The sequence below is a fragment of the Syzygium oleosum genome, unplaced genomic scaffold (genome assembly GCF_021117445.2).
Source record: "Syzygium oleosum isolate NSW1041296 unplaced genomic scaffold, Sole_v2.1 Sole_v2.10, whole genome shotgun sequence".
Lineage (NCBI taxonomy): Eukaryota > Viridiplantae > Streptophyta > Magnoliopsida > Myrtales > Myrtaceae > Syzygium > Syzygium oleosum.
In genome coordinates, this window is record NW_026607494.1 from 8,156,070 (window position 1) to 8,300,248 (window position 144,179).

Consider the following 144,179-nt stretch of genomic DNA (forward strand, 5'->3'; position numbering starts at 1 on the left):
GTCGCAAATTCCGTCGCAAATTTGCGACGGCATTGTAAGTCCGTCGCAAATTCGTAGTTTATCAGCCCGTGATATTCCAACCCTATCTCTCTCTCGCTCTCTCTCACATTCCAACCCTATCTCTCTCTCTCTCTCTCTCTCTCTCTCTCTCTCTCTCTCTCTCTCTCTCACTCTCTCTCGTTTTTCTCCCTCTTTCATATGTCTGAAATCAGCAAAATCCGCGCACGCACATATTAATCTCGGTGAAGCTTTTGTACCGGTAAGTGTCATAGCTAGCTTCGTGACTATTCGTCGTTGCATTGTAATTTCTTTTTTTTAATATATGTTTATGTTTGTTTTTTTTTTTGTATCTGCATCACCGGTTTAACGACCGGCGACCGGCGACACCTCGCCGACCTTTGGATGAGGCGGAACGGCCACGCCGTTTTGCGACGGAAATAGTTTCCGTCGCAAATTTGCGACGAGTAAATGAAAATTCTGTTGCAAATTTGTGACGGATACTATGTGCCATCGCAAATTTGCGACGAATAAATGGAAATTCCATCGCAAAATTTGCGACGTAGTTAAGTATCCGTCGCAAATTTGCGACGGAACATAGTATCCGTCGCAATTTTGTGACGGATACTCTATTCCGTCGCAAATTTGCGACGGAACATAGTATCCGTCGCAATTTTGTGACGGATACTCTATTCCGTCGCAAATTTGTGACGGATACTACGTTCCGTCGCAATCCGTCGCAAATTTGCGACGGATACCTGATTCCGTCGCAAATTTCCGACAAATAAATGAAAATTCCGTCGCAAAATTTGCGACGGATACTATTTTCCGTCGCAAATTACATTCCGTTTCCATCGCACATTAAAAATTATTAAAAAATGATTCTTAAGTGATTATTCTTTTTTGGATATGTGCCTAATTGAAGGTCTCGCAATCCAAATGGACGTTGCAATTCTCATCAAATTGATCACTTTCTCTTACAAATATTTCAGTCAAATATTTGGGTAAGTCTTCTTTACATTGTAATTTTTTCTATTTTTGCAATTTCATATTAATTGTTGCGTGAATAACAAAAATTATAATTTCCAAAATTTTATGGTTTTAATTAAGAACAATAGATATGATATTTTAAATATTTTACCAGAATTTTTTATTTTAATACAGACACAATGCAAAGAGAAAAGGCTTGGATGTATAATAAGAACTTACTTGGACGTCAAGGATTGATAGATGAGTTTCGTACTGGGTTGGAACTATTTTTAGACTTTGCTAGTAGTAAATATGAGTTTATGGATAGAATTAAGTTAAGGTGTCCGTGTAAAAAGTGCGGTAATGGTAAATTTCTTGTGTGTGATCAAGTTAGAGAACACCTTATTAGATTTGAGTTTACTCCGAACTATTATAATTTGACTTCTCATGGTGAACCATTTATATATGATGAAGGATATGGAAGAAGTGACCAATTTTCAGTTAGGGAAGAATGTGGCTATTATGAGCAATTGAACCCATACGAGAGGATGGTGATTGATGCAGCTGGTTATAATTTTGTCACAGAATCAAATCATGCAAGTACTAGTTTTACTCCTACACGTGAACAAGTGGGTACTAGTCATACTTCACAATTGGAAGATATAGGAGTAACGGGTTTTGAGGAGAATGTGTATAATGAAACTTTTCAATCTAATCAGTTCTGGGATGTCTTGAAAGCAGCAGATGAACCTCTATGGGCAGGTTGTGAGAACCACACTCAGTTATCGGTGACAGCCCGACTATTAAATATCAAGGCAGAGCATAATGTGTCTGCGGATTGCTTCAACTCTTTTGTTGAAGTAATGCGGAAATCATTGCCTCGTGATAACAACATGCCAAGTGATTTTTATGATATGAAAAAGCTAGTGGATAACTTAGGTCTTCCGGTTGTAAGGATTGATGTATGTAGTAGGGGTTGTATGATATATTGGAGAGATGATGAAAATGCAGAATCTTGCAAATTCTGTAGCCAACCTAGGTACAAGATTAACAGGAGGCCGGGTCGTAATTAGAAGCGTAAACCATGCAAGCAAATGTTTTATCTGCCCTTAATCCCCAGATTGCAAAGGCTTTATGCGTCTAAAGCCACTGCTGAAGACATGACTTGGCATGCAAATCATGAAACAGAAGAGGGTCTAATGTGTTATCCTTCAGATGCAGAGGCATGGCAACATTTTGATAGAACATACCCGAGTTTGCAATGGAGCCTCGGAACATCGGGTTAGGTCTCGTGCCGATGGATTTGATCCATTTGGGAGAACAGGAAAAAGTTATTCATGCTGGCCGGTTATCTTAACGCCGTACAATCTTCCACCTGATATGTGCATGAAGACACCTTATATGTTTTTGACATTGATCGTGACAGGGTCGCAAAATCCGAAAAAGTTGATAGATGTTTATATGCAACCATTGATTGAGGAGTTACAACGGCTATGGGTTGAAGGTGTCCCTACGTATGACGTTTCTACCGATCAAACATTTGTTATGAAGGCTGCCCTTCTTTGGATGATAAATGACTTTCCAGCTTACGGAATGTTATCTGGATGGAGTACAGCTGGGATCTTAGGATGTCCGATATGTTTGGAGAGGACAAAGTCATTTAGATTAAAATATGAAAAGAAGCCTAGCTATTTTGACTGTCACAGACAATTTTTACCTCCAAGTCATCCTTTCAGAAGGAATAAGAAAGAGTTCAGCAAGAATAAGACTGAAAGAACGCGTCCACCATTGAGGTTGACTGGCAATCAAATTTGGGAGCGTGTGCAGGACTTTCCAACTGTTGTTGAAAATTCGCACGGCACGACTTTTACGTACGGAAGTACACATAAGTGGACAAAACGCAGTATATTTTGGGATCTACCATATTGGAAGGCCCATCTTATTCATCATAATCTTGACGTCATGCACATAGAAAAGAATGTTTTCGACAATGTCATAAATACTGTGATGGATGTCGCCGGAAAAACAAAAGACAACTTGAACGCAAGAAAAGATATGAGAGATATTTGCGATCGGCCAATACTAGTTGTGGATGCAAGCAGCAGGGGACCAAAACCGAAAGTAGTTTATACATTGGATAAGGAGCAGAGGCGAGTTGTTTGTCAATGGTTGAAATCTGTGCGGTTTCCTGATGGATATGCTTCGAACCTCGGGAGATGTGTTGATTTGAAGGAATGCAAGTTGACAGGTTTGAAGAGTCATGATTGTCACATCCTGATGGAAAGACTAATTATAATAGCTTTGAAGGAAGTTTTACCGAACTTTGTATGGGGCGCCATTACAGAATTAAGCAATTTCCTCCATGATATTTGCTCGACAGTGTTAAAAGCATCGCACATGGAAAAACTAGAGAGAGATATTCCAATTATTCTTTGCAACTTAGAAAGGATATTTCCTCCAGCGTTTTTTGATTCGATGGAGCATCTCTTAGTTCACTTGCCTTATGAGGCCAAAGTTGCAGGTCCCGTCCAATTTTGATGGATGTATCCATTTGAGAGGTAATATTTTCTTTAAAATACAGTTCAAATGAGTTTATCATATAATATGTCCCGATAAGCTTCTTTCTATTTCAACTAGATTCTTATATCATTTGAAGAAAAAAGTGAAGAATAAGGCACATGTTGAAGCTTCAATTTGTAATGCATATATTGTGGAAGAAGTGACGACATTTGCATCATACTATTTTGAGCCGCACGTTCAATGCAAGAGGCGGAGAGCAGGCAGAAATGATGAGGGCCCCATTGATCCCAATTGCACAGCATTCTCTATTTTCAATTATCTGGGTCGACCAAGCGGTGCATGTCAGTTTCGTTACTTATCAGGCGAAGAACTTCATGCAGCCCATACTTATATTTTATTGAACTGTCCAGAAGTCGAGCCATACTTCAAGTAAGTGTAAATTTGTAAATATATGTTTTGCGTGTCAAATATTTGCTAATAATGATATGGTTTTTAATATTAGGATTTTCCAAACTTCAATGTTTGGACTACAACCAAATGAGTTTGACCGTTTGTGCGATGAACAATTTGCAGCATGGTTCAAGACATATGTAAGTTGCCTATGGATCAAAACCAAGTTATTAAAATTATATACATCATTTAGTTAAATATATATTATTAACTTTGCATGTGTAACCTTGGGTTCACAGTAATTATGAACACTTTGGAGGGCAAGGATTGCTACATTATCTGTCATGGGGTCCACAGTTAAGAGTTCGAAGTTGGCCAGCATATTTCATAAATGGATATAATTTTCATACTCAAGAATATGAAATGGGAAAATCCACAATGAATAGTGGTGTGTCTGTTCGGTCATCCAATGGTGACAGTTCGAAAGATGATTTTTATGGCTTGTTGGATGAAATCATAGAGATAGAGTACCCTGGACCATTAATGATGCGGGTTGTGTTATTTAAGTGCACGTGGTTCGACCCCGTCAAAGGAATGAAGGTGCATATGAAGTTCAATTTGGTTGAAATAAATCACAAGAAAAGGTATATGAAGTATGAATCATTTGTCTTGGCACAACAAGCAATTCAAGTATGTTATGCATCATATCCCAGTTTGAAACGTGACAAAGCTGATCGGTGGGCTGCATGTAAAATCAAAGCACGGAGGAAAATCGAGGAACACTGGAAGGATAGAGTCTACCAACAGGAGGAAGTGTCTAACACGGTTGAAATTGAGGAATATAACATACCAACTTTACAAGATCCGTGTGGAGCAATGATAGATGTGGATCCAACTGAAATTTGCGAGTTAAATGTACAAGAATGTTCAGAATCTGATTTTCAGACAGATGACGAAGACGAGGACGAGGACGAGGACGAAGACGAAGATTAAAATTTTTGTCACAAAACACTACAGATGTGTAATTATTAATGCTACAAGTGCTATTTTGGTTGTTATCATTATTGTTCTTGTTATTATTGTTATTGTGCTTTTTTATTATTGTTATTGTCGATTATTCTTTTTATTTTAATTGATCGTCCGAAATTTTGTCCCTAAATGCCGACAAGTCTAATATTATTAACGTGCCCTAACATTTCCGATATTCTAATTTCTATTGCAACATTTGAGATGCCTAAATTTAGGATTGAAAAAAAGATGTAGCAAATTTAGAACCCAAATAAATGAGATGCTAAATTTTTGACCGAAAAAAAAAAGTCACAAATTTACAACGTTCATGTAGTATGTGCATATTTGCGCCGGACTCAAGCTGTCCGTCGCAAATTTTGCGAGAGAATTTGTACCGTTCGAAATTGTATACGGATAATTTAATCCGTCGCAAATTTGCAACGGAATTTTTTTTACGTCGCAAATTTGCGACGGATTTTTATTTCTGCTGGAAATTTTTTGTCGATCGCAAAATTTGCGACCGATATAGAAAGTCCGTTGCAAATTTGCGACGGAAAGTTGATTTTGCGATGAGATTTTTACCGCTCGAAATTTTCGGCGTAAAAAAAATCCGTCGCAAATTTTGCGACGGACTAAGATTTCCGTCGCAAATTTGCCGTCAAAATTTTGCCGTTTAAATTTGCGACGGAAAAATTAATCCGTCGCAAATTTGCGACGGGAAATATAATCAGTCGCAAATTTACGACGGACAGCTGAGTCCGTCGCAAATTTGCGACGGATGGCTGAGTTCGTCACAAAATTTGCGACGGACGGCTGAGTCCGTCGTAAATTTTGCGACGGACTCAGCCGTCCGTAGAAAATTTTAGGAGGGAAAATTTTTCCGTCGCGAATTTTTATCGGTGGAAAATTTGCGACGGACTCAGCTGTCCGTCGCAAATTTTACGACGGACTCAGCCGTCCGTCGCAAATTTTAGGAGGGAAAATTTTGCGACGGACGGCTTAGTCCGTCGCAAATTTTCCGTCCCGAATTTTTGACGGTGGAAAATTTGCGATGGACGTGAGCGTCCGTCGCAAATTTGCGACGGACGTCAGAGTTCCGTCGCAAATTTACATCGTTATTACCCCTCCCCCTTCCCTGACGCCGCCCCGCCCGATCTGCGCATTCCCCCCGCCGTCGCCGTCACGGCCGTCGCCGCCCGGCCGTCGGCCGTCGCCGTCGCCGCCCGGCCGTCGCCGCTCGTCGCCCGGTCGGCCCGCGAGCCCCCGCCGTCGCCGGTCGCCCGCAAGCCCCCGCCCGTCGCCGGTCGCCCCCGGCCCGCCCGCGGCCCCCACGCCCGTCGGCCACCCCCGCCGGTCGCGCCCTCGCCCCGCCTCGCCGGACCGCCCCCGCCTCGTCGCGCCCTCGCGCCCGCCTCGTCCTTTGCCCGCCTCGCCGCCACCCCGCCGGCCCGTCGCCCCCCCCGCCGGTCGCCCCTTAGCTCCGCCTCATCGCCGCCCCCCCTGCGGTCGCGTCCCGGCGGACCGCCGCCCCGTCGCCGCCCGGCCTTGCCGCCGTCGCCCGCCCGCCGCGAGGAGCGGCCAGCCTGCTGCCCAAGTTCCCTTGCCATCGCCGCCCGCCGCCGCCCGCCTTGCCGCTCGCCGCCGTCCGCCGCCGACCAGCCTACCACCCGGTTCCCGATCGCCGGCCCGAGGCTATCGCCCGGTCCGCCGCCGCCGCCGAGTGTCGCCCGTACCCCGCGTCCCCCCACGCCGTTGCCGCCGCACACCGCACCGTCGCCGTCGCCGCCCACGACGCCGTCGCCGCCGAGCTCCGCCGTCGTTCGCCCGGTCGTGGCCGAGCACCTGGCCGACTAGTCACCATTTGAGCTCACGCTTGCGCCGGGACCGCCACTGTTCTATCGGCCGATTTTTATTGTCCTTGAACTAAGTAAGCATCTCTCTAAACCCTAGTTAGTATAATTAGGTAATTAGTCGGAATTGTTTAAGGATTATTTAGGATCACTTTTCGTTGGCTAAGTTACGGGTCGATTTCAGGATTGCATGTGGCTTTGATCGATGGTCGACTGGTTAATTTGTCTATTATGTGGATGATTAAGCGTTAAATGACGATAAGGTGATTGATTAAGCGTTTTCACAGAAAATGCTTGAAAATTGAACAATTCTATAAAAAATCAAGGAAAATTACGGAAAATTAAAACAACGGTATATGTTGGCAACAAATATGAAATTTGACCGTAAAAGTTTTTTAAATTTTTTAAAAAACAAAAATTTCAGAATATTACAAAATGGCAAAAATTAATAGTGACTACCCATTTTCAATGAAATTTAGATTTTTTAACGTTCCGGGGAAAAAAATATTAAAAAATTAAAAATTTCCATAACCTTATAAAATGGCTTAACATAAATGTGGTCACCTATTGTGAGGGAAATTTTTATTTTTATTAGGTGAAAAAAAAATTAAAAAAATATAAAATTTCAATACTGCACAGAATTGCCTAGAAAACATGTGGCCATCAACTTGCAGTGAAATGTAAATTTCTTTAGATGGCACAAAAAAAATTAGAATTTAAAAATTTTCAAAACTTCACGGAATGACTTATAATACCTGTGGCCACCCACTTTTAGTTATATTTAATTTTTTTAACGTGCCCTAAAAATTATTAAAATAAATAAGGACAAAAATTTTGGAAACTTTACTTAATAGCTTAGACTACCTGTGGCCACCCAATTTTAGTATGGACAAATTTTTTTATTTCACGAAAAAAATTTATATTAAAAAATAATAATTTAAAAATGCTTAAAATTTTAAAATTTCAAAACTTTACAAAATTTCTTAGAATATCGGTGGCCACTAACTTTTAGTGAAATTTTTTTTTAGGGCCCAAATTTTTTTTTTGCAATAATAATAATTTTTTTCTTACAAAACTGTACAGAATGACTTAGAATACCTGTGGCCACCCACTTTCAGTGAAATTTAAATTTTTGTACGTTGTCAAAAAAAATTTAATCAAAATGAATGCGATTCATATAGTGATGTTTAATACCTGTAGCCACCCAAATCGTGCTCATACATTGATATTTCATATCAAAATGAATGGGATTCATAGTATATTTGTTTGTAGGAAATTGCACGTCATAAACACCCGATATTGGCTCATTTCAAGGAAACATTTTCTCAGTCTTTCCATCAAAATGGTAAGCTTCGTCATGTACATCATTATGTGTTCGTAATACGTGTCAATAGTTCTTTACATATTCGCATAACCTTTCTACTTGTCAGTTTAAACGTGGAGGTCACATGCCTAGAAGACAAGGCTCTTCCTCGTCCTCGTCCCCGTCCCTTTCCTCTTCCCCTGTCCCGGCATCTAACCCTCAACCACAGTATGGTCTGTCACAATATGGACACGTTGGCCCTTCCTCCAACACTCAACAACATGTTACGGGACTTGGCCACATGCGAACTGAACGTTCTCCAGCTTAATCTCCTTTAGCTCCCTCTCCTTCCGTTCCACCCCATTATTCGGCGGAACAATCGAATATTGACGGAAACAGAGGTCAAGAAGATAACCGATTCTTCATATGCCCATTTGGAGATTCGTAAATACTTCATTTTTATTTTAGTATATGTAATATTTAGGGCTTTAGATATTGATGTCAATTGAATTGTTCATGTTGCACAATATTCATATGAATGCAGATTCACGGATGCTCCGTCTGTTGTGAGGGAATTGAACAAAATAGTAAGAAACTTTTGGATGGGAGAGTATATTACTTACAGAAATGTTCCACAAGAAGTGAAAGAAATGTGGTGAAATGAGTTCAAGGTAAGTTTTACATATTTCATTTTCTCACCAATTAAGTGTGGTGTAGTATATTGATGGTCAAGAATGATGTAAAGAGACCAGAACAACTCTGTAGTTTTCGATACCTAAAGGACCAGATATTTTCCCCATCATGAACTTTACAAAATCTGTCTATATTTGTCTGGTGCATGGTTATGGATATGTAATCATCATACTAATTTTCAATTTGTGTTTTTATTCATTGCAGCGGAAGTTCAAGTGGGAGGAAGCGGAAGACAATGAAGTGAGAAGAATTTTCGATAAGAAAACAAGTGATTTTATGCGAAATGTCATGAATAGAGCGAAAGAGCAAGCAAGCGAAGCCGTCTTTCTTTACAGCTGACAATTGGGAGGCAATTAACACATTTTGGGCATCTGAACAGAGTCGGCAACTCTGTGAGCAGAATAAGAAGAATCGATCTTCTAGTTCTAGTGATGGGTCAGCCACATATGCTGGGGGCTCTATCAACATTGCGGAGCATCGCAAACGACTGGTAAGTCTGTTAAATGAGTTATAAGTTAATTTAATTCAATTACTCATGTTTACATTTTGTAGGCATCCCAATTGGGGACGGAACCGACATTTGCAGCTACATTTGAACGCACATTTCAAAAGAAAGATAAGACATGGACTGACGATCGAGCAAAAGCTGTTAAGGTATGTAAGGTTATACTTTAGCTTATATGTAAACTATAATGAAAATCGTGAATGCTTTCAATATTTTTGGTAGATATATATATATATATATATAGTGATTTTATTTTCATCTACATTATTAATGTAGGAAAAATATGATGAACTTTTAATGAGCAGTGCTAGTGGTAGTGATGATTGTCCTGAGTCCCGGCCACCAGTTGATAATATGGCATTATGGATGGAGGCAACGGGTGGGGCGAAAAAAGGGAAAATATTTGGGATGGGATCATTATCAAGGATGTACATGCCGAATAGTCCTGGAAGTTCATCATCCACTGGGACTGGTCGAAGGAGGTCACGAGGAGACGAGCAATTGACCCAAGAAGTGAATCGTTTGAATAATTTACTTGTTAAGAAGGATGAACGAATATATAACTTGGAAGAACAAATGAGAGTCGTTATGCAACACCTTGCCGATCCTCCTGTACCTCCAGCCAATCCAGTAGGTGATGGGTACAATGATGACCAACACATTGATGCCGAGAATGCTGCTGATGATGATGATGAAGAAGATTTTCTCCGGTCTTTCTAGTTAAAATTCTTAAAATCGGGGGTAACCTTGCTTCATAATCTTGGTTTTTCATAATTTCACTCATATTCATACGTAAGAACATTTATGTTCGTCCCGAAACGTATTTTTGTTAACCCTTTTGTTATTTTACACCTAGTTCCACATCCATGCATAAACGCTTTTTTTATATTCTGGACTGATTTATGTATTGACATTTCCTCAGGTCTCGACAAAAGTGACTACTTTTGGTGTCCTGCCATCGTACCAAAGCCGCGTCTTCTTCTGTATGATTTTTTTGCGTCTTCTATGGTTGTCTCGTCTCTTAGTTCATGTTTTGACTGTATTGTAATCTTGGATATCAAATAGTATCATGCCAAACTCAACAACTTTCCTTCTGTTATTTGTTTTAATTATATGTCATTGTGGCTGGTTTGTCAGAATTTATGGTTTGTTCGTTTTTCTGTTTCAATTATATATCATTGTCTCCTTTGATTGATATGGACAAGAATTTATGACCGAATTGATATAAAAATAGCGACGAATATTTTAAGCCGAATTTTACTATCATTAAAGTTTATCACTAATTTGCGACGAAATTCGCGACGAATTTTCTGACGAAATTCGCGACAAATTTTACGACGAAATTGCGACGGACAGAGTCGTGGCAAATTTGCGACGAATTTGCGACGGACTTTTTGCGACGAATTTTGCGACGGACAAACGTTCGTGGCAAATTTGCAACGAAATTTGCGACGTATTTGCGACGGATTTTTGCGACGGACAAACGTCCGTCGCAAATTTGCGACGAAATTGCGACGAATTTTACGACGGACAAACGTTCGTCGCAAATTTGCGACGAAATTGCGACGGATTTTTGCGACGAATTTTGCGACGGATTGAGTTCGTCGCAAATTTGCGACGAAATTTGCGACGGATTTTTGCGACGAATTTTGCGACGGATCGAGTTCGTCGCAAATTTGCGACGAAATTTGCGACGAATTTGCGACGGATATTTGCGACGAATTTTGCGACGGACGTTTTTCCGTCTCAAATTTGCGACGGACTATGTGCCGTCGCAAATTTGCGACGAATTTTTTTTCGTCGCAAATTTGCGACGAACTTGTGAATTTTCCGTCGCAAAATTTTGCGACGACCTAGTAGCGACGGAAAAATTCCGTCGCAAATTCGATTTGCGACGGATTTTTCCACATTTTCCGTCGCAAATTTCGTCGCTAATCCGGTGTTTTTTTGTAGTGGTGGCTATCTAGCCCATGCGGTTGAGATCGCCGCCGCCGCCATTGATCCTCGACAGGCGACCTGCCTTTCCTCAATTGGGGCACTCGTTTTGTGTGTGAACCGTAGGAACATAGAGCTTCATTTGTCCACTGCATTTCCCGTGCCTCGTGCGGATGTCATATTCGAATGTCGACCAATTACATGATGTTATGTTGAGCCTGCACAAACAATGTGTATTAATCGTCGAAATTTGCAAATTTTTTTTCATTTTTAAAATAATTTCTACAGGTACCATAACATTCAATCGCTTATTTTGCTAGGATGTATTGCTTTAACAGCTTTTGCTTAGTATAAAAACGGAAACCCTATTTTGGTTTTTAATCCCTCATAATATTGGTAACCGTTAGTTTGCAAAAGATACACCATATGTCGAGTCGGAACTTGATTAAACTAGCTCAAACAAAAGAACGCAAAATGTTGAAAATAGTTAATGATTTTGGAGTGACACAACAATTTCTACTAAGGATATAAATATTGATCACATGTTTAATTTCTTAATTACAACTTGCAATATGGCCAAATTATTTGATACTTCTATAAATCTAGCTTCGTTTTTATATGAATTCAAATTTGTCACCCCCTCTCTCCCCTCCAAATATAAAAAAAACATTAAAAAAATATAAACCAGCCACAAAAAGGGAATTTTCTATCCCTAATATCCCAAATTTCCATGATGAATTAAATCTGAATTTGAATTTATTCTAGCGATGTACAAATTAATTCAAAAGCTATGAGCTACAAGAGACTGATAAAGGAACACATTCCAGGTATCAGGAACTCCAGGAAGACACCAGTGGCTGCAATCCAACATCCTTCGTCTTCCCAAGCCATACATCGATGGGTGTCCATCTATTCTGAGCTGTGAGAGATACGTGACATTAAGTAGATGGACCGGGTATGTCATCGACCTTATCACTCTCTCCACCACCAGTTCCGCTGGGTTTGGGCCGGCCGGATATCTCGACACGGCGAGTGGACGCGTCTGGTTGAGACAGGCATTGGCCTTTGGCTCCCCCCAGTCGCTTGCACTGCTTGATTTGAATAAGATTTGATAAATCAAGAGTTAGATTAGCAAAACAGTATACAATATATTCAACAAAATCACAACACCACCAACCAAACAAAGAGTAAACTACAAAATGAAAACATGGATTAATACTTATATTGAATGAATTTGCATCAACAGATTTTCGTACTTCGCATGGTCGGGGGAAATTCCCTGATAGAAGATTGTAGTTTTCGATGGGTCGACGCTGGAGTCCACCCATTTGGCCCAAGTGTTCAATGCTTTCTCGTAGGCTACCAAGCGATTCATGTCTTTATACGTCTTATCCCCTTCTTGGATATAATCCCATCTGAATTACCTCAAAAAAAAAAACAAAAAAGATCTCAGAACCTTCAAACACCAAAACCCAAAAAAATGCAATATAAATAAAGTTCATGTCAATGTCTATCATTGCAAAACTTGTGGACAAGTATGCTTAATAGAATTACATGCTCCATTTCTTTTGTATCCTTAAGCACGTAGGTTGGCAACTGATCCAAACAAGTATGATGGCTTCGTGCACAAGCCACACTGTCTTTATTATACATTAGTGACGAGAAAACCGAACCTCGGACTCTTTACAAAATGAAAATAGTCAAATATGTTAACCTATACCAATCCGTAGGAAAGTTTCTCCCTAGTAACATAGTAATTGCAACCGGAAAGTCTTGCATAGAGTTAGGTTCAATTTGTTTCGCCGAAAATAAATGATTTGGAAAATATTTTTCAAAAAATAATCACTCGTATCGCTTACAAAAATGAATGAACGAAAAATGTTTTCATCGTTCAAGGAAATTTTTAGATATAAATAATATTTTTTATTAACTAATTATTTCAAGCGAAACAAGTGATCATTTTTAGGAAAATATTTTTCAATTCATTCATTTTCTGCAAAACAAACGGAGCCTTAGTCTATCGAGGATGCGTCGGTTACAGCTACTGATCTTCAGCTTGGAAGCCCCTTGGCCTGCAGGGCTCTTTTCAGACAGGCATGAGTAAAGGTAATTTAGTTGTAAAGTCCTGCCCGGGAGCTTGCATATATAATTATTTTTATGGGTGGGCATGGGCACCAAATTAGGCCCAACCTGGCTTGGACCCGTGCATTGATTGCCTCTAAACCAAAATAATTAAGGTGCAAAAACCATAAAAGAACTTGTGCTAACTAGTGAGATCCAGTGTGGGTCTTACATATTCTTTGAAATGCTATTGACTTGATCTGGAATCTAAGTTGATGCAAAGCTTGCTAAGACGGACACTTACGGTTGTTTCCTGCCAACATGAAGCCACCAGTGCCACGAGTTGAATATCAACACATCAACGCCCTCCCAAATCTCGGCGCTCTGGAGAGAGTCGAGCCTGAGAGCTCGCCCGGTGCTCGTGCTCACTATGTCCACCAGGAACGGGTCTCGGAAGAACAACAACTGCACTCCGTATTCCTGCACACGTATCACAATTGATGAACCATCAATGTCATCTCTTTAACTTGACTTTCCGAGTCAAAGAGTAAGTCAAGACAAGAGGTCTCACTGGGAATGAGAAGTTCGAAAGCCCAGCAACTCTTGTCAGAGTGTACTTGGCCTCGGGCACCGCGGTGTGAACCATGCAAGCGAGGGATTGCCACTGATTCAAGCTCAACGAGTCCCCCACAAACATCAGCCTCTTCCCTCTCAATCTCGACAAAAAGTGTCGGCCGTCGAACCTAAACCAAGCAACTTTAAATAATCGGGAGAGAAGATATATGTTACGGTACATAAATTGTAGACCTATAGCTATCAAATCGATTCGTTGAGGATTGATAGTATTTCTCTTATCTGTCGAGACCCGATACAAGATTCCTTATCAAACCTATTCTATCTATTCCTCATGACATTTCTGGATTGTAAGTAGGTTGCTTTTAAGTTATGAAGAAGTTCTAATCCCTGCAACAGCATCTCCATTATGCACCTCCAAAACCACGATCATCATTAACAGCGGACAAGAACAACGAACTCAAAGACCAACAACATTCATATGGTCGTAGCCAAGTTGGGTCTGAAGCGGGGTGTTATCGAGCACGCGCGGAGAGAGATAGTGAGGGAACGTACCTCGGCAAGTCGCAGTCACCCGCCGGCTTCCATCTGTACTCGAGGTAGCCTTTGTCGAGCCTGCCATTCTCAAGGCAGTCGAACTGCTTCTCTAGGAAGGGACACTGGGATGGGTCATAGAGAGGGTATGAACCGTCATGGACCCACGTTCCTGTGAAGGCATCGCAGGAACCGGTGTCGACAGTTTCTTCCCTCTTTCCCTTAGCATGTCCCAACGTTGCAACCACTTGGTCAATCACAAGTAGAGAAATGACCACGAACTTTGCTCCTCCAAAGACACCCATGACAGAGAGAGATAGGTTGGTTGGGACTCAAAACGTGTCTGAAACTGTGAGAGGATTAGCAGCAGAGATTAGTGACAATTGGGGGGACTATAAATAGAGAGAAGGTGGATGTTTTGGGGGGTTGAATCGAATCAAATTTGGAAAGGTGATTGATGGAGGGATGAGTGATTTACATTCCTCACAATCAGTAAGGTTGCAAGATGGATCTTATTGGATTTCACTTCTATATAGGACGACATATTGCTGAAACTAGAAGTTAAACAGAGACAGAAACTGTGGTTTTATGAGGAAGAAGAGATTGGATTTTCAAGCCCTTTTCAGTTTCAACTCATTCAATGTGCGGCCAAAACTTTAATTGTGGATTTTACTGCCAAATTACAGTTCGTGAGTCATCCATCTGCCAAAAGTTTAGTTGTTCTATTCATTGACGAAATTGGATTGAAGATTATAGAGTCTGAAATAAAAGTTTTAATGACATTAGCAATATGGTGTGAAACGGCAGTATATTCGGAGCATTCATTAACATTTGACATTTTTTGACCTTTTCAGCCGGAGAAACTTTGCCTCATTCGAGGCCAAGGTCAGGGAGTCTCCCAAATAGGCCCATTTGATTTAATGACATTTGATTGAGAGTAACATGAAATTGATTAGAAAACTCGAAAATTGATGGAACTAGAAGTAGAAGTTCAGTTAATCGCGTAACCAATGCATAAATGTTGTTTTTCCCATACGGTAAGATCGGGGTGGCAAGAGGATGATGGCATGTCCCTCAACAATTTCGTTGTTTTTTTCTACTGAACTATGTTTTCTGTTTTGTTGAGACACCACATTTGAAAGGTTTGATTGCACACATCGAAAAAGTTACAGCAATCGATTAGGGTAACAAGGAAAAAAAGTTGGGACTTAGGCAGACAACGCAACATTGGAGAAGGACAAAAGAAAGACTTGATGAGTGCTAAGGGTTGTGGTGGATTGGGCCTATAGAATTTGTGAGCTCGTCAAGGTGTTCGAAAGTTGACTCAAATACCATCTGACCTTAAACTCAAAATAAAAAAAGAAAACCAAGAGGAAAGTATGCGATGTTATATAATTTGAAAAATTACGAATAAATCACATATGGTTTTATAAGTCGATAATTTCGAGAAGATATACTTTGATTACATCTCATACTTTCAAGAAGTTTAAGTGTATTTGGAAAGGTTTACGTCTTCTCCGTGTCCCTTAAGTTTAGATTCTGAAAGCATTTTTTTGTAAAACAAAATTAAAGCTAGAAGTAGCTGGAAAATTGTATATTTGTATATCTCTATCATTTAGTTATGTGAGCTTTTTTTCAATCAAAATTATACACTAGAAACGAAAATTAGGATAATGTGGGCTCCAAAAAATATAGGGATAATGACATTAAAAGTTTATGAACTTTGGCCCAATGTGCAATTTGATTCATGAATTTTTAATTTGTTTAACATAGTCCATGAACTTTAGTCTAATGTTCAATGTGGTTCATGAACTTTTATTTATTCAATGTAGTCCCTGGACTTTTGGTATATATTTAATATAGTCCCTGAATTATATAAAAATGTTCAATGTAGTTCATGAACTTGGATTAATGGAAGGACTACATTCAATATTTTCACATAATTTAGGGATTAAATTGAATAACATTGAACACATTAAAAGTTTAGGGACTACATTGTATATTATGTTAAAGCTTATGGACTATATTGAATAAATTAAAAGTTCAGGGATTACATTACACATTGAGTCAAAGTTCAAGAACCAGAAAAATATAAGATAATTTTATTTTTTGGTCAAAATTTTCTTTTCTGTTTTGACAGTGTCCTGTTTCTGCGACAAGCCACCATCGAGAGACAAAAGGATTATTAAACTTTCCGAACTTGACCACCTTGTCCATGGATCCTGTCATATTCATTGCACTCCCACGCTTCAATCTCTTTTCGTCTTCTTCTTCCTCTTCTTCCCCAATTTCTCCTTGCCCGCCAAGTTCGCACTCTACACTCTCTCTCTTTCCCTCCATGCGTTTATTAAGTCTTTTAAAGAGAAAGGCCAACGAAGGAAGATTGTTGGACATTGTTGACTAGAGTAGCAAGGATATGCAACTACATGAACAACAGGCTGGCAACATAATAAGGATTGCCGCATGGTGCTTGCAAAATGATTTCACAAAGAGGCCTTCCATGTCAACAGTCATCAAGGTGTTGGATGGTGTTAGAGAAATCCATTTGATCTAAATTATAACTTCTCTGCTCTGCCCTCAGTCAAAAAAACTCAAAGAATGTATCAAGGTGAGACTACTAGCAGCATTCATCATGTCATCTTGGTGAGATTAGGGGGATTTGTGCTGAGAAATCTCATAGGCTCCTTGTTTATAAGTACATGTCAAATGGATCTCTAAATAGATGGATCATTTGCAAGTCCAGTGAATCTGTTCTTAACTGGCCACAAAAGAGGAAGATCATTCTTGATATAGCAAAAAGACTGAATTATCTCTGTGAAGATTGCAGACAGAAGATAGTTTCTTTTTTTTTTTGGTCAAAAGATAGAAGATAGTTCACTTGTACATTAAGTCCCCAAATATCCTCTTGGATGATAATTTTAATGCTAAGGTTGCTGACTTTGAATTGTCTAAGTTGATTGATAGGGACTAAAGCCAAATTGTCACTACCATGAGTGGAACTCCTGGTTAGTGGGCCCCAAAATGGCTGAGTACTGTAATTACTGAAAAGGTGGATGTGTACAGGTTTTGTATGGTAATCCTGGAGATAGTTTGTGGTGGATCAAGAAGCTATGCATTTACTTAGTCTTTTGAAGAGAAAGGCTGAAGAAGAAAGATGATTGGACATTTATGACCAGTGTAGTGAGGATATGTAACTAAATGGACAACGGGCTGCCAACATGGTAGAAATTGCCGCATGGCGTTTGAAAAGTGATTTCACAAACAGGCCTTCAGTGTCAGCAGTCATCAAGGTATGGTGCTATGGAAATCCAATCTGATCTGGCTAACAACTTCTGTGCTCTGCCCTCAGTCAAAGAAACTCAAGGAGTGTATAAAGGGAGTACCAATTTTGCGCTACCACTGCCTTATTATCGTCAGTTCTTTCTGGTCCAAGGTGACAAATGAAACTAGCGTGAGTTTCAATTCTCCATAGGGTACGTTGGTAACACCAAGCAGGCAAATGGACTTATCTAGAGAGAAAGAGTTCCACTTTTTTATTCTTTCCCTAATTGCTTTGTACTTTTGCCATGAACTCTGTGGCATGACACTTTGTCTTTGTCACCAAAGTGTATACGTGATTGATTTATAGAAGAATTTTCACTGAAAAGTTTTTGAAAGTTGTAGATAACGAATTTGGGCTCTCTAGTCGGATTTATGTTTACTTACTTCAGTAAAAGCTCACATGCAACATACCAATGACGTGATTGAGGAAAGAATCACCTCAATTCATTTTCTATACCAAAGTTGAATTGCTTACTTGCAGTTTTGTGCTCAGCTATATCCAGTTAGCATTGCAAGAATCATGCAGCTTGATGCGTATGCTTAGCCAGCAGAGCACATGGATTGTTCTCGAGAAAGTTGTCCGTCAACCTCTTCACTGAGTCTGCTGGGTTAACTCACCTAATTTATGTTCTGCCAGGCAAAAGGAGGAAAAAAGAGCAACATAATTTGTTGCTGTGCAGTTAGACAAGATTTTGTAATCTAATTAACAATTCCAAAACGAATATATAGCCATGATTCCTGTATTAATAATGCATTTGAAACGGAGAGCCACTTCTATTAACCGACCATTGATCTATTACGTTTAATAAGAACAGGATTCGGAGATAATCCTCAATTGTAGATAACCAATGGGCAGTGATCCACTCGCTTGAGCATTGTCCTGTTATTCCTTCCAACTTGCTCTGCTCACTTCATTTAATAACTCATATTCGATATTAAAAAGAAGCAACAAGAGATGGTCGGGCTCCAAAGCTGCTTTGGTTACATCGTAACAAAACAACTGTATAAATCCAGAAACACGATAACTTCCGCGTTCTTAATACAACCACCCTGCAAATTTGACTCACATTTTTTCATTTGTTCCCATGAAATGCGAGATGCTCATGTAACGCTTCCGTTTTTCAAAACCTTCAATCCTCCACTTCAATCTCTCATTCTCATCTTCTTCCCTCCTCTCTTCCTTTCTCAATCTTCCCTCCGCTCAAATTTTCACTTTATGCCATGGTCTCATTCTGCAGTCTCTGTTCTTTTCTTCTTTCTTTTTCCTTTGTTTTTCTGTTTCTGTTCTCAAACTTTATTGATTCTCAGGCTCAAGATTATGTTTATCCAACTGCCATGCTTTCAACACAGTGGACGAATAACGCAACAGCTGATTTCAACATGCCATATGAAGATGGAACGACCATTCAGTCAATTCTACTCCGAGACAAAGAAGCTTATGGCCCTGCCTACGCCTGTGGCTTCTACTGTAATGGTAACTGCACCACTTTCCTCTTTGCTGTTTTCATCGTCCAAGTTGACTTTGATGGTTCATTCAATAATGGAATTCCATAAGTAGTGTGGTCTGCCAATTGAAACAATCCTGTAAAGATTGGTGCAACGTTAACGTCTGAAGGCGATTTGTTGTTGAAGGATGGTGATGGTACTGTTGCTTGGTCCGCAAACACTTCTGGTCAATCTGTTGTAGGCTTGAACTTGACGGATTTGGGGAACGTCGTGCTGTTTGATAAGAATAATGTGACTGTTTGGCAGTCTTTTGATCAGCCAACCGACTCACTTGTCCCTGGACAAAAGTTGATGGCAGGGCAAAGATTGATGCCCAGTGTTTCCAAGACAAATTGGACCATAGACGGTGTGATTACACTATCCATGTATAGCGATGTTTTTTATGCTCAGATGGAGACTAACCCTCCTCAGATCTATTACCATTATCATATGGATTACCTGAATGCAAGTAACGAGTCTCCATATGTCGAGTTTGTAAATGGAAGCTTGGCTGTCTTCTTAAATTCTACCACGCATGTGAGCTTTATTCCAGTCCCTTGAGCATCTTCTGCACAATACATGAAGCTGGCTGGGCTCGGATGGGCATTTGAGAGTGTATAAGTGGGTATCTGAATCTGGGTGGATAAAAGTGGCCGATCTTTTGACGCAGTTTGTTGGGGACTGTAGTTATCCGACAGTGTGTGGGCAAGATGGAATTTGCTCCAATGGGGAATGTACTTGTCCAGCTTTGAATGGGGGAACGAGCTATTTCAAGAAAGTAGATGATAGGCAGCCTAATCTTGTGTGTTCTGAGAATGTTCCATTGTCTTGTGGGGCTTCACAATATCAAAGTTTTTTGGAGCTCCAAGGTGTCGCGTACTTCACTTTCACTTCATATCTCAAGAACATAGATGACTCAAGTTGTAAGGAGGCTTGCGCAAAGAACTGTTCATGCAAAGCGGCTATTTTCCGATACGAATCAAATCTCACAGACGGCAATTGTTACTTTCTAACTCAGGTGTTTTCACTTCTGAACAATAAAAAGAATGTTTATGATCATTTTAGTGCTTATCTTAAAGTACAGAAGCTGGTCAGTGAAGCTCCTAATACTTCAAATGACAATTCTTTTGATAATCGAAGGAGCAACCATCTCCATGTAATACTTGGGTGCAGCCTTGCGGCTCTCTTTGCCATGATGATTCTCATCGTAGTCATGGTTTTGTTAGTTCAAAAGGGAGATGACAATGAGGCAGAGGAGGATTACCTTGACCAAGTACCCGGAATGCCCACAAGATTCACTTATGATGACTTGAAAGCCATCACAGAGGACTTCAGTAAAAAGCTTGGTCAAGGTGGATTTGAGTCCGTTTTCATAGGAACACTGATTGATGGCACAAAAGTTGCAGTGAAGAGTCTTGATGGTTTTGGCCAGGTCAAGAAATCCTTTCTAGCCGAAGTCGAGACTATTGGTAGCATCCATCATGTTAACTTGATGAGATTAGTGGGATTTTGTGCAGAGAAATCTCATAGGCTCCTTGTTTATGAGTACATGACAAATGGGTCTTTGGATAGATGGATCTTTCGCAAGTCCGGTGAATCTGTTCTTTATTGGCAACAAAGAAGGAAGGTCATTCTTGACATAGCAAAAGGACTGAATTATCTCCATCATGATTGCAGACGGAAAATAGTTCACTTGGACATTAAACCCCAAAATATCCTCTTGGATGAGAATTTTAATGCCAAGATTGCTGATTTTGGATTGTCTAAGTTGATTGATAGGGACCAAAGCCAGATTGTCACGACCATGAGAGGAACTCCTGGTTATTTGGCCCCAGAATGGCTGAGTGCAGTGATTACTGAAAAGGTGGACGTGTACAGCTTCGGTGTGGTAATCTTGAAGATAGTTTGCGCGAGAAAACTTTTCAGTTTTTCTTGAGATCGGGAAGATGCACATTTACTTAGTCTTTTGAAGAGAAAGGCTGAAGAAGAAAGATTGTTGGACATTCTGACCAGAGTAGTGAGGATATGCAACTAAACGGACAACAAGCTGCCAACATGATAAGGATTGCCGCATGGTGCTTGCAAGATGATTTCACAAAGAGGCCTTCCATGTTATTAGTCATCAAGGTGTTGGATGGTGTTAGAGAAATCCCATTTGATCTGGATTACAACTTCTCTGCTCTGCCCTCAGTCAAAGAAACTCAAGGAGTGTATCAAGGGAGTATTGATTTTGGCGCTACCACTGCCTTATTACCGTCAGTTCTTTCAGGTCCAAGGTGACAAATGAAACTAGTGTGACTCCATATGGTGCGATTGGTAATGCTGAGCAGGCATATGGACTATCTGGAGAGCGAGAGTTCCACTTTTCGATGCTTTCCCTATTGGCTTTGTACTTTTGCCATGAATTCTGCGGTATGACGCTACCTCTTTGTCACCGAAGTGTTTTACGTGATTGATTTTTAGAAGAATTGTCACTGAAAAGTTTTTTGAAGTTGTAGTTAATGAATTTGGGCTTTGTAGTCAGATTTACGTTTACTTGGTTCAATGTAAGCTAGAATGCAGCATACAAATGACATGACTGAGTAAAGAATCAACTTCATTCATTTTCTATTGCACAGTCTCATGCCCAGCTGTATCTAGGTAGCATTGAAAGAATCGTGCAGCTTGAGGCTTCTTCTCGGCTAGCAGAATACATGTGACTGATTGCTCTCAAGGAAGTTGTCTGTCAATTTTTTTTAATGAGTAAGCTGGGTTAACTCACCGGTTTTATATTTTACCAGGCGAAGGGAGGAAAAAAAAGAGCAAAAGAATTAGTTGCTGTGCAAGTGGACAAGAATTTGTAAAGTAATTAACGTTTCCAAGGTGACTATTCAGTCATGGTTCCTGTATAAATAATGCATCTTCTTCTCTAATCTCTCAAAAGAATCTGTGTAATTCGTGTACATGCTTTTAAAATAGAGATCCACTTCCATCAACCGACCACTTATCTACTACGTTAAATTAGTACTTGTCGCAACCCTCCCGAGGTGAAGGACACGAATAATCCCCCTCACGAGGTGACGCTTACGCTTAGCAGAGACTCTCCCTAAGACTACGGATTGGAACTTGTTTACTAATTTAGGGTCAATTACGGCCAAGGAAGACGAGGAGCTCGTCTTAGGACTTGTTTGTCTTTCGTGACAAGTTTTAGGATCTTGCAGTTACTTTCGTGACAAGTTTTAGGACTTGTTTGCACTTTTTAAAGTTTTATGACTCAAGTGCACTTTTGTGACAAGTTTTAGAACTTGTTTACACTTTTTGAAAATTTTAGGACTCAATTGCACTTTTGTGATAAGTTTTAGGACTTTGAATGCACTTATCCCAATAATAAACGAAAAGCGAATCAATTTATGATTTTGAAAATCCATAAACCTTGATGCAAAACTCAATCTAAATGCCTTCAAGACATTACCTTTTTGTAATTTTATACCATGCAACGCTACTTAATTAAACACACCAATACAAAATTTTCATTTTTTTATGACAGTTACTCATGGTAACTAGTTTAGAATTTTTTTTTTTTGGTATTTTCTTTCAAAAAGAATGTGCTATATATACCAACGTTAGAATTACAATTACATGCCAAATGCATTTCTATTTGAGAAATTTATTTAAGCTCTGTGTGCATGTACGGCAAGATCAACCTAGATGTGATTCAGTGTAAAGTAGGATTCTATGTCAAACTAACCTAAACATAATATAAATTTATATATAGAGTTTAACAAAGAAACCGGACAGGCATAGAAACTACATCAAAGAATGCATCCACTAAGGTCAAATTCCCGTGACTTAGGAAGTCCTGTCTTCGTATGAGAATTACCCGAATCCTCGATTAGTTTTGAGCAGCCTTGAAGCTTCAGCATGGCAAGATTTTACGACATGTAAATGCTAAGTGGAATGATTGCTAGTCCCTTGCAATTGGTTAAATATATAGGCTCTAAAGTGACAAGATTTTCTATTAATACAGGAAGTTCCTTAGTCGAAGTCCCTGTAAAAGTAAGATCTTGCGAGCCTTTGATTTTATTCCAAATATCAGTGAATCTTTGCAGTTTTGAGCAATAATCAAGATTGAGAAGTCAAGACTCTTGGATTTTAGCACATTGGAGAGATGACGAAGTTCAGAGCACCCGCTTAAATTCAACTGTAACTTGCCATAACATGCAAATTACTCGGGGGCACATTTTACACCCCATGGAGATCCAATTCCACGAGATTTGAAGTACACTCAAGGTCCAGCATACAAAACAGCGATTGGCATTCACTAAAGTTGATAACTTTTTGAAGTCCTTCATCACATGATTGACCTTGGGTTTTGCTGTGCAGCAACTTCGAATGCAATAGTAAACAGCAAACATCGAGTTTGGTGGTGACTTGGCTACAACTTCAATGGCATAGGCAAGGCGGCTAAACCAGAACGATCGTTGTTGTAAAAATTAATGCGGAAACAAATCGGATCTTGCAGTTAAACAATGCGAGAGAGCCGGAGAAATAAATGAGAAATAATAAAAGACACCAAAGATTTATGTGCTTCTATTCGAGTATCGATAACTACATCCACGAAAAAAGCTATCAGTAACTAATCTACAATAATAAGAGAATTATAGTTACAATCACTTACACGTACAAGTGTTTCCTACATCAAGAGTATATCTAAACCCAAAGAATTTATAAAATAGATAACTCAATAGGATGTAAAAAGCTCAAAACACAAAATGCACCCATGTTCAATGTTGGTTGTTCGGAACGTCCCCTCGTGCGGCTAAAAGTGCTCGTTCTCTTCCCACGAAGGAAGTCAATTTTTTCCACTTGTGCGGCTCCAGCTCTTTCACCGAGAGCTACAGTGTGGCCTTTGCTCTTGAAACAAAATAACACATATTTAAATGTGGCCTTTTTCCGGAGGAGACCCTAGTGCCCCAAAAGTCCAGTCAACAATAACCTTTTTGACCTAGACCCACAAAAAATATACATTCCTTATCTTGTGTGGCTGTTAGAATATTTTAGCTTTGGGAGCCTTTTCTTTTACGGATAAAAGAGACTCTCTCTGTTCTGTGCAATATAGGAGACAATAGTCCAATCGGTTTAACAGATCAATTGACATCATCAAATCAGATTGAGTACCGTAAACGTTTCAAACTCAAGACACGATTTTAATAATTCTCCACTTTGACTCGACGTTTGATGCCAAGTCATATTACTCATTATCCACGTTACTCTCTCAACACCTCAGCAGGCGCTCATTCTCTACGGGCGTCAATTGATCTTAATTAGAATTTGAGCTTTGCCAATAAAATGGGCTTAGTCATCACGTATGCCGGGTTCTTCTCTATTGTTATCTTCTTTATAACAACCTTACCCTTCACTAAGACATCTCAGATGAAATGTTACCTGATATCGATATGTTCCGTTCGCTTGTGATAAATCGGATTATATGCTAGATATATCGTACTTTGGTTATCACATTATATATCAACACTTTTGTGTTCCAACCCAAAGTTTGAGAGTAAACCTTTTAGCCATATCACCACCTTCACTATAAAAATTAGTACCATGTACTCTATCTAAGTTGAAGATAAGGTAACGTGCTCTAAGTCGAAGATAAGGTAACGTGGTCTTGTAATAGCTCACTTCCTAGAAGATAGGTGATGAAAAACTGCTTTGTCTTTGTACAAAGCAACAGATGAATGAGAAGGCGGCTTTGCTCATGAGTTAGCGATCAAGTGAAAAAGGACTTGCTGAGCCACATTCCAACTCACTGCACAACTTGTTAGCATAAACACGTACATTACTAAGATATGTATTCATCCAAGTCACCGTGGTGATTAGAATCCATATATCCAATGGTCTCACTATCATTGCTATCCTCCCGGTACACTATACCAACACTCGTGTCTGCTTTAAATATTTGAGGACTCACTTCACAGCTTCTTTATGAGTTTTACCAAGACAATTCCTGTAACGGCTAACTACGCTTCCAACTTATGAAAAATCAAGCCTAGTACATACCATATCACACATAATATTACTCACTACATTAAAATAAGGAACACGAGACATATGTTTTTCCTCTTCCTCCTCCTTAGTCTGCGGTGATAATTTATTAAAAAGTTTAAAGTACTTTGCTAAGAGTGTACTCATAGATTTCGCTGATTGCATATTAAAACGTGTTACAATCTTCTTAGTATATTTCTTTTGAGACAGATGTAAAACTCCCACAGTCCTATTATGCAAAATCTCCATAACCAATATTTTCTTTGCAGCACCTAAATTTTTCATCTCAAACTTATCACTCAAGTGCCTCTTTAGCACATCAATATCAGATATATTCTTAACTATTATAAGAATATCATTAACATATATCAATAGATAAATCAAAGACCGACATTCCAATATCTTAAAGTAAACACATCTATCCATCTGACTTTTCGAAGAGTCTTAGCTAGCCATGAAAGCATCAAAACATTTATACCACTGCTTAGGAGATTGTTTAGCCCATATACAGATTTCTTTAGTAAAAAAGCATGGTTTTTTTTACCCTGAATGGCAAATCCTTCAAGCTACCTCATCCAAATCCGCTTCTCCAACTCATTGTGAAGAAAAACGTTTTCACATCTAATTGCTCCAGCTCAATATCTTGTGCAACAACTTAATAGAAGTATGTCTTACCACAGGAGAGAACACATCATTGTAGTCAATATCCTCCCGCTGTATGTATCCCTTCACAATAAGTGTCACCTTATGTCTCGCTACCTTGACTACGACAATGCTTTCCTTCTGTTTGCAAGGTTATGTGTGCGACATTCCGAATTTCGACCCACTTGGGATCTATGAAATGCATGATTTCATTAATGCACTTGTAGTAAATATCGCCTAGAACTGATAATTTTTGGGATAATAACCATTAGGGAAAGGCTAATTAGGGAAATTAGATTCGCGCGACCAAAGAACTTGATCATGGACTGACTTTCGACCAAAAGGATTGTCGAGGTGATATTCCGGGCCAGTATAGACCGATCCAAGGTTTATTAGTGAATTATTTGCTGCTGGCTCTTCCCGTGGATGTAGGTACCGATATGTCGGACCGATACACATGAATATTGGGTGTCCTTTATGTTCCTTGTTATTTCTCTGGTAATTTCACATTTGACTTAATTTGGAAGATTCGGATTAGCTTCCGCATTTGTTAATATTGCAACAACACTAACGCTCCACTCCGGTCTCTCATTTTCATCTTCTTCCCTCCTCCCTTCCTTTTTCAATCTTCTCTCTGCTCAAATTTTCACTGCAGGCCATGGTCTCATTCTGTAGTCTCTGTTCTTTTCTTCTTTCTTATTCCTTATTTTTTCTATTGCAATTCTCAACCTTTATTGATGTTCGAGCTCAAGATTATGGTTATCCAACTACCAGGCTTTCAACACAGTGGCCGAATGATGAAGCAGCTGATTCCCACATGATATATAGTGATCGAAGGACCATCCAGGCAATTCTGTTCTGAGGCAAAGAAGCTTATGGCCCTGCCTACGCCTGCGGCTTCTACTGTTATGGTAACCCCTGCAGTTTCCTCTTTGCTGTGTTCATCGTTGTAGTTACCCATTATGGTGTAATTGATGAATCTGGTGTTGGATTTCCACAAGTAGTGTGGTCTTCCAATTGAAACAATCCCGTAAGTATCAGTGCGATGTTAGAGCTCACGTCCCAAGACGATTTGGTTTTGACAGATGCTGATGGTACTGTGGCTTGGTCCACAAACACTTCTGGTAAGTCTGTTGTAGGCTTGAACCTGACAGTTTTGGGGAACCTTGTGTTGTTTGATAAGAATAATGTGACTGTTTGGCAGTCTTTTGATCAGCCAACCGACTCCCTTGTCCTCGGACAAAAGTTGATGGCTGGGCAAAGATTGATGCCGAGTGTTTCTGAGACCAATTGGACATTAGTTGGGACGATCGTGCTTTCCATGAATAGCGGTGATTTATCTACTCGAATGGGGACTAGTCCTCCTTAGATCTATTACAAGAATGCTATTGTTAGTCCGAATGCAAGTATCAAGTTTGCATATGTTGAGTTTGTAAATGGAAGCTTGGCTTATTTCTCAAATTCTATCCAGAATCTGACTTTGATTTCAGTCCCTCCAGCATCTTCTGCACAATACATGAAGTTGGGCTCGGATGGGCATTTGAGAGTACATGAGTGGGTATCTGGGTGGAAAGAAGTGGCTGATCTTTTGACAGAGACTATTGGGGAGTGTGGTTATCCGACAATGTGTGGACAATTTGGACTTTGCTTCAATGGGCAATGTAGCTGTTCGGCTTCAAGTGGGCAAACGAACTATTTCAAGGAAGTAGATGATTGGCAGCCTGATCTTGGGTGTTCAGAGATTGTTCCTTTGTCTTGTGGGGCTTCACAATATCAAAGTCTCCTGGAGTTCAAAGATGTCAAGTACTTCACTTTCACTATAGATCTCCATAATGTAGATGCTTTGAGTTGTAAGGAGGCCTGTGCAAAGAACTGTTCATGCAAAGCGGCTATATTCCTATATGGATCGAATCCTAATAGTGGCAATTGTTACTTACTAACTTAGGTGTTTTTACTAATGAAAATTGACGTGAATACATATGATTATACTACTTACCTTAAAGTACAAAATGTGGCCAATGAAGCTCCTAAAACTTCGGTTGATAATTGAAGGAGCAACCATCTCCCTATAATACTTGGGTCGAACCTTGGAGCTCTCCTTGCCATGATGATTCTTATCGTACTCATAGTTTTGTTTGTTCGGAAGAGAGATGATAATGAAGCAGAAGCAGAGGAGGATTATCTTGATCAAGTACCTGGAATGCCCACAAGATACATGTACAATGATATGAAAGCCATTCCAGATGACTTTAGTAAAAAGCTTGGCGAAGGTGGTTTTGGTTCTGTTTTCGAAGGTACTCTAATTGACAGCACAAATATTGCAGTAAAGCGCCTCGATGGTTTTGGGTAGGTCAATAAATCCTTTACAGCCGAAGTTGAGACTGTCGGTAGCATCCATCATGTTAACTTGGTAAGACTCATGGGATTTTGTGTAGAGAAATTCCACCGGCTCCTTATCTATGAGCACATGCCAAATGGCTCTCTAGATAGATGGATCTTTCACAAATCCAATGAATGTATTCTTGACTGGCAACAAAGAAAGGAGATCATTCTCGATATGGCAAAAGGACTAAGTTATCTTCATGAAGATTGCAGACAAAAGATAGTTCACTTGGACATTAAACCCCAAAATATCCTCTTGGATGGGAATTTCAATGCCAAGGTCACTGATTTTGGGTTGTCCAAGTTGATCGATAGGGACCAAAGCAAAGTTGTCACAACCATGAGACGAACTCCTGGTTATTTGGCCCTCGAGTGGTTGAGTGCAGCAATTACTGAAAGGTTGACATGTTCAACTTTGGTGTGGTAATCTTGGAGATAGTCCGTGGGAGAAAAATCTTCGATTGCTCTCTAGATGAAAAAGACATGCATTTGCTAAGCCTTTTTAAGAGAAAGGCAGAAGAGGAACGATTGTTGGACATTGTGGATAATCATAGTGACGATATGCAACTAAATGGGCCACAGGTGGTGAATGTGATGAGAATTGCTGCATGGTGCTTGCAAGGAGACTATACAAAGAGGCCTTCCATGTCGATGGTCATCAAGGTGTAAAAGGGCAATATGGAAGTTCAAGATGACCTGGATTTCAACTTCTCTGCTCAACCTTCCACATATGGAGCAGCAAAACTCTGTCAAATGGACATCGAATTTAGTGCTACCACGGCATTATTACCCTAAGTTCTAACCGGTCCACGATGACGCTGCAAACTAGTAAGAAGTTTTTGTTCTCTATATATCAAGTGGTAAAATTGGGTAGGCAATTGAATTTTCAGAGTTTGAATGTTCCAATATGTCATTTTTTTTTTTCTGGCCCAAAGAAAATCCGTGGCATGATATCAATTTTCATTTTTACTGGCAAAGCATTTAGGTTTTATTGCTTATGCATTGTCCAGTCGTGCTCAAGTTTATTGTGTTAGTTAGTAGTAGGAATATTCCGCTGGTCACCAAAATGGAATTTTGGGAATGAGTAACTACAACTTAATTTTCTTTTTGATACTCTGCTTGCAAGTTTTAGCTGGAGAGTGATGGAGATATGTTGCTGATATTTTAACCCAGTTTCATGGCGAGCATAGTGTCTGAATCTATCTAGGAAAAGGGGGAACCGGTTGAGCTATTTGTGTAAAAAAACTGCTTAGACTAGACAGTTTTTGATAATGTCTTTCAGTAGCTTTACTATTTCTTTTATCCAAACCTGATTTGCTCTTTTGTTTCTATACCTGCCGATTCAACGATTCTTCTTTCCATGTCTTTTTCATTTGGAGGTTAATCAGCTACATAGTCTGTTCTGCGAATTCATTATCAAAACTGATAAAGGAAACTGGAGAAGCTTATCATTGGTATAGTTCTGATATTTTCCCGTACGTGACTACTTATATACTCGGTTAGCCATCTTGACTACCAACTTCTTAACGAACCATTGTGATCTTTCCGAGGCATGTGTCTGCCAAAAGCAAAGAACTGATATGATTGGGCACTCAAGATTTAACTATTTGATCTATTAATGACACTTATTATTCTCAACTACCTGGACTTTTATTCCTCTTTATCGTCGTAGTTCTTGACTCGGAGGAATCAACTCTTTCTCTTGGCCTCGTTTCTTCATATCAATTTTGATATCCCGAGCATAATCTGTTGATAGGTAGTGAGTATTTTTTAGAAGATTCCAAAAGTAGAAATACAATTTCTAACTTCATGCTACGTTATAAATACAGAACAAACAATGAGATACAGAAATTTCACCGATTTTACTATTCGACTTTGCTAACAGCAGAAATGATACAATGTCTTCGTTAGATCTGTATGCAGTCACTTGGATGGGTAATCAAGTTGTTTTTTTTTTCTTTTTTCTTTTTTTGGAAAAAGTTTCTTAGAATTTGATATGTGTTGTTATGAGATCTAACTTCTAACCAATCGGCAGCTGGCTATGTGATGTACAGTCTGCTAAAGTCTAAAAGATATCAAATCAATCTTGACAGAAATAAGAGACTAGTTGTAACTTTAATTTGAAAAGAAAGGGCAAGGAAACAAACACCAAGTAGAGTACAAACTACAAAAGGGGTAATCAATTTTTAGTACTGCTGAAGGAGACTTTGATTTTGTCATTGTTCTACGCTTAAACTTGCGTTTAGCTCTTTCGGATGGTGCGAACCTTATGCAGACTTTCAATCGCCAGGTAAAACTTTACATAGCAAGAAAAAAAAAAGGATATAGTTGTCGTCCGTTGTGTGAAAAACATGCCGACAGACAGTAATATATTAACATAAGTTTTTTAATATCGTGCAAGTCCTAATCTGTCCTACTTTCGGAGTAGCTTCTTACGAGTGGTCTTCTCGAACTTGACGACTATTTACGTTTTATGAACTAATATCCCATAATGGTAGTTTGATTTGAAGCATCTAATCTAATGCAAGCAGATTGGATGCCGGGGAAACAAACAGAGAAAGAAAGATTGCTCATTTCTCTAGCAAATCACTGGTTTGACACTGTCGTCAGATATCGACTTTCTCGGTACAAGACTAGGGCCAAAGTTCCGCGAACCTCCCGCCCACCTCGAACTCTCTCACGTTCTGTCGCGTTCTTGTCTTGCGTGTGCGCGCCGAATCTCCTCTTTTAATTGCCAAAGAAATTTATAGAGATGCCACAGAATCAATGGGTTTCTTTTCTAAAGATGTTTCCTTTTCCTTTCAATCTTCTTTCTTTTGTTTCTTCCTGCCTCCACACTCACAAGAATCCGACTTCAAGCTAGACCCAATATCCACGTTGCCATGCATGTATGTTCAGAGAACATAAGCCCTCATTGCGTACATGGTCAAATATACGGGCAAGTACATTGATTTTTGTACAACCCTTATGTTAGGGTTTCAAGAGATGTAATAATTTTCTGTCTTTCTTATTCTGTACTAGCCGAAATTCCTTTCCTTGTGTTATTTACTTTCCTCGTTGAAAACATCACAGGCATCACACGCATTACAATTTTCGGCCAAGCAAGAAAGGAAGAGGAAGTAGCCGAAATTCTCATGAAGGCCAGGCTCGAGTGTACTTGATTTGGAATTTCAAATGAGCTTAGATTGCTCTTCTAAATTCAAGCTCATTTTACACGTCGGACCAATTTGAATACAATTTGCAAACAGGCCTATGTTTCATTCAATGTGGACATGCTATTCCTAAATGAAAATGTCTCTAGTGTCCAAATGCAAAGAAATGTGGTAAATAATTCGAATGCAAGACTATGCTACAATTGATAATTTTGTTCAAGGGTCAAATTCTATAGCTATCGAAGAATTCGATCCCTAATTTTCATAAATGCACGAGAGATCTTTTAGGCAAAAATTTAGGTGCCAATAGCAATATATTCAGAGACACTCCTCAAGCAGAGTAGATAACGATGGCCCATGATCCACTCACTTGTGCGTTGTCTTGTTATTTTTCCACCTTGCTATGCTCACTTCACTTAATAACTCTAGCCCGATATTGCAGAGAAGCAACAAAACATGGTCAGCTTCCAAAGCTGTGCTGTCCAGGAAAAATTGCACCACAAATCCTAACCCTCATGTATAGAATAAAAATGAGTCTTAAACCTTTCAATTAGTTCGATCAATTTTTTTTTTAATCAAAAAGTGCAGTCGAGTCCTCAACTTTTCAATTGATTCAATTATATCTTCCATCTTTACTGAAAAATTCAATTATGCTCTCAAATTATGTTGAAAACTGCAGTTTAAGAATACCACATAACTACATTTTAAGTGACAGCAGGCAATTCTGGTACTGTTTATCAAAATGACTTGATTGCACGTTTAAAAGAAGGTTTACAACCTTATTGAATCAATTAAAAGATTAGGACTTGATTGCATTCCATGCACAAAATTTAAGACTGCATGTGCAACTTTTCCGTTTTTCTTGCATCTAACTGAAAGTTGACTTCAAAATGGCGTAATCTTTTGATAGGTAGCGACTTTCTTTTTTTTGCTTTTTCTAATATTGATGATACCCTATCCTGTTCTTCCATTTTTTTCGGGGTAATCATCGTGTTCTTCCTATGCTCGTTCTGATTTCAAAATTTAAATATTACGCTGCATGCATTATCAACCGGTTCTGTTATCATTAATAATTATATTTTGTCGTAACTTAATATTATATATCCAGTTAAAAATCGTACAGCAAGCGCACTATGTATATTCTACCAGGTACGGTCCAGCTTCGCGTGCGGGGACACCCAGACCAAGTCCAAATCCTTGCTTTTCGGGCCCAATAATCCTTGCTTTTCGGGAAGAAATCTATGACAACAAAAAGGACAAGAAAATACAAGAAAAAGCACGAAAACTTGTAATGTTATTCCCTGGCCAAATACCAAAAAGCAATATACATTTTATAATTTGGAAAAACGCGAACACCGTACATATAGATTTAAAAGTCGATGTTTTCAAAAAGTTATTGACTACATTTCATATTTTCAATAAGTTTAGCAAAGCGTTTATTTTGAAAGATGTAATTTTTTCCGTGTCAATTAAAATTAGATTCTGTAAGCTTAAATTTTGTCAAAAAAAATAAAAATAAAAGTAGAAGTTTAGCAAAGAGTGTACTTTGAAAGGAAAATCAGTATAATGTCGGCCCCAAAAGTAAAAGAAACATTTTCTGTTCGTTTTTGACGTGTCCTGTTTTCTGAGACAAGCAAGCATCAAGAGAAAAAGCGATTATTGAACATTCTGAACTCGACTCCCTCGTTCATGGATCCAATGGAATTCATTGCACTCCCACGCTTCAATCTTTCTTCTTCTTCTTCTTCTTCTTCCCGAATTTCTCGTTGCAGGCCCTTTTCGCACTCTACACCCTCTGCTCTGTCCCTCCATTCTTCTTCCTCTGTTCTTCTCTCGCATTTCTCGAGCTCAGTTTATGCCCCACCCCGCGATTATCCGACCGCAGAAGGTCGATACGAAGTGGGTGCTCGACGCAACGGTCAATCACTCCATCCCATTCCCCGACAGCTCGCTTGGATTCGTTCGTAAATTCGGTGAGGAACGCAAGTTTGGTTTTAATTACCAAAGCATCTTCGGCGTAGTACATGAAGTTAGGCTCCAACGGGCGTTTGAGTGTATCAATGAAGAGCCGGGTGGGAAGAAGTGGCGGATCTTCTTATGGGAATCCTGCCGCTTACCCCATGGCTTGTGTGTGGTATCAATGTAGTTGTCCGGCTTCCAGTGTGGGGACGAGCTATTTTAAGCAAGTAAAATATAGGAAACTAAACGGACAACAGGCTGCGAACATGATAAGTATGGCAGCATGGTGTTTGCAAGGTTGATTTCACACAGAGGCCTGCCGTGTCAACAGTCATCAAGGGAGTGGATGGTGCTACGGAAATCCAATTTGATCTGGATTATAACTTCTCTGCTCTACCATCAGTCAAAGAAACTCAAAGAGTGTATCGAGGGAATATTGATTTCGGCGCTACCGATGCCTTTTCACCGTCAGTTCTTTCTGGTCCAATGCGAGAAATGAAACTAGTGTGAGTTTCATTTCTCCTTATGGTGCAATTGGTAATGCCGAGCAGGCAAGTGGACTTATCTAGAGAGTGAGAGTTCCACTTTTTGATTCTTTACCTAATTGCTTAGTACTTCTGCCATGAACTCTGCGGCATGACACTACCTCTTTGTCACCAAAGTGTATACGTGATTGATTTATAGAAAAATGTTTACTCAAAAGTTTTTGAAAGTTGTAGTTAACGAATTTGGGCTCTGTAGTCAGATTTCTGTTTAATTAGTTCAGTAAAAGCTCACATGCAGCATACAAATGACGTGATCGAGCAAAGAATCAACTTAGTTCATTTTCTGTACGAAGTTAACTTGCTTATGCACAGTTTTATGCAAGCTTTATCCTGTTAGCATTGCAAGAATCATGCAGCTTGATGCTTGTGCTCAGTCTAAAGAGCACATGCGAGTATTGCTGTCACGCCCCGTACCCCACGAAGCGGGAGCATCCCACCTTCGGTCGATAAGTTGGCTGCGACGTCCCAGGAAGCGCCGCTGACCCACACCCAACAGAGATCAAGCACAAGCGGAAGCATAAAATCAACAAACCCAGACAATTACAATATGAGCCAATGATAGCCGTCCAATAAACAATCAATCAACGCAGAAAATATGTACATACTTATATTACTATTTTAAAACTCTTTTTACAGTGTTCACGACAACCAAAAAGGAAACACCAACAGCTGGGGATAACCCAAACAGTCACTTCTCCGTTCTGCTCCATTCCCACCGAGGTGCATGCTCGACGACTGCTGGATAAAAGACGGTATTCCCAAAAAGAGGTGATGCCCTCGACATTCTACGGCTGGGGGTCTGAAATGTTTCGGTTTACACAACCGTGAGACGAATCTCAATGAGTTCAACCCCTAAACCTAGGCTAGGCTAGCATGCAATCTCACGACCGGAAACAAACATTTAAAATCATAACACAACCATAATCATACAATTCTACGACCTACTTGAGGTTAGATAGTTCAATATGTAATAATCACGGGACATACGTGGCACACATTATCACACGTACGCCAATCACATGCTCATACACCGAGTCTCACACACTCGCATGCCATTCAATGCATGTTTATGCATGCAAATGTCATTGACATATCATGCACATTTCTTTGGCCCACTGGCCCACACTGGCGCACTTGCCCAATTAATTATTATTACGACTCGAGTCATCAATTTTTCACGGCCCGGTGCGTCTAGCCTGCTTCAAAGTGCATGAGGCGCAGCATCCGATCTGGCCCAGTGTCTCTAGCCTGCTTCCAAAGTGCATGAGGCGCAACACTGTTCTCCTTGCGAACCAGAGCCTGCTTCAAAGTGCATGAGGATGGTCGCCTTCCGGACGTACCGGGCATCGTCCTGCTTCAAAGTGTATGAGGACGGTATCGACCCGAAGGTCCTTAGGTGATCACACAGCTCATTATTATCTGAACCCAGTGTATAACGCTTCAGGGTATTTTAGGTGATCACATGCTCATGGCAGACACGCATTCTCGCACAATTTTCATCACATGCCTCACTCTTGGCATACGCAATGCGTGTCCATATTATGCAATGCAATGAACCACGAGCACCAATATAATTCAGACAACCCGGGCATACCCGGCAATTTCACCTATGAACTCCTAAATTGGTCATTAAACCCTATTATCCTCCCCAACGATTCTCATTAATCCACTAAATTTTTCCGATAATAAATTCTACTAATCGGTCCTCAACCCAGTCTCAAATACACACTGCTATTATCTAAGCCAGTCAAAAATGCACCGATAATACCTAAACCAGTCCAGGAAAAACGCACTATCAGTCCTAATCTGGGTTTAGGAATTTTACTCACCAAAACAAGGGTCACGACGACGGGGAATGGCGGCCGATCACTGATGGACAGTGAAACCGGCGGCGGAATTCCCGACGGACGGCGGCGCGGTGTCCGGACGGGGTGAACAGTACCCCCTGTACGGACGGCGTGAACAGTACCACCCCGTACGGACACACTGTACGGACGGCTGGGAACGGTGGCCGCGACGGCCGTGCAGTGCGGATGAAGCAACCGTACGGACGTGAGCGTGCGTACGGTCTGCATGCGGGACGGGGCTGAACGGCGACGTATGGACGTCTTTGGAGGCACGGGTGTCGGCGGAGCGTCGATCGGAGCTCCGGCGAAGCTCCGGCGGTACTGTTTGTAAAACAGAAAAATGAGAAAGAGAAAGAAGAGAGAGAGAGAGAGAGAGAGAGAGAGAGAGAGAGAGAGAGAGAGCTGTTTTTGGAGTATAGCTAGGCATGTGGTGGCTGCTCTTGGGTGAAACTATCTCTTGGTGGTCTTTGGCTCGGCGGGGACGCTCACCGGCATGTCTTGTTCCGGCGTGAACAGTACCAGAATTCGCAGAAAGTGCACGGCAAAAACCAGAAACGGTGAGGAAGAAGAGAAATGAGGAGAATGGGCTCGGCAGATCAGGGAAATGCGTGAGAAAGAGAGAGATTTCTGGTCAATTGGGTCAAAGATGGTCTAAGTGGAGTCCAAGTGTCATTATCTAAGCCCTTTGGACACTTTTGCCCTTGATTCAATGGACAAAATTTGATCAAATCCAATAATTTAGGGGTGAAATGGTCTTTTGTCCCTAACCATGGTTGACCAGACCTGGTTTAGCCTTAACTCACCTTGGTTAATCCCAAAATTAAATCCAATTTTCGGAATTAATCAAAAATGGCCTAGGGGCATTTTCGTAATTTTTCGATCCCGAACCGAAATTCCAATTTTCGCACATACGCGTTCCATATATGCGTGGCCAACATAATATGACATCGGAATCGCGAAATTCATCGCGTAAGCCCTCGAAAATCCACGTCAAAGTTTCGGGAATAAAATAATATTATTTTTCCAATTTTTGTTGAAATTCCAATTGTTGTCCAAAACGACTCCTGGTATGCGTGGCCACCCAAAAATGGCGTCGGCCACGAAAAATAACCTCATTTGGCCTCGAAAAGCGACGCTGACATCCCGGGGGCAAAATCGTAATTTTTCACCCCCGGACCGAAATTCCAATTTTTACTCGTACTAACTCCTCATGTGAGTGGCCAGCGTAATATGACGTCAGATTCCCAAAAATAGTCTCTTAAGCCTTTGAAAATCGATACCGAAATCCGGGCCCAATTCCGTGAACAAAACCCGCTAAACTTTCAATTTCAGAGTCTCTCACTAACGGGTGGCTGTTTAGAGGTTACGCGTATCGACCTAAGGCTATTCGTATCGTGATGGTCTCGATCATTGAGAGAATGAGAAATTATCATTAGTTCAGAGGTCACAATCATTAGGTTCAAGTTCGGATGGTTGACCACGTGCACTTTTGGTCTTGCAGAATCACCTGCGTCCCAATCGTACATCGTTGGCCTTGGCCAAACCAAATCCGTTACCTTTCCTAAGATCGGCTCACGTTGGCCCAAAATATTTCCTCAGAGTCTCTCGTGATCGGTATCCCTTTCGCGATAGGGTCCCCGGTCCACGTACCATCTTCTAGTTAGCCATACTCTATTGGTTAGTATCCCAAGAGTGATCAGCTCTGGGTGAGACTTACTAAAATGAAATGCGAAATAATATCAGTTTCATTGATCCCGGAAATTACATCGAAATTCGGGCTGTTACAATTGCTCTCAAGGAAGTTGTCTATCAACTTCTTCAATGAGGGTGCGGCGTCGACTCACCTATTTTGTGTTCTACCAAGCAAAGGGAGGAAAGAAAGGAGGAAAATAATTAGTTGCTGCGCAAGTAGATAGGATTTTATAATCTAATTAAAGTTTGCAGGATGAATATTTAGACATGGTTCCTGTGTAAAAAATGCATCTTCTTCTTTAATATCCGGAAGAATTCTCCGTAGTTCATAAAAAAGCCACTTTTATTAATAACCATTTAGGAAGCACGGACACTCCGGGGGGCCTCCATGTCGTGTTGGACATGTCGGACACTGACACTCGTCCGATACTCTTTTTTTTAAAATTAATTTGTGGATTTGAATCAGATTATTTTGTTGAAATAATCATAAAAATGATAATTTATGATGTATATATAAAAATATATATTTAATATACAACGTGTCCTAATGTGTCGAAATTCTATATTTTTTGAGAAATGACGTGTCGACGTGTCGTGTCGCGTGTTGTGTGATGGTGTCGATGCTACTTAGTTTGCCGTTGATCTATTACGTTAAATAAATACTGGAGACAGAGATGGTCCTCAAGTGTCGATGACCAATGGCCAGTGTTCTGCTTTCTTGAGCGTTGTGCTGTCGTTCACTCCACGTGCTCACTTTCATTTTAGGAACTAAAATCCCATAATTCAAGGAAGCAACAAAACATTGGTGGGGTCCAAAGCCGTTTTGCCTTTTGACTTTGAAAAGCAACAGCACAAACCCAGAAACACGACATCTCCCATATTCCAAGTCCAACCAACCCAATTCCTCAAAATTTGACTCACACTTCTTTTCTGTTCCCATGAGCGTTACGCTTCAGATTTCATGAACCTTCAACCCATTGAATCTCTAATTTTCATCTTCTTCCCTCCTCTCTTCCTTCCTCCATCTTCTCCGTGGTCACATTTTCACTGCAGGCCATGGTCTCATTCTGCAGTCTCTGTTCTTTTCTTCTTTCTTTTTCTTTTGTTTTTCTATCGAAATTCTCAAATTTGATTGATGTTCAAGCTCTAGATTCTGATTATCCAACTGCCACGCTTTCAACAAAGTGGACGAATAACGCAACAGCTATATTCGCCATTCAATATGGAGAGAATGCCATCATGCGAGTAATTCTACTCAGAGAGAAAGGACTTATGGGCCCTGCCTATGCCTGCGGCTTCTACTGTAATGGTAACTGCAATACTTACCTCTTTGCTGTTTTCATTGTCCACGTCAACGGTGGTCAATTAATTAATACAATTCCTCGAGTAGTGTGGTCTGCCAATCGAAACAATCCCGTAAAGATTGGTGCGACATTAGAACTCACATCAGAAGGCGATTTGGTGTTGAAAGATGTTGATGGTACTGTTGCTTGGTCCACTAGCACTTTTGGTAAGTCCGTTGAAGGCTTGAACCTAACAGATTTGGGGAAGCTCGTGTTGTTTGATAAGAATGATGTGACCATTTGGCAATCTTTTGATCATCCAACCAACTCGCTTGTCCCCGGACAAAAGTTGATGGCGGGGCAAAGATTGGTGCCGAGTGTTTCCCAGACAAACTGGACCGTAGACAGTATGATTACGCTTTTCATGAATGGCCGTGGTTTATCTGCTCAATTGGAGACTAGTCCTCCTCAGATCTATTACCAGTCTCTTATTGATAATCGGAATGCAAATATTGAATCTCCATATGTTGAGTTCGTAAATGGAAGCTTGGCTTTCTTCTCAAATTCTATCCGAAATGTGAATTTGATTTCAGTTCCTCAAGCATCTTCTGCACAATACATAAAGCTGGGCTCGGATGGGCATTTGAGAGTGTATCAGTCGGAATATCATGCTTTGGAATGGGAATATGTGTGGGTAGATGTGGATGATCTTTTGACGAAGTATCTTGGGGACTGTGGTTATCCGACAGCGTGTGGACAATATGGAATTTGCTCCAACGGGCAATGTAGTTGTCCGGCTTCGAATGGGGGAACAAGCTATTTCAAGCCAGTAGATGATACTCAACCTGATTTTGGGTGTTATGAGAATGTTCCGTTGTCTTGTGGGGCTTCACAAAATCAAAGTCTTCTGGAGCTCACAGATGTCACGTACTTCGCTTTCACTTCAAATCTCGAGAACATAGATGCTTCAAGTTGTAAATAGGCCTGCGCAAAGAACTGTTCCTGCAAAGCGGCCATATTCATGTATGGATCGAATCCTGCTAATGGCAGTTGTTACTTACCAACTCAAGTGTTTTCACTTATGAACATTGACAAGAAAACGAATTCCTATAATTCTACTGCTTACCTAAAAGTACAAAATGTGCACTCCGCAAAGTCTCTAAATCATTCTCCTGAAGCTCCTCCTACCAATGAAGCTCCTAATGCTTTAGTCAACAATCGAAGGAGCAACCGTCTCCTTGTAATACTTGCGTCCAGCCTCGGAGCTCTCTTTGCCACGATGATTCTTATTGTAGCCATAGTTTTGTTTGTTCAGAAAAGAGATGACAATGAAGTAGAGGAGATATACCTTGATCAAGTACCGGGAATGCCCACAAGATTCAAGTCCAATGATCTGAAAGCCATCACAGACGACTTTAGTAAAAAGCTTGGCGAAGGTGGTTTTGGTTCTGTTTTCGAGGGTACTCTAATTGACGGCACAAAAGTTGCAGTAAAGCGCCTTGATGGTTTTGGGCAGGCCAAGAAATCCTTTCTAGCTGAAGTTGAGACTATTGGTAGCATCCATCATATCAACTTGGTAAGACTCGTGGGGTTTTGTGCCGAGAAATCCCACAGGATCCTTATTTATGAGTATATGTCGAATGGGTCTCTAGATAGATGGATCTTTCACAAATCCAATGAATGTGTTCTCGACTGGCAAAAGAGAAAGAAGATCATTCTCGATATAGCAAAAGGACTTAATTATCTTCATGAAGATTGCAGATTGAAGATTGTACACCTAGACATTAAACCCCAAAATATTCTCTTGGATAGGAATTTCAATGCTAAGGTTGCTGATTTTGGAATGTCTAAGTTGATCGATAGGAACCAAAGCCGAGTCGTCACAAACATGAGAGGAACTCCTGGTTATTTGGCCCCCGAGTGGCTGAGTGCATCAATTACTGAAAAGGTTGACGTGTATAGCTTTGGCGTGGTAATCTTGGAGATAGTCTGTGGGAGAAAAGTCTTTGATCGCTGTCTGTGGGAGAAAAGTCTTTGATCGCTCTCTAGATGAAGAAGACATGCATTTACTAAGCCTTTTTAAGAGAAAAGCAGAAGAGGAACGGTTGCTGGACATTGTGGATAAGTATCACGAGGACATGCAACTAATTGGGTCTCAAGTGTTGACTATGATGAGGATTGCTGCATGGTGCTTGCAAGGAAATTATACAAAGAGGCCTTCCACGTCGATGGTCATCAAGGTGATGGAGGGTGTCATGGAAGTTCCAGACAACCTGGATTACAATTTCTTTACTCAGCCGTCCACTAATGGAGCAAATAAATCAGGTCAAGAATTCAATGCTACCACTGCATTATCACCCTCAGTTTTAACTGGTCCACGTTGAAGCGACAAACTAATATTAATTTTTGTTTTCTATGTATGGGGTAAAATTGTGTATACAATTGAACTTTTCAGCGGTTGAGTGTTTTCAGTGATTTCCTTTGTTGAAAACTCCGGGTGGCATTAATCTAATGAAAAATCATTTGAAGTGGCTAGCCGTGAAGATGATGTCATTAACAGCGTGTATAAACATTGCCGTTCAGCTTTTTGCTTGTTCCGAATTGACGAACTGGGGCCAACTCCAAATCAATGTCGGTTGATTCCGTTCCTGACGAGATCACTGTGTCTTCTTTGTGTTGTCTGTTACCAAATCGAAAACCCTAGCCCCAAATTGTTCTTCTCTTGCCCCAGGCGCAATTCATGACAAATTTCATGGCGACATAGAGGGACTTCTCATTGGAAGACGAGGGATAGCCAGCGTTGATGTGGACTTTCAGCCGGCGCATTGCCGTCACCATCAGTTGCCATGGATGGACCGCTAGTGCTGCTTGTGCTGCCTCTGTAGTCAAAGACTGCTCATGAAGAAGGCAACGAAATCAATTCGCATCGCCGGGCCGATTTTCCACTTTGGTTTAAATCTTTTTAAAATAAACACACTCAATATGTTATGTACACAACAAATAGTCAGAGATACATCACCGAAGTCCCTCAAATAAATAACTTTTAAAATTGCGGCACACAAGTAATCGATTAAAATATCACCACATCAAAGCAGGCGCAGTACTGTGCCATTTTCCAATTAGATTTTTATCGCTTATGCAGAGTCTAATCATACCCAAGTTTGTTATATTAGTACTAGAGGTAGTTTCCGTAACTCACATTTAATGGGGCATATCAATGATGAGTTGCCTCGAAATTTTAAAGACGGAATCAAATGGGTCCAATATATAAATGACTAACTACATATTGTCTTAATGGATTGGGAACACACGCATTTCAAGCACATTATCATTACTGTACAATTACCGATTTGATGACATGGGCTCACAACCGTTGGCAAAACGTTTTGAAAAAATAAGGTGGAGACTGCGACCATTGCCAACCCGCCGCCCCACCCCCCCTAAATGTCATCATTACTGTTAAGATATTTAAGTATTAAATTACGTCTTTATCTACAATTTTTATAAATTCTTTACTCAAACTTTTTTATTTGACGGAGCCTCCTTCAGCCTAACTTTTAAATTGCATAAAAATGAAACAATCTGAATTGAGTTCTTTTTCGACCAATCTAAATCCTAACCGACTCATCCGTTTAATGGGTCGAGTTAGTACCAACGGTGATAGGAATACCGTCACCAAAATGGAAGTCATTTTATATTAACAAAAATTATTTGCTATAGGGAAGAAAGCTTTGACAACAAAACTAAAAAGAGAGAGAGAGAAAAGAAACAAAATACAACAAGAAGAAAATCAAAACCAAAATTTGGAAAATCATGAATAAATTACATATAATATTATAAAACGATATTTCCAAAAAGTAATACATGTAAGTACGTCTTTATTTTCAGCGAGTTTAGCAAAGAGTCTATACTAAAAGGTCGAGCCTTTTTTTGTGTCAACTAAATTTAGAATCTGACCCAAAAAAAAATTTTGATTCTGAAAGCTTAGATTATATAAAAAAATTAAAAGTAGAAGTAAGGATGAAAATTGAATATTTCTAGTTCTCTACCATACGAGCTTTTTCAACCAAAATTATCCCACGCTTCAATCTCTATTCTTCTTCTTCGTCTTCTTCCCCGATTTCTCGTTTCCGGCCATGTCCGCACTCTACACTCTCGAGCTCTGTCATGCTCAATGTGGGAGTTGATACGAAGTGGACGAACGATGCAACAGCTAATCACTCCGTTAAATTCACTGACGGCTCCCTCGTGCGAGTGGTCTTTCTCCATGGAAGTTTGGAAATTAGAAACTGCGTGCTTTTGTTTCACCGAAAATTTTCATAATAAAAGAAAATTTTTTATCATGAAAATCATTTCCAAGAAAAAATTATTAGTTTCATTTGTTTAGTGATTTAGGAAAAGTGATTTCCTTTTTGTTAGAAAGTGAAGCCGTTTTCTCTCTATCTAAGCGTGTTGTTTTCAATTCATGAAAGACGTTGATCGTAAATTAGAAACTACAAACTTTAGGTTCCCTTTCGATATTCCGCTTGCAAGTTCCAGCTGGAGGAGTAATGGAGAGATGTTGCTGATATTTTAACCCAGATTCATGCGGACCATAGTGTCTGAATTTATCTAGGAAAAGAGGGAATTGTTTGAGTCATTTGTGTATAAAGGCTGCTAAGATTAGTCAATTTTTTTGATAATGTCTTTCGGTGGCTTTAATGTTTTTTGGATCCAAACCTGATTTGACTTTTTGTTCCAACACCGGATTTCCTTCGGATTCAATGATGCTTCATTCCATGTCTTCCTCATTTTGAGGTTAATGAAATGTTTAATCTGCCCTTGGAGTTCACTATTAGAACCAATAAAGATAATTGGAGAAGTTTATCATTGGTAAATCTCCGACTTATTTTATCGACTACTTCTGATGTATCCCAAGTTGTCACGCCCCGAACCCCATCGAGCACGCAACACCCTTCACTAGTCGAATAATGCGACATCCCAGAAAATCGCTGACCCAAATTCAACTTATCAGAGATTTAAAACAATCAGCGAAAGCCACAAATACCCGGACAAGAATAACTAGGGTGAAAAGGGAGAATAAACATATCCATTACTTAACCATCTTTATACAACATCCATCATATACAATCCATCTCCTATACATGCACACCGTACTATCAACTACACACCATCGATGTCAAAAAGATTGATAGCCTGGGTACCCTATCTCCAAAAATGGAACACCTCAAAAGGCCTACTTCCAGCCCCTACACTAGCCCCTACGCCCTCTGGATGGCGTCCACTCAGAGTCCGACTCCTTATCACCCGAATCTGAATCCCTCTGAACTGTCTGCTCCTCTGAGGACTCCGGCGAGGCTTCAATCTTAATCGGGTTGTTTATATCACCCGACTTCGCTGGAACCTCAACCCGCTCCTCCTCATCTGACCCCTCGTCCGACTCGTCCTCCGGCACAAACTCAGGATCGTACTCTGGCACATACTCTAGCTCACCCTCGGGTGCGTCCTCTGGTTCTCCTTCATGCTCATCTTCGGGCTCTTTTTCTGGGGCCTCGTCTTCTTCTAGTTCCTCCTCGGGTATTGCCTCGAGATCCACATCCATCGGGTCGTACCCTGCCTGGGACTCTTCCAGCTCCAGATCAGGCTCGGCCAGGGGAGGCTCAGGTGTTGCAGGAGCGGCCTGATGTCCAGACTGCGCCAAACTAGTCATCTCACCATCTGGAAGGGGGTACGGCGGTCGGATCCCAATCCCCCACTCCATCAAAAGGGACATCAAAGCCTTGGACGGGGCCAAACTCATCTATCCCATCTCTAAAGATCCAGGTAACGTGGGTATGGGCCTGTCAGATAGGTAGTCCTACATCTACCCAAACTACGGTGGTATGTTTAATCCAGGTCTTATCGTCGTCTACTGGATACTCCACAACATCATGATCGGTGTGCATAAGAATCCCAAAACGCTGCGGCGGCGGTGGCGGAAGATTCATGGCTCAGGTCGGGGTTCTGAAATTGTTGGTTGAAACAACCATGAGAATACATCTCAATAAGTACACACCCTAAACCCCACCTAGGCTATCACGTACCTCCAGACAATCACAAACATAACCACATTTAGCCATCACATATCAGGCACACAATTTATACTTACCAGGGCCTTTCCTGCGTGCAACCTGCACGTTAGCCACATTAGCACAATTTCCAATCACATACACATTCTAATTATATTTTACGCACTCATTCCTGCCTCATCACATTCTTTTCATCCGACTCGCCAGTGACCCGCGTAACGGTACCGCATCAGGTTCACTGCGACCATCTCACATTTTCCACTCGACTCGCCAGTGACCCACGTAGTAGTACTGCCTCAGGTTCACTGCGACTAACTCACAATAACAACACTTCGTGGCCCGCGTAATAGTACCGCCTCAGGGATTTCCGTAACCACACATACAATATCATACACGATTTCTCACTCGTTCGTTTGCTCGACACCAACATGCCAATATATTAGCCAATTACCCTTGGCCCGTGCACACACCAAACCACACACATTTCTCATGCTCAATCAACATTCAATCATGGCCGATTACCAATTAAATCAATTCAGCCCATGCGCGCACACAATAGCCCACATTTAAATCACTCAGCTCACGATTTAACAAACATACAAGGCCACTAATGGGCCCACAATCACAGCCAATATGGTGAGCATAAATTCGACATTTCTGAACTCATTTCAAGTCAAAACCAGCATCACAATTCAGCCACTGTTCAACGCACCAAACCGACACCATTTGCCCTTAAATCGAACCATATGCTCGTCACTACGAGTCCCAATTTCCAGCACCTAATTCCACCTCAATTCAGTCCCAAACCATCACCATTTCACCCCTAAAGTCAGCCAACATCAGCCCCTAATTAATCCAAACCGAACAGCCCTAAACAGTCCCAATTAAACCCCAAAATAGCCCCTAATTAAGTCTGATCAGCCCCTAATCAAGTCTACCGATACCCGACATCCTAAATAGAGTTTAGGGGGCGACTTACACGAACTCTAGGCTAGCTCGGCTAGAGTGGAATTGGGGCAGCAGGTCGTTGGCCTCACGGCGGCGAGCGGCGACGGCGAGCGGCTCGGCGGCGGCGTACGGCGAGCGGCGGTGGCTGGCGGTCTGCTGGCTTCCCAAGGCTGAACAGGATCGTAGGGGGGGCTGGTGGTGGTGCTCGGTGAGGACAAAACAGGAGAGAGAGAGAGAGAGAGAGAGAGAGAGAGAGAGAGAGAGAGAGAGAGAGAGAGAGAGAGAGAGAGAGAGGGGGTTGGTGAGATGAGCGGCGGCTCCGACGAGTGGCTGCTACGGCTAGGCGATGGACGGCTGGCTTGCTCGGCCGGCTGCTCACGGCCATGGAAAGGAGAGAGAGACGGCGACGAGAAGGTGGCAAGGACACGGCTTGGTGACCGGGCGGGCAGCGACGGCGGACGGTGGCCGGCACGGCGGCGGTACGGCCAAAGGGGAGGAGGCAATCGGTCGGTGAGGGGGAGGTTTACCGAGAGTGAGGGAGAGAGTGAGGAGAGAGAGAAGGAGTTTGGGACTTAAATAATCTAAGGTCAATTATTGGTGTGCCAATTGACCATCATGCCCCTCTTTCACAATCCAAATCAACGGCCTAGATTCGATCTTATCTTGAGATCAACGGTCCGGATCGAATCTTTTTCAAAATATCAAAGGGCAATTTGGGGATTTCACAAAAAGTCCAAGGACAAAATTGTCCAAAAATTTATATTTCTAAGGCTAGGGCGAAATGACCAAAATGCCCTTCCCCAATTACATTGACCTTAACAAACTTCCAGGGGTAAAATGGTCATTTTCCATTTCTCACCGAAATTCAATTTTTATGAAGGATTCGGGCAAATCCGAGGCTACCTGAGCAAATGACAACATCGTCCAAATGATCTGTCATGATTTTCTAAATTTTCAATGCCCAACTTGATCTCTAATTAATGACTAAGTTCTAAATAACGTAACTTGCGCATATCTCATACTAACGGGTAGCTTTTGGGAAAATTCGCATTGTTGACCCGTGGCCGATACTAAATCAAGCCACGTTCAAGTTTACTCGGGTCGTGACGATCTCGGTTGTCACTTAATCGCGAGGATCGATCGCTAGATCCGACGAGCACGATCGTTTGGTATAGATTTAGGGTCATTCGTCAGTTCATTTCGTGGTCAAGCGGAATCACCCGCGATCCACTCGTATGACAATGACGAACTGATCCCTAGCTATCCTTGGATCGGCCTACATTGGCTCAAAATGTCACCTCGACAATTTTCATGGTCGAAAGTCGGTTCACGATCGAGTTCTTTGGTCGCGCGAATTTAAATCCCTAATTAGCCTTTCCCTAACGGTTAGTATTCCCGAAGTAATCAATTTCGGGCAAGATCTAACTACAAGCACGTCCGTAAACTATCCATTTCATAAATCCCAAGTGGGTCGAATTTCAGAATGTCACAACTCTTCCCCCCTTATAAAAATTTTGTCTTCGAAATTTACAAATCACACTAACTACTCAAACAAGTGGGGGTATTGACGTTGCATTTGCTCTTCACTTTCCCACGTCGTGCCTTCTGTCCCGTGATGTTCCCAAAGAACCTTGACCATCGGGATCGTCTTATTCCTTAGAACCCATTCTTTCCGATCTTCAATCCTTACTGGTCTCTCGACATATGACACCCTGTCATCGACTTCTATCTCCTCATAATTCAACACGTAAGTTGGGTCCGGTTCATATTTTCTCAACATTGATACGTGGAACACATTATGCACTTGCGACAAATTTGGCGGAAGTGCAAGGCGGTAAGCTAAATTTCCAATCTTTTCTAAAACCTCAAAAGGTCCTACGTACCTCGGACTCAACTTCCCTTTCTTACCGAATCTGGATAGTCCTCTTATGGGCGATACCTTAAGGAATACGTGATCCCCTACTTGAAACTCCAAAGTTCTTCGCCTTCTGTCTGCATAACTCTTTTGGCGGCTTTGAGCTGTTTTCAGCCTTTCACGAATTACCTTAACAGCCTCAACTGACTGTTGAACTAATTCTGGCCCAGTTATACTCCTTTCTCCTACTTCGTTCCAACACACGGGCGTCCTACATGCTCTGCCATATAACGCTTCGAAGGGCGCCATTCCAATGCTCTGCTGAAGACTATTATTATACGCAAATTCTGCTAAGGGCAATTGCTCTTCCCACTTACCCTGAAAATCCAATACACATGCCCTAAGAATATCCTCTAAAGTCTGAATTGTCCTCTCAGACTGGCCATCCGTTTGTGGATGGTAAGCTGTACTAAACTGCAGCTTTGATCCTAATGTCGTCTGCAGACTTTTCCAAAAATTTACGGTAAACCTAGGATCACGATCTGAGGTAATCGTCACTGGTACCCCATGCAATCGAACTATTTGATGCATATACAACTCAGCATATCGATCTAATGCGAAGTCTTTTCGCACAGCCAAAAAGTGTGCCAACTTTGTCAATCTATCGACAATCACCCAAATAGTATCACGGCCTCTCTGGCTTCTTGGTAATCCCGTCACAAAATCCATAGTTATATGTTCCCATTTCCATTCTAGGATTTCCAAAGGTCGTAATAATCCTCCGGACTTACAATGTTGTGCCTTCACTTGCTGGCACGTCAAACACTTGGCCACATGTCTGGCTATATTTATCTTCATACCATTCCACCAATAATGCTGCCTCAAATTTTGATATATTTTGGTACTACCTGGGTGGATACTATAACTACTACAATGCGCTTCTGGCAAAATTTCTTCCTTAAGTTCAGAATCGTCAGGCACGCATATTCGTCCTCGGAACTTCAATATCCCGTCTTCGGATATCTGGAAGTCCGGCTTTCTCTTGGTATTATCCATCTCTAAAATCTTTTGGATTTCTCGATCCGTAGACTGCAAAGTCTTAATCATAGCTTGGATCTCCGGTTCAATCCTTAGCGTGGCTAGCAAGCTCGAGACTTGACTTACTTCGAATCTAAATTCCGAGTCCCGCATTTTTTCCAACAAAGCCCATTCCTTGACTATCAAGTGTGCGATGCTTGACTTCCAACTCAATGCATCTGCTACCCGGTTGGCCTTCCCGGGGTGATATAAATATCACAATCGTAATCCTTCAGTAATTCCATCCATCGACGCTGCCTCATGTTTAACTCATTTTGAGAAAACAAATATTTAAGGCTATGGTAATCTGTATATATCTGAAATTTCTCTCCGCATAAATAATGTCGCCAAATCTTAAGGGCGAATACTATAGCGGCTAACTCCAAATCATGCGTCAGGTAGTTCAACTCATGCGGTCTTAACTGTCTTGACGCGTAGGCCACTACTTGTCCATTTTGCATGAGTACACACCCTAGTCCTTTCAACGACGCATCACTATAAATCTCGTATCCTCCGGGTCCTGATAGAATAGTCAACGCCGGTGCCGTGGTCAATCTATGTTTTAATTCCTGAAAACTCCTTTCACATTTATCGGTCCATTCAAACCTTGTTTCCTTTTTCAACAAATGTGTCAACGGTGTCGCTATTACCGAAAACCCTTCCATGAAACGTCGGTAATATCCTGCCAAACCCAGAAAGCTTCGAACCTCTGTTACCGTCATCGGTCTCGGCCACTTCATTACCGCCTCAATCTTTATTGGATCCACTGAGATTCCTTCCCCGGAGATCACGTGTCCGAGAAATGCTACTCGATTGAGCCAGAACTCGCACTTGCTAAACTTAGCATAAAGTGCGTTCTCTTTTAAAGTCTGCAAAACTTTACTCAAATGAAACTCATGCTTCTCTAGGCTCTCCGAGTACACTAGTATATCGTCTATGAAAACAATTACAAATTGATCTAAGAACTTCTTAAACATTCGATTCATTAAGTCCATAAAGACAGCAGGGGCGTTCGTCAATCCAAATGACATTACCGTAAATTCATAATGTCCATACCTCGTCCTAAATGCCGTCTTCGGTATATCCTCCTTCCTAATCCTCAATTGATGATATCCCGTTCTCAAATCAATTTTAGAAAACACCAAAGCCCCTTGTAATTGTTCAAACAAATCATCAATCCTCGGCAGAGGATATTTATTTTTGATCGTCACCTGATTTAGCTACCTGTAGTCAATACATAACCTCAACGATCCATCTTTCTTCCTCACAAATAAAACTGGCGCTTCCCACAAAGACGCACTCGGACGAATAAATCCTTTGTCTAATAATTCTTGCATTAGCACCTTTAACTCCTTTAACTCCGACAACGACATTCTATAAGGTGCCTTCGAGATTGGCTCAGTTCCAGGGGCCAACTCAATTACAAACTCTACTTCTCTTTCTGGTGGCAATCCCGACAATTCCTGAGGAAAGACATCGAGATAATCGCACACAACGGCTATGTCCTCTAGCCTCGGCTCTTCAACTGTCGAATCCACTACATCCAACAACTTAGTCATTTCTAGCAACGAAATCCATGGGATCGAGGGTCCTCCTCGATTTCCTACAAATTTAAATTCCGGATGTCCAACGGGATTAAATTGGATCACCCTGCTACTAGAATCCATTACGGCCTTCTGCTTAGACAGCTAATCCATACCCACTATCACATCAAAATCATACATGGCTAGAACCGCTAAATCAATCTTTTCCTCCCTATCCCTAATCACAATCTCACAATTCGGGCACCCCAACGAGACTAGCATTTTATCATTCAAGGGAGTTGTAACACACAACACAACATCAAGCAACTGCGGTTCTATACCAATCAACTCAATAAATTGCTCAGATATAAATGAATGTGATGCCCCGGGGTCAAATAAAGCATACGTAGCATGATCGCACAGAGAAACCGTACCTGTGACAACCCCTGGCGCATTCTCAATCTCTCTTCTGGCCATGGCATATACCCGTCCTTGGGCCTGTGGCCTATTCTGATTAGCTGTCTGGGCAGCTCCGGTTGGGTTCCCGTTCCGGGGTGGTGGTAACGCAGGCGATCTATTCTGCCTGAGGTTGGGGCAAAACCTTATATGATGACCAAATCCGCCACATCCGAAACATGCTCTGCCCTTGGTTGGGCAAGGTCCATTTCCATGTCTTTCCCCTCACACCCGACATGGACTATTCTGGTTACGGGCCCGTTTCCCTATATTCCTTCTAGCAGGAGGGACGAAACGTCGATTACCCGTCATTGGCCTCTTTCCTAACTGTCGGTTATCCCTACCCTGAGCAAATCTCAACCCAGAAGCGGCAGCCCTATCCGTTAAATCCCGCTCAATCGCTTGAGCCCTGTCATAGATCTCATTATACTCTCTTAAATTTAACGAAATCATTTGGCTACGAAGGTCTGGCTTCAAGCCGTCTCGGAACCTCCGAGCCTTATCCAACAAGTCCTCAACCATCTTCGGGGCGAACTTAGACAACCGAGCAAATTCAGCTTCGTACTGATCTACTGTCCTCTGCCCTTGACGTAGCCTCATAAACTCAGATAATTTCTGTTCCCGGGCACTCTCAGAAAAATATTTACCATTAAAGGTTTCCACAAACATCGCCCAAGTCTGAGCAGTACCAGCCGGGAATACCCTTCCTCTGGTGGCTTTCCACCAATCATTTGCATTTTCTTGCAGTTGATATACTGCTAATGTCACTTTCTCCTCGTGTGTACACCCCAATACTTCAAAAGCCTTTTCTAATTCCTCCACCCACAGCGATGCACCCTCAAGATCGCCTCTACCATCAAACTTAGGAGGCTTTAACTTTAGAAACTGTTCTAATAATTGGTGCATTTGCCTATTTGCATTCACCTGCCCCTGCCCTTGAATCCCATTATTATTGTTGGCAGCAGCGGCCTCGGCAGCTTGGGCAATAGTGGCAGCTCGTTCCTGAGTCTGCCGTCCTATCAGGTTACCAATTTCTTCTAGGGTCCTCATGACCGCATCCATTCTAGGATCCTCTACAGGTCGAGCTCGTGAGCTGGACGGACCCCCAGTTCCTCTACCTCGCGAACTCATCCTCACGATTTCTACCACTCGACTACCTCCTATAATTCCACTCAGGAATTAGAAGTCTAGGTCAATTATACCAGTCTAGTCCTAGGTAGTGAATTAGCACAACAATCCACTCGGCAGGTAATCAATCACCACAGCATAAGGCCACACTCAATAGGATCTGTGCACTTACCTCAGGTCCAGACGCACCTGCATTTCAATCGTTATAACAATTAATTCACCCAACAATCACAACAAACAATCTGGAGGCACGTGTAGCTCATTCCACCCTATGACTTGCTAAGGTCTCCCTAGATTACTACCCCAGGGTCTCCGCTCCTTATCACTCCAGGCTTCGACCAACTTAGATCGAGCTGTCTTCGCTCTCATACCAAATCAATACCGTGATGTCATGCCCCGAACCCCATAGAGCACGCAACACCCTTCACTGGTCGAATAATGCGACGTCCCAGAAAATCGCTGACCCAAATTCAACTTATCATAGATTTAAAACAATCAGCGAAAGCCACAAATACCCGGACAAGAATAACTAGGGTTAAAAGGGAGAATAAACATATCCATTACTTAACCATCTTTATACAACATCCATCATATACAATCCATCTCCTATACATGTACACCGTACTATCAACTACACATCACCGATGTCAAAAAGATTGATAGCCTGGGTACCCTATCTCCAAAATTAGAACACCTCAAAAGGCCTACTTCCAGCCCCTACACTAGCCCCTACGTCCTCTGGATGGCGTCCACTCAGAGTCCGACTCCTCATCACCCAAATCTGAATCCCCCTGAACTGTCTGCTCCTCTGAGGACTCCGGCTCCGCTTCGATCTCAATCGGGTTGTTTATATCACCCGACTCCGCTGGAACCTCGACCCGCTCCTCCTCATCTGGCCCCTCGTCCGACTCGTCCTCCGGCACAAACTCGGGATCGTACTCTGGCACATACTCTGGCTCACCTTCGGGTGCATCCTCTGGTTCTCCTTCAGGCTCTTCTTCTGGGGCCTCGTCTTCTTTTGGTTCCTCCTCGGGTATTGCCTCGAGATCCACATCCATCGGGTCGTACCCTGCCTGGGACTCTTCCGGCTCCGGATCAGGCTCGGCCAGGGGAGGCTCGGGTGCTGCAGGAGCGGCCTGATATGCAGATTGCGCCAGACTAGTCTCCAAACTAGTCATCTCACCATCCGGAAGGGGGTACGGCGGTCGGATCCCAATCCCCCACTCCATCAAAAGGGACATCAAAGCCTCGGACGGGCCAAACTCATCTATCCCGTCTCTAAAGATCCAGGCAACGTAAGTATGGGCCTGCCAGAGAGGTAGTCCTACATCTACCCAAACTACGGTGGTATGTTTAATCCAGGTCCTATCGTCGTCTATTGAATACTCCACAACATCATGATCGGTGTGCATAGGAATCCCAAAACGCTGCGGCGGCGGTGGCGGAAGATTCATGGCTCAGGTCGAGGTTCTGAAATTGTTGGTTGAAACAACCATGAGATTACATCTTAATAAGTACACACCCTAAACCCCCACCTAGGCTATCACGTACCTCCAGACAATCACAAACACAACCACATTCAGCCATCACGTAGCAGGCACACAATTTATACTTACCAGGGCCTTTCCTGCGTGCAACCTGCACGTTAGCCACAATAGCACAATTTTCATCTACATGCACATTCTAATTATATTTTACGCACTCGTTCCTGCTTCATCGCATTCTTTTCATTCGACTCGCCAGTGACCCGCGTAATGGTACCGCCTTAGGTTTACTGCGACCATCTCGCATTTTCCACTCGACTCGCCAGTGACCCGCGTAGTAGTACCGCCTCATGTTCACTGCGACTAACTCACAATAACAACACTTCGTGGCCCGCGTAATGGTACCGCCTCAGGGATTTCCGTAATCACACATACAACATCACACACGATTTCTCACACGTTCGCTTGCTCGACACCAACATGCCAATATATTAGCCAATCACCTTTGGCCCGTGCACGCACCAAACCACACACATTTCTCATGCTCAATCAACATTCAATCATGGCCGATTACCAATTAAATCAATTCAGCCCATGCGCGCACACAATAGCCCACATTTAAATCACTTAGCTCACGATTCAACAAACATACAAGGCCACTAACGGGCCCACTATCGCAGCCAATATGGTGAGCATAAATTCGGCATTTCTGAACTCATTTTAAGTCACAACTAGCATCACAATTCAGCCACTATTCAACGCACCAAACCGACACCATTTGCCCTTAAACCGAACCATATGCTCGTCACTACGAGTCCCAATTTCCAGCACCTAATTCCACCTCAATTCAGTCCCAAACCATCACCATTTCACCCCTAAAGTCAGCCAACATCAGCCCCTAATTAATCCAAACCGAACAGCCCTAAACAGTCCCAATTAAACCCCAAAACAGCCCCTAATTAAGTCCGATCAGCCCCTAATCAAGTCTACCGATACCCGACATCCTAAATAGGGTTTAGGGGGCGACTTACACGAACTCTAGGCTAGCTCGGCTAGAGTGGAATTGGGGCGGCAGGCCGGTGGCCTCACGGCGGCGAGTGACGACGGTGAGCGGCTAGGCGGCGACGGCGAGCGGCAGTGGTTGGCGGTTTGCTGGCTTCCCACGGCTGAACAGGATCGCAGGGGGGGCTAGTGGTGGTGCTCGGTGAGGATAAAACAGGAGAGAGAGAGAGAGAGAGGGTTGGTGAGATGAGCGGCGGTGGGGGCGAGCGGCAGCTTCAACGAGCGGCTGCTACGGCTAGGCGGTGGACGGCTGGCTTGCTCGGCCGGCTGCTCATGGCCACGGAAAGGAGAGAGAGACGGCGACGAGAAAGTGGCGAGGACACGACTTGGTGACCGGGTGGGCAGCGACGGCGGACGGTGGCCGGCACGGCGGCGGTACGGCCAAGGGGGAGGAGGCGGTCGGTAGGTGAGGGGGGGGTTTGCCGAGAGTGAGGGAGAGAGTGAGGAGAGAGAGAAAGAGTTTGGGACTTAAATAATCTAAGGTCAATTATTGGTGTGCCAATTGACCATCATGCCCCTCTCTCACAATTCAAATCAACGGTCTAGATTCGATCTTATCTTGAGATCAATGGTCCGGATCGAATCTTTTCCAAAATATCCAAGGGCAATTTGGGAATTTCACAAAAAGTCCAAGGGCAAAATTGTCCAAAAATTTCTATTTCTAAGGCTAGGGCGAAATGACCAAAATGCCCTTCCCCAATTACATTGGCCTTAACAAACTTCTAGGGGTAAAATGGTCATTTTCCATTTCTCGCCGAAATTCAATTTTTCTTAGGGATTTGGGCAAATCCGAGGCTACTCGAGCAAATGACAACATCGTTCAAATGATCTGTCGTGACTTTCTAAATTTCCAATGCCCAACTTGGTCTCTAATTAATGACTAAGTTCTAAATAACGTAACTTGCGCATATCTCATACTAACGGGTGATTTTTGAGGAAATTCGCATTGTTGACCCGTGGCCGATACTAAATCAAGCCACGTTCAAGTTTACTCGGGTCGTGACGACCTCGGTGGTCACTTAATCGCGAGAATCGATCGCTAGATCCGACGAGCACCATCGTTTGGTATAGATTTAGGGTCATTCGTCAGTTCATTTCGTGGTCAAGCGGAATTACCTGCGATCCACTCGTATGACAATGGCGAACTGATCCCTAGCTATCCTTGGATCGGCCTACATTGGCTCAAAATGTCACCCCAACAATTTTCATGGTCGAAAGTCGGTTCACGATCGAGTTTTTTGGTCGCGCGAATTTAAATCCCTAATTAGCCTTTCCCTAACGGTTAGTATTCCCGAAGTGATCAATTCCGGGCGAGATCTAATTACAAGCATGTCCATAAACTATCCATTTCATAAATCTCAAGTGGGTCGGATTTCAGAATGTCATACAAGTTACTCATCTTGATTTCCAGCTTCTTAACAATCCACCGTGATCTTTCTGAGGCATATGTAAGGAACCGAGATGATTGGGGCATTCAAGATTCAACTATGTGATCTTTCAATCAACATAGTACTTGACTTGGAGGAATCGTCTCTTTCTCTCGGACTCTTTTCTCCAAATCAATTTTGACATCTCCGAGCATAATCTCTTCGTTAGGTAGTGAGCATTTGTTTTTTAATAGTTTCCGGCAAGTAGAAATATAGTTTCCCACTTCGTCCTATGTTAAACTGAATTGATATGCTTGGCGTGTTCAAATTGAATAAGTAATCGATTGGTAGCTACTTTATTAATTTAATCTAATGTGAGTCAAAAGATTATCACTCCCACGTTAAGACAAATGTAGTTGATGACCGGTTCTGGGTGGCTTATGCACTGCATTCAAAAGATCTGTAAGGCCTATGGTCATTCTGATTTTTTTTTGTCAAAATGGTCATTCTGATTTTAAGACTATGATTATGGTGCATGGCATTTTTAATTGTTTCTGTTATTATTTATTAATTTTTATTTTTGTCTCCACTCAATATAATATTCTTAGTTAAATAGCGAAGGGCCTAAATAATACAGAAGCCTGCCATGTATAATCTTCTTGGTTCGGTTCGGGTTCACGTGTGGAGACTTGTATAGATCAGGGGTGAGCAAAATCAATCGGTCAACTGCCGGAACCGGACCGAAGCATCTAGTTATGGGCGATTTTAGGGGGTGCTGATCTGGTTCTTGCTTCGTATTTTTAAAACCGGTGTCCGGTCAGTCCGGTTCCCGATTTCAAGCTGGAAATCAGACCGAGAACCGGATAAATTATATATATTTAATTTTTTTAATTTAAAACCCTAATCTAATATTGTCTTTCCCTTCCCTCTCACCTCATGCCTTGCTCGACGTCGATGCTCTTCGCTCTTTCCCTCTTGCTTCTTCACTCTTTCTGCGACTTGGCTCTCACTCAACTCTCAAACATCCCTTTCGGCTCTCGCTCGACTCTCAATCTCAAAAGGCCCTTTCAAGTTTTTCTAACTCGACTTTCTATTGTCTCTGTTTTTCTTAGATTTCGATCGCTCGTTTTGGAGATGTGAATGATTCATTTTCGTCGCTAAGATGTAAATTGGTGTTTTGGCTTCTGGTTTGCCTCATTTTGGTTCCGTCCTTTTATGTCTCTCTTAATCTTCGCATTGCCTTCTTTGCTGTCCGAGAGCAATGACGGGGTTTGCGGATGGAGATTTGCGTAAATTAGAGACTTTGATTGATTCTGCGAGCTAGTGCTCATTACCAAGTGACCGGTTCTAGAAATTGGAAACCGGTCCTCCTGATCCGGTTCCCGATTTTTGGGTAGGACCGGACCAGACCGGAAACCGATTAACCGTAATATAAACCGGGATTGATAAATTGCCACGTGGACACAGTGGGTCCCACTCTTCAGCAATTTAAAGTTTCTTTTCTGTTTTCTTTTATTTTCCCGTTTCTCTCTCTTCCTGCTCACTTTCTTTTTCTTTTCCTTCCTTCCTTCAAACAATCACTTTCCGCCTCTGCTCGAGCGATCCCGCCTCGAGCGATCGCCCTTGCCGCCGCGCGATATGGAAACTGTTAGTGCCCTATTTAGACCATCGTTTGCTTCCTTCACCTTCGATGTCGTAAGCACTGTCCGAAAGCCAATCGGTCCGAGGAACCACTCATTCTTTGACTTTCCTAATTACACGAAACCTAGAATCTCTTCTGTTTCAGTTTCTTCCACAACTCCTCCAGACAAAGAAAGTTCTGATTTTGATTGTAATAACACGACTTCCCCCATCAAACCCGTACTGGGTTTTGGTCAGAGCCTTCAGAAGCATCAACCCCCTTGCAACGCCTCCAGACAAAGAACGTTCCTGCTGGCTTTTGGGTCTTCAACATCTGTTGCTGTTACGGCATCCTTTGAGCACTCTTTGCTAGAGTGACGACAAGTCTACAGGTTCCGCCAGTTGAAGAAGGAATGAGAAGAAAAGGAAAGCGAGAAGAGGGAGAGGAACGGGAGAAGAAAAGAAAGAAAAAGGTAAAGAAATTTGAAATTTTTGAAGAGTGGGGCATGCGGCAATTAATCAATGGACTCCACTCGCATTTATGAAACCCACCACCCCAGTTCCTCCAAATTTGACTTCATTATTTTATTTGTTCCCAAATCGCCAAACGCGACTGTTTCTAGAGACCTACAGCCCTCCACATCAATCTCTCATTTCTCCCCTCCTCTCTTCCATTATCAATCTTCTTTCTGCTCAAATTTTCACTGCAGGCCATGGTCTCGTTCTGCAGCCTCTGTTCTTTTTTTCTTTCTCTTTCCTTTGTTTTTCTATCGCAATTCAAAAACTTTATTGATGCTCAACCTCAAAATTACGATTATCCAACTGCCACGCTCTCAACACAGTGGACGAATAACGCAACAGCTAATCACTCCGTTCAATATACAGATGGATCGATCGTGCGGTCGATTCTACTCCGAGCTGCAAATGGTTATGGCCCTGCCTACGCCTGCGGCTTCTACTGTAATGGTAACTGCAACACTTACCTACTTGCCGTTTTCATCGTCCAAATTAATAGTGCTGCTTTAATTGTTCAACCGAGTATTGGATTTGCACAAGTAGTGTGGTCTGCCAATCGAAACAATCCTGTAAAGATCGGTGCGACATTAGAGCTCACTTCCGAAGGCGATTTGGTTTTGAAAGATGCTGACGGTACTGTTGCTTGGTCCACAAACACTTCTGGCAAGTCCGTTGTAGGCTTGAACTTGACAGATTTGAGGAACCTTGAGTTGTTTGATAAGAATAACGTGACTATTTGGCGGTCTTTTGATCAGCCAACCGACTCACTTGTCCCTGGACAAAAGTTGATGGCGGGGCAAAGATTGATGCCGAGTGTTTCCGAGACAAATTGGACCGTAAACAATATGATTACGCTTTCCATGAATAGCACTGGTTTATCTGCTCAAATGGAGACTAGTCCTCCTCAGATCTATTACGAATATGAAATTGCTAATCTGCAGGCAAGTAATGAGTATCCATATGTTGAGTTTGTAAATGGAAGCTTGACTTTGTTCTCAAATTCTACCACGAATGTGAGTGTGATTTTAGTCCCTCGAGCATCTTCTGCACAATATATGAAGCTGGGCTCGGATGGGCATCTGAGAGTGTATGAGTGGGTATCTCAGTGGAAAGAAGTGGCCGATCTTTTGACGGGGTTTCTTGGGGACTGTGCTTATCCGACAGTGTGCGGGCAATATGGAATTTGCTCCAATGGGCAGTGTAGTTGTCCGGCTTCAAGTGGGGGAACGAGCTATTTCAAGCTAGTAGATGATAGGCAGCCTAATCTTGGGTGTTCTGAGAATGTCCCATTGTCTTGTGGGGCTTCTCAATATCAAAGTCTTCTGGAGCTTGAAGATGTTATGTACTTTACTTTCCCTTCAGATCTTGAGAACATAGATGCTTTAAGTTGTAAAGAGACCTGTGCAAAGAACTGCTCATGCAAAGCGGCTATATTCCAGTATGGATCGAATTCCAGCAGCGGCAGTTGTTACTTACCAACTCAGGTGTTTTCACTCATGAACATTGACAAGAATAAAATTTTCTATAACTCCACTGCTTACCTTAAAGTACAAATTGAAGCTCCCAATATTTCCGTTGACAAACGAAGGAGCAACCGTCTCCCAGTAATACTTGGGTCCAGCCTCGGAGTTCTCTTTGCTGTGATATTTTTCATCGTAGTCATAGTTTTGTTTGTTCGGAAGAGAGATGATAATGAAGCAGAGGAGGATTACCTTGATCAGGTACCTGGAATGCCCACAAGATTCTCATACGATGACCTGAAAGCCATTACAGACAACTTTAGTAAAAAGCTTGGCGGAGGTGGTTTTGGTTCTGTTTTCGAGGGTACTCTAATTGACGGCACAAAAGTTGCTGTAAAGCGCCTTGATGGTTTTGGGCAGGTCAAGAAATCCTTTCTAGCCGAAGTTGAGACTATCGGTAGCATCCATCATGTTAACTTGGTAAGACTCATGGGATTTTGTGCTGAGAAATTCCATAGGCTCCTTATCTATGAGTACATGTCGAATGGGTCTCTAGATAGATGGATCTTTCACAAATCCAATGAATGTGTTCTTGATTGGCAACAAAGGAAAAAGATCATTTTCGATATAGCAAAAGGACTAAATTATCTTCATGAAGATTGCAGACAAAAGATAGTTCACTTAGACATTAAACCCCAAAATATCCTCTTGGACAGGAATTTTAATGCTAAGGTTGCTGATTTTGGATTGTCCAAGTTGATTGATAGGGACCAAAGCCAAGTTGTCACAACCATGAGAGGAACTCCTGGTTATTTGGCCCCTGAGTGGCTTAGTGCAGCAATTACTGAAAAGGTGGACGTGTACAGCTTTGGAGTGGTAATCTTGGAGATAGTCTGTGGGAGAAAAATCTTCGATCGCTCTTTAGATGAAGACGACATGCATTTACTGAGCCTTTTTAAGAGAAAGGCTGAAGAGGAACGATTGCTGGACATTGTGGATAACTATAGCGAGGATATGCAACTAAATGGCCTGCAGGCGGTGAACACGATGAGGCTTGCTGCATGGTGCTTGCAGGGAGATTATACTAAGAGGCCTTCCATGTCAATAGTCATTAAGGTGTTAGAGGGTGTTTCGGATGTTCAAGACAACCTGGATTACAACTTCTCTGCTCAGCCTTCCACTAATGGAGCAGCAAAATTCGGTCAAATGGAAGCCAAATACAGTGCTTCCACTGCTTTATTACCGTCAGTTCTATCTGGTCCACGATGAAGTGGCAAACTAAAGAATTTCTGTTCTCTACAAATCAAGTGGTAAAATTCTGCAGGCAATTGAAATTTTTAGAGTGAGTACTCCAGTTTGTCATTTTCTTTTCAGGTCAAACAAAAGTCTCTACCATGAGATCATTTTCTTTTTTTCTTGCAAATGAGTGGACTTCGTTATGTCTTAGCAAAGGATTGACTTGGTTAGTTTATTGCATTTAGGTTTCATTGCTTATACAAAGTCCAGTCGTGCTCAAGTTTATTGTGTTAGTACCAATAGTAGTATATTATTCTGCTGGTCACCAAAATGGAAGTTTGGAAATTAGAAACTATAAATTAAGTTTCCTTTCGATATTCTACTTGCAGGTTATAGCTGGAGAGTGATGGAGAGATGTTGCTGATATTTGAACCCAGGTTCATGTCGAACATATTGTCTGAATATATCTTGGAGAAGAGGGAACGTGTTAAGCCATTTGTGTAAAAAGCTGCTAAGACTAATCGCTTCTTGATAATGTCTATTGGTAGCTTTACTCTTTCTTGGATCCAAACCTGATTTGCTCTTTTGTTCCAACCCCTGATTTCCTACGGATGCAATAACTTCCTTCCATGTCTTCCATTTTGAGGTTAATGAGCTATTTAGTCTATTTTGCGAATACCCTATTAGAATCGACAAAGATTATGGGAGAAGTTCGACATTGGTACAGTTCTGATTTTTTATACTGACTACTTCATGTACATCCTCGGTTAATCATCTTGATTCCAGCTTCTTAACGATTAATGGTGATCTTTCCAAGGCATATATTTGCCAAAATAAAGAATGTTGTGCGCGGAAGCGTAAACGAGAGCGACGGAATTAGGACGTGGAACAGAGTGGAAGAAGAAAATCACATGAGAAGTTTACGTGAGTATCGAAATCTACGTCCACGGAGAGAGCCAACAAATAATCCATTATTAAATCGGAGGAGTATTACAGAGTTCACACAATCACTTGCGGTCAAGTGTTTTCCAGCCCTATAATTATACCCGAAACCCATGGTGTTTAACCTCACGAAAACATTCAAAATGGATGTAAATATATGCACAAACACAGGGATCTTCAAGAGAGCACCTTCTTGCTCTCACTTCCCAAGCGAGCTACAGCTCTCACCTCCTTCTGATTAGAGCTTTTCTCTGTCTCCACCTTTGGCCTCACGTTGTGGCCTCTCTCCCCCTTGCTCACTAGCTTCCTCTTCTTTATTCAAAGAGAAGCTAACGCGGAGAGAGAGTACAAAAGAAGACGAGGATAAGGGTCTGCATAGCAACGTTTCTGTTTCCAGAAACAATTTTTTATCAGAAATAGTTTTTTCTATTTCTATTTCTTGGAACAGTTTCTGACCAAAAAATAGCGTTTAGTAACTACACAAAATTTCTATTCCTGGAATAGAAAAAGAATAGAAACGCGTTTAGGTGCGAATGATCCATTTCTATTCCATGGACGAGTTTCTCCCTTATAAACTACCGGCGGAGGACGGCGGGTGGTGGTGGGGGGCGGTGGGGGGCGGAGGACGGTGGTCGGCGGCGGCAGAGGATGGCGGTCGGCGGTGGGAGGTAGTGGAGCACGGCGGTCAGCGGTGGAGCACGGTGGCGTCAGGCGGTGGTGACGGCAGTGGGGGGCGGCGGTGGGAGGTGGCTGGCAGCGGAGGGTGGGCATCGTCGGTCGATGGAGCACGGCAGTCGTTGGTGAAGGATGGCGGCCGATGGTGGGTGACCACCGGCGTCGGGTGGCCAGAGGTAAGAGGTGGCCGGCGGCCGAGGGCAGCCAGCGCCGGGTGGTGGCCGGCGTCGGGCGGTGGAGCACAATGGCTGGCGACGGAGGATGGCGGCCGGCGATGGGTGGCCAGCGGCGGCCAAGGACGGCGACCGGTGGTGGGTGATCGCCGGCGTCGGGTGGTTAGGCGGGGAGGGCGGCCCGGCCAGCCAGGGTGGCGGGCAGCGTCGGGCGATGGAGCATGGCGGCTAGCGGTGGAGGGACGGCGGTCGGTGGCGGGTGGCGACAAGCGTCGAGCGGTGGAGAACGATGGTTGACGACAAGAGGCGGCCAGCGGGCGGGAGGCGACCGGCGGGCGGCGGCGGCAGAAGGCGGGGGGTAGGTGGCGGCGAAGGACGGTGAGAGGCGGCGGTGGGCGGATTGCGGCTGATGGATTGTTTCTTATTTTTAGAGAATTCTAGAAAAAAAATCGTTTCTTTTTTCTTGTTCCAGAAACAAGAAGCAGATTTTTTTTGCTTCTTGTTTCTGTTCCAAATCTATTTCTGGAACACTTTTTTGGAACAGAAATAGAAAAAATAGATTTTTTTTACTAAACGGATTTCTGTTATTTTTCTGTTCCGGGGAACAAAAGAACAAAAAAATAAAGAAACAGAAACGTTACTAAACAGACCCTAAGAGAACAAAGTGAAAGAAGCTGCTCATTTTCTTCTCTCTTCCTGCACATTCACACGGCCTTTGTCAAAGAAGAAGGGAACACATTTAATGCAAAGTGGGCCGCCGTCCACTTTCCTCCATTCATCCACGAAGATGGCCATCACATGCATTCTTTAACGCATCAAGAGAAATAAACAAATACTTCGGCTCCACCACGCTTCCGATACGCCGAAGATTTAATGAGCATTTGAAGCGTGCTTCTCAAATTCGAGATATATTTTAACAAAGAACTTATATGATTGGGCATGCAAGATTCAACTATGTGATTTTTTTATGACACTAATCATTCTCAAAAACCTTGACTTTTCCACATCTTTAATCAACATAGTATTTGATTTGGAGGAATCATGTCTATCTTTTGGACTATTTTCTTCAAATCAATGTTGACATCTCCAGCATAATCTTTTGATAGGTAGTAGAAAGACAATTCCTCACTCCGTGCTACGATATAAATTCATAATAAATAGTCCAGTAAAGAAATTTCATCTATTTACTATTCGACTCTGCTAACAGTAGAAATGATACGATGTCTTTCTTAGATTTGTATGCAATCACTTGGATAGGTAGTTGAGCTGCTTCTTTTCTCTCTCTTTTTTGGCGTAAGGTTTCTTAGAATTAGATATGCATGTTGTTGCGAGATCTAACTTGAGTGAGCTTAAACTATAGAGTAACTAATCGGCAGTTGTCTATCTGATGTACAGTCTGCTAAAGCCCAAAGGAGATCAAATCAATCTTGACAAAAATAAGAGGCTAGTTTTATCTTCCATTTTAAAAAAAAGATCGAGGAGACAAATACCCAATGCAGTAAAAACGATGCAAGGGGTAGTCAATTTTTAGGACTGCTGAAGGAGACTTTGATTTGGTCATCGTTCCACGCTTAAACTTGTGTTGTGCTCTTTCCGATGGCGCGAAACTTACGCAATCTTTCAATCGCTTCGTCAAACTTTACATAGGAAGAAAAACTAGGTTGATTATTACAACAAATATGGTTGCATCCACTGAATGAAAAAGAAGCCGGGACCCAGATATTACCCCAAGTTTCTCGGGTCGTGTAGTTCCTAATCTTTCTCGGGTCCCTTTCCATGTCAAATTCAATTTCATCTTTCTCATCCCGTTTGCCTTTCTCAGCACTGCAATAGCTATCTTGAGTATTTTCTTTTTCATGTCCTATCATGTTCACACACCGCAGGTCCTCTCCGGCTACCCTTTGTCTTTTGCTCCTATTGTATTTTCCGGGTTTGGTCCTGCCTCAGCCAACGGCAAACCTTTCAACTACATGGGCAGCCAGCTCTATCAATTCGGTGTCCCTTGCTAACCTTAGGCGACTGTTTCTAGAGACCCTCAGCCCTCCACTTCCATCGCTCATTTCTCGCCTCCTCTCTTCCATTCTCAATCTTCTCTCTGCTTAAATTTATACTGCTGGCCATGGTCTCGTTCTGCAGTCTATGTTCTTTTCTTCTTTCTTTTTCCTTTGTTTTTCTATCGCAATTCTCAAACTTTATTGATGCTCAAGCTCAAGATTATGGTTATCCAACTGCCACGCTTTCAACACTGTGGACCAATAACGCAACAGCTGATGACTCCGTTCAATATATGGAAGGATCGATCGTGCGGTCAATCCTAATCCGAGGCTCAGATGCTTATGACCCTCGAAACCCAGACACACCTGCTTATGGCCCTATCTACGCCTGCGGCTTCTACTGTAATGGTACTTGCAACACTTACCTCCTTGCTGTTTTCATCGTCCAAGCTACGAGTGGTGCAACGGGTGGTGCAATTATTCAACGCAGTTCTGGATTTCCACGAGTAGTGTGGTCTGCCAATCGAAACAATCCTGTAAAGATTGGCGCGACATTAGAGCTCACATCCAAAGGCGATTTGGTGTTGAAAGATCCTGATGGTACTGTTGCTTGGTCCACAAACACTTCCGGTAAGTCCGTTGTAGGCTTGAACTTGACAGATTTGGGGAACCTTGAGTTGTTTGATAAGAATAACGTGCCTATTTGGCGGTCTTTTGATCAGCCAACAGACTCACTTGTCCCAGGACAAAAGTTGATGGCTGGGCAAAGATTGATGCCGAGTGTTTCCGAGACAAATTGGACCGTAAACAATATGATTACGCTTTCCATGAATAGCACTGGTTTATTTGCTCAAATGGAGACTAGTCCTCCTCAGATCTATTACCAGTATCAAATTGCTAATCCGCAGGCAAGTAATGAGTATCCATATGTTGAGTTTCTAAATGGAAGCTTGACTTTGTTCTCAAATTCTACCACGAATGAGACAGTGATTTCAGTCCCTGAAGCATCTTCTGCACAATATATGAAGCTGGGCTCGGATGGGCATCTGAGAGTGTATGAGTGGGTATCTGGGTGGAAAGAAGTGGCGGATCTTTTGACGGGGGGTCTTAAGTACTGTGATTATCCGACAGCGTGCGGGCAATATGGAATTTGCTCCAATGGGCAATGTAGTTGTCCGGCTTCAAGTGGGGGAACGAGCTATTTCAAGCCAGTAGATGATAGGCAGCCTAATCTTGGGTGTTCTGAGAATGTCCCATTGTCTTGTGGGGCTCCTCAATATCAAAGTTTTCTGGAGCTTGGAAATGTCACATACTTTACTTTCACTTCAGATCTTGAGAACATAGATGCTTCAATTTGTAAAGAGACCTGCGCAAAGAACTGCTCATGCAAAGCGGCTATATTCCAATATGGATCGAATCCCACCAACGGCAGTTGTTACTTACCAACTCAGGTGTTCTCACTTGTAAACATTGACAAGAATAACATTTTCTATAACTCCACTGCTTACCTTAAAGTACAAAATGAAGCTCCCAATACTTCCGTTGGCAACCAAAGGAACAACCGTATCCCTATAATACTTGGGTCCAGCCTCGGAGTTCTCTTTGCTGTGATGTTTCTCATCGTAGTCATAGTTTTGTTTGTTTGGAAGAGAGATGATAATGAAGCAGAGGAGGATTACCTTGATCAAGTACCCGGAATGCCCACAAGATTCACGTACGATGATTTGAAAGCCATTACAGACAACTTCAGTAAAAAGCTTGGCGAAGGTGGTTTTGGTTCTGTTTTTGAGGGTACTCTAATTGACGGCACAAAAGTTGCTGTAAAGCGCCTTGATGGTTTTGGGCAGGTTAAGAAATCCTTTCTAGCTGAAGTTGAGACTATTGGTAGCATCCATCATGTTAACTTGGTAAGACTCATGGGATTTTGTGCTGAGAAATTCCATAGGCTCCTTATCTATGAGTACATGTCGAATGGGTCTCTAGATGGATGGATCTTTCACAAATCCAATGAATGTGTTCTTGATTGGCAACAAAGGAAAAAGATCATTCTTGATATAGCGAAAGGACTAAATTATCTTCATGAAGATTGCAGACAAAAGATAGTTCACTTAGACATTAAACCCCAAAATATCCTCTTGGACAGGAATTTCAATGCTAAGGTTGCTGATTTTGGATTGTCCAAGTTGATTGATAGGGAGCAAAGCCAAGTCGTCACAACCATGAGAGGAACTCCCGGTTATTTGGCCCCCGAGTGGCTTAGTGCAGCAATTACTGAAAAGGCGGATGTGTACAGCTTTGGCGTGGTAATCTTGGAGATAGTTTGTGGAAGAAAAATCTTCGATCGCTCTTTAGATGAAGAAGACATGCATTTACTGAGCCTTTTTAAGAGAAAGGCTGAAGAGGAACGATTGCTGGACATTGTGGATAACTATAGCGAGGATATGCAACTAAATGGGGTGCAAGCGGTGAACACGATGAGGCTTGCTGCATGGTGCTTGCAGGGAGATTATACAAAGAGGCCTTCCATGTCAATAGTCATTAAGGTGTTAGAGGGTGTTTCGGAAGTTCAAGACAACCTGGATTACAACTTCCCTGCTCAGCCTTCCACTAATGGAGCAGCAAAATTCGGTCAAATGGAAGTCGAATGCAGTGCTTCCCCTACATTATTACCGTCAGTTCTATCTGGTCCACGATGACGTGGCAAACTAAAAGAATTTTTGTTCTCTACAAATCAAGTGGTAAAATTCTGCGGGCAATTGAAATTTTTAGAGTGAGTACTCCAGTTTGTCACTTTCTTTTCAGGCCAAACAGAAGTCTCTGCCATGAGATCATGTTCTTTTTTTACTTGCAAATGAGTGGACTTCGTTATGTCTTAGCAAAGGATTGTCCTGGTTAGTTTATTGCATTTAGGTTTCATTGCTTATGCAAAGTCCAGTCGTGCTCAAGTTTATTGTGTTAGTACCTAAAGTGGTAAATCGTTCTGCTGGTCACCAAAATGGAAGTTTGGATATCAGAAACTATAAATTAAGTTTCCTTTCGATATTCTGCTTGCAAGTTATAGCTGGAGAGTGATGGAGAGATGTTGCTGATATTTGAGCCCAAGTTCATGTCGAACATATTGTCTGAATATATCTTGGAGAAGAGGGAACGTGTTAAGCCATTTGTGTGAAAAGCTGCTAAGGCTAATCGCTTCTTGATAATGTCTATTGGTAGCTTTACTCTTTCTTGGATCCAAACCTGATTTGCTCTTTTGTTCCAACCCCTGATTTCCTTCGGATTCAATGATGCTTCCTTCCATGTCTTTCATTTTGAGGTTAATGAGCTATTTAGTCTACTTTGCCAATACACTATTAGAATCGACAAAGATTATGGGAGAAGTTCATCATTGGTACAGTTCTGATTTTTTCGACTGACTACTTCGTATATTTCCTTGGTTAATCGTCTTGATTCCAGCTTCTTAACAATCCTTGGTGATCTTTCCAAGGCATATGTTTGCCAAAAATAAAGAAATTAGATGATTGGGCGTGCAAGATTCAACTATGTGATCTTTTGATGACACTGATCATCCTCAAAAACTGAAAGAATATGGACTAATGGAAAGCCAGAAGAAAGAACAGAGGGATAAAATTATGTATATTGCTTTCTCATGTATAAACTGAAAGAGTACATACCTATTTATAGTACACAGAGCAAACTAAACTTGGAAAAGAATATACAAAAAAGAGGAAAGAATAATTTCCCGATGTACAATATCCCAATAAATCAATTAAGGACAATCAAATCAATCTATGTCTTGGATGATATCTTCACCATATCAATTAAGGAACAAAGGTATCTCCAACACTCCCCCTCAAGCTGGTGGCTTGTATACATCAAGAACACCTAGCTTGCTTAGTAGATACCTGTGTTGCCTCTGACATAAAGGCTTAGTGAAGATATCCGCAGGTTGTTCTGTAGTTCTTATTCCCATTGTCTTGATCACTCCATCCTGGATTTTGTCTCTGATGAAATGGCAATCAACTTCTATATGCTTTGTTCTTTCATGAAAAACTGGATTCACTGCCAGTTTAAGTGCAGCATCGTTGTCACAAAACAGAGTTGTTGGTTCCTTTACCCATATACCAAGATCTCGAAGTAATCCTCTTATCCAGACAACTTCGCAGCTAGTCTTTGCCATTGCTCTATATTCTGCCTCAGCGGATGATAATGAAACAGTCGATTGTTTCTTTGTCTTCCATGAGAGTAGTGAGTTTCCTAGTTTGACGCAGAAACCCGTCACTGATTTTCTGCTCATAGGGCAAGTAGCATAATCTGTATCACAATATGCCGTCATTTCCATGTTGTTTTCCCGCGACAATAAAATGCCCAATCCAGGACACCCTTTTAGGTACTTCACTACTTTTAATGCAGCATTCATATGAGATTGTTTTGGATCATGCATGAATTGACTAAGAATTTGCACGGCATAGCATATATCAGGTCTGGTCATGGTGAGGTAGATGAGCTTTCCAACAAGTCTCTGGTATGCTGATGGATTTTTGAGTAATGGGTCCTCATTCAATGGTGACAACTCTTTGTCATATTCGGCAGTTGTCAACTTAGCATTCTGCTCAATTGGAATGACATTTGGTTTGGTACCGGATAGTCTGCTTCTGATATAATTTCTAAGACAAATTTGCGCTGACTGAGACAAATTCCTTTATCTGATCGTGCAATTTCAATCCCGAGAAAATATTTGGGAGGTCCCAAATCTTTAATGTGAAAAGTAGAATGCAGGTACTTCTTAAATTCCGTGATTGCAGATTCATCATTCCCCATAATTAATATATCATCAACATATATTAGCAAGTAGATTGATGATGTACCTCGACTCCATGTGAATAAAGCATAATCGTGCCTTGACTGTTGGAACTTTGCAGCTGTGAGTGCATTTGTAAATTTTGCATACCACTGACGAGATGCCTGTTTGAGTCCATATAATGATTTGCGGAGACGACATACTCGATTCTCCCCCTGTCTCCGTAATCCTGGTGGAAGATCCATATAAATTTCTTCTTCTAGATCCCCATGAAGGAAAGCATTATGAACATCCATCTGATGCAGAGGCCAATCACGAAGAGCAGCAATGGAAAGAAAAGAACGAACAGTGACTTCCTTGGCTACTGGGGAAAATGTCTCCTGATAATCGAAACCTTCTCTCTGTGTGAATCCCTTGGCCACTAGCCTAGCCTTATATCGTTCAACTGAACCATCTGCCTTGTATTTTATTTTGTACACCCATTTACACCCAATGGGTCGCCGGTGGGGTGGTAAGCTGACAAAATCCCAAGTCTTATTCTCCATGAGTGCTCGTATTTCGTCTGCCATGGCCTTTTGCCAACGAGGATCTTGAACAGCCTCGTTGTATGAGGATGGTTCATGTTCCTCAGATATTCTACTAATGTAGCATCGATGTTCTGGTGATAAACGAGCAAAGCTAATATAAGAGGAGATAGGATAGCGTGTACCGGATGATTTTGGGGCGAGAACAAATATAGTCCTTTGTCCATGTAGGTGGTCGCGTTGTGCGACTTGAACGTCGAGGTCTTTGCGCGTCGGGCGATTGGGTGGCGGATGAGAATCATTATGTAAAGGACTTGATGGAGAAGCCATAGAATCTTCTGATAAAGTTGACGTTGCACCATTCATTTCTAATGATGCAGGAGGCGCCATATGGGGAACCATAATAAGCTGTGAGGGTGATAAATCTTCCTCATTTAAAAAAAGATGCAGATTGCCAGTGTCTTCCGGTCTTCTTTCTGAAGGTTTTTCTTCTTTGAAAGGGAAAATGTCTTCATGAAAAATAACATCCCTACTAACAAAAAATCTTCCGGTTGATGGATCAAGAACCAAATATCCCTTCTGAAGAGTAGGGTATCCCATAAATATGCACTTAATGGCACGGGGACCCAATTTGTCCCGAGGGCCCACAGTAGATACATAACATAAGCATCCAAAAATACGTAGGTGACGGATATCCGGTTTTTTGCCAAAGAGCAATTCAAAAGGGGTTTGTCCATTTAGGATCCGAGATGGCATTCGATTGATTAAGTAAGTTGCTGTGACCACACAGTCTCCCCAGAACGTTTCAGGAATGGAAGCTTGATATTTGAGGGCACGAGCCACCTCTAAAAGATGACGATGTTTTCTCTCGACTATCCCATTTTGCTGAGGTGTGTAGACACAGGAACTTTCATGAAGAATGCCATTCAAGATGAAAAGAGATGAACATTCATGATTGAAAAACTCACGGGCATTGTCAGTACGAATTCGTTGGACGGTTCTGCGAAACTGATTCTTGATCAAAGCAAGAAAATTTTTAAGGTGGAGAAGAACTTGGGTTTTGGATTGCATAAGGAAAACCCATGTTGCACGTGTATAGTCGTCCACAATGGTAAGAAAGAATCGAGACCCATCACGATGTGGTGTGTGGTATGGCCCCCAAATGTCCATATGTAACAAATCAAAAGCATTATTAGCACGTGATGTGCTTTGAGTGAATGGTAATCGCGATTGTTTTGCTAGTGGACAAATAGAGCATTTGGGGTGAGGAAAAGAAGCACTGTGACCAAGACGTTGATGAAATAAAGAGACATTTTTATTAGCATTGGCACTACACAATGTGCCCTTATTCAAGGAAAGATGCGAAAAATCAGAATTTTTGGGCGATGTGACCCAAAAATAAAGTCCATCATGATTTTTACCCAAGCCCATCAGTTTCCCAGTCGAAAGGGCCTGAAAAAAACAGACATCCGAATCAAAGAAGATTCGACAGGAGTTGTCCTTACAAAGTTTGGAAACCGAAATAAGATTGAATTGAAACTCGGGAATGAGGAGAACATTTTTCAGTGTAATGGATGGATTAAGATGGATGTTTCCAATTTTAGTGACGGAAGTGTCACTTCCATTTGGGAGACGAACTGAAGTATTATGAGAGGATTTCTGGATATGGGAAAGGAAACGTTCATCACAGACTATATGGTCACTAGCACCTGAATCAATAATCCATACTTCAGACGAAATAGAGCTCATTAAGCAATAGGATATACCTGCATAACTAGCCATTTTGTCTTGGGTGCCCAGCTGGCTTAGAGCTTTCATAATCTGTTGGAATTGATCGTGATTGATAGGTTGGTTAACCTTGGCATTTGCTGCAACTGAAAAATCTCGATCTTTCCTTTCTTTGTCTCCTGGCTTTCCATGTAATTTCCAACAATTTTCTTTTGTATGATAAGGACGTTTGCAGAAATCGCAAAATTTACCTTTTCCTTTGTTGGAATTTTGGCCATTGGATCTAGAAGACGTGGCCTCTCGGCCGTTAGATGCTTTCCACGCAGGTGCTGACGTGGCATGATATGCGCCGTCTGATTTGGGCGCGGCCAGGATGAAAGATGAGCCGTCTGATCGCGTTGTGCGCCCTGGACCGTCCGATCTTGGGGACACGATTAAATCGTGTCCATTCAATCTAAATGAAGAGACAGTGTCTTCTTCTTCTTCATTCAGCAACCCTAGCGCCGTGTTTGAGCGAGGAAGACCTCCACGGCCAGACTTCCACGCGGCGCGCCGTTGCTCCGGCGTCGCCTTTGCCGCAAGAACAACATGGTCGCCGGCCTTCAGGTACTCCGTGGACGCCAAACGTTGGGATTCTTCTTGCACGGCGAGTTGATAAATTCGTCCGAGTGAGGGTACCGGCTCCATGGCGAGAATTTGACTCCGAAAAGGTAAATAACTCTCGTTTAGTATGAGTAAGAATCTGGTTACCTTCTCCCGTTCCTTGATTGCTCGGTATTGAGTTAGTGTAGCCTCCGGTCCTTCAAGTTTCTCTTCTGCCATTTCGAGTTCATTCCAAAGTGCTGACAGTCGGTTGAAGACGGCGGTGACCGAGAGGTTGCCCTGTTTTAGCTCCGATAGGGCTTGGGTTATCCCAAAAAATTTTGCCCTATCGAGCTTGCCGTACATTTCTTTTATATTCTCCCAAATTTTCTTCGCATCCTCAGTCGGGGGTAGTCCGGCGGCGACTTCCGGGGTGAGGCAGTTGCCGATCCATGTCCGCACGAGTTGGTTGCACTTCCTCCAGTGTCGTGCAAGCCGCTCGTCGGACGGAATCGGTATTGTTCCGTCAATAAATCCATCCTTATCTTTTGTGATTAGGGCACGCCAGAGTTCTCGGGACCAAACGGAATAATTTTCTGATCCCGAGAGTTGTTGCGCAATGAGGCGCAGTTCTGGGCCGTCGGCGGCTGAGGTGTATAGGGGATCGCCTGGTTCCGGCCGACCGCCGGCGACACCTGCAAAAGGAAAGAAACCGGGGCTGTAAACTGAAGCCGGGTTTGCCCCAAAACCCGACGGACCCGATCCGATTTGGTTCGGGAAACGCCAACCCGGTTCATGGACCGGGTTGGGCTCAATAGTTGGATGTGGGCCTCCTTCTGACCCGATCCTGCTGTCGACGCCAGGTGAAGTCGTCGGACCGTGAACGGTCTGGGTCTGGACGGATTGGCCCTGAATGGACTGGATTTGGACAGGAACCCATTGGACGTATGTGCCCGGAGGAAATTGCCCTGTTTGGGGTTGAACCAGATCTGGTCGTGTATTCTGCCCTTCCTCCATTTGGTTTTCTTCGGTGATACGGGATGTATCTAGACGTGGATCCGAAGGAGGGTCATTTGAGGAGTTTTCAGGGTCGTTTAATGAACCAGAGTTCGAATTCTGATTCCTGGGCATTTTTTCTTTTGCAGGTAAAAGAGCGATTTGCGGAAGCTTATTTCAAGTGCTCTGATACCATGAAAGAATATGGACTAATGGAAAGCTAGAAGAAAGAACAGAGGGATAAAATTATGTATATTGCTTTCTCTTGTATAAACTGAAAGAGTACATACCTATTTATAGTACACAGAGCAAACTAAACTTGGAAAAGAATATACAAAAAAGAGGAAATAATAATTTCCCGATGTACAATATCCCAATAAATCAATTAAGGACAATCAAATCAATCTATGTCTTGGATGATATCTTCACCATATCAATTAAGGAACAAAGGTATCTCCAACAAAAACCTTGGCTTTTTCACATCGTTAATCAACATAGTACTTGATTTGGAGGAATCATCTCTATCTCTTGGACTCTTTTCTTGAAATCAAAGTTCACATCTCGAGCATAATCTTTGGATAGGTAGTAGAAAAACAATTACCCACTCCATAATCTTTTCATAATAAACTGTCCGGTACAGAAATTTCATCCATTTACTATTCGACTCTGCTAAGTGCTAACGGTAGAAATGATACTGTCTTTCTTAGACTTGTATGCAATCACTTGGATAGGTAGTTGAGCTGCTTCTTCTTCTTCTTTTTTGGCGTGACGTTTCTTGATGTTAGGTATGCATGTTGTTGCAAGATTTAACTTGAGTGAGCTGAAACTATAGAGTAACTAATCGGCAGTTGTCCATGTGATGTACAGTCCGCTAAAAGCCCAAAGGAGATCAAATCAATCTCGACAAAAATAAGAGGCTAGTTTTATCTTCCATTTGAAAAAAAAAAGATCGAGGAGACAAATACCCAATGCAATAAAAACGATGACTAGCGGCAGTCAATTTTTAGGACTGCTGAAGGAGACTTCGATCATCGTTCCACGCTTAAACTTGTGTTGTGCTCTTTCCGATGGCGCGAAACTTACACAATCTTTCGATCGCTTCGTCAAACTTTACATGGCAAGAAATACCAGGTTGATTATTATAACAAATATGGTTGAATCCTGTGAATGAAAAAGAAGCCAGCATCCAGTAATATGGTACCCCAAGTTTCTCGGGTCGTGTAGTTCCTAGTCTTTCCTATTTTTCAAAATAGCTTCTCATGAGCTGTCTTTTCTATATCCCGTATTAAAGTTCAATTCGAAGAATCTGATCTAATGCAAACAGACTGGATGCCGGCAACCAAGTCCGTCACGTTAAGCCGGAGTTGAACTTTTCAAACTTTCTCTGTAGAAAACTAACCCCTAGTTCAACGCCTACTTGTAGTTCTCATGACTTGGCTTAACTCCATAAACTATATGGACTCCATAATGGAGTTAAGCCGGCCATAACCAATATGACAAAAAGGATTCCTGTGTATCGTCATGATTCAACAATTCCGAGTTGTTGAGCCAACTATATAGAAATAAGGAGAAAATATTCGGCGATTACAATATTTTGCTCTCATCCAATAATAAATGGACATACGGTTGCTGATATGTATTAAAAAAATGACACGGAATTTCTTTTCCTCTTCGTTCTTCAACAGTGCACTCTTCTTCATATGGGTTTCCATGGACGGCGGCGGTCGGAATGGACGGCCGCTCACCCACTGGCGACGGTGGCGCGGCTTCTCGTCATAGATGTGAAGACGCGTAGGAGGGGTGGCCATGGACGGTGGCTCGTCCATAAATCGCCCGGAGGGTCGGCCATGGACGAGCGTTTCGTCTTCCTCTGTTCATCCTCGAACGAACTCCAGATCTGGAGCAACAGGTGGACGAACTTCAAATCTAGGGCCAAATGTCTCAAGGCACCATCCATGGCCTCGAGAGAACACCAGATCTGCAGGTTGGGAGGCCATGGACGGTGGCTCGTCCATAAATCGTGGAGGTCGGCCATGGACGAGCGCTTCCTCTTCCTCTGTTCATTCACCAACGAATTCCAGATCTGGAGTAGTAGTACGAACTTTCACTTTGTTTAGGCATCTCGAAACACAAATCGAGAAAACCCCACGCAGTTCCCAGAACTTCATTCCCAGAAATCAAAACCCATGAACCCTAAAGGAAGCCCAGAAGAAAAGAAGGCGATCCTGCAATTAGCGATGAGACCGTCGGTAGGGTCAAACGACTCGAGCCACCGTCCATGGCCGCGAGGTTTTTGAAAGAACGTCGTCGCTCGGATCTGTCCGTCCATGGCCGACCGCTGCTCTACATCTCCATATTTGTGGACGAGAGCTCGCGGCCAAGGCTTAGCCGCCGGGACGACGGAGAGGGTGGACGCGGAGGTTGGCTCGTCCATGGCTGCCGGCGACAAGCTCAACAAGGCTCAAGGATGGTGGTAGCGGCGGCTTGGCGGCGGAGATAGCCAAAGCCCGGAGCGGCGGTTGAAGATGGAAGAGGAAAAGATTAAAAAAATATATGTTTTTCAGTTTCCAAGTCAACACCCGGATTTCAATAATAAACACGCGCCACGTTAACAGCTGACGTGGGACACTTGCAAACCACTAACCACTGAATATTTTATCATAAAGAGATAAGACTGATTCCTGTGTATCATTAATTCAACAATTCCGAGCGGTGGAGCCAACTCTGTAGAAATATAAGACTGGGATTCCACCGCCCTTTCCGTGTCAAATTCAATTTCGTCTTTTTCATCCCGGTTGCCTTTCCCAGCACTGCAATAGCTATCTTGAGTATTTTCCTTTTCCTGTCCTATCATGCTCGCACACCGCAGGTCCTCTCCGGCTACCCTTTGTCTTTTGCTCCTATTGTATTTTCTGGGTTTGGTCCTGTCTCAGCCAACGGCAAACCTTTCTACTGCATGGGCAGCCAGCTCTATCGCTTCGGTGTCCTTTGGTAACGGGTCTCCTGTGGATTCTGTGAAGCCTATTATTCTCAGGGGAAATGATGTCCCGACATTTGCCTGTGGCTTCGTCCGCATGCAATCAGGAACCAGTTATCTCTTTGCTATTTCCATTGTCTATACAAACGCTTCTCAAATTGATCAGACATATACAGCTTTTCCGGAAGTAGTATGGGCTGCTAATCGTAATTATCCGACGGCGAACCCCACGCTCGAGCTCACGTCGGAAGGTGACTTGGTCTTAAAAGACGGGGATGGTTCTGTGGCTTGGTCGACAAATACTTCAGGTAAGTCTGTTATAGGGTTGAACCTGACGGATTCAGGAAACCTCGTGCTGTTTGATGCAAATAATGCGCCAGTTTGGCAGTCTTTCGATCACCCTACGGACTCCCTAGTCCTTGGACAGAAGTTAACCATAGGGCAGAAGTTGGTACCTAGTGTTTCTGAAACGAATTGGACTGCACAAAGTTTACTTTCACTTTCCATGACTAGTACAGGGTTATTTGCGCAGATGGACACCGATCCTCCGCAGGTCTACTACCCAGCTCGCATCAATTTTCCAAACACGAGTAATGACTCGAATTACATCGAATTTATAAATGGAACCTTAGCATTGTTCACAAATTCCAAGCAAAATGTTTCTATCTTTATCAATATTCCTCCTGCTTCATTGTTTATGAGGCTGGAATATGATGGGCACTTGAGAGCATATGAGTTTGATCGGGACAAATATCAGTGGACAGTGGCAGCTGACCTCCTGGTTCGGGATTATGGTGACTGCGGCTATCCGACGGTCTGTGGGCAGTATGGAATTTGCACTTCAAACGGGCAATGCACTTGTCCAGATTCAAATGGGGGCACAACCTATTTCAAGCAAATAAACGATAGATATCCCAACCTCGGGTGTTACGAGGAAGTTCCTTTGTCTTGCGACAATTCACAATTTCAAAGTTTGCTGGAGCTTGGGGATCTTTCTTACTTCACCTACAGCACAGATCCACAAAGCACCCCAGACCTTGCGAATGTAACTAAGGTAAATTGTAAAGAGGCTTGCGCTAAGAATTGTTCATGCAAAGCAGCTTTTTTTCTGCGAGGCCCCAATATCCCAAGTGATTCAGGTTCCTGCTACTTATTATCAGAAGTGTTTTCGCTGATGAACCTGGAACAGCTTAATAATTCTATTGGTTTCATCAAAGTACAGAACATTTCCAATGTAGTTCCTAACTCTCCTGGTAGGGGCAAGACAAACCGTCTCGCATTAATACTAGGTTCCAGCCTCGGATCTGTATTTGCTTTGATCTTTGTCATTGGGGTCATAAAAGTTTTATCTCGGAAGAGAGAAGCCGTCGATGAAGCTGAGGAGGATCATCTAGATCAAATACCGGGAATGCCTATGAGATTTACTTACAACAGTCTGAAAGTCATTACCGAGGATTTCAGCAAGAAGCTTGGCCAGGGTGGCTTCGGCTCTGTGTTTGAAGGCACTCTAAAGGATGGTTCGAAAGTGGCAGTGAAGTGCCTCGACGGTTTAGGCCATATCAAGAAATCATTTTTAGCTGAGGTTGAGACTATCGGGAGCATTCATCATGTCAACCTGGTAAGGCTAGTAGGATTTTGCACGGAGAACTCTCACAGGCTGCTCGTGTATGAATACATGCCTAATGGCTCGCTGGAAAAATGGATCTTCCGCAGATCCAGCGAATATGTTCTCGACTGGCAGCAAAGGAGGAAGATCATTTACGACATAGCAAAGGGTCTGAATTATCTCCACGAAGAATGTAGAAGGAAGATATTCCACTTGGATATTAAACCCCAAAACATTCTCTTGGACGAGAATTTTAATGCTAAGGTCGCCGATTTTGGCTTGTCTAAGTTGATCGATAGGGACAAAAGCCAAGTCATGACGACCATGAGGGGCACGCCCGGCTATTTGGCTCCGGAATGGCTGAGTGCAACAATCACCGAAAAAGTCGATGTCTATAGCTTTGGAGTGGTGGTCCTGGAAATAGTGTCTGCAAGGAAAATTTTCGATAACTCGCAAGACCCAGAAAACACTTACTTAGTAGGAGCTTTCAGGAGAAAGGCGGAAGAAGGACGGTTGTCGGATATTGTCGATAGTCACAGCGAGGATATGTGGCTAAACAAGGCGCAGGCAGTGAATATGTTGAGAATCGCCGCTTGGTGTCTGCAAGGAGATTTCACAAAGAGGCCTACCATGTCAATCGTCGTGAAGGTTTTGGACGGCCTTATGGATGTCCCAGATGACTTGGAGTATGACTTCTCTTATCCACCTTTGTCGAAAACTGGCGGAAAAGTTTCTCAAGAGGAGGTTCACTTTGCTGCTTCCACTCCGTTGTTACCCTCGGTTCTCTCTGGACCACGGTGATGCTGCAGAAAAATGTAATATACTTTTCCGTGTAGTTAACATTGAATTCTTGAGAAGGCAATTGAAATATCGAAACTTTGTAAATGTATGGCTGTCCACTTTTTGTTTGTTTTTGTCTTACCAGTAGTCTGCTCTATGACAGATGGCTTGCTTAGTCTGTGAAAGTAATAGATATCAAAATTTCTTTGCTGAGAACCTTGGATTGTCAGATGTAGTGTATTCTCAGCAGATACTGTTCGTAAGTTGTAACGAGCAGTGAATGAATTCAATGTGGAGAAGTTTTAACTGACATCAACTGCGTGATCCGTCGGATGCATACATATTCTGATCTTAACTGCGCAGTTTATGCATACTAGGACTGCTCGAATCTTGTCCCCTTGAGACTGGACAACTCAAATCTCCCATTTAGTATCCCTTGCTTCAAGTGAGCTTTTTCTCTGGTAAAAGAGAGAACTTTATGATAGTCATTTTCTATATTAACTGAGAATGTCGTAAGGAAAAAAAAAAATTATGCTGCTGTCCTAGTTAGATGGGTTAAATGCAAGCTGTTATGTTATAGCTGAAATTACTTATAATATTGTTCCCTTTGGATGAAACCTGGCATCCCTCATCTTTGTCCTTTGATTTTGCTGCCAGAGACTTTGATCGCAAAACTTTGTGGGTTAGCCCATTTCTTCAGTGCCATAGTTCTGGAACGCTCAGGCTTCACCAATGGTTACCGCAATAGCTATAGTGAACTTGCCCCTCGATTGAGTTAAATCGTATTATGTTTATGCCATGACGACATCGTCCCTCTTATTGAGGATATACCATGTGCAAAAGATTGTTTTTGGACAAAACGTGAAGCGACTATGTTTTTGGAGGATATGACTCTAGGTGAAGTTGAATCACTGCCCTCAAGCATCTGGGGGTCTGTCCCAACGAATTACTCTGTAGCAGCAACAGGAATGGGGAGCTCGAATTCGGAAGTTTGCCGTTCATCTTCAGATCAAGTACAGAGCACTTGGAATTCGACATGGACATCGAGCAGAAGCTGGATATGTTTAAATGCAATTGATGGAGAAAACCACTGGTCTAAATTTCGGATGCCCTCTTGAAATGGGGATTCTTTTGCTGCTAAGAGCATCTCCTGTAATAGTGTTGTTCATCACTGATATAATAAAAAAATAACAATTTACATTGATAAACGGTTATTTTCTAGTGCATGGAATGGTTACTCAAAGCTATATATATATCAAATTGATTATTATTGCTGATAATTGATTAGGAATAAACAGGTGTAAGAGCACCGTTAGTATATCGATTTGGTCGGGCCTAAAAAACTGAGACCAAAGTCGAATTTGATTCTTGAACCAAATAGATGGTTCCAACTTAATCGGGCCGACTTGGTTCGGTTCCAAATTCGATCGAACTTCCCCGCTTTATCTATTACATCCTAATCCAAGTTTCTTCGTAAGCTTCTTTGCACCCCTCCACATACTTTTCCTTGTATTTGTATTCACTTTGCGGCAGCTCAAAAATCATCCATGGCACTTCAATCGCTCTTAACCAAAGTGACACCTCCTTGGTATTTCCACCTTGTTGAGGAACTCTTGTTGTCCGGAGACCCTCACTATCTATGTTTATCCTGGATCTCACCGCAGATTTACCGTACGAATTGATTTATTCATTTCATTCAATCTATTGCAAGTTCTCGAGATTAACTTGCATTCAAATTTCAGCTCGCCGAGGCAAACTGGATGCAAGCACAGGAATTCAACAAAGAAAACTAGTACCAGCTTAAGCATGGAAACATATATGGATATGTCATGGAGTTCATCTAGTTTCTACTTAAGACAGCGCTAACCTTGGAGAAGATGGTGATTGCTTCTAACAAGACACCGCAGCGCCGGTGGAAGTACGATGATTACCTGTTTTCTCGAGACGTTGCTCCTCAGATGGATCAAGGAGTTCTCGCTAAAAGATGGTCGCTGCATCGGTTCAAAACGACTGCTCATCCAGATAAACTCTTCAAAGGGCGAATTTGGTTTCTCTCCCCCATGGTTTTCATTCCCAAAAGACGCTACTCACGGATTTATTTTTATTATTATTTTTTTGCTAGTTATTATAGCTCCATTCCAGTCCAAACTGATGCCTAAAGAACAATCAGAAGCTTGACCAGTAAAGGTGACAGAGATTTGACTGGAACATAGAGAGTGTCATAATTCAATTCAATTCATTCTAGCAGCATATGCATTAACAGCGATTCGTTGCACTTGTTCGAATTGAAAAATATCTACAGACCGGGGAAACAAGACCAGACTTTAAAATCTACCCTAATAGGATCGTGCCCTTTTTTGCTGCTTGGGCCATGATTTCGCAAAATATCCGGCAAGTAGATTTGTTGAATTGCCTAACAGCTTCCTGCGCTTCCTCCTCGGTCCAATACAGAACAGGATTCAAGGGAAAGAGAGAGACAGCGAGCTCACGAGAATAACAAGAGGAAGGAAGAAGAGGGTAAAGGCATCGCATACAGGGTGCGCCTGAGAATGACTTCTGTAATTTTGCCTTTCTGAGAGAAGTGCTCGCACACGCGAACCCCGCCCACGTCCTGGGGCAAATTTCTCACCAGAACTGTCGACCTGCACATGAAAAAGCACACCAAATTACCAATTGTCAGTTCGCTTTTTCTAGTTCAACATCAGAAAGGAACGTATTGAGCACAACAAACCAACATTGCTACTGCACGCAGAGAAGCAGAGCAGAGGAGAGTAGAGATGGGAGATATGAAGGCGAAGCTAATTGAATTGAAGTCGGAAGCCCTTATTTGGAACCCCGAATATATAAAAAGTTTAAGAAGGTAAGGCGCTCCTCCAAAAGGTAATTTTAGTAAATAACCAAATATAACACTTGAGATAAGGGTCAAATTGGTAATTTTTCTTATGAATCCCTAGTATGCGTTCACATACTAATAACTATATATTCACTTCAATACAAAAAAAGAAAACACGCCTTTTTTTTTTCATATCATTTAATTAAGCAAATTCCATTACATATGCCTTGTTGCATCTCATTGAATTCGCCCGTCCGTTTTTATAAAGAGTCTTTCTTCCACCATTGACATAATTTTAGTTTAGATAGATAAATACCCGGCCATGAGATGTCCCGCTAATTGCTTAACCAGGCAAGACGCTTATCGAAATCTGAACGGGTGGCCAAACACGAGGGTGTCTGCGCCATGTGGTGAAGTATGGGGGAGCAAATCGCGAATAAGATTAGGTAACCACGGAAAGAAGACAGTTTAATTTGATTTTTGCATCCTAGGATCCACCATACCTTCGTATTCTTAATCTGCTCAGGGCAGATGAATTACGATGAGCAGCTTTTCATGATTCCACGGAGATGTGTAATCACTTTGTTAGTTTGTAATAGTTATCATCGCTTTCTAATGCCCTTTTTCATGGTAATTGTTACTTTGTCGTCGAACTTGGCGTTTCATGCATGGTAGTAACAGAAATAATTCCTAAACTATTACACCGTGATAAAATTAATTTTCATGTCATGAAAAATTTCATATCAATACTAGGGGTGTCAGAACCGAACCGAAAAACCGAACCGAGATACGAACCAAACCGAAAATTTTGTGCATTTCGGTTCGATTCGGATAATCAAAGTTAACCATTATTTTTTTTCAATTCGGTTTATTTTCGTTCGGATCGGTTAGGATCGAACCGAACTCCGAACTGAACTGAAAATAAAATTTCGTTTACCCTAAAGCTAAAGCTAAAAGGGCTAAAACTAAAATCAGAATAGGCCGTCATTTCTCTCTCCAACGCATCTCTTTTATCGTCTCCTTCTCACTTTATTTCTATTTTTGAAACTCTCTTCTTCCTCGGCTGTCACTCGAATCCTCCATTTTCTTTTGCTTGCTCATCTTTATCACCTCGTCCTGGTGAGCCACGTCCTTCACTTGCTTCGTTTGATTGGTGATTGCAAGAGACCGAAAGAAAAAAAAACACAGATGGTATTTTGACCAAGCAGCAACAGAACTTCAACGAAAGTGAAACATGAAACCCACGAAAGGGGAGAAGGAAAAGGAAGGGAATTTCTACTATTTCTCAACCCAAGGTTGAGCTCTGCAAAATCGGCGCCATTCTCGAACTCCTGAAGAAGAAACCCTCTCGTTCCTCCTCTCTCTCTCTTCTGTGAGAAATTTTCCAGCTCTAAGTGATAGATTGAGCTCTGCAACAGCACGGCCCTCGCAGAATCGGAGCAAAGGACGGAGGTCCGGCACATCGTGTTTCGAATCGCCGGCTCGGCCAAGCTCTGGGAACAGAAGAAACCGAGCCATGAATAAAAAGCAAAAAAAAAAGGAAAAAAAAGAAGAAACCGAAAACTGAACCGAACCGAACTGATTTTTCGGTTCGGTTCATAATCGGTTCGAGCGAAATTTGGTTCGGTCCAAGAATACACCCTTAATGGTTCGGTTCGGTTCGGTTTTTCAACAAAACCGAACCGAACCGAATCATTTACACTCCTAATCGATACGCATAAAAAACCGAATCGAACCGAATCATTTACACCCCTAATTGATATGCATCACACGTTTACCTTAGGATAATTTTCGTAGTGCGAAGAAAATTTTTTAATTTCAGGTAAAAGGGTCCCGACAGTACACAAGCTTGAAATTTTTCAATGGAAATAACCAATGGGCAGGGGAGCGTTGTCCTGCTATTCCTTCCGCCTTCCTCTGCTCTCTTCATGTAAGAACTCATGTCCGGTATTGCAGAGAAGCTCCAAAACATGGGTTGGGTTCGAAAGCTGTTTCGCTTTTTTGACTTTGAGAAGCAGCTGTATAAACCCAGGAACACGATATCTCCCCATTTTCTTGGTCCGCCCAACCCGATTCCTCCAAATTTGACTCCCATTTTTTGTTTCAATTTGTTCCTATGAATCGCAAGACACTAAGCTCCGCTCCAATCTCTCATTTTCATCTTCTTCTCTCCTCCTCTCTTCCATTCTCAATCTTCTCTCTGCTCAAATTTTCACTACAGGCCATGGTCTCGTTCTGCAGCCTCTGTTCTTTTCTTCTTTCTCTTTCCTTTGTTTTTCTATCGCAATTCTCGACCTTCATTGATGCTCAGGCTCAAGATTATGATCATCCAACTGCCACGCTTTCAACACAGTGGACGAATAACGCAACAGCTTATTACTCCATTCAATATACAGATGGATCGATCATGTGGTCAATTCTACTCCAAGCCACAACTGGTTATGGCCCTGCCTACGCCCGTGGCTTCTACTGTAATGGTACCTGCAACAATTACCTCTTTGCTGTGTTCATTGTCATACCTGAACGTGGTGTAATTGGTGGAGAAAATGGTGGACTTCCACAAGTAGTGTGGTCTACCAATCGAAACAATCCCGTAAAGTCCGGCGCGATGTTAGAGCTCACATCCGAAGGCGATTTGGTGTTGAAAGATGCTGACGGTACTGTTGCTTGGTCCACAAACACTTCTGGTAAGTCCGTTATAGGGTTGAACCTGACAGATTCGGGAAACCTTGTGCTGTTTGATGCGAATAATGCGCCAGTTTGGCAGTCTTTCGATCACCCAACAGACTCCCTAGTCCTTGGACAGAAGTTAAGCATAGGGCAGAAGTTGGTGCCTAGCGTTTCTGAAACGAATTGGACTGCACAAAGTTTACTTTCACTTTGCATGACTAGGACAGGCTTGCTTGCGCAGATGGACACTGATCCTCCGCAGGCCAACTTCACAGTTCCTGTTAATTTTCGAAACACGAGTAATGACTTTAATTACATCGAATTTAGAAACAGAAACTTAGAAGTGTTCGTGAATTCCACGCTCTATGAATCTATCTTTAACAATTTTGTTCCTGCTTCATTGTTTATTAGATTGGAATATGATGGGCACTTGAGAGCATATGAGTTTGATTCGGACAAATATCAGTGGACAGTGGCAGCTGACCTTCTTCGGCATTATGGTCTTTTTCAGCCTTATAGTGACTGCAGCTATCCGACGGTCTGTGGGCAGTATGGAATTTACTCTTCAAACGGGCAATGCACTTGTCCAGATTCAAATGGGGACACAACCTATTTCAAGCAAATAAACGATAGACATCCCAACCTCAGGTGTTACGAGAAAGTTCCTTTGTCTTGCGACAATTCACAATTTCAAAGTTTTCTGGAGCTTGGGGATCTTTCTTACTTCACCTACAGCACAGATCCAGTAAGCACCCCAGATCTTGCGAATGTAACTATGATATATTGTAAAGAGGCTTGCGCCAAGAGTTGTTCATGCAAGGCAGCTTTTTTTCTGCCACAAGACCGCGATAGCCCAAGTGATTCAGGTTCCTGCTACTTATTATCAGAAGTATTTTCACTAATGAACCTAGAACAGCTTGACAAGTCTATTGGTTACATCAAAGTACAGAACATTTCCAATGTACTTCCTAACTCTCCCGGTTTGAATGGAACTCCCAGTTTCAACAATAGGGGCAAGACGAACTGTCTTGCGTTAATACTAGGTTCTAGCCTCGAATCTGTATTTGCTTTGATCATTGTCATTGGGGTCATAAAAGTTTTATCTCGGAAGAGAGAAGCTGTCGATGAAGCTGAGGGGATCATCTAGATCAATTACCGGGAATGCCTATGAGATTTACTTACAACAGTCTGAAAGTCATTACTGAGGATTTCAGCAAGAAGCTTGGCGAGGGTGGCTTTGGCTCTGTGTTTGAAGGCACTCTAAAGGATGGTTCGAAAGTCACAGTGAAGTGCCTCGACGGTTTAGGCAATATCAAGAAATCATTTTTAGCTGAGGTTAAGACTATCGGGAGCATTCATCACATCAACCTGAAAAGTAGTAACTTTGGGCTAGTAGAGATTTTGCGGAGAACTCTCACGGGCTGCTCGTGTGTTGCACGGAGGAACTCTCGAGAGAGGTTTGCTCGTGTGTTGAAGGCACTGAAGGAAGAGAAGTCTCATAGGCTGCATTTTTCGTGTATGAATACATGCCTAATGGCTCGCTGGAAAAATGGATCTTCCCTTGCAGATCTAGCTAGGGAATATGTTCTTGACTGGCAGCAAAGGAGGAGATCATTTACGACATAGCAAAGGGTCTGAATTATCTTCACGAAGAATGTAGAAGGAAGTTAGTCCACTTGGATATTAAACCCCAAAACATTCTCTTGGACAAGAATTTTAATGCTAAGGTTGCCGATTTTGGCTTGTCTAAGTTGATCGTTAGGGACAAAAGCCAAGTCATGACAACCATGAGGGGCACGCCTGGCTATTTGGCTCCGGCATGGCTGAGCGCAGTAATTACCGAAAAAGTCGATGTCTATAGCTTTGGAGTGGTGGTCCTAGAAATAGTGGTTGTGAGGAACATTTTCGATAACTCGCAAGACTCAGAAAGCATGTACTCACTAGGAGCTTTTAGGAGATTATTAATAAGCGCACTCAAAATACCTAATGAACCTAGATTTCCTTGGCACACGAAGTCATCTAAGTCTTAATAGGAAGTTCATGAGCTTTGATGGTCTATCCTGGCCCATTGCAGCATGAATGCGAACAAGGTTGCAGTGGTGATTAAAGCCATTGGTTGATTAAAGCCCATAGAGGTAGATACATTTTCTTTGATTGTTTGTCCAGAACCCCTGAAGTCTTATGGGCTCTTTTCTGTTTCGATTCTAACTAGTGTGAAGAATCAGAACTCATCTATCAATGGACTACAATTTTCGAAACTTTCAAGACTGTACATAGCACTCTTGCCATGGTTTGACAACGAAATTGGCCTTGGCTTGTTCAAGGGTAGGAGAGATGAATTACCTGGGTCGAGTCCATGCATAATCTCTCTGAGTGAGAGCTCTTTGAAACTCAGTTTCCGCTGTCGCCGCCATCACCATCATGATAGATATGACGGCTTATAACAGATAGTCGATCGATCTCCTCCGTTGACCACAACTCCAGCTGATTGCCGATCAATGTCGCTTGTTCACCAGCGAACCCAATCAGCAGCTTTAAGATATACGTTATGATTGTTATAGGCTCGTTTTCAAATGGTTTAAGTTTTTTGAAGACATAGAACTTAATTTATGTAGGAAAATACATGAGTGATGTTATCACTTTAGATAGAAATTGGAGAAAGTTGCGGAACTCAAAGTATATGTAGATCTCAACTATGTGATTTGATACGTGTTATCTAAAACGAAGTACAATCACGTGAATATAGCTATTCTGTGTCTACCATACGAGTCTAATTCGTAAATCACAAGATGCAATCTTGAAGTGTATGAGTTGATAGTTTAAATAAGATATGGGTTATTTGGGCTTTAGCTTTGGCCCACCTGATTTAGGCGTCAAGGAATTTTCAGATTGAGAACCGGAAGTCACTTGTTCGAATCCCAACGAATGCGTGCAAATAAGGGCCGCCTATGCAGGTTAAATGTCTAAACCTAACTGGCTTATGGGAATTTACGAGTCCTCAAGATATATTATAATTAATTCTATATTCCGAATTTCAATTAACCCATGGGATTGGGCACCTTTTCTCAATTCATGATAAAGCAATGCTCTAATTCTTTACAATATTTCCTGTTTCATATGCTGGATTATTTTTTTTTTCTTTTTCCGACTTTCTTCTTAGCAAAATAATATGACTAGAACGATTTAAAATAACTGTTCAAAAACCACTATCCGCCAAAAGTGAGAATCCGCAAAAGAAGAAATTACAATCCATCAAAATCAACAATCCAAAAGCACTATGCGGAAGACATAAAATGTGATCTTTAAGAGTCAATTTAATATGCTCGACTTTCTTCGCCCGCATCCCCTGTTTTCTATCTTCTCATTATGCTACATCACATACTAATATCATAATTCATAGAACCGTAATCAATATTAACCGATAATCGGTTCTAAAACCGTAATGGGTACGTGATATCTTTTTACTTTTTGTACATTATCTCAAAACCGTCCTAAAACGTTCTAACCAGTTTTCGTGGAACCGGAACGCATTTGGGTTAAAATGGAACCCATAACATCTTGAAGACTTTAATGTTTCGGGTGGGTTGTTTTTAAGGATAATGCGTTCCATAGGATTGGGCCTTTTCTCAAGCCACGATAAAGCAACACTCGGGCATTTTTTCATATGCTGGACTCTTTACAATGGTACTTGTGCTGAAGAATACTGGTTATGGAGAACCGCAAAAGAAGATGAAGCGGAAGCCGGGAATGTACAGGTATATAAACCTCCATTGTATGATTGACCAAAATGTTAAGGAAAAGTTATCCTTTAATCAAACTGAGTTTGGCCTCATTAGATAGATGTATTGTTCTTGTTTTCCTTAGGCATATGGCAACACTTGGAGAATGCGAATGTACAGGTATATAAACCTCCATTGTATGATTGACCAAAATGTTAAGGAAAAGTTATCCTTTAATCAAACTGAGTTTGGCCTCGTTAGATAGATGTATTGTTCTTGTTTTCCTTAGGCATATGGCAACACTTGGAGAATGCGTGGTTCATTATTTAATTATTTTGACTAGTACTAAGTGTGAAAATATTTAATTGGCTAACTCAAAATCTCTGATATCATGTGAGATTTTGAGGGATCATTGCTAAATGTTCTAAAAGTTTAAATTGTTAGATTAGTGCGTTGTTTATTATTTAAATATTCTATCAGGTAGTTTTCCTTGTTATCGGGATTCAAATTCTACATCAACAGTCCCTCCGATTATTTGTTTTTTACTTTATTTAATATACTTTCTTAATTCAAACTCTTTCTTCGATGAGTTTTACTAGAAGTTTTAGGTGAACCTCAGCTATAATTATATTAAGGTTCAGTGACCAAGCAAGGAATTTCCCGCAGACTATGTACAAGAATCTTAATGGAGCTTTATTAAATCCATTAATTAATTGCCAGGAGCTAAGATGATGTCCCGTTTTCTCCCGGTAATAATTCTAAGATTATGTGTATACGTATTACGGATAGCCGCGTCGTGACTATTTATACTATTTCTCGATGTATAATCGAAGACATGATTTTCCTTTTACTATTCACTCATAAAAATTTGAAAATGTGTCATATATGGTCCTTCCCCCAAATGAAGCGCGTCACTTGATCATGTATTTTCCCTCTATGCGACTCTGCAAAAAAAAAAAAATTTTGGTCATCGTTTTCGGGTTATATATAGACAGAGTTCTCAAACCTTTGGAGAGCACGAGATGACACTACGAACAACAACAATAGCGTCCCAAGGTTCCCAGACCCTCAGGAATTTTCAATTCCTTCGCTCGGAGCTCTTCTTGACTCTCACGATTCCTTTGATCAAGTACGAGGTGTGGCCTTATGAATCTCTTGTGCTTCTCTGAACGTGAACGTTCCCCGTGCTCAATGGAAACAACTATGCATTAGTCTGCAATTTGTTGAGTTGTTCGTTGTTACTCCGAAAATTATAGAAAGACCAAGTATTGTTTAATTGACGTCGGTGATAACCGTTATTGGATGTTTCAACAACATGGTCTCTAAACGTGGTCCTTTTTGACACATATAGCTTTGAATGTTTCAATTAAATATCTTGCCGTGCACAATTAATGTAACTGCGATACTCAAAGTTCTTTCCACAAAATAAAATAAAAATTAATTTGCCATGTATATATTCCACTTATCACTGTGGAAGCACGCAGTTGCGCTAGAGGAAGTATAGATGCAATGAAGGTCCAAACCACGTAAAAGTAGCGCACGAGTGGTTTTAGCAAGACAAAAGCACAACATCAAATTTTAGGGTTCGCTTGAACTGAAGACTTCATTTCCGCGGTGCATACATAGCAATAAAATCCGACCGCAAGCCTCCAATCCACGAGAACAGAGTTGATTTCCGGCCATCAAAGTTCCAACTCAGAGAAGCCATATGTGATCACAAGGGTTTCATGGTAACATCATGTAATGACCCGATCTAACGAGGGCAGGGAGTGATTGCTGGGGCCAAAGAGTCTGGACAAGGAGCGGCTCCTGACAGACTTCTAGGATGACGAAGGGAGCAGGAATGAACCAAATTATGCACCGAACAGGAGGAGAGCGATTCTGAAATATATATGTGAAAACTGGAATTAACTTACGGAAGCGCCTTTTGATGTAACGGCAAACTTTGCTTTGGAACTCTAAAGTTAAGCGAACCCAGGCCAGAGCACTACTAAGATGGGTGACCTCTTGAAAAAGTGCTTGCCTATACGCCAATAGACAAAACCGTGAGACTCGGTATGGGACAGGCCAAAGCGGACAATACTTCGAATGAGTTAATTCAAATATGTCACATTATGGTGTCAAAGCGGAACCTCTTCCAGTAGGTGTGTGGTTCCGGGACTAACCACGCGGAAGCTGGTGGGCCTGTAACAACCCGGTTCAATGAGAGCGGGAGTGATCGCCAAGGCCAGAGGGTCTGGACAAGGAGCGGCTCCCGGCAGTCTTCTAAAATGACGAATGGGATAGGAATAAACCGAATTATGCATCGAACAGGGGGAGAGTGATTATGGAATATATATATATGAAAACTAGAATTAACTCACAGAGGCGTCTTTTGACGTAATGGCAAGCTTTGCTTTAGAACTCTAAAGTGAAGAGAGTCCAGGCCAGAGCACTACTAGGATGGGTAACCTCTCGGGAAAGCGCCTGCCTGTACGCCAACGGACAAAATCATGAGGCTTGATATGGGATGGGTCAAAGTAGATAATACCTCGAGTGATTTAATCTAGGGAAGTCACACATCATACATCCATAGCTAAAGAGACAAGCAATTTGCTGCACTTTTCATGCTCTCCCTTTCGTTCATTTCGTTACCAAGTTGGGAACCAAATTCGCATATCCACAAAAACTCGAAGATTATCAGGAGTACAATTGCTCGCCGACGGATTCTGGGGAAACTCAACAGCTTCTTCGAAAATTCCAGAAGCTGATTGGAGGTATAGGCCTCCTTTCCATGGAAGTAATATGTGGGCCAACTTCCTCGAGTTCTTGTAAAATCCCTTTTATCGGAGATCACAATTTTTTTCCAAGGCACACGCATGACCGAGTAGATACTCGATAAGCCAGATCACGTATGGGTCGGTCACGCGTCCGTATAACATTACATTCTAGAGGTTGTGCATAAGGGAATTATGTGAGCACTTATCGATGTTCCATTCTTCTTCCCATTCATTTCCCTGACAAAAGCCAAACAAAGTGCAATCATAAAGCATTGGTAAATCCTATCTATATCAATAATTCGGTCTAAAGTTAATATACTTAATGAAATTAATAAATGGATTAAAAAGTTCATCTTTGTAATGAAGAGGCGCACCTGAATATCTTCGAGACTTGACGGGTACACATGCATAGTGAGTGTCTCCAGACAACTACAACTTTCTAGTAAAAAAGCGATCCCGTTAGGTGCCATTTTGCCAAATGAAGTACCACCGTCACAGACTTCCAGCTGAAAGATTCATCGGAAGGCCATCAAGTAATAGTCATCAGCTTCCCTATGCTGAAGAGCTGGAGATGGAAAAGAGAGAATTATTGGAGGAACAAAGATCCTTAAAACACAAATAGGACAGACAATTGCTTTATGATATGATGTACTGATGATTAAACTAAATCAGAAGCACACAGCAACCCAAAAAATAACTACGCCTCCTCTAGCTAAGTCGGATCAAATACATAATATAAACAAAACCGAACTAGGATATCTTCTTTACTTCATGAATTGAAATCATTGCTTTAGGCCAAATTGTGGCATCCCCACGCCTTGAGAGCTACAGTTTACTGCAAGGAGTCATTGATGGATCCAATCTCCACTACACTTCAATCATACTAGTCCGACAACTAGAATGCCACACATTACACAAGCTGGAGTGCTCACTTCACAAATTTACTCAGAAATTTCCCCAGAGTTTCTTTCCTCATCACCCACGAGCCCTTTTTGCCATGAATTGATGCACACCTCCAGGTGATATACTTAAGTTTTGGAAGTATTGACACATACAAGCACCCTTAAAGATGAAGCCCTCAATCAATGTTTGATACCGAGTAAAGACTCCTGACGAAACCTTCCTTTATCAAATATGCAAGGTTATATTCAGACTTTTATCATCACAAACATCAAAACGCTTAAATTACCCAAAATAGCCCGCAACCACAGCGAAAAGATTGGCATAGACCATAAGAGAATCAGTTTTAGCTGACAAGTAGTCTCAGCAATATGCTAATGTCACAGTCAAGAGGTTTTCATGCGCCGAGAACTGTGCAACATCAACAAAGACTCGTCCAAACCCTAATGAAGCTTCCAGAGCACTCCTAGGAACGGGCAATACGGTAATTGCCCCGTATCCATAAATGCGGATAGTTGGCAGATAGGACGATGTGATATCGGCCACTAGATCGATAGTCGATCAACGGATATAATATGAAGCCCTCTACTATATAAAGCCCCAACCCCATTAGCATTTCCCTGAGCCCCAGCCCCATTAGCATTCCTCTCAACCTCATTAATATTAGCATTCCTTTTATTTACAGCCCCATTAGTATTCCCCTAATTAACAGCCCCATTACCATTCCCCTAATTAACAGCCCCATTACCATTCCCCTAACCCCTAGCCCCATTACCATTCCCCTGAGCCCTAGCCCCATTAACATTCCTCTCAACCTCATTAGCATTAGCATTCATTTTTTTTACAGCTCCATTAGCATTCCCCTAATTAACAGTCCCATTAACATTCTCCTAACCCCTAACCCCATTAGCATTCCCCTGAGCCCTAGTCCCATTAGCATTCCCCTCAACCTCGTTAGCATTAGTATTATTTTTATTTACAGCCCCATTAGCATTCTCTTAATTCACACTCTATTAGCATTTCTAATAGCCTCAGCTCCAGCTCCAGCTCCAGCCCCAGCTCCAGCGTCATTAGCATTCCCAGCCATAGCCACAGCCCCAGCCTCATTAGCACCGCCGCCACCACCACCCCCGCCACCGCCACCACCATTAGTATGATTCACATCTTCAATATCATCCAAAAAGTAATATTCACTGTAGATGATTAATAAAATTACTTATGTAAACATACCCAAAGTAAAAAAAAAAAAAAGCATAAAATTAAAGAGAGAACTCACTGTAAACCGCCCTGAATGAAGATTCGTATGATGTTATTCTCGGTTTCCTCTATGCCGAGGAGGATCCTCACCCCTTGCAAGATGCCAAGGTTCCCCAGATACTCGTCCAGAATTTCGGTGACAGACTGCGCTTGCTCAGTAGTGTGTATGAGCAAAAATCGTCATCCGCGCAGTTCTTTCACCAGCAAATCCAACTCATGTTGCGCATTACGATAATTAGAATGCACGATATTTGTCGCAGCCCTCCCTTCTAATCGAGATTAGTGGTGATCTTGGCCGTCTCTACTGTATTCGGCTCGGGCGAGCGTATATGTGGTCAAAGCGACGTGGAGTCACTGAGCCAGAGAAGACGCCATGGAAAGAGAGAACGAGAGGAAGAGAGGGTGGCTAAGGTTGAAGAAAAGAAGGGGAAGAAGAGAGGGTGGCTAAGGTTGAAGAAAAGAAGGGGAAGAAGAGAGGGTGGCTACGGTTGAAGATGAGAAGGGCATCAGGTGGCTAGAGTTGAAGAAGAGAAGGGGTCAATCAGAGGGGAATTGAAATTGACAAAAACAAAACAAGGGCTATCATGGAGCTTTCCCATCCTACGTCAAAGAAACAATTGCAGATGGTGATTGGAAAAATAAACTTTCTTAGAAGATTCATTGCCAATTTGTCTGATAAAATGGAGCCGATGACACAGCTTCTGCATCTCAAAAATCAGGACGAATTTATATGGGGAGAGAAACAACCCCGTTAAATCCGCACATAAAAAGATCAGGATGTCGTGCATTTACATGTATCGGCAGCCCGACAATATATATTTTTCGATCCCTCCGAAAAATCCAAAAAAAATACTATGTTTACGTGCTAATCAAACCAGTGAGGCTTGGGATTGAGCGATTGGTCAAGTTTGTCCCATGTGGTACTTCAAATGGGCATGTTCAATTGGGTCTTCGTCTTTGATGGCCCAAGATGAGAATTTCTATATTTGCAATGGTGGTCTCTTTATTTTGAATGACTTAGGTGATCAATATGATTCATTCACAACCTCCATATTGAAGCCTCCATGTTGAAGCCTCCAATGCCGATATTCTCTGACTTGGTTTCACAACTGCAAAGTTTTGAGAGTCGGTTCACAAATAAAAGTTCCCTTGTAATTCAACACGGGACAGCTTTCTTTGGTCAAAGAAATAATTTTAAGAGCATCAAGAAGGGCAAACAATTCCAACATTCCAACAATTATTTTTCTTCGCATGGAAGAGGGTTTTCTCACAATGGTCCATGAATGAAAAATTCTCGGGCTGATTTTGTGCAATCGCAGGGTCACAAGCCACAATTTAATCAAAGCAAGATCGAGAAGCTTGTGAAAGGAACAAACAAAGTCGTTTCCTGTCAAATATGTTCCTCGAACACCTAGTGGGCATATGGTGTTCCATGGCAAGGAGACAAATCAAGAACAAAGGAAGTGGACAAAGGGTTTCAAACGGACCGAGATGTGAGCAAGTAGGGACAATAGACATGGAGTTGGTCTTGGCTATTAAGTCAACAGAGTCATCATAAAACATCGTTTCCTTGCAGGCCAAGCCAATAGACAAAAGACAACAGATTAACCAGCACAAAAATAAACGTGAAAAAGAGCGAGCGCGGCTGATTGGAGAGGACCTTTCTGCCATCATTGCAACCATTTGGGTCAATTCGCCCGAACACTTTATAAAACATCCGTAAAGTAGAGAAATGGTAATGCAATTTGAGTCCGCAAATCACTTGGACCTCATGTGAAACTTAGCTTATCAAAAGAACTCAGATACACTAAATTCAAATATATCAAGTTCGGACGAGAAATTTTCAGGAAAATTAACAAAAGAGCCATAAACATATTGCACTTTTGCTAATTTTAGTCCTAACCCTTTTTATTGTGCCAATTAAGTCCTACACATTTTCATGTTTTTCCAATTAAGTTTATCTAGCCAATTTTCACCAAAAATTATTGATGTGAACGCCGGCCATCCTACATGACATGGCCGGCGCTAACGTAAATAATTTTTTTCAATTTTTTTTCTTTTCTTCCCAGTCGCCGATGAGGGCGCGGTGGCCCTCACCTAGACCATTGCAATCGCGGGTGAGGGCCACAACCCTTACTGACCATAGTTTAAACAAAAAAAAAAGGAAGAGAATAGAAAAGAGAAAAAGGAAAAGAAAGAAAAATAATAAAAAATCCAAAAAAAATATTCAAATATTATTAAAATTATCCACGTCAGCACCAATTGTACCATTTTTGTGATTTTAGACCAAAATTGGCCAGATGGACTCAATTGGTAAAACATGAAAAGGTTTAGGACTCAATTAGCATAATTAAAAGGTTTAGAATTGAATTGGTAATAGTGCACTAATTTTGAGACTTTTTGGATAATTTTTCCTAAATTTTAAGATACTAGTCATACAAAGTGACGCAATTCCCGACATGACAAGACTGTTGGTGCATAACTAGCCAACACTCAAAATCCTACTGTGATGTAAAAGAAAAACTTCATATTACAACTAAGGGAGAAGAACACTAGAAGTGTCAAAACTTGTGTACGGTGAAAACTTTAGCCTTCTCATTTTGATCATCCAAGCAATAGACGCGATTTCCATTCTCTCCCAGAGCTTCTCTCTCTACGATCCGTGCACTTGGTCTGTTTTTGTTTTTCCTTCTCTTTGATTTAGGGCCTGTAGATACTCGTATAACATCTCCTATTCATAGATCTGCGCCTGCCTTTATACAGTTAGATACAAAATCATCTATTTTTGAAACAGGAATTAAAGTAGTAGATCTTTTAGCCCCTTATCGGCGTGGAGGAAAAATAGGACACCGGCTGTAATGTCTGGAACGAATGTTTCCCTTGATTGTCTTGACTTGGATCCAAATTTTTGGAGAGTATATATGTGGAATGGAAATTGGATATGATGGATGATTCGAATGGAAATTGGAGTTGGATATGATGGATGATTGGAATAGAAATTGGAGATGATGGAAGATCCAGAGAAATGTGTGGTTTCTGAACGCAAGTCCTACCCCAAAGAAGTAAAAAAAAGAGATCGTTTCAACATCAAAAACAACAAAAACTAGAGCAAACATATAATAATGGATTCCAAATTGTAACCAAGCATCATCCATTGGTTCTATACCTAATTCATAACTCGAAAGTTTCTCTGGTCCTTTGCTAATTAGGGCTAAAATTCCCCTCACCGCCAAAAAGAGCCCATTCTTGCCATCCGGGAATCCCCGTATGGGAAGAACTAAAACTTTCCCTCTTAAAAAAAAAGGTAAACAGAGCAGGGTTTTTTCCTTCAACACAGAATCTCTCACTTACTCCCTTCTTCGAGAGCCAGTAGGTTGAGAAAGAGATAAGATATGTATGGCTGTTTTCTTATGGAATTGATTTAATTAGTAGACGAAAAATGTTGCAAGTTGAAAATGGTTGAAAATGACACATAAGTCTCAAAACCAGAGGGTTTTTGTTGATTATCTTTTTTACTAGAGAGTATGGTATGGTGGGTACAATTACTAAATTAACTGTTCTAGAGATCTAAAGAAGACTTGAGAGTGCTAATCATGTTGCTTAAAAAAAAAGCCCAAACAACGGGTTGTTAAATTTTTGAAGATATATGGATATGTAGCTGTTGATACTTTTGTTTTTGGCCGATAAGCATGCATTTTTTGCAAAAAATAAAAATAAAAAATAGTAAAAGAATAAAGATAAAAAATAATATAATAGCAAATAGGGAATAATAATTAAATCACCAAGTAAGCCCATTGCACCAGATCAGTCGAGCCCAATTTGCACAGGGCAGACCAGCGTGCAGCCTCAAAATTAAAACCACGCTTCAGTCCACTAGTAAACCCAGCAATGGAAGCCCAGTATCCCAAAAGCCCATACAATATCAAAAGCTCGTGAAATAGAAGCCCACCAGTGAAGTATAGAGCCCATATATTTTGGTGCCAATGACGAAGATTTATGACTCTTGACATTAATTACGAGGTTATTATTTTACGGTATATTAAGGATGGAGAGACGTGGATTTACTAAATATTAACTAAGCAGTCCACACGACTGCACGAGATATGCGTGGATTCCTTCATTACAAAATCTTCAGAGTGAAAAAAGGCGTCAAAGAATATGCTGCGAGAATTCTTTCGAAAAATGAACTTTTTTTTCAAAATCCACTCATATTAATTTTGGAAAATCCCGTGGTATAGAAGGTAAATTAATAAGAAAAGTGAATCTTTTTTTTTTTCAAAACGCAAGTTAAAACTCAAATGAATATCACTATATTATTTTAAAAAATAGTAAGGAAATTCATCGTGATTAATATCTTGTGATTAGTTGGGTCAACAATCACGTAATACTCAAAAGAGCATGTGTGAATTGCAAAAATAAATATTTCTTTTTCCAAATTTAGGGAAAGTTCAATAGTCATAATAAGTAACAATATACTTTTAATATATGATACAGAATCAGCAACCCACGTAATGCATGCTGGACAAAGAAAAGAGATTTTTCTCTCTATCGTTTTCTAATTGAATATCTATTAATTAAAATATCCAGCAGTAATTTGTGCTCAACATAAAAAGAAAGAAGTTACCGGATGCACATAAATAATAAGGACAACCCCTTCCGAATTGATTATACTTCATTTTTAATCTTACAAAAGTTATTGATGAAATCACATAGTGTTTTTGGATTACTAATGCTTATCATAGACGTTTCTTCTCAAAAAAATTAAATACAAAAAAAAATTATGGATAAAATGTTCTCGTTAAGTTTTCCAATTTAAAATACTTTCTCATTAATTTTTTTTGACAACCATCAAAAACAGAAAACTATCCACTGCCTTAAAAAAATACTTAAATTTGTTTTCGAAATGCACATGTTGCATGTAGCGTGCACTGATCTGGTCTTAGAAATTAACGGGACCGTTATATAATCATCTTCCATTTTTCTTTATTTTTTTTCCGCGTGATCAAAACGCTAATTTAGAAGGTAATCATATTATAATTCTCATTTTAATAAACCGATTAATTTTCCAGTAAATATTAGCCCGCCTTTTGGCCCGGCCCAAGATGAACTCTCACCGCTGCACGCAAAGGTATAAGTAGAATTTCAGTATTTGCTTTCCCCTTGAAAGCTCGAGATTCCTCGCGATCACATCGGTTTTCCTTCGTCCATGTGAGCGGAGCCATGGGGAGGAGGAGAACTGGTGATTGCAGAAAGAGAACCGGCGGTTCAGATCCGCGAAAGAGCGAAGTCGAGGAGGCGGTCGACCGGATCAGCGGCTTGCCCGACTCGCTCCTCCTCCACATACTCTCCTTCCTGCCAATCAGGTGCGCCGTCCGCACGTCGTTGATGCTCCCGCCGTTCCGTGGCCTCTGGAGATCTCTGCCCAGCCTGTCTTTCGAAGAGTGCGATTTTCATTGCTGCAGTCGCGGCCTTCCTGGAGCCGGTGGCGTCGATGGGCTCTCGAATTTCGTCGACCATGTGTTGGCCCTGCACGAGAGCTGCGAAGTCGATAGATTCCGAATTGAGTTGGATTTCCATATGAATGCCCCCGTTAACCCCGAGTCTGTCGTTTATAATAGTGAAGTGGCAAATAGATTGGATGAGTGGATATGCGCCGCGCTGAAGAAAAAGGTGAAGGCCCTTGATGTTGCCCTAGTTGGGTGTGGTGGGCCACTGAAAGCACCGCCATTATAGGATGCCGAGCGCCCTTGTTAATAATAGCCTCGTTGAGCTCTGTTTGCATGTCTGTAATCTCGAATCGCTCGGACAGATTCAGTTGAGGTCGCTTCGAAAGTTATCTTTGTGGGATGTCAATTTGAGCGACGAGGTGATGCGCAATCTTGTCTCGGGTAGCCCGTCGCTGAAGAAGGTGTCTTTCATGGATTGCCATGGCCTACAAGTTTTAAAGATAGTCACCCGTCGCTCGAAGAATTGAATGTATGCTTTTGTCATGGCCTGCAAGAGATTGATCTTGCTCGATCGGGCATCAAAATATTTGCAGTCGCTATTACTCATCCGTTGAGGAAGACAACCTGCCCGAATGTCGTGCCGCTCGAACTGGATGCTTCGATAAAGGAAGTGAATATTACATGCGGATCTTCCGTAAATGATATGGCCTTCTATATCAGGAGGGGATTTAATGGTGCGTTTCAAGGATATCCTGAGGTCAAAACGCTACTGGAGAAGGTCCATAACGCTGCATACTTTACTCTGTGCAATTGGAGTGTACTGGTAGGTTTCCATCCTTTCTAAATGATTTGAAGTTGCTGAGTAGTTTTAGCTTGATATCTATATTTAAAGGCGAGTTGAGCGTGGCACCAGTTGAGTTGATGCGAGACTTATTTGTTTAGTTTGTCCACTGAACTTTACTATTGGCTTAACCGTGGCCCTTTTTTTTTTTCATGTGTTATAAATTTGTCATTGCATTTTTCTCATCTTTGGCTCCATACAAGTATTTGTGTTCTTCTTCTTCTTCCAAATTCTGCAGCTACATGTTGCCATTTAATATGAATCTATCTCTTTATATTGTCCTGCTTTCTTGTCAAAATTTATCTACTCATTTGTCATCAGCTAGTTTGAGTAGCATCGGGGATAGATTTTTTATGTCATTAATTCAGTATGAGATGTCAATCTCGAATCAACCGGTGGAAGATCCTAATATCTTTTCTTGTTCGTTTGAGGGACGGATGGCATTGGTTTTTCCCTGTGGTCTTTTAAAGTCTTTACTCTGTGTCAACTCATTACGTGTTTGACGGACAACTTAGCATATTGCTGGGGCTTCCTGTCAGCTAAAATTCAATCTTGTTGCTTTGGTTGTGGGCTATTTTTGTGGAATTATAGCAGTTTGATGTCTGTGTTGATAAAAGTCTGAATCTAATCCTGTATATTTGTTAAAGGAAGGTTTTGTTTATTTTATATATTTTATCCGACTTAGTTAGAGGAGGCATAGTTTTTGTTAATTGCTGTATGTTTCTAATTTAGTTTAATCATCACAACATCGAGCATTATTGAGTAGATGCTCCTCCAATGGTTCTCTTGTTTCTTCAATCTCCAGGTCTTCAGCATATGGAAGCTAACGAATCAACCACGCCCATCTTTCAACTGGAAGTCCGTGACAACGACACTTAATTTAGCCAAGTGGCACCTCCCTGGGATTTCTTACCTACTAGAGACTTGCAATTTTCTGGAGACACTCACCATATATGTTTATAAAAAAAATCCCAATTAACGATATTGAGGTGCGCTTTACTCTACAGTGCTGCATGAATAACGAATATCTTTCTCTAATGACAAATATATGTTTACTTCCATAGAGAACAATGGCCACCTCTTCATTACACGGATTAATTTTTGAACCCATTTATAAATTTCGTTAAGTATATCAGCTTTCAGACTTTCAGACTGAATTATGGACATTGGATATCAGAAACATATTTCTTTTGGAAATTAAAGCTATTTGATTTACTGATGCTTGATCATTGCACTTTGTTTGGCTATTTGTCAGTTAAAAAAGTGGAAGCGGAAGCGAGCACGTAATTTTAATGGGAGGAGATACTGGAATTCAATTGATGGTACATTCCATTGCCTAAAACACCACCTCAAGAACGTGATGATATATGCATGCGTGACCGAACCGTACGTAATCGAGTTAATTAAGTTTCTACTTGGGAATGCCCTGATTTTGGAGAAAATGGTGATCTCCACGAAAAAGAAAACCGGAGTCACTCGAAATGGGGAATCACATTACTTTGACGTCGCCCCAGAAGAGGACTTTACAGATGTGCTCGTTGGATTCTCGAAGAAGGTTTTCAGTTTCCCAAGAATCTCTCCCCGTGCTGTAGACTGTAGTACACATAGATTGAGTACACGAATATGGTTCTCTCGAGTATTTGCTTCTTTACTTGCTTCTTTACCTTTTTGTAGATATTATGATAGCAGGTCACGTCTCTATCCTTAGTTAGCATTTTCTCTTACTCCCATTGATGAATTCAATAGTCCATCATTGGACACAAAACTTGATGAAGTCTGTATTTCATTTTGGTTGGCTTATATGCTTTGCTTTTTCTCCAAGCCACTATTGCTCTCGTCGTAAATCCTCCAAAGTTTGAAGTAGGTGATGCAGGAATTGCTGCTATAAAGTTGTATATTCGTCTGGATCGATAGCGGCAGTGACAATCCGTAAGTAATATATGCTTAGGCCATCCTTGTTTGCCCAGAGGATGTACTTTACTTTAGCTTTTGCATTTTCATGGTGCACTGTATTACATTTTTGTATTAGACTTGATGAGTGCTGAATTTGACCCGGTGCCTAGCCATTGTTGCAGAGTGAATAATCCTTTGGCTATCGGCCGTCATTAAGTACATGATCTCTATTCAGCAGCTTGGGTTGGAACGGGCCGATCTACAGTGTTGGTTTCACTTGTTCAATTTGGATCAAACCACTTTGGTCCGTTTTTCTTTTCCCTTCTTTTGAACATAATGGATGAATAGAAATGTTATGAGTTGAAAAAGTCGTTCAACGCTTATGACACATGTAGATGGTTCAAAATGTTAAATGAATCTCAACACTAGAGGATTTAAGTTCGATAAACAATCTAAGATAGACAATGCGCGCGTGTCATTGACCGATACTCGAAATCGCAACTGTCACTCAAACAGACGGGTCATGGATTGATACTCGAAATTGCAACCATCACTGAGACAAACGAGCTCACCTTTTACATTTAAACATTAGAGATTTAACTTTTTCATCTATTGGCAACCATGTTCAACTATGAACATTAAAAAATATGGTGGGTATAATTACCAAAACTACGCAACGATGTTACAGAGGTCCAAAGAAGATCCAAGAGCGTTTTATCACTATTGATTATAAAAAAAAAGCTTAATTAATGGGTTTTAAATCTTTTTAAGATAGCGAGAATAACTTTCACCTTTTACCCTGTTACTTAATTTAAATGTTAGGACAAACATACTCAGACTATTTTGTAATAAGAAACATCCTAATGTTTTGCAATATATACATATAATATTGGGTTTTGACATAATAGTAAAAAGAATAGAAACAAACATGCTAGGACTCAAACAAGACTTAATTGCTAAACTAGGTATCGAAGAAAAGAGTTTAGGTTAGTAGTGGTAAGATCTGAAAGCCCGACGCTTAGCTAAGCATGGATTTCTGACCACATTCTCCATAAGGGCCTCTTACCTCTTCCTCTCTTGGTTCAATTATCACTTCCTATTGAAGCGGAGGGGCTAACGCAGCACAGAATCCTTTTCCTTCTGATGTCAACTTCTTATCTTATTCCGCTTGGGCTGTACCTTGTACTCGAGTTCAAGTCAATAGTCGAGTCAGGGTAGGCGGAGCTGGATACTGAGAAAGATCAAGGAGCCCGGTCCGGATGTAAACGATTTTTTTATGTATGTCTCGCATCTTTCAGCTCCGTGCGGGATTCAAAGAAAGAAAGAAATGAGAAATCGTTTTGATTCAAGGCGGATCCTTTTTTGTTTTGCGTACACATACGATATTGGGTTTTAACAGAATAGTAAAAAGAACGGAAACAAACATGATGGGTCCCACGCCACCATCCGATCCGGCCCTTTCGATAAGCCAAAGCCACCGATCTCCCGCTCACCCCTCCACTAGCCAGCAAATCTTGACCGCAGATTCTGGCCATCATCTACGGCCAGGATAAAAAGTACCCAAAAGGAAAAAATCCTGCATAATTAAAAGTATCGTCGAAAAGAAAGAGTGGACCATTTCCACCGAATCGGGTCGGACTCGGACTACTTGAATCTTTCAATGGGTTCTCTGAGCGGCGGCGGCGGCCATGGCGGGCTGTGGGGGTGGAAGGGTCCCTGGAGGAACGAGGGATCGTCGCGGCGTCCTCGTCGGAGGAGCTCGAACCCCTCGGATTCCGCGGAGCCGGCCGGGAGCGTCGCTCGCCGGTTCCCCCTCAAGCAGGCGGCGACGGCGGGCTCGCTCGCTCTCGCCGGCGACACGATAGCTCAGGTCAGGGAGCGCCTGAGGAGGAAGAGGGGGGAGGGCGGGTCGGCGGGACCTGCCTCGCCTGGACCGGACGCTGATGGTGCTCGCGAGGTCGGTGTCTGGTTACGAATGTTTTCTTGTTCGCCGAATGACTGTGTTGTTGTGCGCATTCTCTTGGATTGTGTGCTGATAATTCAGCAATATATGCAGTGTTCTGATAGAGGCGTGATTGACTGTCTGCTTGACTGTTAGTTCAGGGAATGTGCTGGGGGTGGTTTGTTTCTAGTTCCTCGTTTTCTCTTGCTTGACTGTCTTCTTTTGAATTCATCAGAAAGGAAGAAGGTTATTGATGTGTCTTCTGACATGACTGGCTAGCTGGTATTGCCTGCAGAGAAGAAAAAAAATTGTGATCCTGAATGAAATAGCTGATCATTATTGCCTTAGATTGTAGGGGAAAAGGTGGGCAAATGATCTCCACTTTAGGTGTTATGGCCTTTCTTCTACATCATTCGCATTTCACGGGGCAATTCTTGTACCAACTTCTAGTGTTTGGAGATAGCACTGGAAGAGTGTAGCAAGTGGTTGGTGTCATGTTCACTAGTTTTGAAGTGGTCTAGGCGTTTCAATGCAAGATACTAGTGCACAGTTGATTGGAACTATTTGAGAACCGGTGGTGCTTTTATGTTTGATACTTGACTATCTAGATATTAGATTAATACATGAAGTGGTCTTGCGGTGTACTACTATCCACTGTGCAGTTGAGCTTGCCAGATTCACCACTTTAAGGTGCTACTGCTTAAGTTTTGTAAGAGTCGTATGGTGTTGATGGGCAAATCAAGTGCCACTTACTCTAAATTAACACTGCTTATGATTCAAAGAAGTTGATTTCCGGCTGTGGTCAAATAGGTTTTTTAGTTGAGCTGCAGCTGGAGCCATTTTGTGCCGTACTAGTGAATTTTTCATCTTTTCACGCATCGATTAGAATCGGGGTTGACTTCCATTGAGGTTTAAGTTTGAAATGTCATAAATCATACCCTAGAGCCTGGCCATGTCTCTTGTGGTTACAATTCTTCCACTTGTGCCAATTTTCTCATCTTGTGCAGAGCATACTAGTTAATCTCTCCCTGTCTCTCTGTGAGTCTTTTGGGTTGAAAGCTTTTCTATAAGTATGAGTTCACCGATTGTTTTTTCTACGTTCCAAAATGTCTTGTAAAATTGGAAGAGGATAATAAGTTTGAGAAGTCTGTGAACTGCTAAGTTTGCTTTCCTTAAAGAGAGGAAAAGATCTGTATACTCACGTTGGTTTGGTTCCTTTTCTCGTTTAGGAGGTAGATTTTTTCTTTTCAAAAGGTGGTAATATTTAAGGCTGAGGTGGTGCGTTCTTTTTGTCGGCAACTGTATCCTTTCATGGGGGTCGAATGTTTTTTGTTGTTCTGTTGAAGTTTTAATGCTTGGTTTGGTTTTTAAAGTATCTGTGTTTAAATTTTGACCCAAAGCTATGGCACAGGACATCATTCCCATTCTTATTTCAGATCATGACTGGTTTCGGGCCCTACGCATGACCTCTTATGGATTCCTTTTGTATGGCCCCGGTTCTTATGTCTGGTATCAGTTTCTTGATCAAACTTTGCCTAAGCCAACAGTTGAGAACTTGATGCTGAAGGTACAATCAGTTTCCTACAATGTTCATATATATTTGGCGACAAAACGTAAGAGCTTAATCTTTTAACTTACATTTTGCTTGCAGGTATTGTTGAACCAAATCGTGCTTGGCCCTACAGTTATTGCAATTGTTTTTGCTTGGAACAACTTATGGCAAGGGAAGTTATCTGACCTTCCTAAAAAATATCAAAAAGATGCTCTTCCCACACTACTCTATGGTAAAGTTCTCTTCAATCTTCAAAGCTGTTTTTGTTGATCGATCCCAGGTAAAATCAAGTATTAGCCATGTCCCTCATCGTTGCAGGATTTAGGTTCTGGATCCCTGTCAGTGCATTGAATTTCTGGTATGTTCCTTTTTACGCATTTCTGGCATTTCCATGATGTTTCCTGACTAGAGATGTGAGAAACTTGTTTAAGTAGATAGGAGCTCTTTCTCAGTAAACCTGTTGGATGAATCCACGGTTGTCAAATTTCACATGGTTTTAGAGGCGCTGTAGCTTGGAGGCAGGAGAAAAAATGCTGTTGTTTTCAAGTTTATATTTTCATGCCACTCCTATCTGGGTTAATTGTTTCAAAAGTCTTGGAGTACTTGGATAGTCGGGTAGATCTGGTATGAAATGATGCATCTTATACATGTCACTGACCTCAGTTAATGGGAAAGGGCTGTGGCGGTTGTTTGGAGTTTTTGTTTGGCTTTTAGGATTTGGTGTTGCAATATTTTTTTTTCTTTGATATACCACCGAGGCATTCTTTTGGCATTGTGGAGAAAAAATTTGAAACAACTTTCAATTCCTTTTTCTCTGGCAGACTTTCCAGCTTTCTTCTTATTATGTAGAAAAGCTTGTGCTTCATTGACACATTCTGCTAACATATTTGGCATGCTAATAGGGTGGTTCCACTTCAAGCCCGTGTAGCTTTCATGTCCATGGGCTCCATCTTCTGGAACTTCTGCTTGTCTTCCACCATGAGCAAGTAGCTGTTGTCTTCTCTGGAAATTGAAGCTGTGGCTTCAGTTCTGATGTGCTGTTCATCGGTTAACTGAAGACTTCGGAATTGGTAGAATTCCATCCCAAAGCTTCGTACGGACAAGAGTCCTTGGTTTGATCTCTACGTTGCCTGCTTATTGAACCTTTCTTGGCTCATCCAGATTGTACCAGTCAATGGGATCCTGTAAACAATGTTTACTGCCCAATATCTCATCTAATTGCGGGATTTGGTGTTCAGTTTACAAGAGGTAAAATTGAACTGTCATTAAAATTCAGGTAAAATTCTGGTGCTTGATTTCGGCAGCTTCAAGCTATGGATAAAGCGTTCCTCCCATCTAAGCGTTCCATTCAAGCTTGATGCTCGAACATAATTGGACAGAGATGCGTGAATAAAAGATGCTACTATGGGTCTTTTCCTAGTCACCTATATATATCACTAACTCACTGTCTTTTGCTTGTTCCTGATGTTGGTAAATTTCTAAAAACAGTGATAAGATTCAACTAATGTTTGTAGAAGGATAACGTCACCGGCGAATTGCTTGTGCTATAGCTTTTTAGTAAGTTTCCATTAACTTATATCAAATTATTGACATTTATTTGATTTTTTCAAAATTACAAACTCTTACAATAAACTAATATTGACGTTAAAGCGGTAGTATTTCTTATTCATTTTCATTAAGTATAATTTTTACGTATATTTTTCAAAATTACAAACTCTTACAATAAACTACAGGAAAGTGGCTATTTCAAAAGTTTCTAGCATGTTTCGTTCTCTTAGGAGTTGGTAGGAGTCATTGGTCAACTTTGCAAAACCCCTATTCACTCTGTTTCTTTCTTCTTGATTGGTCAATTTCGGCTAAATTTACATGTGGGACCTTGCCTTGACCAATTCCTTTTTTAATTAATGAACTCGTATAGGAGGAGTTTTGAGCGACAGCTATTTGATTCTATCCATAAATCGATTTTCTTCCCAATTGAATGTGCCTATGATTCGTTTATTTACCGAACATTACTATTCGAGACGTTACCCATCAGCAAATTTATCGTGTATATTAACAACATGTGACAACACTTTTTCTCTAAATGCTGTACATACATGCATGATATTCGAAGGACGCTAGTAAGGAAATTTGATTTCTCTTTGGCAATCTGAGAATGTAAAAACCTTTTAAAAATCAATTTCTTTCTTAGTATAACAACACGGCTAATTATCATGCTATGAGTGTAGTACCGAATATATTGTGTTCCATTTTTACTTAGGTTTTCGCTTTATATAAAACATCTATCTACTTTAAAAAAGTCGCGAATTCTTTTTGGGACTCAAATCAAATAGATCGATCTATCAAGATAATAGTGGCAAGAATATATGATTTAAATATGTTAAGAAGTGTTTATAGGGTTATCACAATTTAGTCTTCATTGCTCTAGAAGTTAAGATCGAATAAGAATATCTAATATTAACTCCAATAACTAGAGTATACTACTTATTACGTAATCCATTGGAGATGTTGAGATTTCATTGTTATTCAGCTCTTAATATCTCATGCAACGCACGAGTTCAATTCTAGTCGTTAGCAAATACGCGCACGCAAGAAATTGACATCAACCATTAAGCAAACTCTCTCCATGATAAAACATTGGAATCGTCGAATAACCGAAAGAAAATAGCGGTGGAAAAACTCAATGTAAATAATTCGTATAAATACATGGCGAGAGAGTAAAAAAAAATCTCAAAATTCGAAATCTCCTTAGTTGTAAGATCGAAAATGTCCAAATTTCAGCGTCGTCCACGCATAGGATCTTCCGTAAAATTAAGTAATAATTAAGTATTTGAAGGAAGAAAAAAAGAAAGGCGATCTTGGCCCTTGAAAAAGGAGGAGATTCTCCATGGTTTTACACAATTAAAAAAAAAAAATGGACGATCGATGTTAAAAATTAGGAGATGCTAAGGAACAATCGAAAGCAAAAGGTCCCCCAACTAGTTTTTACTAGTCACAGCTCAAACCTAAGCCCAAAAAAAACCATAAACAATTAAACATGCCTCCTCCTCCTCCATCGGTAACTTTCGGTACCCCAGAATCATTTTCCTAGATTGTAGCCCGACCCGACAACCGTCTCCCAACCTTATTCTCCCCAAAAGATTTTCAAATCGGTCCCAAACCCGGCCGAGCGATTCGCCATCGTCTTCTTCCTGCTTGAGAGGGAAGGTTTCTTTCTTTTGCTTTTCATGGCGGGGTACAAAGCCGACGAGGAGTACGACTACCTCTTCAAGCTGGTGCTGATCGGCGACTCCGGCGTCGGCAAGTCCAACCTGCTGTCCCGGTTCACCAGGAACGAGTTCAACCTCGAGTCCAAGTCCACCATCGGGGTCGAGTTCGCCAACAAGAGCCTGCACGTCGACGGCAAGGTCGTCAAGGCTCAGATTTGGGACACCGCCGGCCAAGAAAGGTTCTCGATCGAACTTCTTCCCCTGTTTTGGGTTTTGGTTTTCCGAAGGTCTCGATTCTCTGTGGGTGCGGATTCTTTTCTTCGGCCGGGTTTTCGAAGGGCGGCTCTGGGTGTGGATGCGTGTTTCGCTAGGCTATCGCGTTCTTGAGGAGTGGATACGGTTTCTCTAGTCTTGCTAGGTTTAAGGTTTTTACGGTGGGACTGTTATGTATGGACTCTTAGCATACGTTGGAATATAGAGCTTGAGAGATGATGGTGCTTCTAGGCGAGGCGATTGTATCTCTAGTTCTGAAGGCTCTTTGAGCTGAGTTTTGATATGGTGCTGTGCTTGCGATGGCGAAATTCTTGGTTCTTACACGAATGAGGACTTAGATGTATGTGATTTGGTTCTTGCAGATTTAGTGATCTACTGAACTCGTGATCTGTACGTGGTCCACTAGTTGCAGTTCTATTGTGTGCTAAACCTAGCATGAGGTTTGAAGTGCTTAAAGAAATGTTTGTGGTCTAAGTATCCCGTCTGTCTGCTTTGCTTTCTGTGTTTTCCCAGGGATTCATTTGAAAGGTTCATCAAACATTTGTTTCCAAATTCGATATTTATGAATAAAATTATCTTCGGGATCGCTTTTGATAGTACCACACTGAAATGATGATTGGGTCATCGAGTGAACCTTTCCCGCTATTAGAAATCCGCTACCTAATTTTTCACCGGAACATCAGCGGCAAAATGAAGCATGTGCATCATCCCGTGCCCCATGATTTTGCAAGTTTAATAATTGGCTGCCGATTTCATGTTTCATGTTTGTTTTTCTCTTACTCGTTCTACCGGTAGTTTTACTAGCGTCGTTAGAAAGTGAGATCCTTTTGAAACATGGTGCTAATTCTGATTCATAGTGCTGCCGGTAGTCAAGAACGCTGATGTTTGCTTTGTGGAAGCTGGCTCTGATTTCTTTTTCCAGAGGACCTTTATGTAATGGATTTTTACTATTTTTAAGGTGCCTTACCCCAAAAATGTGTCTGAGATTTTATTCCCGATTCACTTAGAGCTAGCAAAGTGCCTGGACAAGAAATTGTGTTAAGTAGATCTAGTTCGTCCATTTCTTTCTCAACAGACTTGGCATGTGGTGGAGCTCGTTCCCAAGTTTTAGTTTAATTTTGCGTTTATTTTTTTACCTTTGGAGAATATCTTGTTTTCTTGATGAACTTATTTATCTTCGGTTTGGAAGTAGGGCCTAGTCTTTAATAGAGGAAGTTTTGTGGATATACAAATTTTACTTGCAACTTGGAAATGGAATGCAAAAAAAGGAAAGGGAGAGCAAGAAAAGTCCAGCAAATTGCTTGTTACTTTAGCTATACATGTATGATGTTACCATGAAAGCCTTATCTTCATTTATGGCATCTCGGAGTTGGAAATTTGACAGTGGAAATAAGTCGAACTGAAAGCATCCTGTGGCAAATTTAGTTTAAAGATCTTGATTTGATATTGCAAAATAAGCTCGAGGCTCATGTGATGATGCAATTTCCAAACGGGGAAACAAACTCATGTTCAAGCAAAATGAGTTTGTTTGGAGATCTTTTGACCTTTTCTGACCTCTGAGTAGTCTTACAAGTTACATCGGCAAGCTGTGGATAGCTAGAAGTTCCCTTCAAGGATTATTTCGGTTGTACTCATGTCTGAAGTTGCCTTGCATGGTCAACAGAAAAAATGCCATTGGTCTTTTGAGGATACGAAGTTGGAATTTTAGTCAACAAAAAATTTTGTCACTTGACACTAACATTAAATGATCCTGTATGCCTGTTTGCTTGGTAGTTGGAGGATAGACGTACTTTGCGTTTGTTGAGTGGACTGATGAAAGATGGTGCATTGAAGTTTAGTGTGAATGCTGGAAGGAAGATTCAACTAGTATGAATGATATCTGATGCGTGCTCTAAGTTTCCTCTTTTCGTTAGGAGGGAATAGGCGCGTCATTTATCTTCACAATAGCATGACTTCCTGGTTAGTTTGTGACCTTGAGAGTTTAGTTAGTGTTGGAAGTTTGCAAGAGCTTAACGGGCGGATTAAAACCCAAACTTGATTCAACTTTGCATCAAAGATGCCTGAAAGAGAATTACGGAATCTGATTTTACTTCTCGCACATCTTCTTACTGAAACAGTGAGCATCTGACTAGAGGTCACACAACCTATGTGATGAGCATTCACCAGATTTATTTGTTTCTCCAGCAATGAAGAAAACAATGTGAAAGGTAATGTATTGCATAATTAACATCTTATGATAACAAAACCATTCCATGTACCGTCGCGTTTGCTGGTGATGTAGGTGGGATTTATGTGTTGGACTGTGCTGTGAATGTTTTTATTATCACCGAATGTATTGAGTTCAATTGTTCAACTTCTCAGGTACCGTGCCATCACTAGTGCTTACTATAGAGGAGCTGTTGGCGCTTTACTTGTGTATGACGTCACCAGGCGTGCGACTTTTGAGAACGTTGGAAGGTGGCTGAGGGAGCTGAGGGACCACACCGACCCCAATATCGTGGTTATGCTCATTGGCAACAAGTCTGATCTCCGCCATCTTGTGGCAGTCCCACAGGATGACGGGAAGTCATTTGCTGAGAATGAGTCACTCTATTTCATGGAGACTTCCGCATTGGACGCGACCAATGTGGAAGCAGCATTTGCCGAAGTTCTTAGTCAGATTTATCGGATTGTGAGCAAGAAAGCAGTCGAAGCAGGTGACAACCCAGGTGTTTCTTCTGTTCCGGGTCAGGGACAAACGATCAATGTCAAAGAAGACGGGTCTGTTTTTAAGAGGATTGGATGCTGCTCTAGTTAAGGAGGGTTTCTTTAGCTGCTTGTTGCTAGTAGGGAGGGTCTGCTAAGTGCTACCTCTGTGTATATTTTTTCTTACACAAAATGTCCTCGGATATAAATTGGTGTGGGAATTGTTGATGCAGGAATTCTGGAAAGTGGGTCTAAAACTAGTCAGGCCAGTTGAATTTGATAACTAGGTCGAATTTTGTTTTGGTCGGATTGAAATGATGGTATTCTGATGGTGACATCATATTAACCAATACATTCCTGATTATTGCTCCGATGAGTCGAAATTGAAAGCAATTTCGCTTGGATATTGTTGCAATGCAAGTGCAAAACCCATAATCTTTTGTTGTTACAGCAAAATCTAGAGGTACATAATGAACATAAATGTTATTTGTTGTCTGTAGTAGGATAAGATTGAAAGCATTCTCATTTTTCAGCATCTCCTCAGATCACGTAACGATCTTTATAGTTTGCAATTCTCATTTCGCTGAAAGAGATTGTTTGTGCGGGAGAAACTGTGTTGTTTCTTATGTGGTGCATGATCTGTGCTGATGGTGCAGAAGAAACTGTCTTTTCTTGTGGTGCATGATCCGCGCCGAGTCGATCAATTCAGATCCCTTGATTGTATGGCCAAAACCTGTGCTATGCTACATTGCCAAGCCAACGCAGGGAACCGCACTCAGAAGCGCCCCAGGCTCTCCCTCTTTGGTTCGACATACTTGGTTCACCGGAAAACCAAGTAGCACTCTGGCAACTCTCCCAAATCAGTGAATAGTGGACCTATCGCGACCTCCTCGTCCCTTATTCTATATCCAGGCGCCGCATCAGCATCTCCCCTTGTAAACTGACCTCTGTAAGAACGATGATGTTGAAGTCACGTCAGCGAGCCAGTCGAGCAAAGGGGCATCACCGTCGCCGACAAAGGCCGAGAGCTCGTCCGTCTCAAACATGTGGAGGGGTAACCGTTGGCATTGGTGGGGGAGGCGGTGGATTCGCTGCCGGTGGAGGTGGGATGTAGGTGGTGGTGGTGGTTCTTGGGGGAGAGCCCATTCCAAACAAATGCCGAGGGACCATTCGTCAAACTTACGGTGTTGATAATTACTTCCGTTTCTCTTTAGACAAATCTGCATACATGCCAATGACCCCTCCATGGCTGGCAAGTAGCGGCTCTCCCATGAGAGGGCGGGGAAGATAGATTTGGTACCGTGCCACATTTTACACTATATTTTTCTTTTTCTTTTTTATTTTGATTTTACGATAACCTTGCGCTTGATTTTGTATTGTTCAATATTGTACCCTATAATCTCACATTTCACGACGCTTTTGTGCTTAATTAGGACGGGTCATAGATGTTGCAAGCGGTACAGTATTATAAAGTTGAAAATCTCGATAGACTCGTTTCATAAATTGCAAATAGAGATATAAATGGCTCATGTCTCCACCTCGAATATCACTTGTGATCATGCCCCACAACAACGGACATACCATGAGAGATCAGATAGACAAACCGTGACAAATGAGTGGGGAGATTAGCATTGGAGCCAAGATTTAGCACAACATTTTGGACGCCTCACACCCGCGATTATCATTCATAATCATGGATACATGCCAAAACACAAAGCCAAGGACGATTCGAAAATGAGCGGACAGGAGATGCAGATTCGATCTCACAAACAATGAAACACAACTAGAATCTGGACTCTGCACTAATGAAGCAACCAATCCGCATCAACACGTTCTCAAACGACACAAAAATCGTGGGATATTACGGAATGTGTCATAGAGGCATTTCATCAAACATTCCGCATGCATCAACCGAGAAGAATATATCCACCCATCCAAGACTTGAACTCACACTGAGACCCATAACAATCAACAACGACATTTAAAATCACAGAGCAAAGCACAGACGAGGCCGGAGTGCACGAGAACCTATGTAGTGTCGGAATGAGGTCTGGCCGAATATACTTACCGATGGAGAGAATGGTCGCAAGGTTGGTGGTGGTGAATGCAGTTGTCGGACGGAATGGTGGAGAAGAAGACGTTCAGAAGTTGTTTTTCGGATGGACCTCCAGGCGTATAAAGGCCTAAAGTGCTCTCATTTTCTAAAGTGGACCTTGTGTCAAATAAGGACATGACGTGCCTGATCTCGCCGGTCCCAACTAAACATTCTTGCCGATCAAAGGCATTTTTGTCCAAAGATAATTTTAATTTTAAATTATTTTTTTCTTTTTTCTCGTTTCTTTTTTTTTCTTTCCAATGAGAGCCCTTGCTAGATCTAGGCAAGGGTCATTTCACAAAAAACCAGAAAAAGGAAAAAAGAAAAAAGGGAAAAAATTCAAAAAAGGTAAAAGGACGAAATGCCCTTAACCATCTGAAAAATCAAGCCCTTCTTTGAAAGGGACATAATCAATTCAGGCTCTGATTTGAAACAAGATCCACTTCAAACTCTTATTTGAGAAAATGAAGGTACTTCATGCTCTTAATTGAAATAATGTATACTTCAGGCTCTTATTTGTCAAAATGAGGCAGGCCCTTATTTGGAATTTTTCCAAAAAAAAAACCCCTTTCTCCTATTTTTTGTGCTGCCACTCCGACTCCCTTTTTCGGTATGACTCCAATCTTACGATGCCTCTAAACGGTGGATCGGCTCTTGAGATTTAAATTTCTTTAATTGGATATGAGCCATTCAAATTTTACCGTCCCTAAATCAAATGTCTAAAATAATATTAGAGACCAACGAAATTATAATAATAATAATTATTTTTAATTTTTCTTTCTTTCTTTTTTCAAAATTTGAAATCTAAAGGCCTAATTCCGCACGCCTATGCTGAATTGACATTTTATTATGCAATTGAAATACTAATGACACTAATCTAATTTTTGGTCAAGGAATGAGACTCGTCGTGATCAGGAATCTCGAACTTCAAATTTTCCAACTTAAACCAGCGGAAAAATTTAGGTGTCAACACAAGTAGCTTAGGGTATGATAATGTATTGTCAAGTAGATTGAGGAGACAAAGGTGAAGAGTCTCGAAGTATTTGAAATATCTTTTCTTCCCTTTTCAAAAAAGTAAAAAAAAATATTTTTTTTATAAAAAAATCAATTCCTCCCAAAAATAACAATAAAAATAATCAAGACATTCAAAAAAAAAAATTAAGGTCAAGAGGTATGTCTTGACTCAAGCATTTTGAAAATTCAATTGCATTTTCAAAAGTTCTCACTATAAGCTTTTTGTTGGAGTAAAAATTGAGTCAATTGAAAATCAAATGGACCACATTCGCATTTTAAAAATTGAATAGCATTTTTTAAAACTTCGGATCTCGTTTTGTTGATCAATTTATCACAGGTATATTCGTTTGGGATTTTTCGTAGTATTAACTCTAAAAAACCCTAAAACAACCTATTAGTTTTTCAAAAGTACGGTAACCTTTTAAAACTTATTCAAAGACACCCAACTTATATTTTTAATCAAATATAACCTTCTTTAGAAGATATTTGATTAGAAGAAAACAAAATTCCGTCAAACTTTATGATATTATCCAATTTAAAAAAAAAAGTATATACAGATTCACATGTTGTAAAGATATTTTAAGTGAAAAGTGAAAGTTTATGAACCACAAAGTTTAAAAAAGAAAAAAAGAAGAAGAAAAAACTCATTCTAGGTGTGACTTTATCATTTAAAATTCATAGATGAAAGTAATCGCGTGGAAAACGAAAAAATGTAACGAATTTATTCATAAAAATCTGACAAATCCCGCATCGAATGGCGATGCGATCGATATGTGGACGGCGTACCTGGATGGCAGGACATCGATATGTGGATGGCGTACCCGGATGGCAGGAAAGAGAGTATATGGCAGAGGACCGATGCGACATGGATATGCGGACGACGTACCTGGATGGCAGGAAAGAGAGTATACGCATCAACTCTTCACTATTAGCAATATTAGGATATTGACTTGATTATTATGGATATATCTTTTTTGATTGTGCATATTCTTGATTGATTATATTAGGTATTATGTTTGTCTTATTGTGCACGGTATTAAATTTCCTTATCCTTGTTCAAAAGTTCAAGAGGTATGTCTTCACTAATGCATTTTGAAGATTCAAAAGTTTTCATCACAAGCTTTTCGTTGATGTAAAAATCGAGTGAATTGAAAATCAGATGGACCAAATTCGCATTTAAAAAAATAAATATCATTTCAAAAGTTTGGATCACAAGTTTTTTGTTGGTGTAAAAATCGATTCAACTGGAGTTACAAGGGGTTAATGTTCGGTCAAATTTAGTACATGGAAGGAGAGTACTGTTTCACCATATTTCTTGCTTTTAGGAATGTAGGCTTTTTCCTATCGTGTCATGGAGTTGTGAATGAAGGCACTTTTCAATTAGTGACGGTGAGTCAATTCTTGTCATATAGATTGAGGAGAGAAATGTGTCAAAAAAAGTCATAAACTTTTTGCATTGATGTCAATTTAGTCCTAAACCTTTTAAATGATTTTGATATTGGAGACTTATTTCTAGAACAAATTTTTCATGTAGTCTCAGTTCGGTTTTATTGGTTATAGAGTACTTCTTCCGAAAAAAATTGGGTCAATGGCCAACATTTGCCTTAAAGGGCGCTATACCTACTCCTATTTTTTCTTTTTCAAACTTTGGCCGACAGAAGATAATGGTGCTGAGTGTAGGTTATATGGGGTTGGTTTGTCGACTTAATGCTGCAATGTATATGGGCTGGATTTTATTATACGATGGAGGTACCTTCTGTTGTCATATTATGCCCGAGTTTGCAGTTGAAGCATTGAAGTAGTGATCTTTTAACAAATGTGTAACAGTTCTTTTAAATAGACCTTTTATAGTGGTTTCTGAATTATTCACTTGTGCAGTGGAAACTCCAAAAAAATTGAGAGTGTTGGGGACACTTAAAATATTTGTCTATCTGTATTATTTTTTTGGAGAAGACATAGTGTTATGCCTCTCTATTGTCATTCCCAATTTAGTTTCTAAATAAAAGAAAGATGGTTAAAGTGTCGAGGACCTTAAGTACACTATTCTACTACTGAATATTGATTGGTAGACAAAAAATTTGGGGAACTTACAAACATATCACCGCCGAGATGTTGTTGATCTTGAAGGGGCTTTTTTAATACCTATGTGAAACCAAATTCTCAGGTGCCGTCACTATTTGGTGGACCTTCTGTTTGCATTAATGATGGAATTGGCATGAACCTGGCCATGCAGATATTATCGATATGGGGCCAACCTTCCTGATGATGATGATAATGAACAGATCCATCGGCGACATTTGCTTCCGTGTGAGGATGATCAGGAGGATGTTGATGATCTTGAAAGAAGGATTCAGGCAAGATATGCTAGGTCTGCTCATACTGAATATGATGAGGAGACGACGGATGTAGACCAGCAGGCTCTTTTGCCTTCTGTCTGGGATCCAAAGCTATGGATGGTGAAATGTGCGGTATGCCCTCCGTTGTTTGTAAATCGTAACTTTTTTTTCCCCAATTCCTTTTAAGTAGTTGGTATTCTTGATTCTTTGGTGAACCTGGAATGACATGATTCTTGTGTGGTACTTCATAGATTGGTCATGAGCGAGAGGCAGCTGTGTGCCTAATGCAGAAAGCCATTGATAAAGGACCTGAATTGCAAATTAGGTCAGCCATTGCACTTGACCATCTGAAAAATTACATATACATTGAAGCGGACAAAAAGGCCCATGTGAGGGAGGTAAGTTCTCTTGGGTATGTTGGTTCTTCAGGACCTGCTGAACTTCAGAGGTGTAGGCCAGTGATTGTCGTATGTTGTAAATAACCTGGACGCCTAGGTTTTTCCAGGCATGCAAAGGTCTGCGAAATTTATACTTGCGAGAAGTAATACTTGTCCCGATTAGAGAAATGACGGATGTCCTTTCAGTTGAAAGTAAGGCAATTGATCTTTCTAGGGACACATGGGTCCGAATGAAGATAGGGAAGTACAAAGGAAACCTTGCCAAAGTATGTTGGGGTTCATGTCAATTTAATTATTTTCATCTATGTTCTCCTCTCCTTTCGCTCCTGCCCCCCTCTCCCCGGGCCCTCTCCTCCTTTCGAAGGCAAAAGAAGTGTTACAACATACGACAATCACTAGAGTCATATTCATAGAGCCTAGAAACAGGACTAACAAACATAGTCGCTTCACGTTTTCTCCAAAAACAATCTTTGGCACATGGTATATCCTCAAAAAGAGTGACGATTTGGTCATGGCATAAACATAATATGATATAACTCAGTTGAGGGGCAAGTTCACCATAGCTATTGCGGCAACCATTGGCAAAGCCTGAGCATTCCAGGACTCCGGCACTGAAGAAATGGATGGCTAACCCACAAAGTTCTACGATCAAAGTTTCTGGCAGCAAAATCAAAGGACAAAGATGAGGGATGCAGGGTTTCATCCAAAGGGAACAATATTATAAGTAATTTCAGCTATAACATAACAGCTTGCATTTAACCCATCTAACTAGGACCGCAGTATATTTCTTTTTTATCTTGTGACATTCTTAGTTAATATAGAAGATGGCTATCATAAAGTTCTCTTTTACCAGAGAAAAAAGCTCACTTGAAGCAAGGGATTCTAAATGGGAGATTTGAGCTGTCCAGTCTTAGCGGGACAAGATTCGAGCAGTCCTAGTATGCATAAACTGCGCAGTTAAGATCGGAATGTGTATGCATCTGACGGATCACGCAGTTGATGTCAGTTAAAACTTCTCCACATTGAATTCATTCACTGCTCGTTACAACTTACGAATAGTATCTGCTGAGAATACACTACATCTGACAATCCAAGGTTCTCAGAAAAGAAATTTTGATATCTATTACTTTCACAGACTAAGCAAAACATCTGTTAGATAGCAGACTACTGGTAATTAAGACAAAAACAAACACAAAGTGGATAGCCATACATTTACAAAGTTTCGAAATTTCAATTGCCTTCTCAAGAATTCAATGTTAACTTCACGGAAAAGTATATTACATTTTTCTGCAGCATCATCGTGGTCCGGAGAGAACCGAGGGTAACAACGGAGTGGAAGCAGCAAAGTGAACCTCCTCTTGAGAAACGTTTCCGCCAGTTTTCGACAAAGGTGGATAAGAGAAGTCGTACTCCAAGTCATCTGGGACATCCATAAGGCTGTCCAAAACCTTCACAACGATTGACATGGGAGGCCTCTTTGTGAAATCTCCTTGCAGACACCAAGCGGCGATTCTCAACATATTCACTGCCTGCGCCTCGTTTAGCCGCATATCCTCGCTGTCACTATCGACAATATCCGACAACCGTCCTTCTTCCGCCTTTCTCCTGAAAGCTCCCACTAAGTGTTTTCTGGGTCTTGAGAGTTAACGAAAATTTTCGTTGCAGACACTATTTCCAGGACCACCAAAGCTATAGACATCAACTTTTTCGGTGATTATTGCGCTCAGCCATTCCGGAGACAAATAGCCGGGCGTGCCCCTCACGGTGGTCATGACTTGGCTTTTGTCCCTATCGATCAACTTAGACAAGCCAAAATCAGAGACCTTAGCATTAAAATTCTCGTCCAAGAGAATGTTTTGGGGTTTAATATCCAAGTGGAATATCTTTCTTCTACATTCTTCGTGAAGATAATTAAGACCCTTGGCTATGTCGTAAATGATCTTCCTCCTTTGCTGCCAGTTGAGAACATATTCGCTGGATCTGTGGAAGATCCATTTTTCTAGCGAGCTATTAGGCATGTATTCGTACACGAGCACCCTGTGAGAGTTCTCCGTGCAAAATCCTACTAGCCTTACCAGGTTGACATGATGAATGCTCCCGATAGTCTCAACCTCGGCTAAAAATTATTTCTTGATATGGCCTAAACCGTCGAGGCACTTCACTGCCACTTTCGAACCATCCTTTAGAGTGCCACCCTGGCCAAGCTTCTTGCTGAAATCCTCGGTAATGACTTTCAGACTGTTGAAAGTAAATCTTATGGGCATTCCCGGTATTTGATCTAGATGATCCTCCTCAGCTTCATCGACAGCTTCTCTCTTCCGAGATAAAACTTTTGTGACCCCAATGACAATGATCAAAGCAAATACAGATCCGAGGCTGGAACCTAATATTAATGCGAGACGGTTTGTCTTGCCCCTATTATTGGAACTGGGAGTTCCACTCGAACCGGGAGAGTTAGGAACTACATTGGAAATGTTCCATACTATGATAAAACCGATAGAATTGTTAAGCTGTTCCAGGTTCATCAGCGAAAATTCTTCTGATAATAAGTAGCAGGAACCTGAATCACTTGGGATATTGGGGCCTCGCAGAAAAAAAGCTGCTTTGCATGAACAATTCTTAGCGCAAGCCTCTTTACAATTTACCTTAGTTACATTCGCAAGGTCTGGGGTGCTTTGTGGATCTGTGCTGTAGGTGAAGTAAGAAAGATCCAGCAAACTTTGAAATTGTGAATTGCCGCAAGACAGAGGAACGTCCTCGTAACACCCAAGATTGGGATGTCTATCGTTTGTTTGCTTGAAATAGGTTGTGCCCCCATTTGTATCTGGACAAGTGCATTGCCCGTTCGAAGTGCAAATTCCATACTGCCCACAGATCGTCGGATAGCTGCAGTCACCATAATCCCGAACCAGGAGGTCAGCTGCCACTGTCCACTGATATTTGTCCCGATCAAACTCATATGCTCTCAGGTGCCCATCATATTCCAGCCTCATAAACAATGAAGCAGGAGGAATATTGATAGGGACAGAGCCATTTCGCGTGGAATTTGTGAACAATGCTAAGGTTCCATTTATAAATTCGATGTAATTCGAGTCATTACTCGTGTTTGGAAAATTAAGGTGAACTGGGAAGTAGGCCTGCGGAGGATCAGTGTCCATCTGCAGAAATAAACCTGTACTAGTCATGGAAAGCGAAAGTAAACTTTGTGCAGTCCAATTCGTTTTAGAAACACTAGGCACCAACTTCTGCCCTATGCTTAACTTCTGTCCAAGGACTAGGGAGTCCGTATGGTGATCGAAAGACTGCCAAACTGGCGCATTATTTGCATTAAACAGCACGAGGTTTCCTGAATCTGTCAGGTTCAACCCTATAACGGACTTACCAGAAGTGTCTGTGGACCAAGCAATAGTACCGCCAGCATCTATCAACACCAAATCGCATTCCGACGTGAGCTCGAGCGTGGGGTTCACCATGGGATAGTTACGATTAGCAGCCCATACTACTTCCGGAAAAGCTGTATCAGTCTGATCAATTTGAGACGCATTTGTATAGACAATGGAAATAGAAAAGAGATAACTGGTTTCTGATTGCACGCGGACGAAGCCACAGGCAAATGTCGGGACATCATTTCCTCTGAGAATAATAGGCTTCACAGAATCCACAGGAGACCCGTTACCAAAGGACACCGAAGCGATAGAGCTGGCTGCCCGTGTAGTAGAAAGGTTTGCCGCTGGCTGAGGCAGGACCAAACCCAAAAAATACAATAGGAGCAAAAGACAAAGGGTAGCCGGAGAGGACCTGCGGTGTGTGAACATGATAGGACATGAAAAAGATAGAGCTGGCAGGGAAAGGCAAACGGGACGAAAAAGATGAAAATGAATTTGACATGGAAAGGAGATGGAATCAGTCTTATTTCTACAGAGTTGGCTCAATCACTAGGAATTGTTGAATTAATGATACACAGGAATCCTTTTGTCACATAGTTTATGGCCGGCTTAACTCCATTAACTAGATGGAGTTAAGCCAACTCATGAGATCTATAAGGACGCGTTGAACTAGGGGTTAGTCTTCTACAGAGAAAGTTTGAAAAGTTCAACTCCGGCTCAACGCGTTGGACTTGGTTGCCGGCATCCGGTCTGTTTGCATTGGATTAGATTCTTCGAATTGAACTATTATACGGGATATAAGACATCGAGTTTGAAAGGACAACTCATGAGAAGCTACTTTGAAAAATAGGAAAGATTACGACCCGAGAAACTTGGGTTAATATATTCCTGGATGCTGGCTTCTTTTTCATGAAGTGGATGCAACCATATTTGTTATAATAATCAACCTAGTATTTCTTGCTATGTAAAGTTTGACAAAGCAATTGAAAGATTGTGTAAGCTTCGCGCCATCGGAAAGAGCACAACACAAGTTCAAGTGTGGAACGATGACCAAATCAAAGTCTCCTTCAGCAGTCCTAAAAATTGATTGCCGCTTTCATCGTTTTTACTGCATTCGGTGTTTGTCTCCTTGATCTTTCTTTTCAAACGGAAGATAAAAACTAGCCTCTTATTTTTGGATTGATTTGATCTCCTTTGGGCTTCAGTAGACTGTACATCACATGGCCAACTGCCGATTAGTTACTCTATAGTTTCAGCTCACTCAAGTTAGATCTTGCAACAATATGCATATCTAATTCTAAGGAACATTAAGCCAAAAAAACAAAAGAAGCAGCTCAACAACCTATCCAAGTGATTGCATACAAATCTAAGAAAGACATCGTACCATTTCTATGTTAGCAGAATCAAATAGTAAATAGATGAAATTTATGTACCGGATTGTTTATTATGAATTTATAACATAGCACGGAGTGGGGAATTGTCTTTTCACTACCTATCAAAAGATTGTGCTAGAGATGTCATAATTGATTTGAAGAAAAGAGTCCCAGAGAAAGAGATGATTCCTCCAAATCAAGTATTATGATGATTAAAGATGTGCAAAAGCCAAGGATTTTGAGAATGATCGGTGTCATCAAGAGATCACATAGTTGAATCTTACATGCCCAATCATCTAAGTTCTTTATTTGTGGAAAACATATGCCTTGGAAAGATACCATGGATCGTTAAGAAGCTGGAATCAAGACGATTAACCAAGGATGTAAATGAAGTAGTCAGTAGAAAAAATCAGAACTGTACCAATGACGAACTTCTCCCATAATCTTTGTCGATTCTAATAGTGTATTCGCAAAATAGACTAAAGAGCTCATTAACCTCAAAATGAAAGACAAGGAAGGAAGCATCATTGAATCCGAAGGAAATCAGGGGTTGGAACAAAAGTGCATACCAGGTTTGGATCCAAGAAAGAGTAAAGTTACCAACAAATATTATCAAGAACCGACTAGTCTTAGCAGCTTTTTACACAAATGGCCTAACATGTTCCCTTTTCTCCAAGATATATTCAGGCACTATGTTCGACATGAACATGGGTTCAAATATCAGCAACATCTCTCCATCACTCTCCAACTAGAACTTGCAAGCGGAATATCGAAAGGGAACTTAATTTATAGTTTCTAATTTCCAAACTTCCATTTTGGTGACCTGCAGAATGATATACTACTATTGGTACTACCACAATAAACTTAAGCACGACTGAACTCTGCATAAGCCAATCCTTTGCTAAGACATAATGAAGGCCACTCATTTGCAAATAAAAAAGAAATTGATCACATGGCAGAGACCTTTATTTGGCCTGAAAAGAAAATTATAAACTGGAGCACTCACTCTAAAAATTTCAATTGCCTGGAGAATTTTACCACTTGATTCGTGGAGAAGCAAAGTTATTTTTAGTTTGTCGTGTCATCGTGGACCAGATAGAACTGAGGGTAATAATGCAGTGGTAGCACTGAATTCGACTTCCATTCGACCTAATTTTGCTGCTCCATTAGTGGAAGGCTGAGCAGAGAAGTTGTAATCCAGGTCGTCTTGAACTTCCGAAACACCCTCTAGCACCTTGATGACTATTGACATGGAAGGCCTCTTTGCATAATCTCCCTGTAAACACCATGCAGCAAGCCTCATCATGTTCACTGCCTGCAACCCATGTAGTTGCATATCCTTGCTATAGTTATCCACAACGTCCAGCAATCGTTCCTCTTCAGCCTTTCTCTTAAAAAGGCTCAGTAAATGCATGTCGTCTTCATCTAAAGAGCGGTCAAAGATTTTTCTCCCACAAACTATCTCCAAGATTACAACACCAAAGCTGTACACGTCCACCTTTTCAGTAATTGCTGCACTAAGCCACTCGGGGGCCAAATAACCAGGAGTTCCACTCATGGTTGTGACGACTTGGCTTTGGTCCCTATCAATCAACTTGGACAATCCAAAATCAGCAAACTTAGAATTGAAATTCCTGTCCAAGAGGATATTTTGGGGTTTAATGTCTAAGTGAACTATCTTCTGTCTGCAATCTTCATGAAGATAATTTAGTCCTTCTGCTATATTGAGAATGATCTCTTTCCTTTGTTGCCAGTCAAGAACACATTCATTGGATTTGTGAAAGATCCATCCATCTAGAGACCCATTCGGCATGTACTCGTAGATAAGGAGCTTGTGGGATTTCTCGGCACAAAATCCCACGAGTCTTACCAAGTTAACATGATGGATGCTACCGATAGTCTCAACTTCGGCTAGAAAGGATTTCTTGACCTGCCCAAAACCATCAAGGTGCTTTACTGCAACTTTTGTGCCGTCAATTAGAGTACCCTCGAAAACATAACCAAAACCACCTTCGCCAAGCTTTTTACTGAAGTCGTCTGTAATGGCTTTCAGATCATTGTACGTGAATCTTATGGGCATTCCAGGTACTTGATCAAGGTAATCCTCCTCTGCTTCATTATCATCTCTCTTCCGAACAAACAAAACTATGACTACGATGAGAAACATCACAGCAAAGAGAACTCCGAGGCTGGACCCAAGTATTACAGGGAGACGGTTGCTCCTTCGGTTGCCAACGGAAGTATTGGGAGCTTCATTTTGTACTTTAAGGTAAGCAGTGGAGTTATAGAAAATCTTATTCTTGTCAATGTTCATGAGTAAGAACACCTGAGTTGGTAAGTAACAACTGCCGCTGGTGGGATTCGATCCATACTGGAATATAGCCGCTTTGCATGAGCAGTTCTTTGCACAGGTCTCTTTACAACTTGAAGCATCTATGTTCTCAAGATCTGAAGTGAAAGTAAAGTATGTGACATCTTCAAGCTCCAGAAGACTTTAATATTGAGAAGCCCCACAAGACAATTGGACATTCTCAGAACACCCAAGATTAGGTTGCCTATCATGTACTAGCTTGAAATAGCTCGTTCCCCCACTTGAAGCCGGACAACTACATTGCCCATTGGAGCAAATTCCACATTGCCCGCACACTGTCGGATAAGCACAGTCCCCAAGAAACCCCGTCAAAAGATCGGCCACTTCTTTCCACCTAGATACCCACTCATACACTCTCAGATGCCCATCCGAGCCTAGCTTCATATACTGTGCAGAAGATGCTTGAGGGACTGAAATCACACTCACATTCGTGGTAGAATATGAGAAGAAAGCCAAGCTTCCATTTACAAACTCAACATATGGAGACTCCTTACTTGCCTTCAGATTAGCAATTTGATACTAGTAATAGATCTGAGGAGGACTAGTCTCCATTTGAGCAGATAAACCAGTGCTATTCATGGAAAGCGTAATCATACTGTCTACAGTCCAATTTGTCTCGGAAACACTCAGGCATCAATCTTTGCCCGGCCATCAACTTTTGTCCAGGGATAAGTGAGTCGGTTGGCTGATCAAAAGACCGCCAAATAGTCACGTTATTCTTATCAAACAACTCAAGGTTCCCCAAATCTGTCAAGTTCAAGCCTACAACGGACTTGCCAGAAGTGTTTGTGGACCAAGCAACAGTACCGTCAAGATCTTTCAAAACCAAATCGCCTTCGGAAGTGAGCTCTAATGTCGCACCGATCTTTACAGGATTGTTTCGATTGGCAGACCACACTACTTGTGGAAATCCAATACTGGGTTGAACAATTAAAGCAGCACTGTCAATTTGGACGACGAAAACAGCAAGGACGTAAGTGTTGTAGTTACCATTACAGTAGAAGCCGCAGGTGTAGGCAGGGCCATAACCATTTGCGGCTCGGAGTAGAATTGACCGCGATCGATCCATCTGTATATTGAACGGAGTGATTAGCTGTTGCGTTATTCGTCCACTGTGTTGAAAACGTGGCAGTTGGATAATCGTAATCTTGAGCTTGAGCATCAATAAAGTTTTTGAATTGCGATAGAAAAAAAAAGGAAAGAGAAAGGAGAAAAGAACAGAGGCTGCAGAACGAGACCATGGCCTGCAGTGAAAATTTGAGCAGAAAGAAGATTGAGAATGGAAGAGAGGAGGGGAGAAATGAGAGATTGAAGTGGAGGGCTGAAGGTCTCTAGAAACAGTCGCCTAAGGTTAGCACTTTGGGATTTGGGAACAAATAATATAATATAATGTAGTCAAATTTGGAGGAACTGGGGTGGTTGGATTAAGAAATGGGAGGTATCGTGTTGATGGGTTCAGGCAGCTGTTTTTGCAAAGTCAACTTTTGAGTTACGGTGTAAGCAAAACAGATTTGGAACCCGAGCCATGTTTTGTTGCTTCTCTGCAATATCGTATACGAGTTACTAAATGAATTGAGCAGAGCAAGTTGGAAGGAACCCGAGCCATGTTTTGTTGCTTTTCTGCAATATCGGATACGAGTAACTAAATGAATTGAGCAGAACAACTTGGAAGGAATAACAGGACAATATGCTCAAGCAAGTGGATCACTGCCCATTAGACTATCTACACTTGAGGACTATCTCTGAATCAGAAGAAAATATTAGGTACTTGACTAGTGCCGACTGCCGAGTGGGAGTCCATTGATTTTTTTTTTGGTCATCGGAGTCCATTGATTAATCGCCGCGTTCCCCACTCTTAAAAAATTTCAAATTTCTTTACCTTACTTTTTCTTTCTTTTCTTCTCCCGTTGCTCTCCCTCTTCTCGCTTTCCTTTTCTTCTCATTCCTTCTTCAACTGGCAGAACCTATAGACTTGTCGTCACTCGAGCAAAGAGTGCTTAATGGATGCCGTAACAGCAACAGGTGTGGAAGACCCAAAAAGCCAGCAGGAACATTCTTTGTCTGGAGGCGTTGCAAGGTGTATGATGCTTTTGAAGGCTCTGACCAAAACCCAGTAGGGGTTTGATGGGGGAAGTCGTGTTATTACAATCAAAATCAGAACTTTCTTTGTCTGGAGGAGTTGTGGAAGAAACTGAAACAGAAGAGATACTAGGTTTCGTGTGATCAGTAAAGTCAAAGAATGAGTGGTTCCTCGGACCGAGTGGCTTTCGGACAGTGCTTGCGACATCGAAGGTGAGGGAAGTAAACATGGTCAAAATAGGGCACAAACAGTTTCCATATCGCGCGGCGGCAAGGGCTATTGTTCGAGGGCGAGATCGCTCGAGCAGAGGCGGAAAGTGATTGTTTGAAGGAAGGAAAAGAAAACGAAAGCGAGCAGGAGAGAGAGAAACGGGAAAAGAAAAAAAAACAAAAAAGAAACTTTAAATTGCTGAAGAGTGGGACCCACTGTGTCCCACGTGGAAATTTATCAATCTCGGTTTATATCACGGGTGATTGGTTTTCAATCTGGTCCGGTCCTATCTAGGAACCGGGAATTGGAGCAAGAGGACTGGTTCCCAATTTATGGAACCGGTCACTTGGTAATGAGCATGAGCTAGCAGAGTTGATCAAAGTCTCTAATCTACGCAAATCTCCATCCGCAAACCTCGTCATTGCTTCTGGACAGCAAAGAAGGCAATGCGAAGATTAAGAGAGGCGCAAAATGACGGAACTAGAACTAGGCAAACCAAAAGCCAAAACATCAATTTACATCTTAGCGACGAAAATGAAGCATTCACATCTCCAAAATGAGTGATCGAAATATAAGAAAAAGCAGAGACAATAGAAAGTTGAGCGAGAAAAACTTGGAAGGGCTTTTTGAGACTGAGAGTCGAGCAAGAGCTAAAAGGGACGTATGAGAGTTGAGTGAGAGCCAAGTCATGGAAAGAGTGAAGAGCGAAAGAGCAAGGCATGACAGGCGAGAGGGAAAGAGTGAAGAGCATTGACATCAAGCGAGGTGTGAGGTGAGAGGGAAGGGAAAGACGAGATTAGATTAAGGTTTTAGAAGAAATTAAAAAGATTATATATATAATCAGTCCGATTCTCGGTTCGGTTCCAGGAACCGGACTGACCGGACACCGGTTTTAAAAATAGAAAGCAAAAATAGACCGACACCCCCTGAAACTGCCAAGAACTGGCCACTTCGATTCGGTTCGAGCAGTCGACCGATCCATTTTGCTTACCCCTAATCTATACAAGTCTCCACACGTGAACCCAGACTGAACCAAGAAGATAATACATGGCAGGCTTCTGAATTATTTAGGCCCTGCGCTATTTAACTAAGAATATAATATTGAGTGGAGACAAAAATAAAAATTAATAAATAATAACAGAAACAATTAAAAATGCCATGCACCACAATCATAATCTTAAAATCAGAATGACCATTTTGACAAAAAAAAAGATCAGAATGACCATAGGCCTTTCAGATCTTTTGAATGCAGTGCATAAGCCAACTGTATTCATCCACCCAGAACCGGTCACCAACTACATTTATCTTAACGTTGGAGTGATAATCTTTTAACTCACATTAGATTAAATTAATAAAGTAGCTACCAATCGATTACTTATTCAATTTGAACACGCCAAGCATATCAATTCAGTTCAACATAGGACGGAGTGGGAAACTATATTTCCACTTGCCGGAAACTGCTAAAAAAAAACTACCCGCTACCTATCAAAAAGATTATGCTCGGAGATGTCAAGATTGATTTGAAGAAAAGGGTACGAGGGAAAGAGATGATTCCTCCGAGTCAAGCACCATGTTGATTAAAGGATCACATAGTTGAATCTTGAATGCCGCGATCATCTCAGTTCTTTAGTTTTGGCAAACCTTTTCCTCGGGAGGATCACGGTGGATCGTTGAGAAGCTGGCAATCAAGATGAGTAACTTAGGATATATCAGAAGTCGTCGGTAAAAAAAATCGGAGCTTTACCAATGATAAACTTCTCCAATTATCTTTAGTGGTGCTAATAGTGAACTCCAGGGACAGATTCAATAGCTCATTATCCTCAAAATGAAGAAGACATGGAAGGAAGCATCATTGAATCCGAAGGAAATCGGGTGTTGGAACAAAAAGTCAAATCAGGTTTGGATCCAAAAAACATTAAAGCCACCGAAAGACATCATCAAAAAAATTGACTAATCTTAGCAGCCTTTATACACAAATGGCTCAAACAGCTCCCTCTTTTCCTAGACATATTCAGAGACTATGTTATACATGAACCTGGGTTAAAATATCAGCAACATCTCTCCATTACTCCTCCAGCTGGAACTTGCAAGCAGAATATCACAAAGGAACTTAAAGTTCGTAGTTTCTAATTTACATAAACCTCCTCCCTGAATTGAAAACAACACGCTTGAATAGAGAGAAAACGGCTTGACTGTTTAACAAAAAAGGAAATAACTTTTTCTAAATTACTAAACAAATGAAACTAATAATTTTTTTTTTGGAAATAATTTTCATGATAAAAAATTTTCTTTTATTATTAAAATTTTTAGTAAAACAAACGCACACAGTTTTTAATTTCCAAACTTCCATGGAGAAAGACTGCTGGCACGAGGGAGCCGTTAGTGAATTTACCGGAGTGATTAGTTGTTGCATCGTTCGTCCACTTCGTATCGACTCCCATGTTGAGCATGACAGAGCTCGAGAGTGTAGAGTGCGGACATGGCCGGAAACGAGAAATTGGGGAAGAAGACGAAGAAGAAGAAGAGAGATTGAAGCGTGGGATAATTTTGATTGAAAAAGCTTAATGGTAGAGAACTAGAAATATTCAATTTTCGACCTTAGTTCTATTTTTAATTTTTTTATATAATCTAAGCTTTCAGAATCGAAATTTTTTTTTTGGTCAGATTCTAAATTTAGCTGACACAAAAAAAAGGCTCTACCTTTCAATGTAGACTTTTTGCTAAACTCGCTGAAAATAGAGACGTACTTACATGTATTACTTTTCGAAAATATCGTTTTATAAAATTATATGTAATTTATTCATGATTTTCCAAATTTTGGTTTTGATTTTCTTGTTGTTGTATTTTGTTTCTTTTCTCTCTCTCTCTTTTTAGTTTTGTTGTCAAAGCTTTCTTCCCTATAGCAAATAATTTTTGTTAATATAAAATGACTTCCGTTTTGGTGACGGTATTCCTATCGCCGTTGGTACTAACTAGACCCATTAAACGGATGAGTCGATTAGGATTTAGATTGGTCGAAAAAGAACTCAATTCAAATTGTTTCATTTTTATGCAATTTAAAAGTTAGGCTGAAGGAGGCTCCGTCGAATAAAAAAGTTTGAGTAAAGAATTTATAAAAATTATAGATAAAGGTGTAATTTAATACTTAAATATCTTAATAGTAATGATAACATTTGGGGGGGGCGGGGGCGGCGGGTTGGTAATGGTCGCAGTCTCCACCTTATTTTTTCAAAACCTTTGCCAATGGTTGTGAGCCCATGTCATCAAATCGGTAATTGTACAGTAATGATAATGTGCTTGAAATGCGTGTGTTCCCAATCCATTAAGACAATATGTAGTTAGTCATTTATATATTGGACCCATTTGATTCCGTCTTTAAAATTTCAAGGCAACTCATCATTGATATGCCCCATTAAATGTGAGTTACGGAAACTACCTCTAGTACTAATATAACAAACTTGAGTATGATTAGACTCTACATAAGCGATAAAAATCTAATTGGAAAATGGCACAGTACTGCGCCTGCTTTGATGTGGTGATATTTTAATCGATTACTTGAGTGCCGCAATTTTAAAAGTTATTTATTTGAGGGACTTCGGTGATGTATCTCTGACTATTTGTTGTGTACATAACATATTGAGTGTGTTTATTTTAAAAAGATTTAAACCAAAGCGGAAAATCGGCCCGGCGATGCGAATCTATTTTGTTGCCTTCTTCATGAACAGTCTTTGACTACGGAGGCAGCACAAGTAGCACTAGCGGTCCATCCATGGCAACTGATGGTGACGGCAACGCGCCGGCTGAAAGTCCACGTTAGCGCTGGCTATCCCTCGTCCTCCAATGAGAAGTCCCTCTACGTCGCCATGAAATTTGTCATGAATCGTGCCTCAGGCAAGAGAAGAACAACCTTACTATTAGAGAATGGGGAGGGACTTCTCGTTGGAAGTCTGCCATGAAACTCGTCCGCTTCAAGCGTGCTCCTTCACCGTTCTCTCTCAAGAGCAACTACTTAATCAGGAATGGAATCAAACGACGAAGAAAAATGATCAATTTGGGGCTAGGGTTTTCGATTTGGTAACAGACAACACAAAGAAGACATAGTGATCTCGTCAGGAACGGAATCAACCGACATTGATTTGGAGTTGGCCCCAGTTCGTCAATTCGGAACAAGCAAAAAGCTGAACGGCAATGTTTATACACGCTGTTAATGACATCATCTTCACGGCTAGCCACTTCAAATGATTTTACATTAGATTAATGCCACCCGGAGTTTTCAACAAAGGAAATCACTGAAAACACTCAACCTCTGAAAAGTTCAATTGTATACACAATTTTACCCCATACATAGAAAACAAAAATTAATATTAGTTTGCCGCTTCAACGTGGACCAGTTAAAACTGAGGGTGATAATGCAGTGGTAGCATTGAATTCTTGACCTGATTTATTTGCTCCATTAGTGGAAGGCTGAGTAAAGAAATTGCAATCCAGGTTGTCTGGAACTTCCATGACACCCTCCATCACCTTGATGACCATCGACGTGGAAGGCCTCTTTGTATAATTTCTTTGCAAGCACCATGCAGCAATCCTCATCATAGTCAACACCTGCGACCCAATTAGTTGCATGTCCTCGTGATACTTATCCACAATGTCCAACAACCGTTCCTCTTCTGCTTTTCTCTTAAAAAGGCTTAGTAAATGCATGTCTTCTTCATCTAGAGAGCGATCAAAGACTTTTCTCCCACAGACTATCTCCAAGATTACCACGCGAAAGCTGTACACGTCAACCTTTTCGGTAATTGATGCACTCAGCCACTTGGGGGCCAAATAACTAGGAGTTCCTCTCATGTTTGTAACAACTCGGCTTTGGTTCCTATCGATCAACTTAGACATTCCAAAATCAGCAACCTTAGCATTGAAATTCCTATCCAAGAGAATATTTTGGGGTTTAATGTCTAGGTGTACAATCTTTAGTCTGCAATCTTCATGAAGATAATTAGGTCCTTTTGCTATATCAAGAATGATCTTCTTTCTTTGTTGCCAATCAAGAACACATTCATTGGATTTGCGAAAGATCCATCTATCTAGAAACTCATTCGACATGTACTCATAGATAAGGAACCTGTGGGATTTCTTGGCACAAAATCCCACGAGTCTTACCAAGTTGATATGATGGATGCTACCAATAGTCTCAACTTAATTCAGCTAGAAAGGATTTCTTGACCTGCCCAAAATCATCAAGGCGCTTTACTGCAACTTTTGTGCCGTCAATTAGAGTACCCTCGAAAACAGAACCAAAACCACCTTCGCCAAGCTTTTTACTAAAGTCATTTGTGATGGCTTTCAGATCATTGGACTTGAATCTTGTGGGCATTCCCGGTACTTGATCAAGGTATATCTCCTCTACTTCATTGTCATCTCTTTTCTGAACAAACAAAACTATGGCTACAATAAGAATCATCATGGCAAAGAGAGCTCCGAGGTTGGACCCAAGTATTACAAGGAGACGGTTGCTCCTTCGATTGTCGACTAAAGCATTGGGAGCTTCGTTGGCAAGAGGAGCTTCAGGAGAATGATTCGGAGACTTTGTGGAATGTACCTTTTGTACTGTTAGGTAAGCAATAGAATTATAGGAATTCGTTTTCTTGTCAATGTTCATAAGTGAAAACATTTGAGTTGGTAAGTAACAACTGCCATTAGTAGGATTCGATCCATACATGAATATGGCTGCTTTGCAGGAACAATTCTTTGCGCAAGCCTCTTTACAACTTGAAGCATCTATGTTCTCGAGATTTGAAGTGAAAGCAAAGTATGTGACATCTGTGAGCTCCAGAAGACTTTGATTTTGTGAAGCCCCACAAGACAACGGAACATTCTCATAACACCCAAAATCAGGCTGCGTATCATTTACTAGCTTGAAATAGCTTGTTCCCCTATTCGAAGCCGGACAACTACATTGCCCATTGGAGCAAATTCCATATTGTCTACACGCTGTCGAATAACCACAGTCCCCGAGATACTTCGTCAAAAGATCATCCACATCTACACACACATATTCCCATTTCACATAGTCAAGCGTTGGCATATCATGATATTCCGACGTATACACTCTCAAATGCCCATTCGAGCCCAGCTTCATGTATTGTGCAGAAGATGCTTGAAGGACTGAAATCAAACTCACATTTCGAATAGAATTTGAGAAGAAAGCCAAGCTTCCATTTATAAACTCAACATATGGAGATTCAATATTTGCATTCCGATTATCAATAAGAGACTGGTAATAGATCTGAGGAGGACTAGTCTCCAATTGAGCAGATAAACCACGGCCATTCATGAAAAGCGTAATCATACTGTCTACGGTCCAGTTTGTCTCGGAAACACTCGGCACCAATCTTTGCCCCGCCATCAACTTTTGCCCGGGACAAGCGAGTCGGTTGGATGATCAAAAGATTGCCAAATGGTCACATTATTCTTATCAAACAACACGAGGTTCCCCAAATCTGTTAGGTTCAAGCCTTCAACGGACTTACCAAAAGTGCTAGTGGACCAAGCAACAGTACCATCAGCATCTTTCAACACCAAATCGCCTTCTGATGTGAGTTCTAATGTCGCGCCGGTCTTTACGGGATTGTTTTGATTGGCAGACCACACTACTCGAGGAATTGTATCAACTAAATTACCACTGATGACGTGGACAATGAAAACAGCAAAGAGGTAAGTATTGCAGTTACCATTACAGTAGAAGCCGCAGGCATAGGCAGGGCCAGAATCTCCTTTGCCTTTGAGTAGAATTAATCGCACGATGACTTTCTCTCCATATTGAATGGAGAGGTTAGCTGTTGCGTTATTTGTCCATTGTGTTGAAAGCGTGGCAGTTGGATAATCAGAATCTTGAGCTTGAACATCAATCAAATTTGAGAATTTCAATAGAAAAACAAAAGAAAAGGAAAGAAGAAAAGAACAGAGATTGCAGAATGAGACCATGGCCTGCAATGAAAATGTGACCACGGAGAAGATGGAGGAAGGAAGAGAGGAGGGAAGAAGATGAAAATTAGAGATTCAATGGGTTGAAGGTTTATGAAATCTGAAGCGTAACGCTCATGGGAACAGAAAAGAAGTGTGAGTCAAATTTTGTGGAATTGGGTTGGTTGGACTAAGAATATGGGAGATGTCGTGTTTCTGGGTTTGTGTTGTTGCTTTTCAAAGTCAAAAGGCGAAACAGCTTTGGACCCCACCAATGTTTTGTTGCCTCCCTGAATTATCGGATTTGAGTTCCTAAATGAAAGTGAGCGCGTGGAGTGAACAACAGCACAACGCTCAAGAAAGCAGAACACTGCCCATTGCTTGTCTACACTTGAGGACCATCTCTGTATCAAGTATTTATTTAACGTAATAGATCAATGACCAGCTAAGTAGAACCGACATCTGACACGCAACACGCGACACGATACGTCATTTTTCAAAATATATAAAATTCTGATACATTGAGATACGTAGTATATTAAATGTATATTTTTATATATACATCATAAATTATCATTTTTATGATTATTTCAACAAATTAATTTGATTCAAATCCACAAATTAATAAAAAAAAAAGAGTGTCGGGCGAGTGTCGGTGTCCGACATGACATGGAGGCCCCCCTCAGAGTGTCCATGCTTCCTAGATGGTTAGTTAACAAAAGTGACTTTTTTATGAACTACGGAAAATTCTTCCGGATATTAAAGAAGAAGATGCATTTTTTACACAGGAACCATGTCTAAATATTCATCTTGCAAACTTTAATTAGATTATAAAATCCTATCTACTTGCGCAGCAACTAATTATTTTCCTCCTTTCTTTCCTCCCTTTGCTTGGTAGAACATAAAATAGGTGATTCGACGCCGCATCCTCATTGAAGAAGTTGATAGACAACAACTTCCTTGAGAGCAATACTCACATGTGCTCTTTAGGCTGAGCACAAGCATCAAGCTGCATGATTCTCGCAATGCTAACTGGATAAAGCTTGCATAAAACTGTGCATAAGCAAGTTAACTTCGTACAGAAAATGAACTAAGTTGATTCTTTGCTCGATCACGTCATTTGTATGCTGCATGTGAGCTTTTACTGAACTAATTAAACAGAAATCTGACTACAGAGCCCAAATTAGTTAACTAAAACTTTAAAAAACTTTTGAGTAAACATTTTTCTATAAATCAATCACGTATACACTTTGGTGACAGAGAGGTAGTGTCATGCCGCAGAGTTCATAGCAGAAGTACTAAGCAATTAGGCAAAGAATCAAAAAGTGGAACTCTCACTCTCTAGATAAGTCCATTTGCCTGCTCGGCATTACCAATTGCACCATAAGGAGAAATGAAGCTCACACTAGTTTCCTTTCTCGCCTTGGACCAGAAAGAACTGACGGTGAAAAGGCATTGGTAGGTAGCGCCGAAATCAATATTCCCTCGATACACACTCTGAGTTTCTTTGACTGATGGCAGAGCAGAGAGGTTATAATCTAGATCAAATTGGATTTCCGTAGCACCATCCACTCCCTTGATGACTGTTGACACGGCAGGCCTCTGTGTGAAATCAACCTTGCAAACACCATGCTGCCATTCTTATCATGTTCGCAGCCTGCTGTCCGTTTAGTTTCCTATATTTTACTTGCTTAAAATAGCTCGTCTCCACACTGGAAGCCGGACAACGACATTCCTACCACCCACAAGCCATGGGGTAAGCTGCAGGATTCCCGTAAGAAGATCCGCTACTTCTTCCCACCCAGCTCTCCATTGATACAATCAAACGCCCGTCGTAGCCTAACTTCATGTACTACGCCGAAGATGCTTTGGTAATTAAAACCAAACTTGCGTTCCTCACAGAATTTACGAACGAATCCAAGCGAGCTGTCAGGGAATGGGATGGAGTGATTGACCGTTATGTTGAGTGCCCACTTTTTATCGACCTTCTGCGGTTGGATAATCGCGGGGTGGAGCATAAACTGAGCTCGAGAAATGCGAGAGAAGAACAGAGGAAGAAGAATGGAGGGACAGAGCAGAGAGTGTAGAGTGCGAAAAGGGCCTGCAACGAGAAATTCGGGAAGAAGAAGAAGAAGAAGAAGAAGAAAGATTGAAGCGTGGGAGTGCAATGAATTCCACTGGATCCATGAGCGAGGGAGTCGAGTTCAGATAGTTCAGTAATCGTTTTGTCTCTTGATGCTTGCTTGTCGCAGAAAACGGGACACGTAAAAAACGAACAGAAAATGTTTCTTATACTTTTGGGGCCGACATTATACTGATTTTCCTTTCAAAGTACACTCTTTGCTAAACTTCTACTTTTATTTTTATATTTTTTTGACAAAATTTAAGCTTACAGAATCTAATTTTAATTGACGTGGAAAAAGTTACATCTTTCAAAATAAACGCTTTGCTAAACTTATTGAAAATATGAAATGTAGTCAATAACTTTTCGAAAACATCAACTTTTAAATCTGTATGTACTGTGTTCGCGTTTTTCCAAATTATAAAATGTATATTGCTTTTTGGTATTTGACCATGGAATAACATTACAAGTTTTCGTGCTTTTTCTTGTATTTTCTTGTCCTTTTTGTTGTCATAGATTTCTTCCCGAAAAGCAAGGATTATTGGGCCTGAAAAGCAAGGATTTGGACTTGGTCTGGTGTCCCCGCACGCGAAGCTGGACCATACCTGGTAGAATATACATAGTACGCTTGCTGTACGCTATTTAACTGGATATATAATATTAAGTTAAGACAAAATAGAAGTTTTAATGATAACAGAACCGGTTGATAATGCATGCAGCGTAATATTTAAATTTTGAAATCAGAACGAGCATAGGAAGAACACGATGATTACCCCCAAAAAAATGGAAGAACAGGATAGGGTATCATCAATATTAGAAAAAGCAAAAAAAAAAGAAAGTCGCTACCTATCAAAAGATTATGCCATTTTGAAATCAACTTTCAGTTAGATGCAAGAAAAACGGAAAAGTTGCATATGCAGTCTTAATTAAATTTTGTGCATGGAATGCAATCAAGTCCTAATCTTTTAATTGGTTCAATAAGGTTGTAAACCTTCTTTTAAACATGCAATCAAGTCATTTTTATAAACAATATCCAGAATTGCCTGCTGTCACTTAAAATGTAGTTATGTGGTATTCTTAAACTGCACTTTTCAACATAATTTGAGAGCATAATTGAATTTTTCAGTAAAGATGGAAGATATAATCAATTGAAAGATTGAGGACTCGACTGCACTTTTTAATTAAAAAAAATTGAAAGTTTTAAGACTCATTTTTATTCTATACATGAGGGTTAGGATTTGTGGTGCAATTTTTCCTGGACAGCACAGCTTTGGAAGCTGACCATGTTTTCTTGCTTCTCTGCGATATCGGGCAAGAGTTATTAAGTGAGGTGAGCATAGCATGGTGGAAAAATAACAAGACAACGCTCAAGTGAGTGGATCATTGGCCATCGTTATCTACGCATGAGGAGTATCTCTGAATATAATGCTATTGGCATCTAATTTTTTGCCTAAAGGATCTTTTGTGCATTTCACAAAAATTAGGGATCGAATTCTTCCATAACTCTAAAATTTGACCCCTCAACAAAATATCAATTGTGGCATAGCCTTGCATTCGAATTATTTACTACGTTTCTTTGCATTTAGATACTAAAGACATTTTCATTTAGCAATAGCATGTCCGCATCAAATGAAACATAGGCTTGTTTGCGAATTGCACTCAAATTGGTCCGACATGCAAACTGAGCTTGAATTTAGAAGAGCGATCTAAGCTCATTTGAAATTTCCAAATCAAGTACACGCGAGCCCCGCCTTCATGAGAACTTTGGCCACTTCCTCTTCCTTTCTTGCTTCGCCGAAAATTATATGTGCAATGCATGTGATGTTTTCAATGAGGAAAGTAAATAACACAAGGAAAGGAATTTCGGCTAGTACAGAGTAAGAAAGAAAGAAAATTATTACATCTCTTGAAACCATAACATAAGGGTTGTACAAAAATCAATATACTTGCCCATATATTTGACCATATACGCAATGAGGGCTTATGTTCTCTGAACATACATGCATGGCAACGTGGATATTGGGTCTGGCTTGAAATCAGATTCTTGTGAGTGTGGAGGCAGAAAGAAACAATAGAAAGAAGATAGAAAGGAAATGGAAACATCTTTAGATAAGAATCCCATTGATTCTGCGGCATCTCTATAAAATTCTTTGGCAATTAAAAGAGGAGATTCCGCACACGCAAGACAAGAACACGACTGAACGTAAAAGAGTACGAGGTGGGTGGGAGGTTCGTGGAACTTGGGGCCTAGTCTTGCACAGAGAAAGTCGATGTCTGACGACAGTGTCAAACCAGTGATTTGCCAGAGAAATGAGCAATCTTGTTTCTGTTTGTTTCCCCGGCATCCAATCTGCTTGCATTAGATTAGATGCTTCAAATCAAATTATCATTACGGAATATAAGTTAACAAAACGTAAATAAGTCGTCGAGTTTGAAAAAGACCACTTGTGAGAAGCTACTACGAAAGTAGGACAGATTAGGACTTGCACAATATTAAAAAACTTTAGGTTAATATATTACTGTCGGTCGGCTTGTTTTTCACACATTGGACGACAACCGTATCTGTTTTTTCTTGCTATGTAAAGTTTGACTTGGCGATTGAAAGAATGCATAAGGTTCGCACCATCCGAAAGAGAAAAAGGTAAGTTTAAGCGTGGAACAATGACCAAATCGAAGTCTTTTTCAGCAGTCCTAAAAATTGATTACCAGTTATATAATTTGCACTGTGTTCGGTGTTTGTTTCCTTGCCTTTTTTTTTTTTTCAAATTAAAAGTACAACTAGCCTCTTATCTTTGTCAAGATTGATTTGATCTCCTTTAGGCTTTAGCAGACTGTACATCACATAGCCAACTGCCGATTAGTTGCTCTTAGTTTCGGCTCCCTTAGAAGTTAGATCTCATGACAACACACATATCAAAATCTAAGAAACTTTTTTCTATAAAAAGAAACAGCTCAACTACCCATCCTAGTGACCACATACAAATCTAAGGAAGACATTGTATCATTTCTACTGTTAGCAGAGTCGAATAGCACAATCGGCTAAATTTCTGTACCTTACAACGAAGTTGGAAATTGTATTTCTACTGCTAGATCCTACTAAGAAAATACTACCTATCAATATATTATGCTCGGGATGTCAAAACTTATTTGAAGAAAAGAGTCCAAGAGAAAGAGTTGATTCCTCCAAGTCAAGAGCTATGATGATTAAAGGTGTGGAAAAGTCCAGGTAATTGAGAATAATCAGTGTCATCACTAGATCACATAGTTAAATCTGGAGCGCCCAATCATCTCAGTTCTTTGCTATTGGCAGACATATGCCTCGGAAAGATCACAATAGTCCGTTAAGAAGTTGGAAGTCAAGATGACTAACCGAATATTTAAGAAGTAGTCACGGGAAAATATCAGAACTTTACCAATTATAAACTTCTCCAGTTTTCGTTATCAGTTCTAATAGTGAATTCGCAGAACAGACTTTATAGCTCATTAACCTCCAAATGAGGAAGACATGGAAAGAATAATCATTGAATCGGAAGGAAATCGGGTGTTGGAACAAAAGAGCAAATCTGGTTTGGATATAAGAAGTAAAGCTACTGAAAGACATTTAAAAAAATTTCCAGTCTAAGTAGCCTTTTACACAAATGGCTCGGCCAGTTCCCCCTTTTCCTGGATATATTAAGACACTATGTTCGCTATGAACCAGGGTTAAAATATCAGCAACATCTCTCCATCACTCTCCAGCTAGAACTTGCAAACAGAATATCGAAAGGAAAATTAAGTAATAGTTACTCATTTGCAAATTGCCATTTTGGTGACCAGCATAATATTTCTACTACTACTAACACTATAAACTTGAGCACGACTGGACTCTGCATAAATAACAAAACCTAAATGCTTTGCAAGTTAATTTGAAAATAGATATCATGCCACAGACTTTCTTTGGGCCCCCAAAAAAAAAACAGACTGGAATACTCAAACTCTGAAAAATTCAATTGCCTACACAATTTTTACCACTTAATATATAAAGAACCAAAGCTTCTCACTAGTTTGCCGTGTCATCGTGGACCAGATAGGACTGAGGGTAATAATGCTGTGGTGGCATTGAATTCGATGTCCATTTGACCGAATTTTGCTGCTCTATTAGGGGAAGGCTATGCAAAGAAGTTGTAATCCAAGTCTTCTTGAACTTCCATAGCGCCCTCTAACACTTTGATGACTATCGACATGGAAGGCCTCTTGGTATAATCTCCTTGCAAGCACCATGCAGCAACCCTCATCAAATTCACTACCTGTGGCCCATTTAGTTGCTTATCCTCGCTATAATCATCCACAATATCCAACAATCGTTCCTCTTCTGCCTTTCTCTTAAAAAGGCTCAATAAATGCATGCCTTCTTGATCTAGAGAGCGATCGAAGATTTTTCTCCCACATACTATCTCCAAGATTACCACGCCAAAGTAATACACATCGACCTTTTCAGTAATTTGTATACTCAACCACTTAGGGCCCAAGTAACGAGGAGTTCCTCTCATGGTTGTGACAAATTTGCTTTTGTCCCTGTCGATCAACTTGGACAATCCAAAATCAGCAACCTTAGCATTGAAATTCCCGTCCAAGAGGATATTTTGGGGTTTAATGTCCAAATGAACTATCTTATGTCTGCAATCTTCATGAAGATAATTCAGTCCTTTTGCCATATCGAGAATGATCTTCTTCCTTTGTTGCCAGTTGAGAACACATTCGTTGGATTTGTGAAAGATCCATCTATCTAGAGAGCCATTTGGCATGTACTCATAGATAAGGAGCCTACGGGATTTCTCCGCACAAAATCCTAGCAGTCTTACCAAGTTAACATGATGGATGCTGTCGACACCCTCAACTTCGGCTAGAAAGGATTTCTTGACCTGCCCAAAATCATCAAAGGCACTTTACCGCAACTTTTGTACCATCTATTAGAGTACCTTTGAAAACAGAATCAAAACCACCTTCGCCAAGCTTTCTACTGAAGTTGTCTGTAATGGCTTTTAGATCATCATTTGGGTTTCTTGTGGGCATTCTAGGTACTTGATCAAGGTAACCCTCCTCTACTTCATTATCATCTCTTTTTGGAACAAACAAAACTATGACTACGATGAGAATCATCGTGGCAAAGAGAGCTCCAAGGCTGGACGAAAGGATTATAGGGAGATGGTTGCTCCTTTTATTGTCAACTAAAGCACTAGGACCTTCAATGGTCACATTTTGTACTTTAAGGTAAGTAGTATAATTATAGAAAATCTTTTTCTTGTCAACGTTCATAAGTGAAAACACCTGAGTTGATAAGTAACAACAGCCAATGGCTTCTGATCCATAGTGGAATGTAGCCATTTTGCACGAACAGTTCTTTGCGCATGCCTCTTTACAACTTGAAGCATCTACGTTCTCGAGATCTGCAGTGAAAGTGAAGTACATGACATCTTTGAGCTCCAAAAGAATTTGATTTTGTGAACCCCCACAAGACAACGGAACATTCTCAGAACACCCAAGGTTAGGCTGCCTATCGTCTACTTGCTTGAAATAGCTCATTCCGCCAGTCGAAGCCGGACAACTACATTGCCCATTAGAGTAAATTCCATATTGCCCACATGCTGTCGGATAACCACAGTCCCCAAGATCCCCCGTCAAAAGATCAGCCACTTCTTCCCACCCAGATTGAGATACCCACTCATACAATCTCAAATGCCCATCGGAGCCCAGCTTCACATATTGCGCAGAAGATGCTTGAGGGAGTGAAATCACGCTCAAGTTCATGGTCGAATTTGAGAACAAAGCCAAGCTTCCATTTACAAGCTCAACATATGGGGATTCGTTGCTTGCATTCGGATTAACAATAAGATACTGGTAATAGATCTGAGGAGGACTAGTCTCTATTTGAGCAAATAAACCAGTGCTGTTCATGGAAAGCGTAATCATACTGTCTACGGTCCAATTTGTCCCGGAAACACTTGGCATCAATCTTTGCCCTGCCATCAACTTTTGTCTGAGGACAAGTGAGTTGGTTGGCTGATCAAAAGATTGCCAAACAGTTGCGTTGATCTTATCAAACAACACAAGGTTCCCCAAATCTGTCAAGTTCAAGCCTACAACGGACTTACCATAATTGTTTGCGGACCAAGCAACAATACCATCAACGTCTTTCAACACCAAATCGCCTTCAGATGTGAGCTCTAATGTCGCGCCGATCTTTACAGGATTGTTTTGATTGGCAGACCACACTATTTTTGGAAGTCCAATAGTGGGTTGAACAATCAAAGCACCACTGTGGACAATGAAGACAGCAAAGAGGTAAGAGTTGCGGTTAAAATCACAGTAGAAACCGCAAGCGTAGGCAGGGCCATAAGTATCTTTGCCTCGAAGTAGAATTGACCGCACGATGGACCATCTGTGTATGGAATGGAGTGATTAGCTGTTGCATTATTCGTCCATTGTTTTGGGAGCGTGGCTGTCAGATAATCATAATCTTGAGCTTGAGCATCAGTGAAGTTTGAGAACTGCGATAGGAAAAAAAAGGAAAAAGTAAGAAGAAAAGAACAGAGACTGCAGAACGAGACCATGGCCTATCAGTGAAACTTTGAGCTGAGAGAAGATTCAGAAAGGAAGAGAGGAGGGAAGAAGATGGAAATGAGAGATTGAAGGTGTAGGAGGCATTCGGGTGGTTCATGCAGTTGTTTTCCAAAAGTCAACTTTGAGTTAATATATAAGAAAAACGGGAAAATTGCACAGGAAGTCCAAACTTTTGTGTAAGGATTGCAAACAAGCCCTAATCTTTCAATTGATTCAGCTAAGCTCTAAGCCTTCTTCAATAATTGCAAACAAGTCATTTCGATGAACACTACCTAAAATTGCCTACTTGTCACTCAAGATGTACTTATGTTGTACCCTTAATTTGCACTGTTCAACATAATTTGAGAACATTTTCGATAAAGATATAAGACTTAATGGAATCAATTAAAAAGTTTAGGACTTGATTACACTTTTTGATGAAGATTTTTTACTTGATTGAACCAATTGAAAAGTTTAAAACTCTATTTTATTTCCTAAATAAGGTTTAGGACTTGTGGTGCAATTTTTTCTGGACGACACAGCTTTGAAACCATGTTTTGTCGCTTCTCTGCAATGTCGGACATGAGTTGTTAAATGAAGTCAGCAGGGCAAGGTAGAAAGAGTAACAGGACAATGCTCGAGCAAGGGGATAAAATCGCTCATTGTTATCTACGATTGAGGACAATCTCTGGATCTAGTACTATTAACACCTGAATTTCGCCTAAAAGATCTCTTGTGCATTTCACAAAACATTTGGGAACGAGTTCGTCAATATCGAAAGAATTTGACCCCTAAACAAAATTATCGATTGTGGCGTAGTCTTGGATTCGCATTATTTACCGCATTTCTTTACATGTAGATACTAGAGACAATTTCATTTAGGAATAGCATTTCATTTAGGAATAGCACCATCTCCGTTTCCCGCCAACTACGGGTACTAGACAGAACAAAACGAATAAACTCAACCCCGAATGGGCTTTCACTATACAGCTCAAAGCACAAAGTAAATATATTTCCAAAGTAACCACATTCAGGGTATGACAGTGACAGTTGCAATCATCTCTGAGCGTAGAGCTCATTAGGAGTGGGATCGACGATATTCTGCCGGGCGCTGGTTTGAACAACACATGCGGAATTGTATAGAACAAAGTCACAGACGTTCCATATGTCACAGCGAGGGACCGCTATGTGCGAGCAAATCCACGAGGACTCTGTTCATTCAAAGATCAAACATAAGCCCCGCTCGAGGAAGAGAAACCAAAGCCGAGTAGAATAACCTGTCGCGCTGCAACAAAAGAGAAAAACACAGTGACATGTAGATATTTAAGATGGAAACAAACCAATTTCCCAAAATCTAGATACTGCTTCATACTTACATCAAGGAGAGCAAACTGGCAATTCCAACAATGGCTCTGCAACTGCCAGTACCAGTAATAGTTTCAGTGTGCATATGACTGGCTCGACAAACATTGGTCGACATATTAACTGATTCTCAGCAGAGAAGCTCTGTGTTCTATGCTTAAAGAGTCTGATAACAACCATATTACAAGACACATGAACCACATTCCACCACCACTCTTATTCCCTATAAAACTATATAACATCGGATGGCCATCTAAGTCATACCCGGCAATTCTAATTCAGAAAGAGCAGCAGCACAACGATAATACTATATTGACATATGACTCCGACTAGATTCGGGACATCAGATTAGAAAATAATATCTTCATCTCTCTCTGCTCCTGCCAATAACAAGTTTTGGGCCAAGTTAAGAGGTATGCCCTCTTTTAAAGAAACCTCCTCAGCGAGCTTCTCTACTGCATATTGGTGCGCTGACGCCCTCTGTCTCTCGAGCTTTCTCTTCTTGTATCCTTGTATCTTCTTCAACCTGAAGAAATCCTCTCTTTCAAGCTCATCCAGTTCTGCTTTGATATAGTTTATACTGTTCTCCAATCTTGGCTTCACAACATTCTCCAGAGAATTAACTCTCCGATTTGTTGTCTTTATTGCTTCATCAAGTGTTAAAAACGACGTTTGAAGTGAAGCAAGCTCAACAAGAACCTCAATTGCTTTGATATTAGCAGCTCAACATAGCTGGACTTGCTGACCACCTCTGGCCAGTCCAGTCAGGTTATTCTTGGTCTCAGATTCAGTGAAGTATTCAAACTCAGGAAGCTTCACACCAGCTATATTCTCTTGCTTTGATCTCACTTTGAGAGATGCATTTTGGACATTCTCAAGAACAATGTGCTTTATATTCTCCCCGGCAACATATTTAGCTTCAGTCAAGGCAAATGAAGATGCCTTCATGATCTCTCCCATTGATTCTTTTGTAGAGACAATTTTCTTAAGGATTAGATGAAACTGCACCGTCAAAGCATCGCTCTTCTTCTTGAGCAGAGCATGGCCTCTTGTAGCGCCAACAAGGCGAGCTTTCATAACTCCGAGCATTGTGACAGTGGGAACTACATTCAGGCGCTGGGTTTGACCCGACATTATTGGAAAAATCTGGAGAAACACAGACAGAAACAGAATCAATATAATTGGAAGAAACTCCAGAGACTTTATTGCCTGAACAAAAGAAGTTGCAGAATACCATGGTGATTGATATCCCTATGGTGGGGACAACAAAAAATCAACAAAAGGTCTCACTGATCAGAAAGTTTCACATTAGCTGTTTACCGATGCTTAATCATTTATAAAGGTTCATTTTTTATAAATATAAGGCAAGATTCTTCCACAGATATAGACCAAACCCTTATACTAGAGCTCTAAAAAGTGATTTGAGCATCGAGTATTTCACCCATCTATTGAGATAAGAGGACATCTCAGTGGCTGAAAATGGGAAAGAATTAGCTTAAGGTGGAACTTATACCTCATCTAATATAGAACAGTTTAATGGGACAGATCAACAAAAAATTTAGTCCAAAACCTTAGTTTCTGCATCATGTCCCCATTTTCTTGCTTAGTAGTAGTTGTCCTGCAGTCTGGCTATCCAAAACAAACAAAAAAAGCGACTTTGCGTTG

General features: G+C 41.2%; 7 protein-coding genes, 1 long non-coding RNA gene and 10 pseudogenes across 9 annotated transcripts; 10 read left to right on the plus strand and 8 right to left on the minus strand.

Annotated features, from left to right (window-relative positions):
• Positions 1 to 11,904: 11,904 nt before the first annotated feature.
• LOC115685763 (protein trichome birefringence-like 43) lies at positions 11,905 to 14,808 on the minus strand. Its single transcript, XM_030610875.2, has 5 exons — positions 14,360 to 14,808; positions 13,803 to 13,974; positions 13,536 to 13,711; positions 12,427 to 12,585; positions 11,905 to 12,258 (listed from the first exon to the last, which is right to left on the minus strand). Exons 1-5 carry the CDS (start codon positions 14,641 to 14,643, stop codon positions 11,952 to 11,954), a joined length of 1,098 nt encoding a protein of 365 aa, XP_030466735.2. The 5' UTR covers positions 14,644 to 14,808; the 3' UTR covers positions 11,905 to 11,951.
• A 4,072-nt stretch (positions 14,809 to 18,880) lies between these two features.
• On the plus strand, positions 18,881 to 21,424 carry LOC115685787 (G-type lectin S-receptor-like serine/threonine-protein kinase SD2-5; annotated as a pseudogene).
• A 4,519-nt stretch (positions 21,425 to 25,943) lies between these two features.
• On the plus strand, positions 25,944 to 27,758 carry LOC115685861 (G-type lectin S-receptor-like serine/threonine-protein kinase At5g35370; annotated as a pseudogene).
• Positions 27,759 to 28,013: 255 nt separating this feature from the next.
• LOC115685873 (G-type lectin S-receptor-like serine/threonine-protein kinase SD2-5) lies at positions 28,014 to 29,134 on the plus strand (annotated as a pseudogene).
• Positions 29,135 to 38,446: 9,312 nt separating this feature from the next.
• Positions 38,447 to 41,057, plus strand: LOC130139171 (G-type lectin S-receptor-like serine/threonine-protein kinase SD2-5; annotated as a pseudogene).
• Positions 41,058 to 43,927: 2,870 nt separating this feature from the next.
• On the minus strand, positions 43,928 to 44,383 carry LOC130139172 (uncharacterized). The gene has a single exon (XM_056315599.1). The coding sequence runs from the start codon at positions 44,381 to 44,383 to the stop codon at positions 43,928 to 43,930; it is 456 nt and encodes a 151-aa protein (XP_056171574.1).
• Positions 44,384 to 57,814: 13,431 nt separating this feature from the next.
• LOC115694393 (G-type lectin S-receptor-like serine/threonine-protein kinase SD2-5) lies at positions 57,815 to 61,213 on the plus strand. The gene is made up of 2 exons (XM_056315490.1): positions 57,815 to 60,579; positions 60,863 to 61,213. Exon 1 carries the CDS (start codon positions 57,975 to 57,977, stop codon positions 60,504 to 60,506), a length of 2,532 nt encoding a protein of 843 aa, XP_056171465.1. The 5' UTR covers positions 57,815 to 57,974; the 3' UTR covers positions 60,507 to 60,579; positions 60,863 to 61,213.
• Positions 61,214 to 63,988: 2,775 nt separating this feature from the next.
• On the plus strand, positions 63,989 to 67,034 carry LOC115663972 (G-type lectin S-receptor-like serine/threonine-protein kinase SD2-5). The gene has a single exon (XM_030585930.2). The coding sequence runs from the start codon at positions 64,383 to 64,385 to the stop codon at positions 66,951 to 66,953; it is 2,571 nt and encodes an 856-aa protein (XP_030441790.2). The 5' UTR covers positions 63,989 to 64,382; the 3' UTR covers positions 66,954 to 67,034.
• Positions 67,035 to 74,881: 7,847 nt separating this feature from the next.
• Positions 74,882 to 78,560, plus strand: LOC115667189 (G-type lectin S-receptor-like serine/threonine-protein kinase SD2-5). Its single transcript, XM_030588800.2, has one exon. It carries the CDS (start codon positions 75,738 to 75,740, stop codon positions 78,267 to 78,269), a length of 2,532 nt encoding a protein of 843 aa, XP_030444660.2. The 5' UTR covers positions 74,882 to 75,737; the 3' UTR covers positions 78,270 to 78,560.
• Positions 78,561 to 83,252: 4,692 nt separating this feature from the next.
• On the plus strand, positions 83,253 to 85,871 carry LOC115667803 (G-type lectin S-receptor-like serine/threonine-protein kinase SD2-5; annotated as a pseudogene).
• Positions 85,872 to 102,172: 16,301 nt separating this feature from the next.
• LOC115694394 (protein SYM1) lies at positions 102,173 to 105,343 on the plus strand. 2 transcript variants are annotated; one of them, XM_056315229.1, is made up of 5 exons: positions 102,173 to 102,572; positions 103,921 to 104,076; positions 104,161 to 104,293; positions 104,380 to 104,419; positions 104,964 to 105,343. In XM_056315229.1, exons 1-5 carry the CDS (start codon positions 102,228 to 102,230, stop codon positions 105,049 to 105,051), a joined length of 762 nt encoding a protein of 253 aa, XP_056171204.1. In that variant the 5' UTR covers positions 102,173 to 102,227; the 3' UTR covers positions 105,052 to 105,343. The 2 variants fall into 2 exon arrangements, with proteins under 2 accessions (XP_056171204.1, XP_030477377.1); XM_030621517.2 differs by having other exon boundaries at positions 102,173 to 102,524.
• LOC115694395 (ras-related protein Rab11D) lies at positions 103,201 to 110,601 on the plus strand. Its single transcript, XM_030621518.2, has 3 exons — positions 103,201 to 103,213; positions 107,262 to 107,509; positions 109,905 to 110,601. Exons 2-3 carry the CDS (start codon positions 107,289 to 107,291, stop codon positions 110,338 to 110,340), a joined length of 657 nt encoding a protein of 218 aa, XP_030477378.1. The 5' UTR covers positions 103,201 to 103,213; positions 107,262 to 107,288; the 3' UTR covers positions 110,341 to 110,601.
• Positions 110,602 to 110,728: 127 nt separating this feature from the next.
• LOC130139053 (uncharacterized) lies at positions 110,729 to 112,382 on the minus strand. The gene is made up of 2 exons (XR_008817307.1): positions 112,297 to 112,382; positions 110,729 to 111,175 (listed from the first exon to the last, which is right to left on the minus strand). It is a non-coding gene; the product is annotated as an uncharacterized LOC130139053 (long non-coding RNA).
• A 4,870-nt stretch (positions 112,383 to 117,252) lies between these two features.
• On the minus strand, positions 117,253 to 120,025 carry LOC115694388 (G-type lectin S-receptor-like serine/threonine-protein kinase SD2-5; annotated as a pseudogene).
• Positions 120,026 to 121,911: 1,886 nt separating this feature from the next.
• Positions 121,912 to 124,552, minus strand: LOC115694383 (G-type lectin S-receptor-like serine/threonine-protein kinase SD2-5; annotated as a pseudogene).
• A 5,316-nt stretch (positions 124,553 to 129,868) lies between these two features.
• Positions 129,869 to 134,300, minus strand: LOC115694387 (G-type lectin S-receptor-like serine/threonine-protein kinase SD2-5; annotated as a pseudogene).
• A 4,030-nt stretch (positions 134,301 to 138,330) lies between these two features.
• Positions 138,331 to 141,256, minus strand: LOC115694399 (G-type lectin S-receptor-like serine/threonine-protein kinase SD2-5; annotated as a pseudogene).
• A 1,371-nt stretch (positions 141,257 to 142,627) lies between these two features.
• The window catches only part of LOC115694384 (V-type proton ATPase subunit D-like), a 3,866-nt pseudogene continuing 2,314 nt past the window's right edge, over positions 142,628 to 144,179 (minus strand).

Excerpts from the sequence above, each read along its gene's own strand:
- LOC115663972 (XM_030585930.2), top strand. The coding sequence starts at position 64,383 with ATGGTCTCGTTCTGCAGTCTATGTTCTTTTCTTCTTTCTTTTTCCTTT.
- LOC115667189 (XM_030588800.2), top strand. The coding sequence starts at position 75,738 with ATGCTCGCACACCGCAGGTCCTCTCCGGCTACCCTTTGTCTTTTGCTC.
- LOC115694393 (XM_056315490.1), top strand. The coding sequence starts at position 57,975 with ATGGTCTCGTTCTGCAGCCTCTGTTCTTTTTTTCTTTCTCTTTCCTTT.
- LOC115694395 (XM_030621518.2), top strand. The coding sequence starts at position 107,289 with ATGGCGGGGTACAAAGCCGACGAGGAGTACGACTACCTCTTCAAGCTG. Across the intron at positions 107,510-109,904 it reads GACACCGCCGGCCAAGAAAG|GTACCGTGCCATCACTAGTG; the intron begins GTTCTCGATCGA and ends TCAACTTCTCAG.
- LOC130139172 (XM_056315599.1), bottom strand. The coding sequence starts at position 44,383 with ATGACTAGTTTGGCGCAGTCTGGACATCAGGCCGCTCCTGCAACACCT.
- LOC115694394 (XM_056315229.1), top strand. The coding sequence starts at position 102,228 with ATGGGTTCTCTGAGCGGCGGCGGCGGCCATGGCGGGCTGTGGGGGTGG. Across the intron at positions 102,573-103,920 it reads GTTCGCCGAATGACTGTGTT|GACATCATTCCCATTCTTAT; the intron begins GTTGTGCGCATT and ends GCTATGGCACAG. Across the intron at positions 104,077-104,160 it reads TTGAGAACTTGATGCTGAAG|GTATTGTTGAACCAAATCGT; the intron begins GTACAATCAGTT and ends TTTTGCTTGCAG.
- LOC115685763 (XM_030610875.2), bottom strand. The coding sequence starts at position 14,643 with ATGGGTGTCTTTGGAGGAGCAAAGTTCGTGGTCATTTCTCTACTTGTG. Across the intron at positions 13,975-14,359 it reads GGTGACTGCGACTTGCCGAG|GTTCGACGGCCGACACTTTT; the intron begins GTACGTTCCCTC and ends TGCTTGGTTTAG. Across the intron at positions 13,712-13,802 it reads TTTCGAACTTCTCATTCCCA|GAATACGGAGTGCAGTTGTT; the intron begins GTGAGACCTCTT and ends ATACGTGTGCAG.